Source organism: Hirundo rustica, chromosome 27 (assembly GCF_015227805.2).
Source record: "Hirundo rustica isolate bHirRus1 chromosome 27, bHirRus1.pri.v3, whole genome shotgun sequence".
In the NCBI taxonomy this organism is placed as follows: domain Eukaryota; kingdom Metazoa; phylum Chordata; class Aves; order Passeriformes; family Hirundinidae; genus Hirundo; species Hirundo rustica.
Window position 1 is genome coordinate 1,929,420 of NC_053476.1, and position 121,896 is coordinate 2,051,315.

At 49.9% G+C, this 121,896-nt stretch overlaps 6 protein-coding genes, 12 pseudogenes and 4 gene segments (V, D, J or C); 15 read left to right on the top strand and 7 right to left on the bottom strand.

Annotated features, from left to right (window-relative positions):
- The first annotated feature begins 1,442 nt into the window (after positions 1-1,442).
- Positions 1,443-2,211, top strand: LOC120763863 (feather keratin Cos2-2-like; annotated as a pseudogene).
- A 2,430-nt stretch (positions 2,212-4,641) lies between these two features.
- On the top strand, positions 4,642-4,971 carry LOC120763927 (feather keratin Cos2-2-like). The gene has a single exon (XM_040087555.1). It carries the CDS (start codon positions 4,642-4,644, stop codon positions 4,969-4,971), a length of 330 nt encoding a protein of 109 aa, XP_039943489.1.
- A 4,835-nt stretch (positions 4,972-9,806) lies between these two features.
- On the top strand, positions 9,807-11,951 carry LOC120763848 (feather keratin Cos2-2-like). The gene is made up of 2 exons (XM_040087436.1): positions 9,807-9,837; positions 11,656-11,951. The coding sequence occupies exons 1-2, from the start codon at positions 9,807-9,809 to the stop codon at positions 11,949-11,951; spliced, it is 327 nt and encodes a 108-aa protein (XP_039943370.1).
- An 8,844-nt stretch (positions 11,952-20,795) lies between these two features.
- On the top strand, positions 20,796-21,702 carry LOC120763857 (feather keratin Cos2-2-like; annotated as a pseudogene).
- Positions 21,703-29,376: 7,674 nt separating this feature from the next.
- On the top strand, positions 29,377-30,139 carry LOC120763852 (feather keratin Cos2-2-like; annotated as a pseudogene).
- Positions 30,140-37,819: 7,680 nt separating this feature from the next.
- LOC120763853 (feather keratin Cos2-2-like) lies at positions 37,820-38,581 on the top strand (annotated as a pseudogene).
- Positions 38,582-42,015: 3,434 nt separating this feature from the next.
- Positions 42,016-42,898, top strand: LOC120763851 (feather keratin Cos2-2-like; annotated as a pseudogene).
- Positions 42,899-46,325: 3,427 nt separating this feature from the next.
- Positions 46,326-47,091, top strand: LOC120763842 (feather keratin Cos1-1/Cos1-3/Cos2-1-like; annotated as a pseudogene).
- Positions 47,092-50,895: 3,804 nt separating this feature from the next.
- LOC120763836 (feather keratin Cos1-1/Cos1-3/Cos2-1-like) lies at positions 50,896-51,660 on the top strand (annotated as a pseudogene).
- A 6,258-nt stretch (positions 51,661-57,918) lies between these two features.
- LOC120763806 (feather keratin Cos1-1/Cos1-3/Cos2-1-like) lies at positions 57,919-58,841 on the bottom strand (annotated as a pseudogene).
- A 6,539-nt stretch (positions 58,842-65,380) lies between these two features.
- On the top strand, positions 65,381-66,126 carry LOC120763604 (feather keratin Cos1-1/Cos1-3/Cos2-1-like; annotated as a pseudogene).
- Positions 66,127-70,321: 4,195 nt separating this feature from the next.
- On the bottom strand, positions 70,322-71,089 carry LOC120763748 (feather keratin Cos1-1/Cos1-3/Cos2-1-like; annotated as a pseudogene).
- Positions 71,090-75,999: 4,910 nt separating this feature from the next.
- Positions 76,000-76,767, top strand: LOC120763747 (feather keratin Cos1-1/Cos1-3/Cos2-1-like; annotated as a pseudogene).
- Positions 76,768-82,655: 5,888 nt separating this feature from the next.
- On the bottom strand, positions 82,656-83,459 carry LOC120763750 (feather keratin Cos1-1/Cos1-3/Cos2-1-like). The gene is given in 3 exon segments (XM_040087295.1): positions 82,656-82,982; positions 83,326-83,421; positions 83,424-83,459. Coding segments are annotated over 3 exon segments (459 nt in total).
- Positions 83,460-88,543: 5,084 nt separating this feature from the next.
- LOC120763812 (feather keratin Cos1-1/Cos1-3/Cos2-1-like) lies at positions 88,544-89,258 on the bottom strand. The gene is made up of 2 exons (XM_040087379.1): positions 89,214-89,258; positions 88,544-88,870 (listed from the first exon to the last, which is right to left on the bottom strand). Exon 2 carries the CDS (start codon positions 88,847-88,849, stop codon positions 88,544-88,546), a length of 306 nt encoding a protein of 101 aa, XP_039943313.1. The 5' UTR covers positions 88,850-88,870; positions 89,214-89,258.
- Positions 89,259-92,787: 3,529 nt separating this feature from the next.
- Positions 92,788-95,412, bottom strand: LOC120763810 (olfactory receptor 6F1). Of its 3 annotated transcripts, none has more exons than XM_040087376.1 (3): positions 95,326-95,412; positions 95,129-95,204; positions 92,788-93,814 (listed from the first exon to the last, which is right to left on the bottom strand). In XM_040087376.1, exons 2-3 carry the CDS (start codon positions 95,174-95,176, stop codon positions 92,870-92,872), a joined length of 993 nt encoding a protein of 330 aa, XP_039943310.1. In that variant the 5' UTR covers positions 95,177-95,204; positions 95,326-95,412; the 3' UTR covers positions 92,788-92,869. The 3 variants fall into 3 exon arrangements, with proteins under 3 accessions (XP_039943310.1, XP_039943309.1, XP_039943311.1); XM_040087375.1 differs by having other exon boundaries at positions 95,301-95,372; XM_040087377.2 differs by lacking the exons at positions 95,129-95,204; positions 95,326-95,412 and adding an exon at positions 94,624-94,777.
- A 1,781-nt stretch (positions 95,413-97,193) lies between these two features.
- Positions 97,194-110,198, bottom strand: LOC120763740 (feather keratin Cos1-2-like). Its single transcript, XM_058423653.1, is given in 4 exon segments — positions 97,194-97,881; positions 98,227-98,328; positions 98,331-99,183; positions 107,150-110,198. Coding segments are annotated over 3 exon segments (459 nt in total). The 5' UTR covers positions 98,361-99,183; positions 107,150-110,198; the 3' UTR covers positions 97,194-97,554.
- On the bottom strand, positions 101,421-103,727 carry LOC131378711 (feather keratin Cos1-2-like; annotated as a pseudogene).
- LOC120763607 (T cell receptor alpha variable 1-2-like) lies at positions 108,575-110,461 on the top strand. The segment is given in 3 exon segments: positions 108,575-108,623; positions 109,481-109,748; positions 110,359-110,461. Coding segments are annotated over 3 exon segments (420 nt in total).
- Positions 110,462-113,397: 2,936 nt separating this feature from the next.
- Positions 113,398-115,301, top strand: LOC120763608 (T cell receptor alpha variable 1-1-like). The segment is given in 3 exon segments: positions 113,398-113,472; positions 114,319-114,682; positions 115,199-115,301. Coding segments are annotated over 3 exon segments (516 nt in total).
- Positions 115,302-118,183: 2,882 nt separating this feature from the next.
- Positions 118,184-120,390, top strand: LOC120763609 (T cell receptor alpha variable 20-like). The segment is given in 3 exon segments: positions 118,184-118,241; positions 119,086-119,404; positions 120,171-120,390. Coding segments are annotated over 3 exon segments (588 nt in total).
- Positions 120,391-120,508: 118 nt separating this feature from the next.
- On the top strand, positions 120,509-121,570 carry LOC120763610 (T cell receptor alpha variable 38-2/delta variable 8-like). The segment is given in 2 exon segments: positions 120,509-120,560; positions 121,050-121,570. Coding segments are annotated over 2 exon segments (573 nt in total).
- The last annotated feature ends 326 nt before the right edge of the window (positions 121,571-121,896 follow it).

A 121,896-nucleotide genomic window follows, 5' to 3' on the forward strand; every position in this document is an offset into this window, starting at 1 on the left:
ACCTGTTGGCCTCCTCTGCTCTGCAAGCCAAGAGGCCGACATGCCAGCTGCCTCTTAGTGGCTGCTCTCTGGTGCCCCCCGTGAACCTCCTCCTTTTCTTCTTTTGACTCAATAAAGTTGCTTTTGCATTCAAACCTCGGCCTGTGATTATTCCTTCTTTCTGTCACCACTCTTCCAGTTTGCCCATTGGAAAAAGGGTGGAGGAAAGACAGCATTGCAATCCCTGCAACCTACTCTGGGAAATTTTCTAAAGTGCATTTTCTTTTTTTCCTTCTGTTTCCCTTGGAGCTGACAGAGATGTCCGTCTGTCTGAGGGTGGTGAGGCATTGTAATAACTTGCCCAGAATGGTTTTGAATGCCTCAGCCTTGGCAGTGTGCAAGACCAGGCTGAACAGAGCTTTGAGCACGCCGGTTTATGGGGTGGCAGCAGCGCCCATCTGTTGAGGGCAGGACGAGTGGAAAGAAACGGTCTTGAAGTTGCCTTCCAGCCCAAGCCATTCCTAATGAAATCTGCTTTCACACAGGCATCAGCAGTGTGACAAATGTGCTCCGGGTCGGGCAGGGCTGAGTCCCCTTTGGACACCGTTGGTGCTGACTCAGTCAGATGCGGCAGGAGCCACTCTACTCTTCTCACAGAGCCCATTCCTGCAGCCCTATTTGCAAAGTTTGCCTTTGTGAGCAACCACAACACATGAGGAAGCCCTGCTTCCTGGGAAGTGGCCAGCTATCATTTCCTGAGGGAAGTAGGCCATGAATTTATTTTCTTTCCCAGTGTACTAGTGCATACATTACCTTTTCCTTCTGCTTTTGCAAACTGCCCTCTATTGAGCTTCAAGTTGTTCTCGGTGTTCTTTTATTTGATCTTGTCTTTCCAGCAGAGAATGGGGGTTGATAGAGCAGCTTGCTGGGCACCATGCATCCAGGCAAAGTGCGCTGAGCACAGCTGGGAATCCAGCCCAGGGCAAGAGCAGGAACCAGCTGGAGGAGCGAGCATGAACTGTTGACCAAAGGGAGATGTATTAGAGGGGAAGCAAGACCACAAGGAATACCTTATGCCCCCAACCCATTCCTAAAATGGGACGAGAAAACAGGCTGCACGTGAAAACTCATGGGATGTCACAGAGAAATGAGAGAGAGATGAGAGAGGGATGAGCAGCTATACAGGAAGAATGAGAGTGATGCCCTGACTACTTGGCCACAAACAACCGCACAGGAATGCACAGGTCCATGTCATCTGCCTGCATGGAATGCCACCAGACCATGATCCGAGCCTTCTGCCTACTCGGAGGTGCTTATATCCCGGAAATTCTTGGGCATCTCATCCTGGCCCTAGAAGAATTCCTCAGATAGGAATGCACATGGCAGAAGGCAGGAAATAGAGGCTGCAGTGCAGGAAAGCAGGACACAGCCCCTACCATTAGCTGGGATGGTGCACATTTGACATGAGCTGGTCACAAAATTATCACTTCCACTAAGGTGCCTCAGGGCCTGAGGCAGGGCAGGACTGCTATAAAAGGCAGCCCAAGTCTCTGCTCTCTCATCCACTTCTCTCACCTCCTTCTCCTCAGGAATCAGGTGAGTGTGAACCCTCTTCTCCTCCTCCTGCTCCTGCTGTTCCAAGAGCAGCTCTCTCCTGGTTGTAGGTCTCAGCTGAGAGGGGCTGTCTTAGCACAGGGCTGGGAGCTGCTTGTGCTGGGAGAGGGCAGGGGAGAGAAGGTCTTGTGCAGTCAGAGAGAGGCTGGGACTTGGCCGAGGTGGCTCCTGGGCTCTGAGCTGGGCAGCGCAGTGTGGGCCTGGAATTTTCATGGTTCAAGGGAGTTTGGGTGCAGTGCTGCTTCTCATGTGACTTCACTTTCTGCTTCTCCCTGGTCTCTGCTCCAGGTGCACCTGTGACCCAAAGCCATGTCCTGCTGCCGGCCCTGTGACCCTTGCTGCCAGCCCTGTGGCCCCTGCCCGCTGGCCAACAGCTGCAATGAGTGCTGTGTCAGGCAGTGCCAGAGCTCCCACGTCATCATTGAGCCGCCTGCTGTGCTGGTGACCCTGCCCGGCCCCATCCTCAGCTCCTCCCCACAGAACACCGCCGTGGGATCCTCCACCTCTGCTGCCGTTGGCAACATCCTCAGCTGTGGCGGAGTGCCCATCAGCTCTGGGGGCTTTGACATCTCCTGCATCACCAACTGCTATGGCAACAGATGCTGTCCCCCCTGCTAAATCTGCTGGCAACTCCCTCGGGCAAGAACCTCCACAACCTCAGAACGTTCAGCTGCACTGAAGATGGATCTTTAGAACAATGGATTTGTGCCCTTCATTTACTCTTGCCCTCTTCCAATCTCTTCTCTTCCTTTCCTCTCCGCACTCACCAATGCCTTCCCAGTGGGGCCTGTTGGCCTCCCTCCGTCCCTCTGCAGGACAGGCAAATGGACACCCCCACTGCACCCCAGGACCTGCTCCTGGTGTCCTCCTTGAGCCACCTGCTTTTCTTCCTTAGACTCAATAAAGTTCTTTTGCATTCAAAATTGGCCCTCCGCTTTCTTCTTCCGTGTGTGGGAACGTTTCCAGTCAGCTCAGGGCAAAAGGTGCAGGAAGCTGAGGCTGGACACTCTGTGGTGGATTTTACTTTGTGCTTTTTCTGTGGGAGCTCGAAAAACACAGCCCTGCTTCCACAAAATATTGACCACCAGGAGAAGGTGATGGCAAAAATGTCACACAAGAGGGAATTGGAAACAGCAATCCCTGAGGTCAGTACACAAGGTCCTATCTTCAAACACCTCCCTCACATTAGCCTTGTGGTCAGCTTCCAGCCTGACAGGCAGGGCTGAGGGATTTCACAGGATCAACTCAGCCTGAGAACAGAAGCAAAGCCATCCACCCACTGTGTTGCACGCTGCCACTCTTTCACCTCCTGAGTGTGAGAGAGGAGCAATTCTCTGCTCTTCCAGCCTCCACCTCAAACACATGGCCCAAGGATTTTCTCCATGTGCCTCGTTCTCTTTGACAACATCATTTTCCCATAGCTCCTGGCTCAGCACAAAGGCCAGTGTGGCCACAGGACTGCCCCATCCCCACAGAGCCAGCAGAACACTGAAACCTCCAAGCTTCTCCATGAGGCAGGAGCAAGGAGCCTGGCAAACAGCTGAGTGCTCCAAGGCTGCCTGGAGGTGGCATCAAGGGGATGGCCTGGCTTTGGGATTGTCCTGGGGAGATGGGAGTGCCGTGGCCCTGTGCAGGTTCCTGCCGAGAAGGATCTGGGGGCTGAGTGTGTGGGAGTGTCTGGCACTGCTGGGCAGGGAAGTCCCTCCGGGCCTTGCAATGGCTGCGCTGAGAGCTGAGCTCAGGCCCAGCTGTGGACACACACACAGGGGCACTGACACATTGCCAGCCTGCCCAGCTGTGCCCAGACATGAGCCCAGACGCACTGAGCCCAGCACACGGGCACAGGCACACGCGCACGGGGCTTGCACACAAGTGCCCTGCCCTGAGCACAGCCATCCCCGTGGAGGCCAGAGGCTCTCAGGGGCTGTTCCCACGAGTGCACAAGCACAGGGATGTGCAGACACTGCACACATGGGGCACAGCCACACTCAAACACTCACTGTAGTGGGGAGCAGATGGGGCAGAGGCCACAGGAAGGGGTGGGACTGAGGGGATGCAGGGGAGCTGCCAGCCAGAGCAGCTTCAGGGCACTCCAAGTAGCAGAACTGAAGCTCTGGCAGCAGCGCTACCAGAGCATCAAGAATTTTGCAGGGAGAGGAGGAGGGCAAGGAGGTTTCATTAAGAAGACAAGTCACATAGTGGGTCCCTCTGGAGGGCTGTGAGCTGATGAGGCCCTTGCAGTCAGCAGGAATTACAAAAAGCTGGCAGCATTAGAAACCTCTACCAGAGTGCCCCAGGCTGGCATCACCTGCCAAGCTTTGGATCCATTGTGCACTTAGTTCATGTCTCTAACACACACTGACACATCCTTGACCCCAGGAAATATGGAATATTACATGTCAGCATTCCGAAGAAGTGTCCGTGAGGGAATGGGAATGATGTAGGCCAGGAAATGCAGAGTCATTGTTGATGGAGAATCCAACTCCTTCCCTAACATTCCCAGAGATGTTTCCATTCATTTGGGATCATGCAGGAATAGCATCATTTATGCAGCATGAACTCTGGGCCCTGAGGCACAGTGGGGCCAGGATAAAAGGCAGCCGAACAGGGGACTCTCTCAACCACTTCTGTCACCTCCTTCTCCTTGGGAACCAGGTGAGTTGCAAGCCCCTTTCTCCTCCACACTCTCTAGGACAGCACTCAGCTTTCCAAGCCTTGTTGCTGCTCCTTGTTCTTCTGGCAGGGTTCTGCAATGGTGGTGGTGGTGTGGGCAGAGGGCAGACTGTGTGTTCTGGCCAGAGGCTGAGGCTGGGCTGGGGCGCTGGTTTCCATGCAGGTTATGCAGGAGCATGGCTGGGCCTGGCTGAGCTCAGAAGGACCGTGCTGGGCTCAGGCAAAGGATCCCCAGGTTGGGGCTGCAGAGCCTGGAGCTGTGCAGGCAGCAGGGGCCGTGTCTTGCTGGGGGTGCCTTGCGGGCTGTGTCTCAGGTGTGCGTGTGCTCTGCTTCCTCCCTGCCCTCTGTGCCAGGTGCAGCGCCAGGCTCCAGCCATGTCCTGCTCTGAGAAGTGCCAGCAGTGCCGGCCCTGTGACCCTTGCTGCCAGCCCTGTGGCCCCTGCCCGCTGGCCAGCAGCTGCACTGAGTGCTGTGTCAGGCAGTGCCAGAGCTCCCACGTCATCATTGAGCCGCCTGCTGTGCTGGTGACCCTGCCCGGCCCCATCCTCAGCTCCTCCCCACAGAACACCGCCGTGGGATCCTCCACCTCTGCTGCTGTTGGCAGCATCCTCAGCTGTGACGGAGTGCCCATCAGCTCTGGGGGCTTTGACATCTCCTGCATCACCAACTGCTATGGTGGCAACAGATGTTGTCGCTCCTGCTAAAGATGCCGAGGACAATATCCATGGGCAAGAATCTCAAAGACCACAGAATATGGTGCTAGAATGAAGTCAGAACTTTAAGACATTGGATTTAGTGCTCTGGACCGTTGTTTCCTTCCTCTTCTGCTCTCCTTTTTCTCTTCCCATCCTTCCCTTTCACCACCACTCAATGCCAGCCTCGTGGGACCTGTTGGCCTCCTTTGCTCTGCAAGCCAAGAGGCCGACATGCCAGCTGCCTCTTAGTGGCTGCTCTCTGGTGCCCCCCGTGAACCTCCTCCTTTTCTTCTTTTGACTCAATAAAGTTGCTTTTGCATTCAAACCTCGGCCTGTGATTATTCCTTCTTTCTGTCACCACTCTTCCAGTTTGCCCATTGGAAAAAGGGTGGAGGAAACACAGCATTGCAATCCCTGCAACCTGCTCTGGGAAATTTTCTAAAGTGCATTTTCTTTATTTCCTTCTGTTTCCCTTGGAGCTGACAGAGATGTGCCTCTGTTTGAGGGTGGTGAGGCATTGTAATAACCTGCCCAGAATTGTTTTTGATGCCTCAACCTTGGCAGTGTGCAAGACCAGGCTGAACAGAGCTTTGAGCACGCCGGTTTAGTGGGTGACAGCAGCGCCCATCTGTTGAGGGCAGGATGAGTGGAAAGAAACGGTCTTGAAGTTGCCTTCAGCCCAAGCCATTCCTAATGAAATCTGCTTTCACACAGGCATCAGCAGTGTGACAAATGTGCTCCGGGTTGGGCAGGGCTGAGTCCCCTTTGGACACCGTTGGAGCTGACTCAGTCAGATGTGGCAGGAGCCACTCTACTCTTCTCACAGAGCCCATTCCTGCAGCCCTATTTGCAAAGTTTGCCTTTGTGAGCAACCACAACACATGAGGAAGCCCTGCTTCCTGGGAAGTGGCCAGCTATCATTTCCTGAGGGAAGTAGGCCATGAATTTATTTTCTTTCCCAGTGTACTAGTGCATACATTACCATTTCCTTCTGCTTTTGCAAACTGCCTTCTATTGAGCTTCAAGTTGTTATCGGTGTTCCTTTATTTCGTCTTGTCTTTCCAGCAGAGAATGGGGATTGATAGATTGATAAAGCAGCTTGCTGGGCACCAGGCATCCAGGCAAAGTGCGCTGAGCACAGCTGGAATCCAGCCCAGGGCAAGAGCAGGAACCAGCTGGAGAAGCGGGCATGGACTGTTGACGAAAGGGAGATGTATTAGAGGGCAAGCAAGACCACAAGGAATACCTTATGCCCCCAACCCATTCCTAAAATGGGCCAAGAAAACAGGCTGCATGTGAAAACTCATGGGATGTCACAGAGAAGTGAGAGAGAGATGAGAGAGGGATGAGCAGCTATACAGGAAGAATGAGAGTGATGCCCTGACTACTTGGACACAAACAACCGCACAGGAATGCACAGGTCCATGTCATCTGCCTGCATGGAATGCCACCAGACCACGATCTGAGCCTTCTGCCTACTTGGAGGTGCTTATATCCCGGAAATTCTTGGGCCTCTCATCCTGGCCCTAGAAGAATTCCTCAGATAGGAATGCACATGGCAGAAGGCAGGAAATAGAGGCTGCAGTGCAGGAAAGCAGGACACAGCCCCTACCATTAGCTGGGATGGTGCACATTTGACATGAGCTGCTCACAAAATTATCACTTCCATTGAGGTGCCTCTGGGCCTGAGGCAGGGCAGGACTGCTATAAAAGGCAGCCCAAGTCTCTGCTCTCTCATCCACTTCTCTCACCTCCTTCTCCTCAGGAATCAGGTGAGTGCAAAGCCTCTTCTCCTCCTCCTCCTCCTGCTCCTGCTGTTTCAAGAGCAGCTCTCTCATGGCTGTAGGTCTCAGCTGAGAGGGGCTGTCGTGGCACAGGGCTGGGAGCTGCTTGTGCTGGGAGAGGGCAGGGGAGAGAAGGTCTTGTGCAGACAGAGAGAGACTGGGGCTTGGCTGAGGTGGCTCCTGGGCTCTGCGCTGGGCAGTGCAGTGTGGGCCTGGAATTTTCATGGTTCCAGAGAATTTGGGTGCAGTGCTGCTTCTCATGTGACTTCACTTTCTGCTTCTCTCTGCTCTCTGCTCCAGGTGCACCTGTGACCCCAAGCCATGTCCTGCTGCCGGCCCTGTGACCCTTGCTGCCAGCCCTGTGGCCCCTGCCCGCTGGCCAGCAGCTGCAATGAGTGCTGTGTCAGGCAGTGCCAGAGCTCCCACGTCATCATTGAGCCGCCTGCTGTGCTGGTGACCCTGCCCGGCCCCATCCTCAGCTCCTCCCCACAGAACACCGCCGTGGGATCCTCCACCTCTGCTGCCGTTGGCAACATCCTCAGCTGTGGCGGAGTGCCCATCAGCTCTGGGGGCTTTGACATCTCCTGCATCACCAACTGCTATGGCAACAGATGCTGTCCCCCCTGCTAAATCTGCTGGCAACACCCTCGGGCAAGAACCTCCACAACCTCAGAACGTTCAGCTGCACTGAAGATGGATCTTTAGAACAACGGATTTGTGCCCTTCATTTACTCTTGCCCTCTTCCAATCTCTTCTCTTCCTTTCCTCTCCGCACTCACCAATGCCTTCCCAGTGGGACCTGTTTACCTCCCTCCGTCCCTCTGCAGGACAGGCAAATGGACACCCCCACTGCACCCCAGGACCTGCTCCTGGTGTCCTGCTTGAGCCACCTGCTTTTCTTCCTTAGACTCAATAAAGTTCTTTTGCATCAAAAATTGGCCCTCCGCTTTCTTCTTCCGTGTGTGGGAACGTTTCCAGTCAGCTCAGGGCAAAAGGTGCAGGAAGCTGAGGCTGGACACTCTGTCGTGGATTTTACTTTGTGCTTTTTCTCTGGGAGCTTGAAAAACACAGCCCTGCTTCCCCAAAATATTGACCATCAGGAGAAGGTGATGGCAAAAATGTCACACAAGAGGGAATTGGAAACAGCAATCCCTGAGGTTAGTACACAAGGTCGTATCTTCAAACAGCTCCCTCACATGAGCCTTGTGGTCAGCTTCCAGCCTGACAGGCAGGGCTGAGGGATTTCACAGGATCAACTCAGCCTGAGAACAGAAGCAAAGCCATCCACCCACTGTGTTGCACGCTGCCACTCTTTCACCTCCTGAGTGTGAGAGAGGAGCAACTCTGCTCTTCCAGCCTCCACCTCCCACACACAATCAAAGGATTTTCTCCATGTGCCTCGTTCTCTTTGACAACATCATTTTCCCATAGCTCCTGGCTCAGCACAAAGGCCAGTGTGGCCACAGGACTGCCCCATCCCCACAGAGCCAGCAGAACACTGAAACCTCCAAGCTTCTCCATGAGGCAGGAGCAAGGAGCCTGGCAAACAGCTGAGTGCTCCAAGGCTGCCTGGAGGTGGCATCAAGGGGATTGCCTGGCTTTGGGATTGTCCTGGGGAGATGGGAGTGCCGTGGCCCTGTGCAGGTTCCTGCCGAGAAGGATCTGGGGGCTGAGTGTGTGGGAGTGTCTGGCACTGCTGGGCAGGGAAGTCCCTCCGGGCCTTGCAATGGCTGCGCTGAGAGCTGAGCTCAGGCCCAGCTGTGGACACACACACAGGGGCACTGACACATTGCCAGCCTGCCCAGCTGTGCCCAGACATGAGCCCAGACGCACTGAGCCCAGCACACGGGCACAGGCACACGCGCACGGGGCTTGCACACAAGTGCCCTGCCCTGAGCACAGCCATCCCCGTGGAGGCCAGAGGCTCTCAGGGGCTGTTCCCACGAGTGCACAAGCACAGGGATGTGCAGACACTCGCACACACTGGGGCACAGCCACACTGCCACACTCACTGTAGTGGGGAGCAGATGGGGCAGAGGCCACAGGAAGGGATGGGACTGAGGGGATGCAGGGGAGCTGCCAGCCAGAGCAGCTTCAGGGCACTCCAAGTAGCAGAACTGAAGCTCTGGCAGCAGCGCTACCAGAGCATCAAGAATTTTGCAGGGAGAGGAGGAGGGCAAGGCGGTTTCATTAAGAAGACAAGTCACATAGTGGGTCCCTTGGGAGGGCTGTGAGCTGAGGAGGCCCTTGCAGTCAGCAGGAATTATAAAAAGCTGGCAGCATTAGAAACCTCTACCAGAGTGCCCCAGGCTGGCATCACCTGCCAAGCTTTGGTTCCGTTGTGCACTTAGTTCATGTCTCTAACACACACTGACACATCCTTGACCCCAGGAAATATGGAATATTACATGTCAGCATTCCGAAGAAGTGTCTGTGAGGGAATGGGAATGATGTAGGCCAGGAAATGCAGAGTCAATGTAGAGAAAAAATCCAAATCATGCCATGCCATTCCCAGAGGCCTTTCCATTCATTTGGGATCATGCAGGAATAGCATCATTTATGCAGCATGAACTCTGGGCCCTGAGGCACAGTGGGGCCAGGATAAAAGGCAGCCAAACAGGGGACTCTCTCAACCACTTCTGTCACCTCCTTCTCCTTGGGAACCAGGTGAGTTGCAGGCCCCTTTCTCCTCCACACTCTCTAGGACAGCACTCAGCTTTCCAAGCCTTGTTGCTGCTCCTTGTTCTTCTGGCAGGGTTCTGCAATGGTGGTGGTGGTGTGGGCAGAGGGCAGACCGTGTGTTCTGGCCAGAGGCTGAGGCTGGGCTGGGACGCTGATTTCCATGCAGGTTATGCAGGAGCATGGCTGGGCCTGGCTGAGCTCAGAAGGACCGTGCTGGGCTCAGGCAAAGGATCCCCAGGTTGGGGCTGCAGAGCCTGGAGCTGTGCAGGCAGCAGGGGCCGTGTCTTGCCGGGGGTGCCTTGCGGGCTGTGTCTCAGGTGTGCGTGTGCTCTGCTTCCTCCCTGCCCTCTGTGCCAGGTGCAGCGCCAGGCTCCAGCCATGTCCTGCTCTGAGAAGTGCCAGCAGTGCCGGCCCTGTGACCCTTGCTGCCAGCCTTGTGGCCCCTGCCCGCTGGCCAGCAGCTGCACTGAGAGCCTTGACTAGGAGAACATTCATCCTATTGTGAAAAACAGGGGATAAAAACCCAAAACACTAAAATGCCTTCACTCTGACCCCACCTCTCTTTCTCTCTTTTCTACTTCTCCTTTATTCCTGATTCTTCTATTTCCCTCACCCTTAAGCAGATCAGTGGGATGCAGAATGGGGGGGTTGCAGCTGGCACACAACAGTTTCTTTCTGTGCAATAATGCTGGACCTGCATGAGAAAATGCAGCAGTATTCTATGAGTTTGTCCTAAGTCACATTTCCTTGCTTTCAAGACACAATTGTTAGGCCCTGAGATTTTGGTTTTTTTGGGGGAAATATAGAAAACCTGGGCTTGAAAACCCAAAGAGTTTGACTCAAAGTTGTAGACTCCTCTAGAAGAACTCTCATACATCTCGCAGCAATACATGAACATGGTGCCTTCGGTTCAATACATTCTTGTAGGAAGGTCTCAACCATTGCCTCAGCACCAGGTTGCTGAACTGTCAAATTGCATCTTGCATTGGCCCTGACATGAGGAGGCTGTGCCCCATCCTTGTCAGCAGTAACACTGCACCAGGAGGGATTGAGTCAGAGATGAAAGCCTGCTGAGGCCAGCAGGGTTTATTGGCCTTTTTTTCCTGAACATAAAGCAAGAAAGGAAGGGTGCAGAAGGCTATGTTTGAATTTGCTGGACACTTCTCTGCAAGGTCAAAGCTGCATCATTTAGCTGTAAATTGGCCCTTTCTACATGTGCAACTGGCAACATTTTGGGGCTCAAGGACACACAAGGAGAGAGTCCCTTGGCCATGACCTGCACATGCTCTCAGGATGAGGGTTCTTGAGCTTAGACTAACACATGTGTGCTTACATATATTTGCATGGACCTAAACAAAAGAAACAAAAAGAAACAGAAATCTCTGCACTCATATAAGGCCAAGAAACATCAGCATCTAGGAAATCTGCTGTGGAGATACATCATGTCCCCTCACAGGGGAGGCCTTGGGCATAGTGAAACACAAGAGCAGTGACCATTTCCTGACAACTTGGATGAAAACAAACTCACAGGAATGACACAGGTTCATGTCATCTGTCTACATGGGATGCCACGGGCCCTTGATCGGAGACTTCTGCCTGTACTTTGTTCCCTGGAAATCATTGAACCTCTCATCTCAGCACTTACAGAATGAGACCTTCATATAGGAAAGCATGCGGAATTAGCCAGGAAATGAAAAGGCAGACGTGCAGGAAAGCAGGACACAGCCCCTACCATTAGCTGGGATGGTGCACATTTGACATCAACTGGTCAGAAAATTATCACTTCCACTAAGGTGCCTCTGGGCCTGAGGCAGGGCTGGACTGCTATAAAAGGCAGCCCAAGTCTCTGCTCTCTCATCCACTTCTCTCACCTCCTTCTCCTCAGGAATCAGGTGAGTGTGAACCCTCTTCTCCTTCTCATCCTTCTGCTCCTGCTGCTTCAAGAGCTGCTCTTTCATGACTGTAGGTCTCAGCTGTCGTAGCACAGGGCTGGGAGCTGCTTGTGCTGGGAGAGGGCAGGGGAGAGAAGGTCTTGAGCAGACAGAGAGAGGCTGGGACTTGGCTGAAGTGGCTCCTGGGCTCTGCGCTGGGCAGTGCAGTGTGGGCCAGCAGTGCCTTGGCTGCAGGGAGTTTGGGTGCAGTGCTGCTTCTCATGTGACTTCACTTTCTGCTTCTGCCTGCTCTCTGCTCCAGGTGCACCTGTGACCCAAAGCCATGTCCTGCTGCAAGCCCTGTGACCCTTGCTGCCAGCCCTGTGGCCCCTGCCCGCTGGCCAGCAGCTGCAATGAGTGCTGTGTCAGGCAGTGCCAGAGCTCCCACGTCATCATTGAGCCGCCTGCTGTGCTGGTGACCCTGCCCGGCCCCATCCTCAGCTCCTCCCCACAGAACACCGCCGTGGGATCCTCCACCTCTGCTGCTGTTGGCAACATCCTCAGCTGTGGCGGAGTGCCCATCAGCTCTGGGGGCTTTGACATCTCCTGCATCACCAACTGCTATGGTGGCAACAGATGTCGTCCCTGCTAGAGATGCTGGCAGCATCCATGGGCAAGAACCTCCAAGACCTCAGAACATGGTTTTGGCCAGGAGATAGAGCTTTGGACCCCCATTTTCTACTTCTACTTTCCTCTCCTTTTATGTCCCTCTCTCCCCAGTCTGGTCCAGTATGGACCTGTCACCCTTCCTTCCTCTGCAGGGCAGTCCAAAGAGCACCACATGGGAGCTCCATCTTAGTGGCTGCTCCTGGTGCTCTCTGTGAGCCATCTCCTTTTCTTCCTTGAACTTATTAAAATTGTGCGGCATTCAAGCCTCGGTCTCTGAGTCGTCTGTTGTTCTGTGGCAACTCCTCCAGTCTGCTCAGGAAAAAGATGGAGAAAGCAATGTGTGGGGCTCGCTGCTGTGGATTTTACTTTGTGCCCTTTTTCCCTTGGAGCTGATGAAGAACATCCCGGGCTACCTGGCAGCCAAAGGCCATCATGGAGACTTTTGCTCCAAAGGAGTGGGGATGGGAAACAACAACACCTGGGGACACCTGAGCCCACAACCTCATCTCTTCCTGTCCTTCCTTCATTTCCTGGCCTAGGGTCTGTGCCCAGCACACCTGGCAACAAGCAGAGGAGATCCAAACCTCACACAGTCCCTCAGCACTTGGCAGGGCCCAGCTGCTGCCCAGACATGCAGGGATGAGGTGAGTCACTAGCTGGGATTGGTAGCACACTCAATCTGTGCCATGGAGTCCCCGTCCCTGTGAACCCAACACCTCCAAAAGGATCTAAGGTTTTGTTTTGGGAGTCCATCTTCCCTGTTTAAATGACTTGTGGCTTCACTGCTAATGCCAACATGTAGGAATGTTTTCAGCTGTACTTGAATATTTCTGGTTAGTCCTTGGCCTTCAGCCCCACGCAATGCTCCAAATATCATTCCCTGAGTCTCCATGTTCTCCTGGGCACAGAAAATGAGCTGCTGAAGGCATTACTGGGCCAAATACCAGCTCAGGTTCAAAATATTCTTTGATTAATGTGATGTTCCACATATGCTGCTCCTGCCTAGATCTTTAGGCAGAGACACCATCTTTGTCCATCTAGCAGGCTGCTGGCACACCTTGCTCTGTCCCAAAACCAAGGCTTCACCTGCTCCTAGTGAGACCTGTTGCCCAAGCACCGGTCTCAATTGCCAGAACCAAACCATCTCCAGTTCCACTTCACTGTGTGTGTGACACTCATGGGTAAGCCCTCCACACAGCCCCTTTTGGGACCCACAACATTAAAAAAAAAGACTATAAGCTACTAGAGAGTATCCAAAGTAAGCCATGAGGATGGGAAAGGGTCTAGAGTGGCATATGAGGAGTGGCTGAGGTCACTTGGCCCATTCAGCCAGGAGAAGATGAGACTGAGCTCAGACTTCACTATGATCTTTAACATCCTCCAGAGGAGCAGGAGAGAGGCAACAACCAAACTCTTCACTCTCATGATGAGTGAAAAGACTTGAGAAAATGGCTGGAGCTGAGTTGAGGGAGGTTTAGGTTGGATATCAGGGAAAGGTTCTTTACCCAGAGGGTATTTGGGGGTTGAGCACTGGAACAGGCTCCCCTGGGAAATGGTCTCTGCACCAAACCTGACAGAGCTCAAGAAGTGTTTGGACAACACTCTCAGGTACTTGGTGGGAGTCTTGGGGTGTCCTGCGCAGGGCCAGGTGTTAGCCTTGATGCTCATGATGCGTCCCTTCCAACACAGCATCTCCTGTGATTCTAGGTGTCTGTGATCGTGCTGAGAAAGTCTCAGTCCTCTTGGAAGAGCCCATTTAATGACTAAAATACTGTGATAAGGTCATCCAAAAGCCTCCAGTTCTCCTGGGAAAAAAGACTCTATTCCTTCCTTCTTTCTCTTAGAGGTTAGGGTTTTGGGGATTTTTTCTCTAGAGGAATTTTGTTCCCATTTGGTGCCAGGGAGATAATGGCCAGCGATCAAGGGACTAAAGACGTGACTAAGTGCCTTGGCATACTATCAGAACTGTTCTGGAGGTGGGAGGTAGGAAAGGATTGGGGGGAGGTGGGTCGGGAAATGAAGCGTTGTGGTTTTTGGCAGTTTTTCAGCTGGGGATAGTTCCATCCTTGCCAGGATGGGAGCAGAGATGGTCATGTGGTGCTTCTTTGCCTTGGACCTCTCTTGCGCTGTTATTTTTTTCAGCAATGCCATGGAGCTCTTCCCACTGCCACCTTGTGAGCCTGTTTGCTTGCAAGAGAGGAACGCCAAGAGACCAACATGGTCCACTTGGATTCCTGGAGGGAGTCATCCCTTCCCGCCTCCTCCCCTGGAGCCACCCTGTGAAAGGTTACCTGGAGCTAGAGCAACACTCTCACCAGACCTTTTCTCTGCAGAGTAGTGCGACATTGCTGCCTCCCTTCCCAGCGTGTAGCAGCTGCCAATAACAGGGCCAAAGACCCATCGCTGCTCACGTAGCTGCCAGGGGGAGTCAACCCTTCTTCCCTCTCCCTCATCTGAGCTACCATCACAGCCAGGGAGGTCCCGATCTTGCATTGGAGCACCCCTGGAGCTGGGAAGGAGCCTCTGCAGCCACGACAGGAGCCAAAAGCACCCCGTGCTGTGATCATAACTACACCAAAGGGAAAGCGCTTGACGGCTAGGAAAAGACTATTACTGGGTTTTTCATTTTTGTTTGTGTTGCTGCTGTTGTTGTTGCTGGTCTGTCTTGTTATGTGTGTGAGTTTATATACATATATAATATAATAAAGAACTGCTTTCCTTTTCCCATAGCTATGCCTGAAAACTCCGTAATTTCAAAATTATAATAATTTGGAGAGAGGGTGTCATTTTTCTATTTCAAGAAGATTCCCACTTTCCTTGGCAAACACCTGTCTTTTAAACCAGGACACTTTCCTTGGGTCATGTTCTTCAGCCCTTTGATCATGTTTGAGACACACAACAGGGTGGGAGTGGCTGCTGGATCAGGATCAGTGAAGGTCACATCAGGGGACTTGGATTAAGTCATGCCTTTGCTGGTGCAGAAGGGTCAGTCATCAGGAGAACCATGTGGGCAAAGATGACCCCAAAACAAATGAACACATGACCAGGGCTTGCAGGAAGCAGATTTTCTTTTTCATGACAATGGTGTAACAGAACATTTCACAGAAAGTGGGATCTCAATCAAAGGACATCACTGAGAATATCATGAACCCAGCATTATTTGTGCTGGCCTAGTCTCAACAATTGCAGGCAGTGGGGAGTTTCCTTGTCACAGAAACACCACCCTCTTCAGCCACAGAAGTACAATGTTGAGACATTTTTTCATGCAGAGGAGCCACGGGGTGGCCCCAAAATCCCTGGGAAGAACCACCAGAGAGCTTTAAGGTTTCATGTAATTAGTGCTCAGGTATTTGAAGTCATCCCCAAGCATGAAGGAATTGTCCAATGCCTCTCAAGCAGAATATCTGGCCATTCATATCACTGTGGTTGTAAACAACTTTTAACTACACTTGATCACATTTACCTCCCCTTCCTAACAGGGATTCCCATCAGGCTCACTTCAAAATAAATTTGGAGTTACAGAAATGGGAAGTTGAGTGCTACCAAAGAGGTCCAGTCCAAGAAGCATCAGAAGTATAATAGGGAGTGCCTGGTCAGTGCCTGGGGAAGAGAAAAGGAAAGCTCTGAGAATAAAAATTACTCATCAAAAAGAGAAGAACCCAACAGCCCCTTTCTGTCCCTCCTTCCTCCCCCCATTTTTCATTACTCCAATGTGAGCTGATCTGTCACGGATGGAGTGGGAGCTTTAGACAGAGTTTATTAAAGAAGCCTGGCCACTGAGTCACGAGGTGCCTACAAGACCCCTTTTCTCTCTAAATACATTTTCAGAGAGAGGAGTCCAGGGCTGGCTGGATCTTACCTTAGCCTCAGACTATCAACAGTTTAAGTTTTGCAACTTTGCCCCGCAAGTTTATGGCAAAGCATATATATTTATGAAAGATGAGTTATCTATTAAGACAAAGGAAAAGATAAAAGATAACAGATGAAAGATCTTAATCAGAATTACTTACTAAAAGGTATTAAATTAAAGCACTACTACTAGTAGATTACAGCATAAGATAAAAAAAACAGTGCACTATATCAAGGTACCTATATTAAAGCTAGCAAAAGAAATAGAAATGACTAGCAGTCAAAAGTAACTCACCACAGAAATTATGTTAATGTACGTATTCCTTCACTTAACCCCATGGGAATAACCACAAAGCAGCACCCCTACTCATGGGAGAAACTACATACATTTTCATAGAATGTACAGAAGATTTCTGCTTTGTAAAATTTGCTGTGGCCCATGAGACCAAAATAACTCTCTACAGGAGAGCTTGTCCTGTTTGAGTTATCTGACCAGTTAAAGAACCAGAGATAAACCATTGTGGGGGGTAAGATCCTGCTACACCATCCCACAGCCTGAAGTCTTTCAAGATCTGCTCCCATGAGAGTCCTGTCCACAGGCCACAGTTCTTCTAGATAAGGCTGCTCCACAGACCACAGCCTCCTGCTGCAGATTTCCATCTGCTCTGGTGTGGGGTCCTCCATGGGCTGCAGGGAGGACATCTGCACCACCATCCCTCCCACGGGCTGCAGAGAATCTCCATCCCATCACCAGAGGTACCTCCTCCACCTTCTCCTCCGATCCTTGTGTTTGTTTTTAATGTAACCCACTGGTTCTGGTTTTCTTCATCCCACACTTCCTGTGCAGTGTTTTGACTTTTCTTAAATATGTTTTCATGAAGGCTTGACCAGCGTCACTGAGAGGTTCAGGCTTGGAACCATTTTCTTCAGCCCTCTGGATGTGGCTTTGTAAAACATGGGAACAGCACTTGGGATCTTCTTGTAACCTCCCCACTGTTACAAAAACCTTGTCATATAGCAGGGGCTACAAGGGATTGTAAAGCAGATTTAGGTGAATAAAAAATTCAGAGGGAAAGAACCAGTTCAGGCTGGTTTAATACAGTATAAAACAAATTTAATTTATTTCAAATTCAAGAGGTAAACAATGTTTTGGCTTCAATAAAGGGCAGATGCAACTTTGAATAATCTTAAAATAAGATATGATGCTGTAATATTTGGAAAGAAATGCTCAAAAAATACAACAGTCTAAAGTCCTTGGTAGGTCTACTCCATGTCTTTGGCAAGTTGAACAGATGGAGCTAGTTATGGTCATTTCCATGATGTTATTTTCTGGAGATTTGAAGTGTGATATTTCACATTCTCTCTGGGCCTCTTTGAACCCCCAGGGCACTTTCCCAAAGGATTCTTCCTGGGAGGTCCCTACGGTGACAAAAATCTGCATTTATGGAGTTCATGGTTGCAATTTTGCTCTCTGTTCTCCACGACCACTGCGCACCACAGACAGAAGAGTTACCTCAGCTTCCTCCAAAATCCCAGTAAGGTGCCAGGTCTGCAAGTGTGCACAAACTTTATGATGTCCTGCTCATGTTATGCCTCGAGCTTCAGTCTTACTCGTGTCTGGAGTCAAATTGGAAAGACAAGTCAATGAATCAGAGTCAAGGTCAGGTTGAGGCCTCATGACAGTATTCAAGGTTCAACAATATTCAGCGATCACCAGGAGTGTTCATAAAGGTAAAGCACATCTCAAGTCAAGCTGGGAGGTCACATATATGTCAGAGTCCAAACTGAGCTTGGTGAGGTCCATGGCCAGATACAGGCACAGATGTGTCACAGTTGGAGCTGTCTGTGACTCTGTTTAGGGCCAAGTACTAGAATTTTAGCTTGAGAGCTCCTCCTGTGGGAACATAAGTTGGACTTGGCCGAAGCCTCCTGGCAGCACCATCTGACAAAGTTCCCAGCAAGGCTACTGTCTTGGTTTGAAAGACAGGTATCTGCAAAGGAAGGCAGGACCCTCCCTTGGAATGGAAAATGTAAACCCCTTCCCTCTAAATTATTCTAATTTTGGAATTACCAGGCTTTCAGGCAAAGATATGAGTATAGGAACGTGTAATAGTATGTGTAATAAGGCAAAGAGACAACAACAACTATGGCATTAACAACAAACAGACCCAGACACCCAGGCACAGCCTCCTCCCAGCTGCAGGCGCTTTCCCCTTTGGTGCAGTTCCAGTCACAGCCAGCAGGGGCGCTGGTGGCTCCCGGCCAGGCAGGGCAGGTGTGCTGATTCCCCCGGGCCTGCAGGGGGCGCTGTGGCACGAGCTCAGTGATCATGCGGTAATGGAGGCTTGACCAAGATGGGAAGGGATGGAAGAGCGGCTTCGCTTTACAAAGCCCTGGGACAGCTGATCCCGATGCCTCAGCTGGACTCTCAGGACCTACAAGCTGGAACAGCACGTATGAGAAAAAATCCTGGGTTGGTAGGTGAGATGTATCAGAAACTCTGCAGTTGCAGTTGAAACTGCAGGACGTCTCAGAAGGCAGGGGCTGCAGGGCTACAGTGCAGCAAAACCCAGAGCTGTGCCAAAGAAGTGACAGGGGCACAGCAGCAGCAGCCTGGCTCCGAGCAAGGCAGGAAAAGGCAGGGATGGGATTCCGGGCACCCGAGCATATGGTGAAAAATCCCTCTTCTAGTGAGGCAGAGTGTTAATAAGGTCCCAGTGCAACGGCTGCTCCTAAGAGCAAAGCTCCAGTCTTGGTAGAAGAAAGGCAGCAGGAGTCTGCACCAACCACAGTGGTGACAAATTCTCACCACAGAACAGCGGTTTCTCTCCCCTCTGAATGCTGAGAGAGAGAGAGCAAGGGGCGCGACCCAACCCCATTTTCCCAATCCAAATCCCACAGCTCCTGTGCCCTCCAGGAGAAATCCTCAGATCAGAGAATGGCAGCCAGATGCAACTCCCCTGAGTTTGGCTACTTCTTTTGTCTTTCTTAAATACCCAGTTGTTGGGGTTTAAGTCTCCTGGAGAATTTTTTCCCCCCTCCCAAGTTGCTAGGAGACTAAGTGCTGAGTGCTTAACGTGGACAAAAGAACTGATAACTTAGTTTTGGGGGAGGGAAAAAAGCTCCCGGAGAGAGCGGAGGGTGGGGGGATCTCGCGGCTTTTCTTTTCTTTTTCCGGGGGGGAGCAGGGATCGGGCCACGGCTGCTGCAGTCCACGGGTAACGAAGGAGTCTGGTCCTGGGAATTCTACCATCTGTTGGAGTATCCAGGAATTCGGAGTTTCTTCGCTATCCTGCTGGATTTTGGGTGAGCCCGGGTCCCGCCGCCGCGGCTTCTCCGGCACTGCCACCTCTGCCTGCCGAGGACACCCCCTGCCTGCGGAGGACAGTCCACCGCGCCCGGCTTCCAGCCATCAGCGCCGGAGCTTCCACCGTGTGCCCTCGGGGTTCTTAGTTCTGTTCTACTATTGTTATAATTGCTGTTGTTTTTTGTCTGTCCTGTTATATTTACTAGTAAAGGACTGTTATTCCTTTTCCCCATAGCTCTGACTGAAAAGTTTTATTTTTTAATCTTCCAAATTATAATAACACGGAGGGAAGGATTCAAATTCCTCATTTCCTAGAGAGGCCTGCCTCTCCTTAGCAGACACCTGTCTTTTCAAAACCAAGACACCAGTCCTTACTGTTTCCAAGCAAATTGTGGGATAAATTCCTTGAGGAAAAAGAAACACAAGGAAAGATTCTAATCCTCAGTAGCCATGAAAGAGAAGGGAGCAGCACTCAGCTATGCTATGTGGGTTGATCCAACTGTCCTACATCTCAGCAGAGCAACACCTGACTATGGGTTCCTTCTGTCCAAGAACCATTTGCTGGGAGGTCTCAGCTCTGCTGAGTCAGCACCAGGCTGCTGAGCTGTAGAAGTGCATCTGGCATCGGCCCAGACAGGAGGAGCCTGTGTCCCATCCTGGTCACCAGCAGCATTACACCAGAAGGGGATTAACTGAACGATAAAAACCTGCAGAAGTGGGCAGGCTTCCTTAGTCTTTCTCCCTTTTCTTAAAACAAGAAATGGAGAGTGCAGGAGGCAGAAGCAGATTTCAGTGCTAGTTCTATACCACCTTGAAGCCATGACCATTCAGCTGTAGATTCCATACCAAGTGCTATTCCTGATGTTAAAAGGAACACATTTGTCTCTGAGATTATGAACACTCCAGGGAAGAGTCCTACTGCTCTGACCTGGGCATGCCCACAGCAGGGCCACCAAAGCATAGAATGATGCACATGTGCTCAAACACACCTGCATGAAATAATGTAAAGATCTATATGCTCACACAGGGTCAGCAAAGAGTCAAAACCAGAAAAGATGTGCAGCTCTGGGAACTTTGCTAAGGAGATACTGGGGACAAGTGTGGCAGAAAATTACTGAGGCATTCCAGAGAAGGATCAGGCACCAGACAATTCCTGGTATTTCCAGAGGACCCACAGAGATGGCCTGGAAAGATGGGGAACAAAATGAGGCCAAAGTAATTATTCACTGAGCAGTTTTAGAGTAGCAAAAGGGTCCAACCCTCCTATTAGATGCAGACCTGTGTGCAATACTGAGTGAACACCATGGAGAAATGGGAAAAGCAAGAGAAAATGATGTGTCATGTGCCTTCACACAGCAGCCCTTGGGCATGTGGGCATGAAGAACGAGACTGATGCCCATTTTCTGACCACATGGACAAGAAAAACCCACAAGAATGACCAAAGGTGAACACATTTGTCCACAAAGGATGTGGCCAGATGATGTTCTGAGCATTCTAAATGCACCCAGCCCTGGTTTTGCCCAGGAAATCCTTGAATCTCTCATCCCAGCACTTATAGAAATGACCCTTCATGTAGGAAAGCACACAGAATTAGCCAGGAAATGAAAAGGCAGAAGTGCAGGAAACCAGGACACAGCCCCTACCATTAAATGGGATGGTTCACATTGTGACATGAGCTGGTCACAAAATTATCACTTCCACTAAGGTACCTCTGGGCCTGAGGCAGGGCTGGACTGCTATAAAAGGCAGCCCAAGTCTCTGCTCTCTCATCCACTTCTCTCACCTCCTCCTCAGGAATCAGGTGAATGTGAACCCCCTTCTCCTTCTCCTTCTCCTTCTCCTTCTCCTTCTCCTTCTCCTTCTCCTTCTCCTTCTCCTTCTCCTTCTCCTTCTCCTTCTCCTTCTCCTTCTCCTTCTCCTTCTCCTTCTCCTTCTCCTTCTCCTTCTCCTTCTCCTTCTCCTTCTCCTTCTCCTCCTACTGTTTCAAGAGCAGTTCTTTCCTGGCTGTAGGTCTCAGCTGAGAGGGGCTGTCTTAGCACAGGGCTGGGAGCTGCTTGTGCTGGGAGAGGGCAGGGGAGAGAAGGTCTTGTGCAGACAGAGAGAGGCTGGGACTTGGCTGAGGTGGCTCCTGGGCTCTGAGCTGGGCAGTGCAGTGTGGGCCAGAAGTTGTCGTGGTTCCAGGGAGTTTGGGTGCAGTGCTGATTCTCATGTGACCCCAATTTCTGCTTCTCCCTGCTCTCTACTCCAGGTGCACCTGTGACCCAAAGCCATGTCCTGCTGCCGGCCCTGTGACCCTTGCTGCCAGCCCTGTGGCCCCTGCCCGCTGGCCAGCAGCTGCAATGAGTGCTGTGTCAGGCAGTGCCAGAGCTCCCACGTCATCATTGAGCCGCCTGCTGTGCTGGTGACCCTGCCCGGCCCCATCCTCAGCTCCTCCCCACAGAACACCGCCGTGGGATCCTCCACCTCTGCTGCCGTTGGCAACATCCTCAGCTGTGGCGGAGTGCCCATCAGCTCTGGGGGCTTTGACATCTCCTGCATCACCAACTGCTATGGTGGCAACAGATGTCGTCCCTGCTAGAGATGCTGCTGGCAATGTCCTCAGGCATTAACCTCCAAGACCTCAGAACATGGTTCTGGGCAGAACATGATTCTGGGCAGGAGATAGAGCTTCTGGACCTTCTATTTACAGCTTTAGCATGACGTTTCTTTCTCCTCCTATTGCATCTTCTTTCTGTGCTGTCCATGTGCCAGCCCAGTGGGACCTGTTGCCCTCCCTTCCTCTTTAGGGCAGGCAGATGGACACCCTGCAGGAGCTCCACTGCCTTGTAGGGGCTTCTCCTGGTGCTCTCTGTGAGCCATGTCCTTGTCTTTTGACTCAATAAAGTACTTTTGCATCCAAGCCACGGCCTCTGAGTTATCCTTTGTTTTCTGGTAATATTCCATATTGCCTAGGGAAAATGGTGGAGGAAGAATAGGGTTCCAGTCCCTTGAGGCTGACAAAAGAGAAAGGTCATCAGAAAGACCATGGCTCCAAAGTTTGGCAACAGTTGTGAAGGGAAACAACAATGTCTGGGGACAACCTATACAACCTGACCTCTTCCTACTCCTCCTCTCCATTACCTGGCCAAAGTCCATGGCCTGCACACAGAAGCACAGGTAGACGAGATATACTCTCTCAGCACAGGCAGGACTCAGCTGCTCTCCAGACATGCAGGACTGACATAATTCACAAGTCTGCTACCAGGCATACTCAAGCTAATGCAGTGGTCAATGACTTTCATCTGAATTTGTGCAAATGTCCTATTGCTTTATGATAAATTTGAAACATTGCTTGCATGTACAGATATATGTAATCTGTCTACCTAGCTCTTCCCTGATGAGGCCTTTGATCAAACCAGTGCTCACTGCTGCTGGGTCAACTTTTGGTTGACAGTCCACACTCACTTTGGGACTTGATTCCTGTGTTTGCCCCATACTGGGTTGTGCCTGTCTCCAGGAGAGAGAGCAAGGATTTTTGTTGCAAAAATGGGCTGCCTACCTCTGTACAGCCCCTAGTCCAGCCACAGCCTGTTTTTTCTCACAGTGCCTTCTTACCAACAGTCCTTGGTTGACTCCATGGTTATCTGGTTATTGGTGTTTGAGACACCTCATCATCTAGGCTTCTGCACCACCTGTGGCTCAAATATCAATATGGATTTGGACTGAAAAAGGAGAAAGAGAGAAAGAGAGAGAGAGAGATAGAGAGAGGGGAAAAGCTATATAAGCTATCTCAGAATTGGGGGGTTAATGTCTTTAAAATCCCCCACACTTTAATATACAATCTGGTTATGAAAATAAAAGTCAAAAAGGTTAACATCAGAAGGACCATCACAGGGTGCAACATTTTATTAAGAACTTCAGTTGCTCTTGGTGGCCATCCAAATAAAATGTCCCACCAATGCTGTTCCCTGTCTTTCTTTGGGTGCTTCATCCCCCAGTGGATTATTCTGCATCAGGATGAATGGCAATCAAAATTTTCTCTCCATTTTCCCAAGCTTCCTTCAATAGCATTTTTCACATGCAAGTGAGATTCATTCAGTAGGAATTGCCTGCTGGTCTTAAGTCAGTGTATCATTAAATCATAACAATTGGTAAGATATAAGCGGAGATGAATAACTAAAATCACACCTCATAATGTCAACAAAGTTAGAAACACAAATATTCGGGTGCATGTATGTACAATGATGTTGCCTGCAAATACAAAATCACGAGAAGTTCTCACTCAAGCACATCCATTCCATCAGGCCCATACTCTGTGCTTTAGGGGCTAGAGTGCACCTCCATTGGGATTTAATCCTGACACAATGATTGGGTCTGCTACAGCACATTTTGTCACCCTTAGTGGCACTGAGGCCAGCTGCTCCCAAGAGTTTTGCAAAGGGAGCCACCTCCCCTCTCCTCTATCGCCTGAGCCGCCATTGCCGCATGAGGGAGACGCGACTGAGCTCGTGCCACAGCGCCCCCTGCAGGCTCGGGGGAATCAACACACCCACCCTGCCCGGCCGGGAGCCACCAGCGCCCCTGCTGGCTGTGACCAGAACTGCACCAAAGGGGAAAGCGCCTGCAGCCGGGAGGAGGCTGTGACTGGGTGTCTGGGTCTGTTTGTTGTTGCTGCTGTTGTTCTTTGTTCGCCTTGTAATATATATTCTGGTAAAGAACTGTTATTCCTTTTCCTATATCTTTGCCTGAAAGCCCCATAATTTCAAAGTCATAATAATAATTTGGAGGGAAGGGTGTCATATTTTCCATTCCATGAAGGTTCCTGCCTTCCTTGGCAGACACCTGTCTTTTAAACAAAGACAACTGTCAATATACATGGTACAAGGAAAGAGAAACAAGAGAGAGACCTTAAATGAGAGCAAGAAAGGCAGATCACCCGTCTTGGATCGAACATTGATTTGGCTATTGGAGTATCCAGGTGGAACAAGGACATTTGTCCCAGAAAAGTGCTGTGCTACCTCCACATGGCCCCTTTTCCAGCCACATCCCATTTGTTCTCACAGTGTCTTCTTACCAAGAACTCTCAGGTGGCTCCACAGTCATCAAGCTGTGGGTTTTAGACACACACAAGCCCCTCTTCTTCTACGCCCCTAACACCAGTGCTCAGTGAGATGGACACAGATGGTGCCTGTGCCATGAAATCTGGGCAGAAAGAGGATGGGGGGAGCCAAACATGATCCGTGTGGCATTGTGTGCCTGAGCAGTTCTTTTGAGCCCAGTTGTGCCTTTAGGAGTTCCTGAAGATGCTGTGAGAAAAAAAAAAAACAAAAAAAAAAACATGATATGGCTGGAGAAGGGGACATATAGGGGTGGGACACCACTTTTGTGGAACAAACCACCCTGCTGTAGTTATTGAAGAGAAGCACAGCATGGGATAGCACAGGGACACAAATGAGGTCTCAAAGCACACATGGGCTCTAGGGGTGGATCAAGGTCACCAAAGACCCCTGAAGCTTCTAACCCATTTCCAGAAAGGTCCAAAAGAACAGACTGTGTATGAGAACTCCTTTGCATAGAAAGCCAGAAACATATCTTTGGGGCAGAGAAACCGATCCATGAAAAGGTATCCCTCCAAATCTGGGCACTGCACACAGAACCTAGGACATCCAATGGAATGGACCGGCACAGACGGATGGATACTGAAGACAGGACTGACATCTCACATGCTGGATTGATGCTGTTAACAGGACTTCTTTTTCTCTCTGGAGCCCACTGGGACAAAAACAAACCCACAGGAATGACACAGGTGAACACATTTGTCCACAAAGGATGTGGCCAGATGATGTTCTGAGCATTCTAAGTGCACCCAGCCCTGTTTTTGCCCAGGAAATCCTTGAATCTCTCATCCCAGCACTTATAGAAATGACCCTTCATGTAGGAAAGCACACAGAATTAGCCAGGAAATGAAAAGGCAGAAGTGCAGGAAACCATGACACAGCCCTACCATTAGCTGGGATGGTTCACATTGTGACATGAGCTGGTCACAAAATTATCACTTCCACTAAGGTACCTCTGGGCCTGAGGCAGGGCAGGACTGCTATAAAAGGCAGCCCAAGTCTCTGCTCTCTCATCCACTTCTCTCACCTCCTTCTCCTCAGGAATCAGGTGAGTGTGAAGCCTCTTCTCTTTCTCCTGCTGTTTCAAGAGCAGCACTTTCCTGGCTGTAGGTCTCAGCTGTGAGGGGCTATCTTAGCACAGGGCTGGGAGCTGCTTGTGCTGGGAGAGGGCAGGGGAGAGAAGGTCTTGTGCAGACAGAGAGAGACTGGGACTCGGCTGAGGTGGCTCCTGGGCTCTGAGACAGGCAGTGCAATGTGGGCCAGAAGTTGTCGTGGTTCCAGGGAGTTTGGGTGCAGTGCTGCTTCTCATGTGACTTCACTTTCTGCTTCTCCCTGCTCTCTACTCCAGGTGCACCTGTGACCCAAAGCCATGTCCTGCTGCAAGCCCTGTGACCCCTGCTGCCAGCCCTGTGGCCCCTGCCCGCTGGCCAGCAGCTGCAATGAGTGCTGTGTCAGGCAGTGCCAGAGCTCCCATGTCATCATTGAGCCACCTGCTGTGCTGGTGACCCTGCCCGGCCCCATCCTCAGCTCCTCCCCACAGAACACCGCCGTGGGATCCTCCACCTCTGCTGCCGTTGGCAACATCCTCAGCTGTGGCGGAGTGCCCATCAGCTCTGGGGGCTTTGACATCTCCTGCATCACCAACTGCTATGGTGGCAACAGATGTCGTCCCTGCTAGAGATGCTGCTGGCAATGTCCTCAGGCATTAACTTCCAAGACCTCAGAACATGGTTCTGGGCAGAACATGATTCTGGGCAGGAGATAGAGCTTCTGGACCTTCTATTTACAGCTTTAGCATGACGTTTCTTTCTCCTCCTATTGCATCTTCTTTCTGTGCTGTCCATGTGCCAGCCCAGTGGGACCTGTTGCCCTCCCTTCCTCTTTAGGGCAGGCAGATGGACACCCTGCAGGAGCTCCACTGCCTTGTAGGGGCTTCTCCTGGTGCTCTCTGTGAGCCATGTCCTTGTCTTTTGACTCAATAAAGTACTTTTGCATCCAAGCCACGGCCTCTGAGTTATCCTTCATTTTCTGGTAATATTCCATATTGCCTAAGGGAAAATGGTGGAGGAAGAATAGGGTTCCAGTCCCTTGAGGCTGACAAAAGGGAAACGTCATCAGAAAGACCATGGCTCCAAAGTTTGGCAACAGTTGTGAAGGGAAACAACAATGTCTGGGGACAACCTATACAACCTGACCTCTTCCTACTCCTCCTCTCCATTACCTGGCCAAAGTCCATGGCCTGCACACAGAAGCACAGGTAGACGAGATATACTCTCTCAGCACAGGCAGGACTCAGCTGCTGTCCAGACATTCAGGACTGACATAATTCACAAGTCTGCTACCAGGCATACTCAAGCTAATGCAGTGGTCAATGACTTTCATCTGAATTTGTGCAAATGTCCTATTGCTTTATGATAAATTTGTAACATTTCTTGCATGTACAGATATATGTAATCTGTCTACCTAGCTCTTCCCTGATGAGGCCTTTGATCAAACCAGTGCTCACTGCTGCTGGGTCAACGTTTGGTTGACAGTCCACACTCACTTTACTCACTTTGTGACTTGATTCCTGTGTTTGCCCCATACTGGGTTGTGCCTGTCTCCAGGAGAGAGAGCAAGGATTTTTGTTGCAAAAATGGGCTGCCTACCTCTGTACAGCCCCTAGTCCAGCCACAGCCTGTTTTTTCTCACAGTGCCTTCTTACCAACAGTCCTTGGTTGACTCCATGGTTATCTGGTTATTGGTGTTTGAGACACCTCATCATCTAGGCTTCTGCACCACCTGTGGCTCAAATATCAATATGGATTTGGACTGAAAAAGGAGAAAGAGAGAAAGAGAGAGAGAGAGATAGAGAGAGGGGAAAAGCTATATAAGCTATCTCAGAATTGGGGGGTTAATGTCTTTAAAATCCCCCACACTTTAATATACAATCTGGTTATGAAAATAAAAGTCAAAAAGGTTAACATCAGAAGGACCATCACAGGGTGCAACATTTTATTAAGAACTTCAGTTGCTCTTGGTGGCCATCAAAATAAAATGTCCCACCAATGCTGTTCCCTGTCTTTCTTTGGGTGCTTCATCCCCCAGTGGATTATTCTGCATCAGGATGAATGGTAATCAAAATTTTCTCTCCATTTTCCCAAGCTTCCTTCAATAGCATTTTTCACATGCAAGTGAGATTCATTCAGTAGGAATTGCCTGCTGGTCTTAAGTCAGTGTATCATTAAATCATAACAATTGGTAAGATATAAGCGGAGATGAATAACTAAAATCACACCTCATAATGTCAACAAAGTTAGAAACACAAATATTCGGGTGCATGTATGTACAATGATGTTGCCTGCAAATACAAAATCACGAGAAGTTCTCACTCAAGCACATCCATTCCATCAGGCCCATACTCTGTGCTTTAGGGGCTAGAGTGCACCTCCATTGGGATTTAATCCTGACACAATGATTGGGTCTGCTACAGCACATTTTGTCACCCTTAGTGGCACTGAGGCCAGCTGCTCCCAAGAGTTTTGCAAAGGGAGCCACCTCCCCTCTCCTCTATCGCCTGAGCCGCCATTGCCGCATGAGGGAGACGCGACTGAGCTCGTGCCACAGCGCCCCCTGCAGGCTCGGGGGAATCAACACACCCACCCTGCCTGGCCGGGAGCCACCAGCGCCCCTGCTGGCTGTGACCGGAACTGCACCAAAGGGGAAAGCGCCTGCAGCCGGGAGGAGGCTGTGACTGGGTGTCTGGGTCTGTTTGTTGTTGCTGCTGTTGTTCTTTGTTCGCCTTGTAATATATATTCTGGTAAAGAACTGTTATTCCTTTTCCTATATCTTTGCCTGAAAGCCCCATAATTTCAAAGTCATAATAATAATTTGGAGGGAAGGGTGTCATATTTTCCATTCCATGAAGGTTCCTGCCTTCCTTGGCAGACACCTGTCTTTTAAACAAAGAAAACTGTCAATATACATGGTACAAGGAAAGAGAAACAAGAGAGAGACCTTAAAAGAGAGCAAGAAAGGCAGATCACCCGTCTTGGATCGAACATTGATTTGGCTATTGGAGTATCCAGGTGGAACAAGGACATTTGTCCCCGAAAAGTGCTGTGCTACCTCCACATGGCCCCTTTTCCAGCCACATCCCATTTGTTCTCACAGTGTCTTCTTACCAAGAACTCTCAAGTGGCTCAACAGTCATCAAGCTGTGGGTTTTAGACACACACAAGCCCCTCTTCTTCTACGCCCCTAACACCAGTGCTCAGTGAGATGGACACAGATGGTGCCTGTGCCATGAAATCTGGGCAGAAAGAGGATGCGGGGAGCCAAACATGATCCGTGTGGCATTGTGTGCCTGAGCAGTTCTTTTGAGCCCAGTTGTGCCTTTAGGAGTTCCTGAAGATGCTGTGAGAAAAAAAAAAAAAAAAAAAAAAAAAAAAAAAAAAAAAAAAACCAAAAAAAAAACAAAAACATGATATGGCTGGAGAAGGGGACATATAGGGATGGGACACCACTTTTGTGGAACAAACCACCTTGCTGTAGTTCCTGAAGAGAAGCACAGCATGGGACAGCACAGGGACACAAATGAGGTCTCAAAGCAAACATGGGCTCTAGGGGTGGATCAAGGTCACAAAAGACCCCTGAAGCTTCTAACCCGTTTCCAGAAAGGTACAAAAGAACAGACTGTGTATGAGAACTCCTTTGCATAGAAAGCCAGAAACATATCTTTGGGGCAGAGAAACCGATCCATGAAAAGGTATCCCTCCAAATCTGGGCACTGCACACAGAACCTAGGACATCCAATGGACTGGACCGGCACAGACGGATGGATACTGAAGACAGGACTGACATCTCACATGCTGGATTGATGCTGTTAACAGGACTTCTTTTTCTCTCTGGAGCCCACTGGGACAAAAACAAACCCACAGGAATGACACAGGTGAACACATTTGTCCACAAAGGATGTGGCCAGATGATGTTCTGAACATTCTAAATGCACCCAGCCCTGTTTTTGCCCAGGAAATCCTTGAATCTCTCATCCCAGCACTTATAGAAATGACCCTTCATGTAGGAAAGCACACAGAATTAGCCAGGAAATGAAAAGGCAGAAGTGCAGGAAACCATGACACAGCCCTACCATTAGCTGGGATGGTTCACATTGTGACATGAGCTGGTCACAAAATTATCACTTCCACTAAGGTACCTCTGGGCCTGAGGCAGGGCTAGACTGCTATAAAAGGCAGCCCAAGTCTCTGCTCTCTCATCCACTTCTCTCACCTCCTTCTCCTCAGGAATCAGGTGAGTGTGAAGCCTCTTCTCTTTCTCCTGCTGTTTCAAGAGCAGCACTTTCCTGGCTGTAGGTCTCAGCTGTGAGGGGCTATCTTAGCACAGGGCTGGGAGCTGCTTGTGCTGGGAGAGGGCAGGGGAGAGAAGGTCTTGTGCAGACAGAGAGAGGCTGGGACTTGGCTGAGGTGGCTCCTGGACTTTGAGCCGGGCAGTGCAATGTGGGCCAGAAGTTGTCGTGGTTCCAGGGAGTTTGGGTGCAGTGCTGCTTCTCATGTGACTTCACTTTCTGCTTCTCCCTGCTCTCTACTCCAGGTGCACCTGTGACCCAAAGCCATGTCCTGCTGCAAGCCCTGTGACCCCTGCTGCCAGCCCTGTGGCCCCTGCCCGCTGGCCAGCAGCTGCAATGAGTGCTGTGTCAGGCAGTGCCAGAGCTCCCACGTCATCATTGAGCCGCCTGCTGTGCTGGTGACCCTGCCCGGCCCCATCCTCAGCTCCTCCCCACAGAACACCGCCGTGGGATCCTCCACCTCTGCTGCCGTTGGCAACATCCTCAGCTGTGGCGGAGTGCCCATCAGCTCTGGGGGCTTTGACATCTCCTGCATCACCAACTGCTATGGTGGCAACAGATGTCGTCCCTGCTAGAGATGCTGCTGGCAATGTCCTCAGGCATTAACCTCCAAGACCTCAGAACATGGTTCTGGGCAGAACATGATTCTGGGCAGGAGATAGAGCTTCTGGACCTTCTATTTACAGCTTTAGCATGACGTTTCTTTCTCCTCCTATTGCATCTTCTTTCTGTGCTGTCCGTGTGCCAGCCCAGTGGGACCTGTTGCCCTCCCTTCCTCTTTAGGGCAGGCAGATGGACACCCTGCAGGAGCTCCACTGCCTTGTAGGGGCTTCTCCTGGTGCTCTCTGTGAGCCATGTCCTTGTCTTTTGACTCAATAAAGTACTTTTGCATCCAAGCCACGGCCTCTGAGTTATCCTTCATTTTCTGGTAATATTCCATATTGCCTAGGGAAAATGGTGGAGGAAGAATAGGGTTCCAGTCCCTTGAGGCTGACAAAAGAGAAAGGTCATCAGAAAGACCATGGCTCCAAAGTTTGGCAACACTTGTGAAGGGAAACAACAATGTCTGGGGACAACCTATACAACCTGACCTCTTCCTACTCCTCCTCTCCATTACCTGGCCAAAGTCCATGGCCTGCACACAGAAGCACAGGTAGACGAGATATACTCTCTCAGCACAGGCAGGACTCAGCTGCTCTCCAGACATGCAGGACTGACGTAATTCACAAGTCTGCTACCAGGCATACTCAAGCTAATGCAGTGGTCAATGACTTTCATCTGAATTTGTGCAAATGTCCTATTGCTTTATGATAAATTTGAAACATTTCTTGCATGTACAGATATATGTAATCTGTCTACCTAGCTCTTCCCTGATGAGGCCTTTGATCAAACCAGTGCTCACTGCTGCTGGGTCAACTTTTGGTTGACAGTCCACACTCACTTTGGGACTTGATTCCTGTGTTTGCCCCATACTGGGTTGTGCCTGTCTCCAGGAGAGAGAGCAAGGATTTTTGTTGCAAAAATGGGCTGCCTACCTCTGTACAGCCCCTAGTCCAGCCACAGCCTGTTTTTTCTCACAGTGCCTTCTTACCAACAGTCCTTGGTTGACTCCATGGTTATCTGGTTATTGGTGTTTGAGACACCTCATCATCTAGGCTTCTGCACCACCTGTGGCTCAAATATCAATATGGATTTGGACTGAAAAAGGAGAAAGAGAGAAAGAGAGAGAGAGAGAGAGAGAGAGGGGAAAAGCTATATAAGCTATCTCAGAATTGGGGGGTTAATGTCTTTAAAATCCCCCACACTTTAATATATAATCTGGTTATGAAAATAAAAGTCAAAAAGGTTAACATCAGAAGGACCATCACAGGGTGCAACATTTTATTAAGAACTTCAGTTGCTCTTGGTGGCCATCCAAATAAAATGTCCCACCAATGCTGTTCCCTGTCTTTCTTTGGGTGCTTCATCCCCCAGTGGATTATTCTGCATCAGGATGAATGGTAATCAAAATTTTCTCTCCATTTTCCCAAGCTTCCTTCAATAGCATTTTTCACATGCAAGTGAGATTCATTCAGTAGGAATTGCCTGCTGGTCTTAAGTCAGTGTATCATTAAATCATAACAATTGGTAAGATATAAGCGGAGATGAATAACTAAAATCACACCTCATAATGTCAACAAAGTTAGAAACACAAATATTCGGGTGCATGTATGTAAAATGATGTTGCCTGCAAATACAAAATCACGAGAAGTTCTCACTCAAGCACATCCATTCCATCAGGCCCATACTCTGTGCTTTAGGGGCTAGAGTGCACCTCCATTGGGATTTAATCCTGACACAATGATTGGGTCTGCTACAGCACATTTTGTCACCCTTAGTGGCACTGAGGCCAGCTGCTCCCAAGAGTTTTGCAAAGGGAGCCACCTCCCCTCTCCTCTATCGCCTGAGCCGCCATTGCCGCATGAGGGAGACGCGACTGAGCTCGTGCCACAGCGCCCCCTGCAGGCTCGGGGGAATCAGCACACCCACCCTGCCCGGCCGGGAGCCACCAGCGCCCCTGCTGGCTGTGACCAGAACTGCACCAAAGGGGAAAGCGCCTGCAGCCGGGAGGAGGCTGTGACTGGGTGTCTGGGTCTGTTTGTTGTTGCTGCTGTTGTTCTTTGTTCGCCTTGTAATATATATTCTGGTAAAGAACTGTTATTCCTTTTCCTATATCTTTGCCTGAAAGCCCCATAATTTCAAAGTCATAATAATAATTTGGAGGGAAGGGTGTCATATTTTCCATTCCATGAAGGTTCCTGCCTTCCTTGGCAGACACCTGTCTTTTAAACAAAGACAACTGTCAATATACATGGTACAAGGAAAGAGAAACAAGAGAGAGACCTTAAATGAGAGCAAGAAAGGCAGATCACCCGTCTTGGATCGAAACATTGATTTGGCTATTGGAGTATCCAGGTGGAACAAGGACATTTGTCCCCGGAAAAGTGCTGTGCTACCTCCACATGGCCCCTTTTCCAGCCACATCCCATTTGTTCTCACAGTGTCTTCTTACCAAGAACTCTCAGGTGGCTCAACAGTCATCAAGCTGTGGGTTTTAGACACACACAAGCCCCTCTTCTTCTACGCCCCTAACACCAGTGCTCAGTGAGATGGACACAGATGGTGCCTGTGCCATGAAATCTGGGCAGAAAGAGGATGGGGGGAGCCAAACATGATCCGTGTGGCATTGTGTGCCTGAGCAGTTCTTTTGAGCCCAGTTGTGCCTTTAGGAGTTCCTGAAGATGCTGTGAGAAAAAAAAAAAAACAAAAAAAACACCATGATATGGCTGGAGAAGGGGACATATAGGGGTGGGACACCACTTTTGTGGAACAAACCACCTTGCTGTAGTTCCTGAAGAGAAGCACAGCATGGGACAGCACAGGGACACAAATGAGGTCTCAAAGCACACATGGGCTCTAGGGGTGGATCAAGGTCACCAAAGACCCCTGAAGCTTCTAACCCATTTCCAGAAAGGTCCAAAAGAACAGACTGTGTATGAGAACTCCTTTGCATAGAAAGCCAGAAACATATCTTTGGGGCAGAGAAACCGATCCATGAAAAGGTATCCCTCCAAATCTGGGCACTGCACACAGAACCTAGGACATCCAATGGAATGGACCGGCACAGACGGATGGATACTGAAGACAGGACTGACATCTCACATGCTGGATTGATGCTGTTAACAGGACTTCTTTTTCTCTCTGGAGCCCACTGGGACAAAAACAAACCCACAGGAATGACACAGGTGAACACATTTGTCCACAAAGGATGTGGCCAGATGATGTTCTGAGCATTCTAAGTGCACCCAGCCCTGTTTTTGCCCAGGAAATCCTTGAATCTCTCATCCCAGCACTTATAGAAATGACCCTTCATGTAGGAAAGCACACAGAATTAGCCAGGAAATGAAAAGGCAGAAGTGCAGGAAACCATGACACAGCCCTACCATTAGCTGGGATGGTTCACATTGTGACATGAGCTGGTCACAAAATTATCACTTCCACTAAGGTACCTCTGGGCCTGAGGCAGGGCAGGACTGCTATAAAAGGCAGCCCAAGTCTCTGCTCTCTCATCCACTTCTCTCACCTCCTTCTCCTCAGGAATCAGGTGAGTGTGAAGCCTCTTCTCTTTCTCCTGCTGTTTCAAGAGCAGCACTTTCCTGGCTGTAGGTCTCAGCTGTGAGGGGCTATCTTAGCACAGGGCTGGGAGCTGCTTGTGCTGGGAGAGGGCAGGGGAGAGAAGGTCTTGTGCAGACAGAGAGAGACTGGGACTCGGCTGAGGTGGCTCCTGGGCTCTGAGACAGGCAGTGCAATGTGGGCCAGAAGTTGTCGTGGTTCCAGGGAGTTTGGGTGCAGTGCTGCTTCTCATGTGACTTCACTTTCTGCTTCTCCCTGCTCTCTACTGCCAGGTGCACCTGTGACCCAAAGCCATGTCCTGCTGCAAGCCCTGTGACCCCTGCTGCCAGCCCTGTGGCCCCTGCCCGCTGGCCAGCAGCTGCAATGAGTGCTGTGTCAGGCAGTGCCAGAGCTCCCATGTCAGTCATTGAGCCACCTGCTGTGCTGGTGACCCTGCCCGGCCCCATCCTCAGCTCCTCCCCACAGAACACCGCCGTGGGATCCTCCACCTCTGCTGCCGTTGGCAACATCCTCAGCTGTGGCGGAGTGCCCATCAGCTCTGGGGGCTTTGACATCTCCTGCATCACCAACTGCTATGGTGGCAACAGATGTCGTCCCTGCTAGAGATGCTGCTGGCAATGTCCTCAGGCATTAACCTCCAAGACCTCAGAACATGGTTCTGGGCAGAACATGATTCTGGGCAGGAGATAGAGCTTCTGGACCTTCTATTTACAGCTTTAGCATGACGTTTCTTTCTCCTCCTATTGCATCTTCTTTCTGTGCTGTCCATGTGCCAGCCCAGTGGGACCTGTTGCCCTCCCTTCCTCTTTAGGTCAGGCAGATGGACACCCTGCAGGAGCTCCACTGCCTTGTAGGGGCTTCTCCTGGTGCTCTCTGTGAGCCATGTCCTTGTCTTTTGACTCAATAAAGTACTTTTGCATCCAAGCCACAGCCTCTGAGTTATCTTTCATTTTCTGGTAATATTCCATATTGCCTAGGGAAAATGGTGGAGGAAGAATAGGGTTGCAGTCCCTTGAGGCTGACAAAAGAGAAACGGTCATCAGAAAGACCATGGCTCCAAAGTTTGGCAACACGTTGTGAAGGGAAACAACAATGTCTGGGGACAACCTATACAACCTGACCTCTTCCTACTCCTCCTCTCCATTACCTGGCCAAAGTCCATGGCCTGCACACAGAAGCACAGGTAGACGAGATATACTCTCTCAGCACAGGCAGGACTCAGCTGCTGTCCAGACATGCAGGACTGACATAATTCACAAGTCTGCTACCAGGCATACTCAAGCTAATGCAGTGGTCAATGACTTTCATCTGAATTTGTGCAAATGTCCTATTGCTTTATGATAAATTTGTAACATTTCTTGCATGTACAGATATATGTAATCTGTCTACCTAGCTCTTCCCTGATGAGGCCTTTGATCAAACCAGTGCTCACTGCTGCTGGGTCAACGTTTGGTTGACAGTCCACACTCACTTACTCACTTTGTGACTTGATTCCTGTGTTTGCCCCATACTGGGTTGTGCCTGTCTCCAGGAGAGAGAGCAAGGATTTTTGTTGCAAAAATGGGCTGCCTACCTCTGTACAGCCCCTAGTCCAGCCACAGCCTGTTTTTTCTCACAGTGCCTTCTTACCAACAGTCCTTGGTTGACTCCATGGTTATCTGGATTATTGGTGTTTGAGACACCTCATCATCTAGGCTTCTGCACCACCTGTGGCTCAAATATCAATATGGATTTGGACTGAAAAAGGAGAAAGAGAGAAAGAGAGGAGAGAGAGATAGAGAGAGGGAAAAGCTATATAAGCTATCTCAGAATTGGGGGGTTAATGTCTTTAAAATCCCCCACACTTTAATATACAATCTGGTTATGAAAATAAAAGTCAAAAAGGTTAACATCAGAAGGACCATCACAGGGTGCAACATTTTATTAAGAACTTCAGTTGCTCTTGGTGGCCATCCAAATAAAATGTCCCACCAATGCTGTTCCCTGTCTTTCTTTGGGTGCTTCATCCCCCAGTGGATTATTCTGCATCAGGATGAATGGTAATCAAAATTTTCTCTCCATTTTCCCAAGCTTCCTTCAATAGCATTTTTCACATGCAAGTGAGATTCATTCAGTAGGAATTGCCTGCTGGTCTTAAGTCAGTGTATCATTAAATCATAACAATTGGTAAGATATAAGCGGAGATGAATAACTAAAATCACACCTCATAATGTCAACAAAGTTAGAAACACAAATATTCGGGTGCACATATTTACAATGATGTTGCCTGCAAATACAAAATCATGAGAAGTTCTCACTCAAGCACATCCATTCCATCAGGCCCATACTCTGTGCTTTAGGGGCTAGAGTGCATCTCCATTGGGATTTAATCCTGACACAATGATTGGGTCTGCTACAGCACATTTTGTCACCCTTAGTGGCACTGAGGCCAGCTGCTCCCAAGAGTTTTGCAAAGGGAGCCACCTCCCCTCTCCTCTATCGCCTGAGCCGCCATTGCCGCATGAGGGAGACGCGACTGAGCTCGTGCCACAGCGCCCCCTGCAGGCTCGGGGGAATCAACACACCCACCCTGCCTGGCCGGGAGCCACCAGCGCCCCTGCTGGCTGTGACCGGAACTGCACCAAAGGGGAAAGCGCCTGCAGCCGGGAGGAGGCTGTGACTGGGTGTCTGGGTCTGTTTGTTGTTGCTGCTGTTGTTCTTTGTTCGCCTTGTAATATATATTCTGGTAAAGAACTGTTATTCCTTTTCCTATATCTTTGCCTGAAAGGCCCCATAATTTCAAAGTCATAATAATAATTTGGAGGGAAGGGTGTCATATTTTCCATTCCATGAAGGTTCCTGCCTTCCTTGGCAGACACCTGTCTTTTAAACAAAGACAACTGTCAATATACATGGTACAAGGAAAGAGAAACAAGAGAGAGACCTTAAATGAGAGCAAGAAAGGCAGATCACCCGTCTTGGATCGAACATTGATTTGGCTATTGGAGTATCCAGGTGGAACAAGGACATTTGTCCCCGAAAAGTGCTGTGCTACCTCCACATGGCCCCTTTTCCAGCCACATCCCATTTGTTCTCACAGTGTCTTCTTACCAAGAACTCTCAGGTGGCTCAACAGTCATCAAGCTGTGGGTTTTAGACACACACAAGCCCCTCTTCTTCTACGCCCCTAACACCAGTGCTCAGTGAGATGGACACAGATGGTGCCTGTGCCATGAAATCTGGGCAGAAAGAGGATGCGGGGAGCCAAACATGATCCGTGTGGCATTGTGTGCCTGAGCAGTTCTTTTGAGCCCAGTTGTGCCTTTAGGAGTTCCTGAAGATGCTGTGAGAAAAAAAAAAAAAAAAAAAAAAAAAAAAAAAAAAAAAAACCAAAAAAAAACAAAAACATGATATGGCTGGAGAAGGGGACATATAGGGATGGGACACCACTTTTGTGGAACAAACCACCTTGCTGTAGTTCCTGAAGAGAAGCACAGCATGGGACAGCACAGGGACACAAATGAGGTCTCAAAGCAAACATGGGCTCTAGGGGTGGATCAAGGTCACAAAAGACCCCTGAAGCTTCTAACCCGTTTCCAGAAAGGTACAAAAGAACAGACTGTGTATGAGAACTCCTTTGCATAGAAAGCCAGAAACATATCTTTGGGGCAGAGAAACCGATCCATGAAAAGGTATCCCTCCAAATCTGGGCACTGCACACAGAACCTAGGACATCCAATGGACTGGACCGGCACAGACGGATGGATACTGAAGACAGGACTGACATCTCACATGCTGGATTGATGCTGTTAACAGGACTTCTTTTTCTCTCTGGAGCCCACTGGGACAAAAACAAACCCACAGGAATGACACAGGTGAACACATTTGTCCACAAAGGATGTGGCCAGATGATGTTCTGAAGCATTCTAAATGCACCCAGCCCTGTTTTTGCCCAGGAAATCCTTGAATCTCTCATCCCAGCACTTATAGAAATGACCCTTCATGTAGGAAAGCACACAGAATTAGCCAGGAAATGAAAAGGCAGAAGTGCAGGAAACCATGACACAGCCTCTACCATTAGATGGGATGGTTCACATTGTGACATGAGCTGGTCACAAAATTATCACTTCCACTAAGGTACCTCTGGGCCTGAGGCAGGGCAGGACTGCTATAAAAGGCAGCCCAAGTCTCTGCTCTCTCATCCACTTCTCTCACCTCCTCTCCTCAGGAATCAGGTGAGTGTGAAGCCTCTTCTCTTTCTCCTGCTGTTTCAAGAGCAGCACTTTCCTGGCTGTAGGTCTCAGCTGTGAGGGGCTATCTTAGCACAGGGCTGGGAGCTGCTTGTGCTGGGAGAGGGCAGGGGAGAGAAGGTCTTGTGCAGACAGAGAGAGGCTGGGACTTGGCTGAGGTGGCTCCTGGACTTTGAGCCGGGCAGTGCAATGTGGGCCAGAAGTTGTCGTGGTTCCAGGGAGTTTGGGTGCAGTGCTGCTTCTCATGTGACTTCACTTTCTGCTTCTCCCTGCTCTCTACTCCAGGTGCACCTGTGACCCAAAGCCATGTCCTGCTGCAAGCCCTGTGACCCCTGCTGCCAGCCCTGTGGCCCCTGCCCGCTGGCCAGCAGCTGCAATGAGTGCTGTGTCAGGCAGTGCCAGAGCTCCCACGTCATCATTGAGCCGCCTGCTGTGCTGGTGACCCTGCCCGGCCCCATCCTCAGCTCCTCCCCACAGAACACCGCCGTGGGATCCTCCACCTCTGCTGCCGTTGGCAACATCCTCAGCTGTGGCGGAGTGCCCATCAGCTCTGGGGGCTTTGACATCTCCTGCATCACCAACTGCTATGGTGGCAACAGATGTCGTCCCTGCTAGAGATGCTGCTGGCAATGTCCTCAGGCATTAACCTCCAAGACCTCAGAACATGGTTCTGGGCAGAACATGATTCTGGGCAGGAGATAGAGCTTCTGGACCTTCTATTTACAGCTTTAGCATGACGTTTCTTTCTACTCCTATTGCATCTTCTTTCTGTGCTGTCCGTGTGCCAGCCCAGTGGGACCTGTTGCCCTCCCTTCCTCTTTAGGGCAGGCAGATGGACACCCTGCAGGAGCTCCACTGCCTTGTAGGGGCTTCTCCTGGTGCTCTCTGTGAGCCATGTCCTTGTCTTTTGACTCAATAAAGTACTTTTGCATCCAAGCCACGGCCTCTGAGTTATCCTTCATTTTCTGGTAATATTCCATATTGCCTAGGGAAAATGGTGGAGGAAGAATAGGGTTCCAGTCCCTTGAGGCTGACAAAAGAGAAAGGTCATCAGAAAGACCATGGCTCCAAAGTTTGGCAACACTTGTGAAGGGAAACAACAATGTCTGGGGACAACCTATACAACCTGACCTCTTCCTACTCCTCCTCTCCATTACCTGGCCAAAGTCCATGGCCTGCACACAGAAGCACAGGTAGACGAGATATACTCTCTCAGCACAGGCAGGACTCAGCTGCTCTCCAGACATGCAGGACTGACATAATTCACAAGTCTGCTACCAGGCATACTCAAGCTAATGCAGTGGTCAATGACTTTCATCTGAATTTGTGCAAATGTCCTATTGCTTTATGATAAATTTGTAACATTTCTTGCATGTACAGATATATGTAATCTGTCTACCTAGCTCTTCCCTGATGAGGCCTTTGATCAAACCAGTGCTCACTGCTGCTGGGTCAACTTTTGGTTGACAGTCCACACTCACTTTGGGACTTGATTCCTGTGTTTGCCCCATACTGGGTTGTGCCTGTCTCCAGGAGAGAGAGCAAGGATTTTTGTTGCAAAAATGGGCTGCCTACCTCTGTACAGCCCCTAGTCCAGCCACAGCCTGTTTTTTCTCACAGTGCCTTCTTACCAACAGTCCTTGGTTGACTCCATGGTTATCTGGATATTGGTGTTTGAGACACCTCATCATCTAGGCTTCTGCACCACCTGTGGCTCAAATATCAATATGGATTTGGACTGAAAAAGGAGAAAGAGAGAAAGAGAGTGAGAGAGAGAGAGAGAGAGGAAAAGCTACATAAGCTATCTCAGAATTGGGGGTTTAATGTCTTTAAAATCCCCCACACTTTAATATACAATCTGGTTATGAAAATAAAAGTCAAAAAGGTTAACATCAGAAGGACCATCACAGGGTGCAACATTTTATTAAGAACTTCAGTTGCTCTTGGTGGCCATCCAAATAAAATGTCCCACCAATGCTGTTCCCTGTCTTTCTTTGGGTGCTTCATCCCCCAGTGGATTATTCTGCATCAGGATGAATGGTAATCAAAATTTTCTCTCCATTTTCCCAAGCTTCCTTCAATAGCATTTTTCACATGCAAGTGAGATTCATTCAGTAGGAATTGCCTGCTGGTCTTAAGTCAGTGTATCATTAAATCATAACAATTGGTAAGATATAAGCGGAGATGAATAACTAAAATCACACCTCATAATGTCAACAAAGTTAGAAACACAAATATTCGGGTGCATGTATGTACAATGATGTTGCCTGCAAATACAAAATCACGAGAAGTTCTCACTCAAGCACATCCATTCCATCAGGCCCATACTCTGTGCTTTAGGGGCTAGAGTGCACCTCCATTGGGATTTAATCCTGACACAATGATTGGGTCTGCTACAGCACATTTTGTCACCCTTAGTGGCACTGAGGCCAGCTGCTCCCAAGAGTTTTGCAAAGGGAGCCACCTCCCCTCTCCTCTATCGCCTGAGCCGCCATTGCCGCATGAGGGAGACGCGACTGAGCTCGTGCCACAGCGCCCCCTGCAGGCTCGGGGGAATCAGCACACCCACCCTGCCCGGCCGGGAGCCACCAGCGCCCCTGCTGGCTGTGACCAGAACTGCACCAAAGGGGAAAGCGCCTGCAGCCGGGAGGAGGCTGTGACTGGGTGTCTGGGTCTGTTTGTTGTTGCTGCTGTTGTTCTTTGTTCGCCTTGTAATATATATTCTGGTAAAGAACTGTTATTCCTTTTCCTATATCTTTGCCTGAAAGCCCCATAATTTCAAAGTCATAATAATAATTTGGAGGGAAGGGTGTCATATTTTCCATTCCATGAAGGTTCCTGCCTTCCTTGGCAGACACCTGTCTTTTAAACAAAGACAACTGTCAATATACATGGTACAAGGAAAGAGAAACAAGAGAGAGACCTTAAATGAGAGCAAGAAAGGCAGATCACCCGTCTTGGATCAAACATTGATTTGGCTATTGGAGTATCCAGGTGGAACAAGGACATTTGTCCCGGAAAAGTGCTGTGCTACCTCCACATGGCCCCTTTTCCAGCCACATCCCATTTGTTCTCACAGTGTCTTCTTACCAAGAACTCTCAGGTGGCTCAACAGTCATCAAGCTGTGGGTTTTAGACACACACAAGCCCCTCTTCTTCTACGCCCCTAACACCAGTGCTCAGTGAGATGGACACAGATGGTGCCTGTGCCATGAAATCTGGGCAGAAAGAGGATGGGGGGAGCCAAACATGATCCGTGTGGCATTGTGTGCCTGAGCAGTTCTTTTGAGCCCAGTTGTGCCTTTAGGAGTTCCTGAAGATGCTGTGAGAAAAAAAAAAAACAAAAAAAACACCATGATATGGCTGGAGAAGGGGACATATAGGGGTGGGACACCACTTTTGTGGAACAAACCACCTTGCTGTAGTTCCTGAAGAGAAGCACAGCATGGGACAGCACAGGGACACAAATGAGGTCTCAAAGCACACATGGGCTCTAGGGGTGGATCAAGGTCACCAAAGACCCCTGAAGCTTCTAACCCATTTCCAGAAAGGTCCAAAAGAACAGACTGTGTATGAGAACTCCTTTGCATAGAAAGCCAGAAACATATCTTTGGGGCAGAGAAACCGATCCATGAAAAGGTATCCCTCCAAATCTGGGCACTGCACACAGAACCTAGGACATCCAATGGAATGGACCGGCACAGACGGATGGATACTGAAGACAGGACTGACATCTCACATGCTGGATTGATGCTGTTAACAGGACTTCTTTTTCTCTCTGGAGCCCACTGGGACAAAAACAAACCCACAGGAATGACACAGGTGAACACATTTGTCCACAAAGGATGTGGCCAGATGATGTTCTGAGCATTCTAAATGCACCCAGCCCTGTTTTTGCCCAGGAAATCCTTGAATCTCTCATCCCAGCACTTATAGAAATGACCCTTCATGTAGGAAAGCACACAGAATTAGCCAGGAAATGAAAAGGCAGAAGTGCAGGAAACCAGGACACAGCCTCTACCATTAAATGGGATGGTTCACATTGTGACATGAGCTGGTCACAAAATTATCACTTCCACTAAGGTACCTCTGGGCCTGAGGCAGGGCTGGACTGCTATAAAAGGCAGCCCAAGTCTCTGCTCTCTCATCCACTTCTCTCACCTCCTCCTCAGGAATCAGGTGAATGTGAACCCCCTTCTCCTTCTCCTTCTCCTTCTCCTTCTCCTTCTCCTTCTCCTTCTCCTTCTCCTTCTCCTTCTCCTTCTCCTTCTCCTTCTCCTTCTCCTTCTCCTTCTCCTTCTCCTTCTCCTTCTCCCTCTCCTTCTGCTCCTACTGTTTCAAGAGCAGTTCTTTCCTGGCTGTAGGTCTCAGCTGTGAGGGGCTATCTTAGCACAGGGCTGGGAGCTGCTTGTGCTGGGAGAGGGCAGGGGAGAGAAGGTCTTGTGCAGACAGAGAGAGACTGGGACTCGGCTGAGGTGGCTCCTGGACTTTGAGCCGGGCAGTGCAATGTGGGCCAGAAGTTGTCGTGGTTCCAGGGAGTTTGGGTGCAGTGCTGCTTCTCATGTGACTTCACTTTCTGTTTCTCCCTGCTCTCTGTGCCAGGTGCACCTGTGACCCAAAGCCATGTCCTGCTGCAAGCCCTGTGACCCCTGCTGCCAGCCCTGTGGCCCCTGCCCGCTGGCCAGCAGCTGCAATGAGTGCTGTGTCAGGCAGTGCCAGAGCTCCCACGTCATCATTGAGCCGCCTGCTGTGCTGGTGACCCTGCCCGGCCCCATCCTCAGCTCCTCCCCACAGAACACCGCCGTGGGATCCTCCACCTCTGCTGCCGTTGGCAACATCCTCAGCTGTGGCGGAGTGCCCATCAGCTCTGGGGGCTTTGACATCTCCTGCATCACCAACTGCTATGGTGGCAACAGATGTCGTCCCTGCTAGAGATGCTGCTGGCAATGTCCTCAGGCATTAACCTCCAAGACCTCAGAACATGGTTCTGGGCAGAACATGATTCTGGGCAGGAGATAGAGCTTCTGGACCTTCTATTTACAGCTTTAGCATGACGTTTCTTTCTACTCCTATTGCATCTTCTTTCTGTGCTGTCCGTGTGCCAGCCCAGTGGGACCTGTTGCCCTCCCTTCCTCTTTAGGGCAGGCAGATGGACACCCTGCAGGAGCTCCACTGCCTTGTAGGGGCTTCTCCTGGTGCTCTCTGTGAGCCATGTCCTTGTCTTTTGACTCAATAAAGTACTTTTGCATCCAAGCCACGGCCTCTGAGTCATCCTTCATTGTCTGGTAATATTCCATATTGCCTAGGGAAAATGGTGGAGGAAGAATAGGGTTCCAGTCCCTTGAGGCTGACAAAAGAGAAAGGTCATCAGAAAGACCATGGCTCCAAAGTTTGGCAACAGTTGTGAAGGGAAACAACAATGTCTGGGGACAACCTATACAACCTGACCTCTTCCTACTCCTCCTCTCCATTACCTGGCCAAAGTCCATGGCCTGCACACAGAAGCACAGGTAGACGAGATATACTCTCTCAGCACAGGCAGGACTCAGCTGCTCTCCAGACATGCAGGACTGACATAATTCACAAGTCTGCTACCAGGCATACTCAAGCTAATGCAGTGGTCAATGACTTTCATCTGAATTTGTGCAAATGTCCTATTGCTTATGATAAATTTGAAACATTTCTTGCATGTACAGATATATGTAATCTGTCTACCTAGCTCTTCCCTGATGAGGCCTTTGATCAAACCAGTGCTCACTGCTGCTGGGTCAACTTTTGGTTGACAGTCCACACTCACTTTGGGACTTGATTCCTGTGTTTGCCCCATACTGGGTTGTGCCTGTCTCCAGGAGAGAGAGCAAGGATTTTTGTTGCAAAAATGGGCTGCCTACCTCTGTACAGCACCTAGTCCAGCCACAGCCTGTTTTTTCTCACAGTGCCTTCTTACCAACAGTCCTTGGTTGACTCCATGGTTATCTGGTTATTGGTGTTTGAGACACCTCATCATCTAGGCTTCTGCACCACCTGTGGCTCAAATATCAATATGGATTTGGACTGAAAAAGGAGAAAGAGAGAAAGAGAGAAAGAGAGAGAGAGAGGGGAAAAGCTATATAAGCTATCTCAGAATTGGGGGTGTAATGTCTTTAAAATCCCCCACACTTTAATATATAATCTGGTTATGAAAATAAAAGTCAAAAAGGTTAACATCAGAAGGACCATCACAGGGTGCAACATTTTATTAAGAACTTCAGTTGCTCTTGGTAGCCATCCAAATAAAATGTCCCGCCAATGCTGTTCCCTGTCTTTCTTTGGGTGCTTCATCCCCCAGTGGATTATTCTGCATCAGGATGAATGGTAATCAAAATTTTCTCTCCATTTTCCCAAGCTTCCTCCAATAGCATTTTTCACATGCAAGTGAGATTCATTCAGTAGGAATTGCCGGCTGGTCTTAAGTCAGTGTATCATTAAATCATAACAATTGGTAAGATATAAGCGGAGATGAATAACTAAAATCACACCTCATAATGTCAACAAAGTTAGAAACACAAATATTCGGGTGCATGTATGTACAATGATGTTGCCTGCAAATACAAAATCACGAGAAGTTCTCACTCAAGCACATCCATTCCATCAGGCCCATACTCTGTGCTTTAGGGGCTAGAGTGCACCTCCATTGGGATTTAATCCTGACACAATGATTGGGTCTGCTACAGCACATTTTGTCACCCTTAGTGGCACTGAGGCCAGCTGCTCCCAAGAGTTTTGCAAAGGGAGCCACCTCCCCTCTCCTCTATCGCCTGAGCCGCCATTGCCGCATGAGGGAGACGCGACTGAGCTCGTGCCACAGCGCCCCCTGCAGGCTCGGGGGAATCAGCACACCCACCCTGCCCGGCCGGGAGCCACCAGCGCCCCTGCTGGCTGTGACCAGAACTGCACCAAAGGGGAAAGCGCCTGCAGCCGGGAGGAGGCTGTGACTGGGTGTCTGGGTCTGTTTGTTGTTGCTGCTGTTGTTCTTTGTTCTCCTTGTAATATATATTCTGGTAAAGAACTGTTATTCCTTTTCCTATATCTTTGCCTGAAAGCCCCATAATTTCAAAGTCATAATAATAATTTGGAGGGAAGGGTGTCATATTTTCCATTCCATGAAGGTTCCTGCCTTCCTTGGCAGACACCTGTCTTTTAAACAAAGACAACTGTCAATATACATGGTACAAGGAAAGAGAAACAAGAGAGAGACATTAAATGAGAGCAAGAAAGGCAGATCACCCGTCTTGGATCAAACATTGATTTGGCTATTGGAGTATCCAGGTGGAACAAGGACATTTGTCCCAGAAAAGTGCTGTGCTACCTCCACATGGCCCCTTTTCCAGCCACATCCCATTTGTTCTCACAGTGTCTTCTTACCAAGAACTCTCAGGTGGCTCCACAGTCATCAAGCTGTGGGTTTTAGACACACACAAGCCCCTCTTCTTCTATGCCCCTAACACCAGTGCTCAGTGAGATGGACACAGATGGTGCCTGTGCCATGAAATCTGGGCAGAAAGAGGATGGGGGGAGCCAAACATGATCCGTGTGGCATTGTGTGCCTGAGCAGTTCTTTTGAGCCCAGTTGTGCCTTTAGGAGTTCCTGAAGATGCTGTGAGAAAAAAAAAAAAAAAAAAAAACGTGATATGGCTGGAGAAGGGGACATATAGGGGTGGGACACCACTTTTGTGGAACAAACCACCTTGCTGTAGTTATTGAAGAGAAGCACAGCATGGGACAGCACAGGGACACAAATGAGGTCCCAAAGCACACATGGGCTCTAGGGGTGGATCAAGGTCACAAAAGACCCCTGAAGCTTCTAACCCATTTCCAGAAAGGTCCAAAAGAACAGACTGTGTATGAGAACTCCTTTGCATAGAAAGCCAGAAACATATCTTTGGGGCAGAGAAACCGATCCATGAAAAGGTATCCCTCCAAATCTGGGCACTGCACACAGAACCTAGGACATCCAATGGACTGGACCGGCACAGATGGATGGATACTGAAGACAGGACTGACATCTCACATGCTGGATTGATGCTGTTAACAGGACTTCTTTTTCTCTCTGGAGCCCACTGGGACAAAAACAAACCCACAGGAATGACACAGGTGAACACATTTGTCCACAAAGGATGTGGCCAGATGATGTTCTGAGCATTCTAAATGCACCCAGCCCTGTTTTTGCCCAGGAAATCCTTGAATCTCTCATCCCAGCACTTATAGAAATGACCCTTCATGTAGGAAAGCACACAGAATTAGCCAGGAAATGAAAAGGCAGAAGTGCAGGAAACCATGACACAGCCCTACCATTAGCTGGGATGGTTCACATTGTGACATGAGCTGGTCACAAAATTATCACTTCCACTAAGGCACTTCTGGGCCTGAGGCAGGGCTGGACTGCTATAAAAGGCAGCCCAAGTCTCTGCTCTCTCATCCACTTCTCTCACCTCCTTCTCCTCAGGAATCAGGTGAGTGTGAAGCCTCTTCTCCTCCTCTGCCTTCTGTTTCAAGAGCAGCTCTTTCCTGGCTGTAGGTCTCAGCTGAGAGAGGCTGTCTTAGCACAGGGCTGGGAGCTGCTTGTGCTGGGAGAGGGCAGGGGAGAGAAGGTCTTGTGCAGACAGAGAGAGGCTGGGACTTGGCTGAGGTGGCTCCTGGGCTCTGAGCTGGGCAGTGCAATGCGGGCCAGAAGTTGTCATGGTTCCAGGGAGTTTGGGTTCAGTGCTGAATCTCACGTGTCCTTACTTGCTAATTCTCCCTGCTGTCTATTCCAGGTGCACCTGTGACTCCGAGCCATGTCCTGCTGCAAGCCCTGTGACCCCTGCTGCCAGCCCTGTGGCCCCTGCCCGCTGGCCAACAGCTGCAATGAGTGCTGTGTCAGGCAGTGCCAGAGCTCCCACGTTGTCATTGAGCCGCCTGCTGTGCTGGTGACCCTGCCCGGCCCCATCCTCAGCTCCTTCCCACAGAACACCGCCGTGGGATCCTCCACCTCTGCTGCTGTTGGCAACATCCTCAGCTGTGGCGGAGTGCCCATCAGCTCTGGGGGCTTTGACATCTCCTGCATCACCAACTGCTATGGTGGCAACAGATGTCGTCCCTGCTAAATAAATCTGCTCACAATGTCCTTGGGCATGAACCTCCAAGATCTCTGAACCTGCTTCTGGGCAGGATATAGAGATTTGGGACTTTGTATTTACAGCTTAAAGCTATTATTCCCTTCTGCTTTTCTTTATCCTCTGTTTGCTGTCTGTGTCCCCCCAGACCATCCTTGTGGGGACATGTTACCCTACCTTCCTCTGCAGGGCAGGCACATGAGCTCCTCTGCAGGAGCTCCACTGCATCTTAGTTGCTGCTCCTGGTGCTCTCTGTGAGCCACCTCCTTTTCTTCTTTCAACTCAATAAAGTTGTTTTGCATCCAAGTCTTGTCCTCCAAGTTCTCTTTCTTTCCATGGAAAGTCTTCCAGTCTGCTCTGGATAAAAGGTGGGAGTCCCTGTAGTGAATTTTACTTTGTTCTCTTTCCCCTTGGACTGGATACCGCACAGTCAGTGACCATCAGGAACAGTGAAGCTCTAAAGGCTCACAGGAATGGGTTGGTGTGTAAATTGATACAACCACGTCATCAAACTACAGCTGAAATGTAAAGAGTAGATTTATTTCAATACCTTATTAACTGACAGATCACAAGGAGCTGCCAGGCTGCAGAGACACATAAAATGGGAACAGTGGCACCATTAGGGTCAGTACAATCCTAGAGCACCACTGACTGTCCCACTCGCCCTAGAGGTCTCAAGCACCTCCAGTTTATCAAAATGTTGTGCTTTTATGACCTTTGAGTTTTTTCATCTCTCACTCTCCCAGCAGGAATTTCAAGATTGTCTGTGACAGATCCCTCCTAAGGTTCTGATAGCTTTTATATTATGTTTCAAAAGAGAGACAGGATAATAGCAGTAAATTTGTGAGGTTTCTCACATGGATATTCTCAGCCTCCCCACCTACAAGGTCATTTTGCACAAATCTATCATCCTGCTCTCAAAATCTTTCAGTTTTAACCTTTTTGTCCTTGTTGGGAAATAGCAATGCATAGAAACAGCCATAACCTCATCTTACCTTCTCCTCCTCTCCATTATCCAGTCTAGGGTCCACAGGCTGCACAGGCAGATGAGGTACACATCTCACAGGAGCCCTCAGCTCATGCAGTGCCCAGCCCTGTCGTAAGACACAGTGCTGAGATATTTCAAAAGTTAGGGTTGATATCAGTCATACTCAGGATATGCAGTAGTAAATTACTTTAGGTAGACTTTGTGCACAAGACTTTGGGCTTCACTATTAATTCACATTTCTCCCAATATGGACAGATGTAATCTGTCCATCAATGCCTTCCTGATTGAAGCCTTTGACCAAACCTGTGCCCAAGGGGAGTGCAAGACAGACAAAGGAAGATGGACCCTGGTGAAGACAGGGTCTGCCATAGGCAGCCCACAGATCACAGAGTCATCAAATGGTTCAGGCTGGGCAATCTTGTCCCACCCCGCTGCCATGGGCAGGGACACCTTCCACCAGACCAGGCTGCTCAAAGCCCCATTGTCCAACCAATTTCCTGCTTCAGACAGCTGGCGTTACTTTATTAGCAGAGCTGGATGCAGAGGGATGTCTCCTAGCATGCCTAGAAACCTAAGAGACCAGGTTGTATTCCAAAAACTAATACATATTCACCACTTTTTGAATACATGCACATATGTTAATTATGTCCATGGACTTGTTTGGATATGGTTCCAGATCTTCTGATGAATCTTTTCTTTTTGGGAGTATCTCAAATATGTGCTCAGGTCATAAAATATTGCTCCATTTTTCTTCACTCCAACACACAAAGCTTGTACTCAAAACTAAGTTACTGGCTAATACATATTAACCACTGATATAAGTAAATAAGGAAGCATTAGGCCACATTAATCTCTCGTATTTGTACAAAGCACTGTCTGCTACAAAACTAAGCATTAACCATGAATATAGGGATCATACACTGTGTGCTAAAGTCAAAAGAATTTTCCAGCATCTTCCCCCACTGTTGCAAAGAATTCTTGATGAAATAGAACTTCTCCAGTAGCAAATCCCCCCTCTTTGAGACTTGAATATAATTTTTTGAAGTGCCATATCCAGTAATTATATTGGCCTTGTCTCCATAGCAGTAAGCACTGAATTAAACAAGCGATTAAGGTCATGAGTACCACATCACAATAAGTACAACAGATTGTTTTAACCATCCTAACCATCCAAAGCTGAGGAATGAAAACAGCCAAGAGAAATCTAGTCCTACTGTCTCTATAGCACTTGCGTCTTGTTTCTTTCTTTTATATTAGTTGGGGTTATTGGAAAGAATCAAGCAACACATCCCTTTAAATTCTTCACATCCCTGATTACGTCTCAACACTAAGTAGTCAATTGCTGCTCGATTTTCAAGGGCAGCTTCTCTGACTTGTGTCATTTCTGTACTTAGGGCTGTTAATGCTTGTGACGTGTACTTTATATCTTTAATTAGAGCACACATGATTCCCCTAGTGTGATGGTTCAGAGCAACCCTGACTCCAGGTGTTCAAAAGACAGCAGTAACCACTTCACTCTCACTATATAGGGTAACTCAGGCACCACTATTCGCTGTCAACTGATAAACTGAACATTTTCATGTTTCAAAACTTCTTGGTCAAATAGTTAATCTACCATTAGCAGAGGGTTCTCCAGAAATATTGGCCAGAACATGAGTAGACCTGTCAGCCACACAGCAAAACCCATCCTATAGGTAACTTTGCGCGCTCCCAGGCATAAGAAATTTGTTCTGTGCTATTATTTTTTTCAGGGAGGTTGTAGCTGTGTTAGATGTTAACATTTAGAGAAGCAATTGACAAATTACATTGCTTTTCTCTGCACACCAGATTGTGGCAGACACTGATCCCAACTGGTGAATCACCTCAGCTGTGCATGTCTAGACAGCAGCTGGGCCCTGCCAGCTACTGAAGGACTGTAGGAGGTACAGATGTCATAAGGGTGTCATGTCTTTGACCATGTGTGCTGCTCATGGAGCAGGTAATGGAGAGAAGAAGCAGGAAGGGATGAGGTTGGGGGCTGGTAGCCCCACAGTGAAGACTCTTTCTCATAGTCACCGCTGCCACTCTTTGCATCCAGGATCTCCCTGATGGCCATTGACTACAGAGTAGTCAGGGATGTCTTCATTAGCTGCAAAGGAAAGGACACAAAATAAAATCCACTCAGGGACTCCCAGCCACAGCTTCTCTACCTTTATTCACTGAGCAGACGTGGAAGTGGTGCCACAGAACGAAGGACAACTTTGAGGAACAGGTTCGGATGCACAACATTAATGAGTCTACGGAAGAAAAGGAGGTGGCTCACAGAGGGAAGCAGGAGCAGCCACTAAGATGCAGCGGAGCTCCTGCAGGGTGTCCATCTGCCTTTCATGCTGAGGGAGAGAGGGCAACACATTCCCTCTAGACTGGCCTGGGGACACATAGAGAACAGGAAGTAAGAAGGAGCAGAGTGGAAGATGGAAAGGACATTGAAAGCTCTGTCACGTGCACTTACATTGCAGTTCTTAGGCATGTGAGCAAGAAGCATAGGAGCGGTGCCCATTTCCTGACAACTTTGCCATAAACAATCCAATCAGAAATGACCCAGGTGAACATTACTTGCCCACAAGGGATACCACCAGCCCTTGATCAGAGCATTCTGCCTGTGCTGATGTTTTCTGCCTCAGAAATCACTGACCTTCTCATTACAGCAATTACAGAATCAGCCTTTCATATAGCAAAGCATATGGCGGAAGCCAGGAAATGAAAAGGGAGCAATGCAGGAAACCAGGATACAGCCCCATTATTAGCTTGGATGGTTGGCATTTGACATGAGCTGGTCACAAAATTATCACTTCCACAAAAGTTCTACTAGGCGTGAGGCAGTGAAGGACTGCTATAAAAGGCAGCCCAAGTCTCTGCTCTCTCATCCACTTCTCTCACCTCCTTCTCCTCAGGAATCAGGTGAGTGTGAAGCCTCTTCTCCTCCTCTGCCTTCTGTTTCAAGAGCAGCTCTCTCCTGGCTGTAGGTCTCAGCTGAGAGGGGCTGTCTTAGCACAGGGCTGGGAGCTGCTTGTGCTGGGAGAGGGCAGGGGAGAGAAGGTCTTGTGCAGACAGAGAGAGGCTGGGACTTGGCTGAGGTGGCTCCTGGGCTCTGAGCTGGGCAGTGCAGTGTGGGCCAGGATTGCGTTCGCTGCAGGGAGTTTGGGTGCAGTGCTGATTCTCATGTGTCCTCACTTTCTTCTTCTCCCTGCTCTCTGCTCCAGGTGCACCTGTGACCCAAAGCCATGTCCTGCTGCAAGCCCTGTGACCCCTGCTGCCAGCCCTGCGGCCCCTGCCCGCTGGCCAACAGCTGCAATGAGTGCTGTGTCAGGCAGTGCCAGAGCTCCCACGTTGTCATTGAGCCGCCTGCTGTGCTGGTGACCCTGCCCGGCCCCATTCTCAGCTCCTTCCCACAGAACACCGCCGTGGGATCCTCCACCTCTGCTGCCGTTGGCAACATCCTCAGCTGTGGCGGAGTGCCCATCAGCTCTGGGGGCTTTGACATCTCCTGCATCACCAACTGCTATGGTGGCAACAGATGTCGTCCTTGCTAAATCTGCTGGCAAAATCTTTGGGCAAGAACCTCCAAGACATCAGAACATGGCTCTGGCCAGGAGATAGAGCTTTGGGACATTGTAATTAGAGTTTCAAGCCACTGTCTGCTTTTTCTTCTCTCTCCTCATTATCTCTTTCTTTTGCTACCTGTGTTTCCCCAGACCAACGCAGGAGAACCTGTTGGCCTTCCTCTTCCTCCCTCTTTAGGGTGGGCAAATGGACACCCTGCAGGAACTCCATTGCATCTTAGTGGGTCTTCCAGGTGCTCTCTGTGAGGCACCTCTTTTTCTTCTTTACACTCAATAAAGTTGTTTTGCAATCAAGCCATGGCCTCCGAATCTTCCTTCTTTCCATGGCAACTCTTCCAGTCAACTCAAGGAAAAAGTTGGAGAAAGGAAGTGTTGGGACTCCCTGCAGTGAATTTTACTTTATGCCTTTTCTTTCAGGGCTGTCAAAATCTTCCTTGGCTACCCCACCGAGAATGGTCTTCAGGGGGACCCAGGCTTTGAAAGGTTGCAGCAATAGAGATGGGGTACAAAGTCATGGGGACAGCCCACAACCTCACCTCTGCCTTCTCCTCCTCTCCATCACCTGGTCTGCAGTCTGTGGTCAGCACAGATGGTCAAAGACAGATGAGATATTCACCCCATACACTCCTTCATTACGTGGCAAGGCCTGGCTGCCTTCCAGACATGCGAGGCTGAGGTGAATCACAAGTTGACATCAATATCTGCCGTATTCAGGCAACACAGTTGCAGTCCCCATTCCTGTGAACCAAGCACCTCCATGGGCTACTGCCTGGCTGGGCTCTTAGTCTTGCTTGGGCAGAGGCTTCTTCATTTTTGGGTTGTCTTTGTTTTTGTTCTCTTGTCTCACAGACATTACAGGTAGCAGTTTTTAGCTGCCTGGAGGTGAATCCAGGGTGCTGCCTGTCACTGCAGGCAGCCATGCTCCAGCAAGCTGGTCAAGGTGGAATAGCCCCAACTCCAGGAAAGAAAAATACAGGAACAGAGACTTTCTCTTTCATGACAGCTTTTGGTGAAGTTGGGATCTTGGCTTTGAAAACAGTTGCTTTGGATTTATGACTATAGCCACTTGTAAAGACTGAATTTCACAATTAGCAACTGTTTTGAAATGAACTTCAAAAACTGCCAGCAGCAGAAAAGTAAGCAAGTTCCTGGGGCTGGACCACCCTGTGCTGATGTGGACAGACCTGTCCTTTCCTCTTCACCACAGGCACAGTGCAGAGCACAGCAGCAGCACCAGGACAGCCCCATGAATGGCAGGAGGAAGCAGCAGGAGTGCAAACCCCAGCTGTGCTGGTAAGTCTTCATCGGCCACTAGAACTGCTCTACAGGCTCTTGCCTTTCTCGGTAGTGTTTACCATTATCTTGTCCATTTTTTTCTAGAACCACATGGTCACCTGCCATCTTGGAAGGAAAGAATGTGATGCCATCTTCCCCTTGTCCCTGAAGTCATGCAGCCACCTTAGGAAGAATATTTCTGGAATTTCATGTCTCTCTTTGTTCCCATGGGTTTTGTGAGGTTCAGTAATTTTGTATCTAGCAGTAATTTATTTTTTGCCAATATTTTTTGCCTGTTCTGTTCATTAGTAAAGTGGTATTTTTTCACTTATGTCTACTCATATTTTGTTCTTTATTGGTGGAAAGGGATTGGTTAGAATTAGTGGAAGATTACTCATTTTAGAGTGCCCAGCTCTTTAAACTATCTTAAACCAAGACTACCGCATCAGTGAAATTTTCAAAACCTTTTCTGTTCCATTTTCTTTGGGACAATTACAAATTTTCCCTTGTAACTTAACCTGTTCTGTTGCAGAATGAGATAATATTACTGTGTAGTCTGCCTCCTGATAAATCAATTTGTCTTTGCATGTGGGCAGATCTTGGGGTGAATGGAAGTGAAGGAAGGTTGGCTTTGCTAACTCAAACCCCTTCTCTGGGGAGTGAAGTCCTGTCTCCCCCTCTGCCTTCTCAGTTTTTACAGGTGGATGGAGTTAAGGGTGCAGGGAGGGTTTGGTTTTGCTGCATTAAACTCACATGGGCTGAGGATTGTGACATCATGTTCAAGTCAGTCCACCTTTTCCTCAGGGCTAAAAAACTCTAATTAATTCTCCACACCTCCCCCAGCAGTGTTAATTTGCAACTCCAAAGCTTTGGCTTGTTTAACTGGTTTTTCAGGTTTTGGGCTAGCTTCTTCTGGGCATTCCATTCTCAGTCTGCCCTAAGGTGGCCTATTGTTTCAGCCCCCAAGAGAATTTGCAACTCAGTCAGGTCTTTCTGTTGCTGCTCCACAACATATTTCTCTTTGAGTTCAGCCTCCACCAGTATGGACACCAGAACTTTTCCCTTGCTGAGGTTTTTCCCTCTGTCTTTTGCCAAAGTTCAAGTTTTCTCTGCAACTAACTGCAGATTTTGCCAATTTTTCTTAGCCCGCATCCCTCTTTATGAGGTCAGACAAAATCTATAAGCTTTTAGAAATTTTGTCAGTGGACAACAGGTCTGTAGTGGGTCTCATATTGGCTAAATGCTAATGCACCCAGTAGAATTATTTACTCCTTTTCTGCTGCAAGATAGGATAAGGAGAACAGAAAAGCAGGCTCAAAACTTTAAAGAGTATAAAGAAAAGGTTATTAACAGAACTAGAAGAAGAAAAAAAAAAGAATCAGAATAAAACTTACAGAATACTTTTCCTTCCCCCACAACCTTTTTTTTTTTTTTTCTTTATCACTGACAATATACAGAGACAAAACCTGGAACCTTCACTCAGTTCACCACCTCTAAAATAGTCTTTCTTCAATTCAGTTAGGGAAAGGAGTCTCTCTTGCTATGTCAGGAAGAATTCTCCACAAGAAAGAGTTCTCTTGTGGCTTTAATTTCCACAAAGAGCAGCTGCCCGGAAATCTGCATTTGTGAAGTCCCTCCCATCTCATGCAGCCTTCCCACATCTGCTTTCATGGGCTGTGTCAACTCATGGGCTGTATCAACTCATGGACTGTATCAACTCATGGGGTACTATTTTAAGGATGAGCTGTTCAAAAGCAAAGGTTCTCTTCATCTATCCCTGAAATCATCTTCATCTCTGGGAACAGAGATCTTCTTTCCCTGGGGGCAAAGGGTCTTCATCACTCTCATCTCCCTCTCTCTGTTCAAACTTCTCATGAGATCACAGCTACTTTAACATTCACTTGCTTTAGCAGGAATGCTTTTGCTGATGCTTACAATTTGAATGCTCCATCCCTTCATGTTTTTTCGTGAATTAAAGAGATATTCTAGCATCTCCTCATTCTCCTCCCAGCTGAGACTTGACTCCTTCTTTACTGACCTTGGCGTCCTCATGTTGTTTCTCTATGTGTCTTCACTTTGTCCTTTTCTGTCACTTGAGAGAGGACCAATGTTTTGCAAGTTTCATCTGTGCAGTGAAAGAGTTAATATCTTGCCTGGGCCTGTGGAGGGTTGTGATGGTTTCTGCTGAGTGGTGGCCAAAGCAGTCACAGTGATAGGTTCAGGCCATACTGTGCCAGGATCTCAGGGGCCTGGGTCAGAATGGCAGCAACCACTCTGGCCACAGGGCTGGTCTCAGGCCCCTGTTGTGTTCAATTCCAGCTGCGGGCTAGCCTGACTGTGCTGGGAGGGGAAACCGGCCAGGTGGCAAGATGTTAAAAGCTGCTGGGGCCCCTCAGCCTCCCCTCTCCCTGCCTGGCAGGCCCTGGGGCCCAGCCTGGCGGGGACAGGGCCCGGTGGGCTCCCTGGGATGGGATCCGGCCTCATGGCAGGGCCCACCCGGCCCAGCTGCACAGGCCGGGCCAGGCTGTTATACCTGCTCCCAGGCCGGAAGAAAAAGAGACTTTTCCTGTGTTTGTTCATCTTAAGATGTCAATCTCACAGAGGCGTATTCAGCTCTTTAATTGGTTTAACAGGTTGTCAGTATTCAAACTAGCCACTAATTCATTTTGTCAAGTCACACAGGAAAATGTTAGCAGCTTCGCTTAGATAATCTCTTCCATGGATGATCTTTTCCCTGTTCATCACAAATCAACTAATACAAAACTGGCACAAAGTCAGATCAGTTTTTACCCAGGATTCTATGACTTTTTGCTGGAGAATATCAGTGTGAGAAACAACATTCACTTTCAAAAATTTCAAGGGGTTATTAAAAACCTTAACAAAATACAACAAAGGACTGAATAAGGAAAAAGGACAGCACACTAGGAGCTGTTAACCCTGGCAGCCACGAGCTCACCTACAGAATGGCTGCTCTGCTTTCTATATCCCTGGTGTTGCATCTGACAACCTTAGCCCCTCCCAAAGTTTGTCAGTCGACTCTTTTTGACATTCATTGTTGGAGGCTTCTTTCTTGCAGCTTGATTGGAGGTCAGGTGTTGTCATGCTGCACCTCCTAGTTACAAGCCCTCCCTCCTCCCAAAATGCCTCATGCAAGGGCAAAGGTACATGCCCACCCTCCACGTGTCCTGAGTACTAAGGCTGTCTCTTGGGGAAGATGGGGAACTATGGGGAGAACAGAGGAGATCTAAACAATAATCATAATAACTATACAGCGATAAAATTTTCTTTAACATGCACCTAATTTATCTCTTAATTGAGAGAGCCAACCATCGAATTACATATCTGTAACATCAGTTTCAAGCAAAAATTGATTTACCCTTTATTCTGCAGGGAGCAGTTCTCTCTGTGTAAAATACCTCTTTATCTCCTCAAGAGCACCTTGCTCACTGTGCCAATTAAAATGTAAGACCCCCAGACTCTCTTTCAGTGTGATACTCAAAAGTGCTTTGGTTTTTCATATACTCTGAGTTAGGCACAAAGGAGAAACACCAAGAAGATATTTTCAACAGGTCCAAAAAACAAAAAAACCCTTTACTGACAACTTTAGAAAATCAAAGAACTTTGACAAAAGGTTTCAAGCAGCATCCAATCAATGGAAAATAGTTCTCAAAACATTAATTTAATCAACTAAATTTAGCAAACTCTAAGCCCATCTGATTTTAGTTATCCAAAATTCTAAGAAGAGAATTAGAAGAAGAAGGGTAAAGAGAGAAAGACAGAAAAGGAGTAGAAAAGAACAAACACAGCTACCATTTCTGGTTCCAATGGTGTTCAGCCTATAGAAATTCCAAGAACACGGAGGGTCAAGACGTGCTTACCTTGTGTCTCAGGTTACTGGCCACTCTGGGGCTACATTGGGGTGCAGAGGTAGGCTGTGGAGCATCGCCTCTGGTTTTCCAGAGATTCACAGCCTCTGAAAGGTTGGGATGCAGGTCCAGGGAATGGTATGTATGGAGAAGGATATTGCCTCACCAGGGCAGAGCCCAAGCTGCCTCTTCCTCCACGAAAAATCATGTGAAATATTTCAAGCCAGCAATCCTTCCAGTCTCTCACTTATGGGGCTTGGAACATCCTGATCTAGATAAAGGCACCTGGGTGGGATTAGATGATCTATATGATCCATTCTAACTCAAACCATTCTATGACTCCATGATCTGTGTGTGGGCTGTCTCTGCCAAACCATTTGTTCACCAGGGTCCATCATCCTTTACTGATACTCTTGGGCACTGGTTTGGTCAGAAGGGAAGACAGTGTTCAGGTAACATCTATCCGTAAGTGGAAGAAATGCAAAGCTTTAGTGATGCCATAAGTTATTTGCATAAACTCAACCAAAAGTAATTTACCACTGCGTACCCTGAGTATGGAGGATGCCAATCCCAGCTTATGAATTGTCTCAGCCCAGCATGTTTGGACAGCAGCTTGGCCGGCCTGTGCTGAGGGAGTGCATTTCATCTGCCTGTGTTTCTATTTGCATGCCATGGAGCCTAGACCAGGTAAGGGGGTGGAGGAGAAGGAAGAGACGAGGTTGTGGGGTAGTCCCAGGAATTGTTTTTCCTTTCCCCATTCCTGCCACCCTTTAGAGCCAGTCTCCCTGATGGCCTCTGACTGCCAAGAAGCCAGGGATGACTTTGTCAGCTCCAAGGGAAAAGGCACAAAGGAAAATCCACTAGAGGGAATCCCACCATTTGCTTTCTCCAGCTGTTTTCCCTGAGCAGACTGGAAGAGTTGTTACAGAACGAAGGAGGACTCAGAGACCCATACATGGATGCAAAACAGCTTTATTGAGTGTAGAGGAAAAAAATACTCAGTGTGGCTCAGAGAGGACACCAGGAGCAGCCACTAAGATGCAGTAGGGGTGTCCCTCTGCTTGGCCTGCAGAGGGAGAGGAGGGCAACAGGTCTCCACTAGACTGGCTTGAAGAGACATGGAAAGCAAAAGAAAGAGCAAAAGGAGAGAGGAGAAGAAGGGTACAATGGCTTGAAACTCCCAAAGCTCTATCTCTTGCCCAGAACCAGGTCCTGAGATTGTGGAGGTTCTTGCCCAAGGATGTTGCCAGCAGATTTAGCAGGGGCGACATCTGTTGCCACCATAGCAGTTGGTGATGCAGGAGAGGTCAAAGCCTCCAGAGTTGATGGGCACTCCGCCACAGCTGAGGATGTTGCCAACAGCAGCAGAGGTGGAGGATCCCACGGCGGTGTTCTGTGGGAAGGAGCTGAGGATGGGGCCGGGCAGGGTCACCAGCACAGGCGAGGGTTCAATGACAACGTGGGAGTCCTGGCACTGCCTGACACAGCACTCATTGCAGCTGTTGGCCAGCGGGGTGGGGCCACAGGGCTGGCAGCAAGGGTTGCAGGGCTGGCAGCTGGACATGGCTTTGGGTCACAGGTGCACCTGGCACAGACAGGAGAGAGAAGCAGAAAGTGGAGACACATGAGAAGCAGCTCCACACCTAAAGGCACCTCCTGGCCCACACTGCACTGCCCAGCTCAAAGCCCAGGAGCCACCTCAGCCAAGTCCCAGCCTCTCTCTGTCTGCACAAGACCTTCTCTCCCCTGCCCTCTCCCAGCACAAGCAGCTCCCAGCCCTGTGCTAAGACAGCCCCTCTCAGCTGAGACCTACAGCCAGGAAAGAGCTGCTCTTGAAACAGCAGGAGCAGGAGGAGGAGAAGAGGTTTCACACTCACCTGATTCCTGAGGAGAAGGAGGTGAGAGAAGTGGATGAGAGAGCAGAGACTTGGGCTGCCTTTTATAGCAGTCCTGCCCTGCCTCAGGCCCAGAGACACCTTTGTTGAAGTGATTATTTTATGACCAGCTCATCTCAAATGCAAATTATCCCAGCTAATGCTAGGGCTGTGTCTTGTTTTCCTGCACTGCTGCCTTTTCATTTCCTAGTGCATTACACGTGCTTTCTTTTATGCAAACTTCTGTAAGTGTCAAGATGAGAGGTTCAAGAACTTCAGGCAAGAAAGACATCAGCACAGGCACAATGCTCAGATTAAGAGCTGGCAGCATTCCCTGTGGGCAGGTGATGTGAACTTGTTTCATGCCTGTAGATTTGTTTATGGCAAAGTTGTCAGGAAAGGGGCACCACTCATGTGCTTCTCACCTGCATGCCCAAGACTTCCATTGTTTAGGCACATGACAGGGCTTCAGGTTGCTATTTCCTTCTCTCACTTCTTTTTTTTTTTTTTTTTTAAATCTCCCAGACCAGTCTAATGGGGACATGTTGCCCTCTCTCCTTCCACAGGAGAGGCTGGTGGACAACCTACAGGATCTCCACTGCATCTTAGTGGCTGCCCCTGATACCCCCTGCTGTAGGAACTATTCCTGTCTGCTCAGGGAAAAAGAGAGAGGAAGACGAGGATGGGAGTACCTGCAGTGAATTTTACTTTGTGCCCTTTCCCTTGGAGCTGATGAAGACATCCCCTGCTACTCTACAGTCTATGGCAATTAGACCATCAATCCAAAATGGCAGTGGAGATAGAAAATAACAGTGCCTGGGAACAGCCTGCAACTTCATCTCTTCCTTCTCCCGTGTTCTATTGCCAGCACACAGGGATAGATATGTACCTCATACCTCCTTTAGCACTGACAGGGCCCAGCTGCTGTTGTTATATTCAGTTCTCAGATATTTCACTAGTTGGAATTGGTATCAAGCACAGTGAAATTGTGCAAGTGTCATAGTTTTGACACTGGCCCAATGCCAGGCACCCACAAGAGTCGCTTGCTCACCCTCCCCTGCTACAGCTTGGCAGCGGAGAGGGAAAAAAAATTAACGAAGTGTATATGAGTGAATTAAGAACCAGGAGAAAACACTTTAAGGGCAAAAGAGGCTCAAAAAGTTGCAAAGTCACTTTATTACTCACAGAATCAGAGGAGGATAATGAGAAGTAAAATAAGCCCTTAAAACACCTTTTTTCCCCTCAGACCCTCCCTCTTTCCCACCAACAGTGTTGTGATGGCATAGGGGTTTTTTGGTCAGTTCATCACTGAGCTTTTCTTCCACTGCTCCTGGAGAAAAGTCCTTCCCCTGTGAAGCTGAGGGGTCCCTGCCACAGGAGACAGTCCCCCATGAACTTCTCTGTTGTGGGTCCACTCTCACAAGCAGCAGATCTACAGTACTTGCTGCAACATGAGTCCCTGCCATGGGCAGACAGTCCTCCCAAAACTGCTGCAGTGTGGATCGCTCTTTCCACGGGGTGCATCCCTCCAAGGACAGGCTGCTCTGGCCTGGAAGCAGGGGCCTCCTCTCTCAAGGGTCTTCCACTGGATCACAGCCTCCTCCAGGCATCCACCTGCTCTGGCATGGACACCTCCCTCATGGGCTGTGGGTGGATCTCAGCATCCCCATGGATCCCCATGGGCTGCAGGGGCAGAGCTGCTTCACCATGGTCTCACCACAGCCTGCAGAAGAATCTCAACTCTGGCACCTGGAGCAGCTCCTCCTCCTCCTCCACTGATCCTGGTGTTGCCATGTTGTTTTCCTTCACATGTTCTCATGTCCTCCTCTTCCCTACGGGGAGAAAAACTGTGTGATTTTGTTTTGATTTTCTTCTTAAATATATCATCACTGAGGCATTACCGACGCCTCTCATTGTCCCTGTCTTGGCCAGCAGCATGTCCATTCTCAAAGCCTTTAGGGATTGGCTCTTCCTATGTCCTGAAACCAAAGCTTCACCTGCTCCTAGTGAGACCCAAGCACTGGTCTCTGTTGCCAGCATTCAAATCATCTCCAATTCCTCTTTACTCAATGTGTGACCCCCATGGACAGCCCCCTCCATGTGGGTCCTTATGCTGAAAAACTCTCAGTGCTCTTGGTAGGTCCTACATAATCACTAAAATACTGTGATGAGATCCCAGCTCTCTGATCCGTGCTTTGCAGCCACTCAGAGCCTCAGGAGGACAGCCTGGAGTGCTGGTACCAGAACACTTCCAGTGGGGTGAAGGACTTAGGCAGTTGCTGCAACGTTGCATTCTGTTCCTTCTGTCACCTCAGGGAGCTTCTGGCTTCCTGAGATAATACAAATCAAAGCTGGAAGAGAGGGGTAAAAGGAAGGCATGAAGTGTTGACATTACATGTTGCATTACATGTGACAGGCAGCAAACAGTGTTGAAACTCACCTGGAGTACTGTCTCTAGGTCTGGAACTCCTAACACAGCAGATCCCTAACACAGGAAGGATGTGGACCTGCTGGAAGGAGTCCAGAAGAGGCTCATGAAGAGAATGAGAGGGCTGGAGCACCTCTGTTATGAAGACAGGTTTAGAGGTTTGGGGTTGTTGGGGTTGTTCACCTCAGAGAAGAGAAAACCCTGGGTAGATCCTATTGCACCTTCAAGTACCTAAACAGCTTCTAAAATAAAGCTGGAGAGGGATGCTTTACCAGGTCATGTAGATATAGGATAAAGGGAAACTGCTTTAGAGTGAAGGAAGGTAGTTTTAAAATCAATATTAAGAAGAAATTCTTTATGGTGAGGTTGGTGAGGCACTGGAAACGACCTTTTCATTATCCCTTAGGCAGTAAGCCGAGACCTTCACATGAAATGGATTTTTGTTTGCTGATCTCTGGATGCATGGGGGAACTTGGGTTGTCAGGGGAGAACTGAGGCCCTTTTCCCTAGCTCAGCCTCACACAGAAGGGTCTCCTGCTTGGGTGTCAAGACAGGAGAACTGTATCATGCCCTCCTCCTAGTTCCCACCTCACATGAAGTTCATCAGGAGTCTCAGAAATCTAGGATTATAAAGACAGCTGAGATATCCTGGACTGTTCTGTCTGGAATACATGGAGAGTGAATGGCTGGAAGTCAAAGGCAGTGAGGGATGGATGGTTAGGGACAGAAAAGCTGTAAACTTGCCACTGGTCTCCAGGGTGACAAGGGCCAATTAACCTCATTGCCCACCATCCCCTGAGGGTATCACCAAAGGGGACAGAAGAAAAAAATCCAGCACCAATTTGATGTAAATAGGCAGACATTTCTTTGTTGGGAGTGCCCAGAACATGGGACTAGCTCCTCCAAAAACATGTTCTGCTTAACAAACAAAACCCATCCATTTTATAAACTTTTTCTGCTGAATCATCATTACCTAAGTTCTTTTACATATTATGCATACTATGCCCACTATTAAATTTAACCATTACATTGATTGGTTCCAACAGTCAATAACTTCATCAATATTATTATCCTAAAACAATCATTGCTCAACTCTACTAAGGTCTACTGTTTGGAATCCTATTAAAATCAAGATGGGAAGGGTAGTGTGTTTCCAAGCAGCATAACTGGTGAGCACAACGGTCTCCACAGTTTCTTGACTGAAGCATAAGGGCCTAGTAACTTCTTAGTGAGGTTTCTATGGTTGCACATTTTAAACACAACCCTATTCACTATTTTCTACTTATAGTCATAGCTACCCTTTTTATATCATAAAATTGATTATTTGTTCAAAACATACATAACAAGGGGGAAAATCATAGGAGAAGACTGCTCCTACTGGGACAAGCAGGAAGCAGAAAGTATAGCAAGTAAAAGACAAATATTCAATGCACTTCTATTTCCCATAGTTGATGTAAAAGCAGAACGACCCTAGCTGGCTTCCAGTGCTCCAGATCTTGCCCCCAACTTTGCTTCCTCTATGGGTCAGGAGCAAAAGTAAGGTGGAAGTGGTCACAGCTCAAGATGAAGACGGAAGGGTTGTGTATCAATAACCACCATGGGCAAAAGCAGACTTGACCTGGGGAACATTCATTTAACTTATTGCCAATTAAAAACAGAGCAGGATGGTAAGAAGCAACCAAAAACACCCCCCCACCACCTTCACTCCATCCTCATGTCTATTTCACAGCCTCAACTTCCCTCTTTAATTCTTGACTCTTTTGTTTCCTCCACCCCAATGCTGTGCAGTGAGATGCAGAACATCTGTACACAACTGTTCCTTCCTGACACTGTTTCTTCCTCTCATTTTTAATGTGTTCAAGCATGAACCCTTCCCATAGGCTGCAAACAATCAGGATTGGCTCCAATGTGCATCATGTCCATGGGCTTCAGCTTGAGTCCTCCAAGGGCCACTGTTTTGCTTCAGCATGGGCCCTGCACAGACCACACTTCCTACAGGGTCTATGTACCTGCTCTGGCATGGGATCACCCATGGGTTTCTCTGTGGATATCTGCTGCACCATGGTCTCTTCTGTGGGCTACTGGGGAACCTCTGCACTATTGCCTGGGGCAACTTCTCCTCTCCTCTCTCTGGTGTCTCACAGTTTCTGGGTCATCCCTCACTTCTAGTGGAGTGTGCTGCCCTTTCCTGAATGTGCTTTCAGACATCACCAGCGTTGCTAATTTGCTCATGTGGAGCAACAGTGCATCCATATAGGAGCTGGCTGAAACAGACTTTGTTACATGTGACTGTCCCTGGATTTTTCTTACAATGACCACCCCTTCAATCTTCTTTCCCCACTACTAAACCTTCTCAAGAAAAATGGTATTATTAGTCACACTTAAAGATTTGGAAAAAATGCTCCAAAAACCCCAGCCACCTAATGTCCTTTCTAAATCCTACAGGAAATGGAACAGGTGCATTTCCTTAATATTATTATTGTCAGATATTAACTCATAGATTCATAGAATCACAGCATATCCTGAGTTGCAAGGGATCCATCAGGATCGTCAAATCTACCACCTGGCCCTGCACAGACACCCCAGCTCTCTGCCTGAGAACATTGTCTGAATGCTCCTTGAGCTCTGGCAGCCTTAGGGGTTGTGACCATTCCCTAGGGAGCCTGTTCAGTGCCTGACCACCCTCTGAGGGAAGAACCTTTTCCTAATAGCCAGCCTAAACCTCCCCTGGCACAACTTCATACCTTTCCCTTGAGTCCTGTCCCTGGTCACCAGACAGAAGAGATGAGTGTCTGCCCCTCAGGTTGTAGATTGCATTGAGGTCTCCCCTCAGCCTCCCCTTATCCAGACTGAATAAACCGAGTGACCTCAGTGACTCCTCGTAAGGCTCCCCTTCCAGACCCTTCACCATCTTTGTGTCCCTCCTTTGGATACTCTCTAACAACTTAATAACTTTCTTATATTGTGGCGCCCAAAACTACCACCAGAACTCAGGGTGAGGCCGCCCCAGTGCTGAGCAGAGTGGGACAATCCCCTCCCTTGCCCAACTGGCAATGTTGGGCCTGGTGCCCCCCAGGACACTGTTGGCCCTCCAGGCTGCCAAGTCACTGTTGACTCATATCCAAATTGCCATCAACCAGGACCCCCAAGTTGCTTTCCTCAGCTCTGATCTCCAGCCTCTTGGTTCCCAGTCTGTCTGTACATCCACGGTCGCCCCATCCTAGGTGCAGAACCTGGTACTTGCCCTTGCTGAACTTCATATGGTTGGTGATTGCCCACCTCTAATTTGTTGAGGTCTCTTTACAGAGCCTCTCTGCCTTTGAGAAAGTTGACAGCTCCTCCCAAGTTTTGTATACTCTGCGAACTTAGTATTTGGTCAAGTCCTGCATCCTACTTGTTCATGGAGATGTTGAAGAGGATTGACCCTGAAAGTGAGGAGCCCCATTGGAGACCAGTTGCCAATCTGATTACTCATCACTGTCACCCTTTGTGCCTGACTCATGAGCCAGTTGCTCACCCATCACACAATGTATTTATCCAGTTGTGTCCTGGACATTTTGTCCAGAAGGTCCTGTGAGAAATGGTATCAAAAACTTTGGAGACATGCAAAGAAAATTGCATCAGTTGGCTACTGTTTTTCAGCTAGGTAGGTTACCACTCTGTGAAAGGAAATTAGGTTTGACAAGTAGGGCTTTCCTCTCATGAACTCACACTGTTTGTGAAAAATTACTGCCTTGTTAATCATGTGTTTTCAAATACCTCCTAGAATAATTTTCCCGCTAATTTGACCAGTGATTTTACTACAAGCCTGGACTGACACATGTCTGCTCACACGTCTTCATGGAACAAACAAAAATCTGCACATTCAAATAAGGTCAGGAAACATCATTAGCTGAGTATTCTGTTGTGGAGATGCAGCATGTCCCCTCACAGCGGAGGCCTTGGGCACATGAGAGAGAAGCACAAGAGCAGTGCCCATTTTCTGACAACTTTGCCACAGACAAGACCACAGGAATGACACAGGTAAACATCACCTGCCCACAGGGGATGCCAATAACAATTAATCTGAGACTTCTGCCTGTGCTGACGCCTTTCTGCCTAGGAAATCATGGATGCTTTCATCCCAGCACTTACAGAAAGAGATCTTCATATAGGAAAGCACGCGGAATTAGCCAGGAAATGAAAAGGCAGCAGTGCGGGAAACAAGGACGCAGCCCCATTATTAGCTAGGATAGTTTGCATTTGACATGAGCTGGTCAGGAAATTATTACTTCCACTAAGGTGCCTCTGGGCCTGAGGCAGGGCAGGACTGCTATAAAAGGCAGCCCAAGTCTCTGCTCTCTCATCTACTTTCTCATCCACTTCTCTCACCTCCTTCTCCTCAGGAATCAGGTGAGTGCAAACCCTCTTCTCCTTCTCCTGCTTCAAGGGCAGCTCTTTCCTGTCTGTAGGTCTCAGCAGTTGTAGCTCAGGGCTAGGAGCTGCTTGTGCTGGGAGAGGGCAGGGGAGAGAAGGTCTTGTGCAGACAGAGAGAGGCTGGGACTTGGCTGAGGTGGCTCCTGGGCTCTGTGCTGGGCAGTGCAGTGTGGGCCAGGAGGTACATTGGTTGCAGCGTAGTACTCACGTGTCCTCACTTTCTGCTTCTCCCTGCCTTCCATCCTAGGTGCACCTGAGACCCTGAGCCATGTCCAGCTGCCAGCCCTGCAACCCTTGCTGCCAGCCCTGTGGCCCCACCCCGCTGGCCAACAGCTGCAATGAGTGCTGTGTCAGGCAGTGCCAGGACTCCCACGTTGTCATCGAACCCTCGCCTGTGCTGGTGACCCTGCCTGGCCCCATCCTCAGCTCCTTCCCACAGAACACCGCTGTGGGATCCTCCACCTCTGCTGCTGTTGGCAACATCCTCAGCTGTGGCGGAGTGCCCATCAACTCTGGGGGCTTTGACCTCTCCTGCATCACCAACTGCTATGGTGGCAACAGATGTCGTCCCTGCTAAAGGTGCCTAAAGTCTTTAGACAAGAACTTTGAACACCTCAGAACCTGCCTCTGGGCTGGAGATAGAGATTTGGGACATGGTATTTAGTGTCTGAGCCACTGTTCCCTCCTACTTTTTTTGTCTTTCCTTTGCTGTCCATGTCTCCCCAAGCCAGCCTACGGGGGTGTGTTGCCCTCCCTATTTCAGGCAGGCAGATGGACACCCTGCAGGAGCTCCACTCCATCTTTGTGGCTGCTCCTGGTGCTCTCTGTGAGCCACCTCTATTTCTACCTTACATTCAATAAAGTTGTGCATCCAAGCCTTTGCCTTGAAGTTGTCCTTCTTTCCATGGCAACTCTTCCATTCTTTTCAGGTAGAAGCTGGAGGGGCAGAACATGGGACTCCCTGTAGGGGATTTTCTTTTCTGCCTTTTCCATTGGAGTTGGGGAAGGCCAACACTGGCTACTCCACAGCCAATGCCAAACAGGGAAAAGATGGCTCCAAAGTGTGGCAGGAGTGAGGAGGATAAACAGCAATATCTGGGACCAGCCCACAGCCTCATCTCTTCCTTCTCCGACTGCATTACCCAGTCTAGGGCTCATGAGTAGCACATGTGGTCGAAGGCAGATGAGATAGGTACCTCACAGACTCCTTCAGCACCTGACAGGACCCAGCTGCTGTCCAGACATGCAGAGCTGAGGTGATGCAGAAGTTGGGATCAGTATCTGCCAAACAAGTTATGCAGCCCGTCAGGTCCCACCCTTAAGGTGTAGGAAACACTCAAGATTCTTAAATGGTCACAGTCAAAAGAAATGGCAAAAGTCAGAGTGTCTGCATAAAAAAAGAAAGTTTTATTAGTAAATTACACACTTAGTGTGGATATTGATATATTATAGTAGTCCCAGACCTAATATATAAGCACATGGCAGAGGGTTTTGGATAAAGTGGCTTGGTGAAAGAGAAGAGAGAAATTAAAGAGGGAGAGATGAATTAATGAGGGAAAGACAGAAACAGAGGGAAAGAGAGGGTAAAAGAGATGTAACAAGAAGGAACCAGAGAGAAAAAGAAGTCCTGTTATCAGCATCAATCCAGCATGTGAGATGTCAGTCCTGTCTTCAGCATCCATCCATCTGTGCCGGTCCAGTCCATTGGATGTCCTAGGTTTTGAGGGCAGTGCCCAGATTTGGGGGGCATACCGCTTCATGGATAGGTTTCTCTGCCTCAAAGTTATGTTTCTGGCTTTCTATGCAAAGGAGTTCTCATACACAGTCTGTTCTTTTGGACCTTTCTGGAAATGGGTTAGAAGCTTCAGGGGTCTTTGGTGACCTTGATCCCCCCACTGGAGCCCATGTGTGCTTTGAGACCTCATTTGTGACCCTGTGCTGTCCCATGCTGTACTTCTCTTCAGGAACTACAGCAAGGTGGTTTGTTCCACAAAAGTGGTGTCCCATCCCTATATGTCCCCTTCTTCAGCCGTATCTATGTTTTTTTTTTTTTTTTTTTTTTTTCTCACAGCATCTTCAGGAACTCCTAAAGGCACAACTGGGCTCAAAAGAACTGCTCAGGCACACGATGCCACACGGATCATGTTTGGTTCCCCCCATGCTCTTTCTGCCCAGAGTTCATGGCACAGGCACTATCTGTGTCCATCTCACTGAGCACTGGTGTTAGGGGCATAGAAGAAGAGGGGCCTGTGTGTGTCTAAAACCCACAGCTTGATGACTGTTGAGCCACCTGAGAGTTCTTGGTAAGAAGACATTGTGAGAACAAATGGGATGTGGCTAGAAAAGGGGCCATGTGGAGGTAGCACAGCACTTTTCCGGGACAAATGTCCTTGTTCCACCTGGATAGTCCAATAGCTGAATCAATGCTCGAGCCAGGACTGGTGATCTGCCTTTCTTGCTCTCATTTAAAGCCTCTCTCTTGTTTCTCTTTCCTTGTACCATGTATATTGACAGTTGTCTCTGTTTAAAAGACTGGTGTCTGCCAAGGAAGGCAGGAACCTTCATGGAATGGAAAATATGACACCCTTCCCTCCAAATTATTATTATGACTTTGAAATTATGGGGCTTTCAGGCAAAGATATAGGAAAAGGAATAACAGTTCTTTACCAGAATATATATTACAAGGCGAACAAAGAACAACAGCAGCAACAACAAACAGACCCAGACACCCAGTCACAGCCTTCTCCCGGCTGCAGGCGCTTTCCCCTTTGGTGCAGTTCCAGTCACAGCCAGCAGGGGCGCTGGTGGCTCCCGGCCGGGCAGGGTGGGTGTGCTGATTCCCCCGAGCCTGCAGGGGGCGCTGTGGCACGAGCTCAGTCGCGTCTCCCTCATGCGGCAATGGCGGCTCAGGCGATAGAGGAGAGGGGAGGTGGCTCCCTTTGCAAAACTCTTGGGAGCAGCTGGCCTCAGTGCCACTAAGGGTGACAAAATGTGCTGTAGCAGACCCAATCATTGTGTCAGGATTAAATCCCAATGGAGGTGCACTCTAGCCCCTAAAGCACAGCGTATGGGCCTGATGGAATGGATGTGCTTGAGTGAGAACTTCTCGTGATTTTGTATTTGTTGACAACATTATTGTACATACATGCACCCGAATATTTGTGTTTCTAACTTTGTTGACATTATGAGGTGTGATTTTAGTTATTCAGCTCCGCTTATATCTTACCAATTGTTATGATTTAATGATACACTGACTTAAGACCAGCAGGCAATTCCTACTGAATGAATCTCACTTGCATGTGAAAAATGCTATTGAAGCAAGCTTGGGAAAATGGAGAGAAAATTTTGATTACCATTCATCCTGATGCAGAATAATCCACTGGGGGATGAAGCACCCAAAGAAAGACAGGGAACAGCATTGGTGGGACATTTTATTTGGATGGCCACCAAGAGCAACTGAAGTTCTTAATAAAATGTTGCACCCTGTGATGGTCCTTCTGATGTTAACCTTTTTGACTTTTATTTTCATAACCAGATTGTATATTAAAGTGTGGGGGATTTTAAAGACATTAACCCCCCAATTCTGAGATAGCTTATATAGCTTTTCCCCTCTCTCTATCTCTCTCTTTCTCTCTTTCTCCTTTTTCAGTCCAAATCCATATTGATATTTGAGCCACAGGTGGTGCAGAAGCCTAGATGATGAGGTGTCTCAAACACCAATAACCAGATAACCATGGAGTCAACCAAGGACTGTTGGTAAGAAGGCACTGTGAGAAAAAACAGGCTGTGGCTGGACTAGGGGCTGTACAGAGGTAGGCAGCCCATTTTTGCAACAAAAATCCTTGCTCTCTCTCCTGGAGACAGGCACAACCCAGTATGGGGCAAACACAGGAATCAAGTCACAAAGTGAGTGTGGACTGTCAACCAAAAGTTGACCCAGCAGCAGTGAGCACTGGTTTGATCAAAGGCCTCATCAGGGAAGAGCTAGGTAGACAGATTACATATATCTGTACATGCAAGCAATGTTTCAAATTTATCATAAAGCAATAGGACATTTGCACAAATTCAGATGAAAGTCATTGACCACTGCATTAGCTTGAGTATGCCTGGTAGCAGACTTGTGAATTATGTCAGTCCTGCATGTCTGGACAGCAGCTGAGTCCTGCCTGTGCTGAGAGAGTATATCTCGTCTACCTGTGCTTCTGTGTGCAGGCCATGGACTTTGGCCAGGTAATGGAGAGGAGGAGTAGGAAGAGGTCAGGTTGTATAGGTTGTCCCCAGACATTGTTGTTTCCCTTCACAACTGTTGCCAAACTTTGGAGCCATGGTCTTTCTGATGACCTTTCTCTTTTGTCAGCCTCAAGGGACTGGAACCCTATTCTTCCTCCACCATTTTCCCTAGGCAATATGGAATATTACCAGAAAACAAAGGATAACTCAGAGGCCGTGGCTTGGATGCAAAAGTACTTTATTGAGTCAAAAGACAAGGACATGGCTCACAGAGAGCACCAGGAGAAGCCCCTACAAGGCAGTGGAGCTCCTGCAGGGTGTCCATCTGCCTGCCCTAAAGAGGAATGGAGGGCAACAGGTCCCACTGGGCTGGCACATGGACAGCACAGAAAGAAGATGCAATAGGAGGAGAAAGAAACATCATGCTAAAGCTGTAAATAGAAGGTCCAGAAGCTCTATCTCCTGCCCAGAATCATGTTCTGCCCAGAACCATGTTCTGAGGTCTTGGAGGTTAATGCCTGAGGACATTGCCAGCAGCATCTCTAGCAGGGACGACATCTGTTGCCACCATAGCAGTTGGTGATGCAGGAGATGTCAAAGCCCCCAGAGCTGATGGGCACTCCGCCACAGCTGAGGATGTTGCCAACGGCAGCAGAGGTGGAGGATCCCACGGCGGTGTTCTGTGGGAAGGAGCTGAGGATGGGGCCGGGCAGGGTCACCAGCACAGCAGGCGGCTCAATGACGACGTGGGAGCTCTGGCACTGCCTGACACAGCACTCATTGCAGCTGTTGGCCAGCGGGCAGGGGCCACAGGGCTGGCAGCAAGGGTCACAGGGCTTGCAGCAGGACATGGCTCGGAGTCACAGGTGCACCTGGCACAGAGAGCAGGGAGAATAAGAAAGTGAGGACACATGAGAATCAGCACTTCACCCAAACTCCCTGCAGCCACGGCACTGCTGTCCTACACTGCGCTGCCCAGCTCAGAGCCCAGAAGCCACCTCAGCCAAGTCCCAGCCTCTCTCTGTCTGCACAAGACCTTCTCTCCCCTGCCCTCTCCCAGCACAAGCAGCTCCCAGCCCTGTGCTAAGACAGCCCCTCTCAGCTGAGACCTACAGCCAGGAAAGAGCTGCTCTTGGAACAGCAGGAGAAAGAGAAGGAGAAGAGCGTTGACACTCACCTGATTCCTGAGGAGAAGGAGGTGAGAGAAGTGGATGAGAGAGCAGAGACTTGGGCTGCCTTTTATAGCAGTCCTGCCCTGCCTCAGGCCCAGAGGCACCTTGGTGGAAGTCATAATTTTGTGACCAGCTCATGTCACAATGTGAACTATCCCATCTAATGGTATGGGCTGTGTCTTGGTTTCCTGCAGTGTTGGCTTTTCATTTCCTGGCTTCTGCCACGTGCTTTCCTACATGAAGGGTCATTTCTGTAAGTGCTGGGATGAGAGCATCAAAGATTTCAGGGCAGAAATACATCAGTGGACAAAGAAGATTTAGATCATGGGCTATTGGCATTCCATGCAGGCAGATGATTTCTACCTGTGTCATTCCTCTGGACTCCTCTGGTGGACAGAAATCAACCCTGCTCTCATGCTTCTTGTACAGCTTCCCCTGTTGTGTCCTTGAGCCTCTCAATGTTGCCAGCTGCCCTTGCCAGAACGAGACAATTTACAGCTTAATGGTGCTGTCTTCAACCTTGCAGAGAAGTGCTCAGAGAACTGAAATGCAGCCTCTGTCTCCTGCACTCTCCATTTTTTGCTTTATGTTTCAGTAGAAATGACAAGAATGTCTGTCCACTCCCGCAGGCTGTAAACCCTATCCTAATCTGGTCCATATCCCTCCTATGGGCCTTTTATTTTGGGGTTCCCAGAGCTGGAAGCAGTACTCCAAGTACAAGGGAGGGGGAATATTGCTTCTCTCAGTCTGCTGGTCACATTTGACACAACCCGTCATATGGTCGATCTTTTGGGCTGCAAGTACGTATTGACTGGTCATGTGAAGCTTCTTGTGCACCAAAACCTGGGGTCCTTCTCTGCAGCGCAGATCTCAATCCATTCCCCACTCATGCTGTATCTTTCCTTGATCGTGCCCTGCACCCAGGTGCAGAACCTTTCCCGTGATCTTCTTGGACTTCATGAGTTTTGCACAGGCTCAGTTTTTAAATCCACCAAGGTCTCTATGGATCATCTTCAGTGCTGTCTGTAAAGGTGAGCCAGCCTTGCCTCAGAAATTTGTCAAACCCAGAATGGACAGGTTTCCATCCATTCCCACATCAGGCTTGTTTCCCTGAAGACAAAGCAACAGCTTCACTTGACAATATGGTAAATTAATTTCATGTTTTTTTAAATGAATTAATTTCAGCTCAGTTGGAGTCCTGTTGGAAAACCCTTTTTCTGTCTCAGAGACGGGGCTCCTGAGAGGCATTTTAAAGACTTTTATTCCATTTTCAGTCTCATAAGAAGAGTGAGATGGTACAAATGTTACAATTCATGCCATCACAATCAGAAACCAAACTATTTCTTAATTACAATACATTATAAGCAATTTTTTTGACCTATCAGCTTTTGCCACACAATGCTGCTAATACTTCTAAGCCAACAATCTATTAAAATACCCCATGTGGGTCTCACTACAATACGTCTTTCATAGTTCTATTTCTGCAAAATATCTATTCTATTTGCAAAGTTATCATTTGAAACTTGTTTCTAGTTCAATTTCTCTCTCAACAATGTCTGTCCTATTCCACGGCCTTTCTAAGTCTGCATACTTTATCTCAAAGTTTGCATACAGATGCACAAGACTATGCGAGCCTTCCCTCAGGCTTTGAAAATTCTCAGCAAATCCATTTCCCACATTTCCCCCTCTCTCTTGAGCAGAAAAAACTTCTTTGGTGGCCTTATTCATCATTTGCCACACACAGTGAAATACACAAGGCACTATAACTAATATTGCCACTATAAAAATCAATGCATATAAACCTATTTTGCAAAGCTCCTTTAGCCAAGGTGCAAAGCTCAATCCTTCAAACAAATGATCTAACTATGATCCATTGTCTGTTTTAAATTGATTTGCCAAATATCTCCATTTTTGAAGCTGTGTGTGGATGGACTCTGAATGTTCAGAAAAATTCATACAACACAATCCTTCAAATTCCTCACAAGCATGCCCATGTACCAGTTGAAGAAAATCGATGGCAGCTCTGTAAGGTCTGTAAGGTCTCATGTCTAACAGCTCTAACATCTGTCATCATATCACTAACTACAATGGAGGTAACATTAACTTCTTTGCTCACCTAACACCCCAGTCAGTCTAATTGTTTCAATGCCATTGCTGAGGCAAGTTGAGGTACAAATAAACCTGATGTAACTCATTTTGCAGGGCCCCAGGGTTTAAAATTGCTATTACTGTTTTCTTCATAATGGTGGGCAAATCTGTGTTTTCTCTTGATGGCTTTTTTAACACTAGGTTCTATCACAGTGAGCTGTCTGATGCTACATGGGCCACCTTTATTTGAGGGAATGCCCTGCCAGGCTCTATCTCCACAAATGAGCCAATATAATTTTGGCAATTGCCGTGGCAACTCATCAAGATCAGCAGACTTACCCTTAGAGGGCACAGGGGTAGTACAGTTGCACCAAAAACTTGGGTTTCTGTACACAAGATAATGAGGAGTAACATTTAATTGCCAATTTCCCTGATACTGAAACTCAGCACAAAATGCCATTGTCAAAGATCCAAGAATTTCCAATTCTTGAGGTTCAGAATGTGCTTTAAGAACGTCATGCCAATTGGTTACAGGATTTGTCTTGTTGGCAGCCTCACGCCAATAATGGTCAAGGTTGGGTGCTGGCCACTCCTTGGCTGGCACTGGCACACTGACCAAACAGGTTGCAAATGGTCTCTCTGGGCTTGAATTGGTCAAGCGTATGGTGTCTTAGCCTGCTGACTTGGCTAAAGCAACCCAAACATTCGTTTTTAGTTGATCTACAGGCATATCTGCACTGCAAAAGCAAGCAAGCAAAACTAACAAGCACCAATATATCATTTGATCAAACTCCATGTTCTTTTTCAGCTACTTTTTGGCAAAAAGCTTTCCCATGTGTTTCAATTTTCAAGCAAATCTTTTAGCACTTTTTGCCTTTCTATTTTCCCAAATTTGTTCAGGGACTGGCCAACTGTAAGGCACTAAGCTGTCCCGTTTACACTCAATTTTACAAATTTGGGTATCTTAGGATTCTTTTTAACACAATGGAAACCATGCTTTTGCCAAAAGAGCTATATGATACCAACAATTTTCACAGTCTGAACATCAGCATAAAACCCAAGGTTTGTAGTTTTTGCAGGTTGAACAGGGAATGAGCTGTAATCTCTCTGTGTGGCTCATGTCTGTGTGCTCGTTTCCCTCCCTGTGGAATTGCTGGTGAGCTCTTTTGTGATATGGTTTCACCTTCTTTTCTGGAACCCACTTATGTCCTGCACTGTGGAAACACAAGCAAATGCTTTGCCCCAGGTTATTAGCAAAAATGGTCCTTCAATTTGTCCTGTCTTGGGTTTCTAATTAAAACTGGATGATTTTCTCTCAATTTTGCCTGTGTGTTATTTGAAAAGAGCCTAAAAATTTGAGGATTGGGTTCTGCAAATGAGTTATTAAAAAAATTAAAATCATATAAAGCTTTTCTTAACCTCATCTGAGGTGTTGCTTAGGCCACTCCCCCTTTATGTTGATTTAGAATGCATTTTAGATGTGATGATGTGTCCTTTCAACAATTGCTTGACTTGTGGGAGAATAGGGAATTCCAAAAGTGTGGAATGGTGACTGGCATTCCATCAGGCGGTTCTGCTGACTGGCCTACCTGCACCCAGGAAAGCCATCACTTAATCCAGAGTCCCCTGATGTGGCCTCTGCTGATCCTGATCCAGCAGCTGCTCCCACCCCATTGTGTGTGTCAAAGAAAAGCAAAGAGCTGGGAGTTGGAGAACCTGTGCTATGAGTAACGACTGAAGGAGTGCAGCCTTTTCTACCTGGAGGACAGGACACTTGGGGAGGACCATATCACAGTATTTTAGTGATTAAATAGGACCTACCAAGAGCACTGAGAGTTTTTCAGCACAAGGACCACATGGAGGGGCTGTCCATGAGGGCCACACACTGAGTGAAGAGGAACTGGAGATGATTTGAGTGCTGGCAACTGAGACCAGTGCTTGGGTCTCATTAAGTGGAGGTGAAGCCTTGGTTTCTGGACATAGCAAGATCTGCACAGGGGGCAGTAAGACGGAGAAAGATCAAGTCTCTGCCCCAAACTGAGGGCAGGAACGTGTGTGGAACCTCACAGGCTTCATGAAACACTGAATTGTTAATCTGTGGCCAGCATGGAACACTGAGTTGTTATTCTGTGCCCAGCAGTGCCTTGAAGAGTTCCTTTTCTGCATGCAGGAGACCATGGATATCTGCGGGGCGTGACATGGATTAGAGCATTACTCAAGGCTGAAGGCAAAGGAATTTTTGTATCCCCTCCCCACTGCTGCCACCCTTTGAACATGTGGTTTCATTGGTGGCCTCTCTTTGTGCAGTAGTCAAGGAGGTCTTCATTATCTCCAAGGGAAAGAGCAAAGAGGAGAATCCACTGCAGGGACTCCCACCCTTTTTTAACTTTGTACATGAGCAGATTGGAAGAGTTGCCGCAGAACAAAGGAGAATTTGGAGGCCAAGGCATGAGAGCACAACAACTTTAATGACTCTAAGGAAGAACAGAAGACCACCAAGGGGCAGTCACTAAGCTGTAGTGGAGCTTCTGCAGGGTGTCCACCTGCCTGCCGTGCAGAGGGTGAGAGGGCAAAATATCTCCACTACATTGGCCTGGGGAGACACAGAGAACAGGTGGTAAGAAAGAGCAGAGGGGAAGAAGCTCTGTCACGTCATATCATGTGGCAGTCCTTGGGTGTGTGGGCAAGAAAGACAAAAGGGGTTCATATTTCCTGACAACTTGGATGAAACCAAACCGCTCAGAAATTACCCAAATGAACATCACCTACCCACAAGGAATGTCAACAGCCCTTGATCTGAGACTTCTGCCTCAGAAATCCTTGAGCCTCTCATAGCAGCACTTACAGAATGAGACCTTCATATAGGAAAACACGTGGCAGAAGCCAGGAAATTAAAAGCCAACACTGCAGGAAACCAGGACACAGCCCATACCATTAGATGGGATAGTTCACATTGTGACATGAGCTGGTCACAAAATTATCACTTCCACCAAGGTGCCTCTGGGCCTGAGGCAGGGCAGGACTGCTATAAAAGGCAGCCCAAGTCTCTGCTCTCTCATCCACTTCTCTCACCTCCTTCTCCTCAGGAATCAGGTGAGTGGGAACCCTCTTCTCCTTCTCTTTCTCCTGCTACTTCAAGAGCAGCTCTTTCCGGTCTGTAGGTCTCAGCTGAGAGGGGCTGTCTTAGCACAGGGCTGGGAGCTGCTTGTGCTGGGAGAGGGCAGGGGAGAGAAGGTCTTGTGCAGACAGAGAGAGGCTGGGACTTGGCTGAGGTGGCTTCTGGGCTTTGTGCTGGGCCTTGCAATGTGACCCAGCAGTGCCTTGGCTGCAGGGAGTTTGGGTGCAGTGCTGATTCTCATGTGTCCTCACTTTCTTATTCTCCCTGCTCTTTGTGCCAGGTGCACCTACAGCCCCAAGCCATGTCCTGCTGCAAGCCCTGTGACCCTTGCTGCCAGCCCTGTGGCCCCTGCCCACTGGCCAACAGCTGCAATGAGTGCTGTGTCAGGCAGTGCCAGAGCTCCCACGTCGTCATTGAGCCGCCTGCTGTGCTGGTGACCCTGCCCGGCCCCATCCTCAGCTCCTTCCCACAGAACACCGCTGTGGGATCCTCCACCTCTGCTGCCGTTGGCAACATCCTCAGCTGTGGCGGAGTGCCCATCAGCTCTGGGGGCTTTGACATCTCCTGCATCACCAACTGCTATGGCGGCAACAGATGTCGTCCCTGCTAAAGTTGCTGCTGGCAGCGTCCTCTGGCAAGAATTTCCAAGACCTCAGAACATGATTCTGGGCAGGAGATAGAGTTTTGGGATGCCGTCTTCACAGCATCAAGCCATTGTTCCCTTCTTCCATGTTTTTTCCCTTTCCTTTGCTGTCCATGTCTCCCCAGGCCAGTCTACTGGGGGCATGTGACCCTCCCTCCCTCTTTCTGGCAGGCAGATGCACACTCTGCAGAAGTTCTACTGCATCTTAGTGGCTGCACCTGATGCTTTCTGTGCACCACCTCCTTTTCTTCTTTACACTCAATAAAGTACTTTTGCATCCAAGCCTGGGCCTCTAAGTCCTCCTTTGTTCTGTAGCAAAGCTTCCAGTTCTTTCAGGGAAAATTGGTGGAAGAAGCAGAGAGCGGAATTCCCTGCAGTGGATTTTTCTTCCTGCCCTTTTACTCAGAGCTGACAAAGTTACTCCTGGCTACTTGGCAGCTAAAGGCCATCAGGGAGACATCAGGCAACAGTTCTGAAGGGAAACAAGAATTCCTGGGTCCAGCCCACAGCTTTATCTCTTCCTTCCCCTCCACTCTCCCACCTAGTCTAGGGTCTGTGTCTCCCACACAAGAGCACAAGCAGATGAGATGCACTCCTTCAGCACAGGCAGGCAAAGCTGTCCAGATGTGTAGGGCTGAGGTAATTCACAAGTTAGGATTGGTGCCAGTCACATTCTCAGGATACAGCCTAGTAAATGATTTTGGTTGAGTTTGTGCAAAGGACTTATGGCTTCAGTATTAATTTACAACATTTCTCCCATGTATGGATGTATATAAACTGTCCATCAATGTCTTCCTGACTGAAGCCTTGAATTATGTCTTGAATTATAGTCAAATTATGGAAAACATTAGTTAATATCTTGGTTTGTGCTTGCTTTGTCTAGATGCTGTTAGTACTTAAGAATTTAATAATAGTGAGAAAGAAGAAAACTATCTCCTCTCTTGATCATCTCAGACCTCTTGTCTCATTTTTCTTCCTCCAATCCTACATCACTTCTACCTCTTCCTTCTGATCTGTCTCAACCTAGACTTTCACAGTCATTTCAATACACAGAAACTCTTTCTCTCTCTGCAGTAAACATTTCTTTACCTTTCAGCCCAAACAGACAGGACCTTTGATAGTTGATAGCAGGGATGCAAAAGCTCTCCAGCCCACCCATTCTTAGAGTGTCCCAGTCTCTCCTCTAGCTGGCAGGTATTGTGCAGTATGTCCTGACTATCCACTATTCCTGCATGTTTGCATTGCTAGGGCTCGCTTTTTTCACTCCCTTAACCTTGGAGACTTCCAAAAGGACAAGAAACAAGGAGCAGGGTTAAATATCTCACAGGTTAGTCCCTCATCTTGCTGGAGGTGTCCTGGAGCAAGCACAGAAAGACCAGCTACTACAGGCTGTTCCCTGGAGGCTCTGGGCAGCATGATATTAGTTATGGAAGATCTAATTAACTTTGGGATATCCCTAGGGGAGTTAAATGGCATTATTTTGCTGTGGGATACATGCTGATCTGAGGTCTCAAACCTCCTGCCCAAACCCTTGCTGCCCATAAATGTGGCTGTAGCGCAGAACAAGAAACAAAAAGGGAGCCTTTTCTGCTTGGAGTTTTTCCCTGTAGAATCACTGACCCATGTTTCCTTCCAAGCAACATTGGGCAGATCATTGTCACCCAGCAATGACAACTCAGAGGACAGGAGACAGCACCTTCCCTTTAACTTGTGCCTACCAGAACAATAGCTTTTATGCCTTGCTCTGGTACCTGCTGCAGAAAGGCCAAGCCCCACAGCTGGTCTCCTATCAAGCAGGGCCTGGCTCCAAGCGCAATGGCCGTATCACCACGCACCTGAACACCACGGGGAAATCCAGTGTCCTGCGGGTGGAGGAAGTGCAGGGCTCTGACACTGCCTTGTACCTCTGTGCTGTGCAAGACACCCTGCTGCAGGGAGCTTCCTCAGCTGTGCAACAACCCAGGGGAGGGAGGGGATGTGTCTGTGCCACGCTGAGGTTGGGGATAGGTGAACTCTTCTCTTGGAGCACTATTTCCTTGGTGCACCCAGAGACCTTCAGGTCATTACATTCTTCCAGAAGGAGTCAATGTCAGTAGCTTGAGAAGAAGGAAAGGGTAGTGAGAAAAACCCCAGCGTTGGTTTCCCTGTGCATCCTACGTCAGGAGAGTATTTGCCATGTGCTGTGCAGGGAACACTTTTCCATTCTCCTCTCTGTGTGCTCTCCACAGCACAAAGGACTTGCAGGAACCAATTAGAGACTCACCTAAGCCTCCTAGTCAGTTCCTGTGAAAAAGGTGTGGGGGTTTTGTGTTTGTTTTCTTTTTTAATTAAAAGCCTTCCTTTAGTTACCTGGGCTTTTCTCAAAACCCCATCTCTCATTGCAGCTGCTGTCCAGTGGGGGGTGGGTCTGCAAGGCTGGCAGCAAGGGGTGCAAGACTGGCACTGCTGTATGCAGGATATGTCTTGGCGGATGAGGGGCACTAGGAAAGAGGGCAGGGAGGAAGAAAAATATAAGGGTACATGAGGAGTTTCACATCAGGAGTGAGTCAAAGACACAGGCTGTAGAGGCTCTGCAGAGATGTATGAGGGCTCAGCAATTTTCTGTCAGACTCTTCTTGAATGCAAAATATCACATTTGAAATGCAAAACATACCATTTAATGCTATGGGCTGTGGCTTGGCTTCCTGAGTGGCTGTGTTTTTATTTCTGGATTTATTTTTTATTTCGGGCACCCTTCCCAGTGGCTTTTTTGTTTGTTTGTTTGTTTGTTTTTTTGGCAAGATGAGAGGCCCAAGGAGTTCTGGATCAAAACACATCAGCTTGGGCAGAGGACTCATGTTGCATGCTGGACGAGTGTAGTAAAAGCAAATTATGTCAGTCTGGACCACTGCTTTGGGGGTCATTGGTGGCCCTGTTGGCAAGGAATGATTTAGCTCTTGGATTTTATGCTGTCCTGCCTAAAAGTGAACCCAGACAAATTCTGCTCCTCCTTCTCTTCCAGAGAGGTGTGTGGAACCCATGTCTGGGGCCTTGTTCCTCTCCACAATACTCCAGCCCAGGCACCATCATCTCCATTTGCGTTACAGCAGAGGCCACAGTTCATTCTTTCACCGAATCACAGAATATGCTGAGTTGGAAGAGACCCACAAGGATCAGCAAGTCCAGCCTGTAGCCCTGCACAGGACACTGTCAAGAGTCACCAAATGTGCCTGAGAATGTTGTTTAAACTTTTGTTGAACTCTGTCAGGCTTGGTGCTGTGCCCAATGCCCTGGGGAACCTAGTCCAGTACCTGACCACCCTCTGGATAAAGAACACTTTTCTAATATGCAACCTAAACTTCTTCTGTCATAACTTCAGCCTATTCTTTCTAGTCCTGTCACCACAGAGATGAGATCAGTGCCTTCCTCTCCTCTTCCCCTCACAAGGAAGTTGTAGACTGAAATGAGGTCTGACCTTAATCTCCTCCTCCCCAGGCTGAACGGACCAAGTGACCTCAGATGCTATAGCTTCCCCTCAAGCCCCTTCCCAATAGCTTAATGTCTCCTTTTAAATCGTGATGCCCACAACTGCATCCAGAACTCAGAATGAGGCCGACCCAGTGCTGAGCTGAGTGGGACAGTCCCCTCCCTTTCTCAGCTGGTGATGCTGGATCTGATGCCCCCCAGGACACTGTTGGCCCTCCTGGCTGCCAGGGCACTGCTGACTCACATCCAACTTGCCATCAACCAGGACCCCCAGGTCCCTTTCCATGATGCTGCTTTCCAGGCTCTTGTTCCCCAGCCTGCCTGTACATCCAGGGTTACCCATTCCAGGTGCAGAATCTGACACTTGTCCTTGCTGAACTCCATATGGTTGGCAATTGCCTACTTCTAATTTGTTGAGGTCTCTCTGCAGGGTGTCCCTGCCTTTGTGGGAGTTGACAGCTCCTCCAGTTTTGTATCATCCATGAACTTGCTTAGTTTCCCTTCCAGTCCTGTATTCCAGCACAGGGCTGAGGATGAAGCACTGCAGAACCCCAGTAGTAACAGGTCACCAGTCTGATGTCACCCCCGTCACTGTCATGTTTTGTGTGTGACCCGTGAGCCCCTTGCTCACCCACCATGTGAATGTGTTTATTCAGCTGTGGGCTGGACATTTTGTCCAGAAGGATCCTGGGGGAGACAGTATCAGAAGTTTCTGAAGTCCAAAAATATTGTATCAACTGCCTTCCCTTGATTAAGCAGGTGGGTTACCTTGTCATAAAAGGAAACCAGATCTGACAAGCAGGCTTTCCCTCTCATAAAGCTGTGCTGGCTGTGACTTTGGATGTTCTTGTCTCATGTGCACTTGTGCGCAGCTGGGACTGTGTGAATACACATAGGTGCAAAAACTTTTGTGCATTATTCCTTTCTGACGCTCATGAGTGTGTGTGTGTCCCTCCTCATGAGTGATTGCTGTACTTACAGCAGTGACATTCCCCACTGCTCTGCCAATACGTTCCACAGAGCACCCAGAGGCTGAAGGAACTCCAGTGTAGCTGAGCAATAACAAAAGGAACCTGGCAGAGAATTATCCCCACCACAGTCTTCTCTGTCTTCAATCCTCCTTTTCCTGTGCTTCAAAGCTCACACTCTGCTGATGATGATTCCTGGACCAAATTAGGATGTTTTTATGCCAATTTGGATTCTTAGTTTAATTCGCTGTAAACAATATTGGGAATGCCTAAACATGGCTTGCAGTCTCCATTCCCTGATTCTCCAGGCTAGGACACAGCTCTCCCAAGATCTAGGGACTTCAAAAGGATGAGGCTTGCTTTATGGATGGCAGAAAGGTGAAGAAGTCCTTCCAGCTTCATCCAGGCTACGCTCAAGTGAGTTTACTTGCCCTGCGGTGCCAGTGCTGTCTGGTGTGAGACACATCTCTGCCTCATGTTCAAGCTAATGCCAAATGTGCCAGTGCAGTCCATCGGCCTGATGCTATGCCAGGCAGAGGCTGAGACCTCAGATTCAATATGTTCTGATCTAAAGGACCATGGTATAGGGAAAAGAAAGTCCTCAATGGGTGTTCATCCTCACTTTTTATTGAGCCATGAAGGGGAGAGGAAGATGGAGTAGAAACCATGGTTGGACGCATCGGTCGTTATCTGCATTCCAAATCCCATTATTCTGCAGAGGAAATTATGTTCAGGACTCTCACACAACAACCCCAGTGCAACACTGGCGATACTGACAGGAACACCTTTCCACAGGTGATCATGGGGCTGCTATCTTTCTGGCCATTTGCGGGCAAAGACACATCAAGACAAGGCTTGATGGTCTCTGGAAGCAGAGCAGCCAGCGGATGTCTTCCTCAGCTCCAAGAGATTGTACCCTCAATAGTACCCCTCCATGGTGTCCCAGAATTCCACTCCTCTATGAATGGAGAAGGGTCTCCTTATGCCCTCCTCTACCCCCTTCCATGACTAAGAAACACATTTCTCCTTTAGCATTCAGAAGTACAACCAGGGGAAGGACCACACAGATGCCAAACTTGAATGCAGCAGAACTTTAATGAAATGAAAGAAGGAAACAAAGCCACTGAAAGCAGAGGTCAGCAGCACAGGCGGCACCAAGGGCAGCAGAGAGTTTGCAATCCCTGGCTCTGGAATAGTTCCTGCAAAATATTTGTCTACCTGTCCCACAAAGGGGAGAAACCAAATGGTCCCTACCGAGCTGGCCTTTGGGGAACATTGCAGCACACATGAAAAAATGCAAACAGTGAAAAGGGAGAGAAAGACGGTCAGCTATCGTGCAAACAGGACCCAAAACCTAGATCCTCTGCCCAACACCATGTCCAGAGTTCCTCAAGATGTCTCGTTGGGGTTTTCCCAGCATCGTTAGCAGGGACGACATCTGTTGCCACCGTAGCGCCTGGTGATGCAGGAGATGTCAAAGCCCCCAGAGTTGATGGGCACTCCGTCACAGCTGAGGATGTTGCCAACAGCAGCAGAGGTGGAGGATCCCACCACGGTGTTCTGTGGAAAGGAGCTGAGGATGGGGCCAGGCAGGGTCACCAGCACAGCAGGCGGCTCAATGACAACGGTGGAGTTCTGGCACTGCCTGACACAGGGCTCATTGCAGCTGTTGGCCAGCGGGGTGGGGCCGCAGGGCTGGCAGGGACGGCACTGGGTGTTGCAGGACATGTCTTGGGGCTGTAGGTGCACCTGGCAGAGAGAGAAGAGAGGAAACAGAGCACAAGGCTGGGTAGGTGGGTGAGGAGCAGCCTGGTTACCCCGTCACAAAAGAACCAAGGCTATCATGAGTGGGAAGCTGGAGACTGAGCCAGGAGCCCTACAAAGAGCAGCCTGACTCAAGAAGTTCACTCCCCGGGCACAAAGCAAAAGGCACCACAGTCACCAGCCTCTCTCTATGCCAACCTCCTCCCCGCTTTCTTCTCTTGTGACCAGATGCTCCAATCCCCAAATATGAGAAAGCCAACATCAGTTGAGATGTCCACCAAGTGGAGATCTCTCTTTGGAAGAGAAAGAGAAAGGGCTTCAGACTCACCTGGTTCCCAAGTTGAAGGAAGCAAGAGAAGTGGATGAGAGAGCAGAGACTTGGGCTGCCTTTTATACCTGCCTTTCACTGCCGCAGGACCAGGGGCAGCCTTTGCAGAGGTAACAATTTCCCAGCAAGCTCATCTTGAATGCAAACCAGCACACCTAATGATATGGGCTGTGCTTTCATTTCCTGCACTGCTGCCTTTTCATTTCCAGGTTTGTTCCATGCCCGTTCCCCAATGAAGGCTTCTTCTGATCCCTGGGATTAAAGGCCCCAGGATTTCTAAGGCAGGAATGTAGCAGTGCAGGCAGAAGATTCAGATTATGTACTGCATGGGACCAGACCAGGCAAGTGATACTATCCTGATCACTCTTCTGGGGTTGTTTGAAGTGTTGTTTTCAGGAAGAAGCTGAAGCACTCATAAAATCATAGAATCATATAATCATAGAATGGCTTGGTCTGGATGGAACTCCTTCATGAAGAGAAACAGTGACACTCACTAGACAAGGTTGTTCCAAGCCCCATCCAAGCTGGCCTTGAACACTTCCAGGGATGCAGCAGCCACAGCTTCTATGAGAAGTTCCATTCCCTCACCATTCTTTGAGAAAGGAATTTGTTCCTAACATCTAATCTACATCTTTCCTCTTTTAGTTTAAACCATTCCACTTTGTCCTATCAGTATCTGCTTGTGTAAAAAGTCGGCATCCATCTTTTTTGTAAGCCCCATTCACAAACTGACAGGCCTCAATGAGGTCTCCTCAAAGCCTTTGTTTCTCTGTGCAGAACAACCCCAACTCTCTCAGCCTGTCTTCATAGGAGAGTTGGTCCAGCCCTCTGAGCATCTGAGGCCTCCTTCGAACCTGATCTAACAGATCCATGTCTTTCTTGTGCTTAAGACTGCATTCTGAACCCAGGTGGGGGGGGTCTCATAAGATCAGAGTAGATGAGGAGAATCACTGCCCTCAACCTGCCAGTGATGCCTTTTGTGATGCAGCCAAGGATGCCGTTGGCTTTCTGAGATGCAAACTCAAACTGTTGGCTCAGGTTTTCATCCACCAGAGCTCCCAAGTCCTTCTTCACAGGCCTGGTCTCAATGAATTCATCTCCCACTCTGTACTCATGTCTGAGATTTCCCAATGCAGGTACTGCACCCTGAACTTGAACTTGTTAAACTTGATGAAGCTCTCATGGGCCCATTTCTCAAGTTTCTCCAGGTCTGCCTGAAAGGAAATCTCCTTCCGTGGTGTCAGCTGCACTGCTTAGCTTTGTGTCATCTGCAAACATGCCAAGGGGGACAGTCGATCTAATATCCCTGTCATTGAAAAAGATACTAAAAAACACCAGCCCCAAGACAGAGCCTTGAGATATGTCCCTCTTCCCCCACTTCCATGTGGTCATAGCCACAGACCAAAGCTGTGTCCATCTAGCCATTTTCATATTCACAATTGTACACCCTTCAAACCCATGTGTATTTGGTTTGCATGGCTCAGTTTTGGCAACGAGAGGGCTACAGGGGTGACTTCTGTGAGAAGCTGCTGGAAGCTTCCTCAGTGTCCAGCAGAGCCAAAGCCAGCTGGCTCCAGGGCAGACCCACCACTGGCTAAGGCTGAGCCCATCAGAGATGGAAGTGACGCCTCAGGAACAACACGTTAAAGAAGGAAAAAGTTATTGCACAGGTGGAGTTGTGGCCAGAGAAGAGCAGAGTGAGATTAAGTGAGAGAAACAGCTCTGCAGACACCAAAATCAGTGGAGAAGGAGGAGCAGGAGCTAAGGCTCCAAAGCTGAGATTCCTCTGCAGCCCATGGTGAAGACCATGGTGAGGCAGCTGTGCCCCTGCAGCCCACAGAGGGCATGGGGACACAGAGATGCACCTGCAGCCTCTGGAGGAGCCAACACCAGAGAGCCTGAGAGCAGGCCATGACCCTGAGGGAAGCCTGTAGCAGAGCCCCTGCAGGGACCTGTGGAGAGAGGAGCCCGTGCTGGAGCAAGCTTGCCGGAATGACTTGTGACCCTGTGCGGGTTACATGTAGCAGTTCATGGGGAACCATAGCCTGTGGGAAGGACTCATTTTGGAGAAGATCACAGGGAATTTCTCCCATGGGAGGGACCCCACCCTGGAGCAGGTGAAGGACTCCCAGTCCTCTCCCTGAGCAACAGCAGGAACAACCTGTGAAGAATTGACCATGAGCCCCATTCCAGTCTCCCTGCTCTGCTGGAGGGAGGAGGTAAAGCTGGGAAGGAAAGGGAGGTAGGGGGAAGATGTTTGTTTTTGGGGGTTCTTTTTTTTAAAAATAAGACATTTTACTTTTCATTGTCCTTCTCTGATTTTGTTGGTAATAAATTCAGTTAATATGCCTTAGTTGAGTCTGTTTTATCTGTGTCAGTATTTGGTGAGAGATCTCTTCTGGTCCTTATCTCAACACATGAATCATTTTTATATTTTCTCTCCCCTGCACACTTGTAGAGGAGAGTGATAGAGTGGCTTTGGTGGGTGCCTGACATCCAGCTAGGGTCAACCCACTACACTGTCTCTCCAATTTGGAGATAAGGATGTTGCATGGACTAAGTTGAAAGCCTGACCGAAGTTGAGGTAGATGACACTGGCCAGTCTTCCCTTGCTGACTGCTTCAGTCACTCCATCATTGAAGGCCACCAGATGGCTCAGACATGACTTGTCCTAGGAGAAGACTCACTGGCTGTTTTGGATCACCTCTGTGTCCTGAATATGACTTACAGTTGCATCCATGAGGATCTGCTCCACGATCTCCCCAAGCACAGAGGTGAAGTTTACCAGTCTGTGATTCCCTGGGTCTTTTGTATTGTCTCTTTAAAAATCCAGTCTGCTGCTGGATGCCCAAGGAATCCTGTGCATGAGGATGGGCCACGTTTTCCCTATCCCTCCCTTCTCAGCTCACCCTGATGGTCATTTGTTGTTATCTCCCCATGTGTGTGCTTTGGGCTGCAGCGTCTGACCCCATGCTACCTAACTCTGCCCTCAGGAAAAACTTCTGGCTTGTTTTGACTTGTCCACTCTCTGAGCAGTCTGTGAGTACACAAACAATGCCATGAGCTTGCCTGGGGCCTTGCCCTTCCCCACAAGGCCCCAGCCCTGCTGCAGCTGTCTCCTGGTGTCCCCAGCAGAGTTCACAGTAGGGTGTGTTCCTACATGTGTTCATGTCTTTGGTGCTCTTGTGTGCAACCAGACTTGTGTGAAGGTATCACAGGTGCATAATTGGCAGGTGTATATGAACACGTCCGTTTGTGTCTCTCCTCACAAGTAGACTGTGTTGTTTATGACAGGGATACTCTCGACAGCTCTGTTCACAAGCTCTGCAAAGCAGCAGGAGCTCAAATGCAGCCGAAAGCCTTCTAGAAATCTCTCCAAAAAGAAGTACTGTAACCCATTTCCTGAACCCTCCTTCTTCTGATCCTCCAAAGTTCATATTGCACTGACGATGCCAAGCCCCAACAAGGACTATCAGTTTAGATCCTTTATTTAGTTCAGTGTAACAGGACTGGGACTGCCTCAGCATAAGGGACGGTCCCCCTCTGCCTGCCTCGCCAGGTCAGGACACAGCTGCTAGAGAGTTCAAAAGGATGGGGTTTGCTTTATCCTGGAGAAAGAATAAGGAATCCTACTTGCTGTCCTTGTTCAGGCCATGTCCAAATGGATCTGCTTCCAGCTATGGGACACAGCTTTCCTTCATGCCAAAGCCAATGTCAAATGTATTTGTCCAGCTCATCAATCTGGTGCTGTGTCAGGCTGAGATCTTGGCCCAAACAGGTACCGAATTAAAGAATCACAGTAGGTGTTATTGGTGTGCACTGGGCTGGAAGGACAGAGTCACTGTGTGTTGCACGGGGAAAGCAAATAAACAGGGCTATTGGGCAGGTGGGCACCAGTGCAGGATGCCTCAGCAGTCGTTCTGTGGTGCCAATGTCACAACGTCCCCAGGTAGGAGTGGTGCTTGTGCCCTGGGTCTGCCTGTGGAGCAGACAGAGAGTGGGGCACTCCAAGGGTGCCAGGCAGAGCAAGCAGCTGGATTGCCCTGAGCCTGAGCAGAGTTGCTCCATCTGTGGTTAGGAGTGACAAGGTACCACTGAGCACTGATGGGTCTGTGGGCATCCATTACTGTCCATGGACTGCCCTGGCCCATGAGGGTTCACGGGGACTCCAGTGTGAGACCCAGCATGGTTAATCCCAGCACTGACCTTGAATGATGCCAGGCCTGCATGTCTGCCAAAACCTGGGCCCTGCCACAGGCCTTATGTGTGGTGATAGGGCTGCAATGAGGAACAGATCCCAGCTGCCCATGCCCTTTTGTGCTGACCATGGACTGAGACTGGGCAGCGGAGTGAAGATGGAGATGAGGCCATGGGCCAGCTCTGAGGCTATTCCACACAAACACACTCCTGACATCCTTTGGGAACATTTTCTGTCTCCCTCAGCATAGCACTGACCAGAGAAAGGGTGCTGCGTTCCCATGATCCTGTAGGTTGGCTTGCCTCCAGGACCTCCCACAGAATTCTAGTGGTTACATGAAGACAGCAGAGGTTTTTGCAGGAGGTTGTTGGGGGTATATCTGGGTAGAGACACGGAAGGAAAAGGGCTGATCACCCTGAGGTAGCTGGGGAAGTTTTGCATCCTGTCCCAGGATTGTTCCCCATATAGGACCCTGTACAATATATCCCAACCTCACATTTTTATGGATGAAGGATCTCACTACATTGTCACCTTATCCCCTGCCAGGATCAACACCGTTCTACCCCAGCAGCTTGCAAGGGCATACGTGGAGGGAAGGACCAACTTGAGACCCAGCCTGAGATGCAAAAATCTTTATTGAGTTTAAAGAGGGAATCAAGGTTGCTACAAGCACAGGCCCTCAGTGCAGGGATCTGGAGGGATAAGCAAGACCCTTCATCCCTTGGCCATGGTGAAGTCCATGCAGGGCACCCATCTGCCTTGCCTTTAGAGTGAAGGCTGACTTGGAGGAGCCTTGCAGCTGAGGGGAGCAGAAGGACACAATGAAACAAGGAGATATGTAGGAAATACATAGGGCATGCTTTCGAAGTGCCTGAGCTGGGCCCTTCCATCCAGCATTTTCAGGAGGAATTAAAGATGGTCAGTTCCTCTCAAAGAAATGACCTGAAGACTCTTCCTTTTTCCAGCACCATGCCTGGAGATCCTGGGGCACTTCCCAAGACCTATACATGCCCCGCACCATTAGCAGGGGAGGCCCCTCCTTCCACCGTAGCGCCTGGTGATGCAGGAGAGGTCAAAGCCCCCAGAGTTGATGGGCACTCCGTCACAGCTGAGGATGTTGCCAACAGCAGCAGAGGTGGAGGATCCCACCACGGTATTCTGTGGGAAGGAGCTGAGGATGGGGCCGGGCAGGGTCACCAGCACAGCAGGCGGCTCAATGACAACGGTGGAGTCCTGGCACTGCCTGACACAGGGCTCATTGCAGCTGTTGGCCAGCGGGGTGGGGCCGCAGGGCTGGCAGGGACGGCACTGGGTGTTGCAGGACATGTCTTGGGGCTGTAGGTGCACCTGGCTGAGAGAGAAGAGAGGAAACAGAGCACAAGGCTGGGTAGGTGGGTGAGGAGCAGCCTGGTTACCCCGTCACAAAAGAACCAAGGCTATCATGAGTGGGAAGCTGGAGACTGAGCCAGGAGCCCTACAAAGAGCAGCCTGACTCAGGAAGTTCTCTCCCCGGGCACAAAGCAAAAGGCACCACAGTCACCAGCCTCTCTCTATGCCAGCCTCCTCCCCGCTTTCTTCTCTTGTGACCAGATGCTCCAATCCCCAAATATGAGAAAGCCAACATCAGTTGAGATGTCCACCAAGTGGAGATCTCTCTTTGGAAGAGAAAGAGAAAGGGCTTCAGACTCACCTGGTTCCCAAGTTGAAGGAAGCAAGAGAAGTGGATGAGAGAGCAGAGACTTTGGGCTGCCTTTTATACCTGCCTTTCACTGCCGCAGGACCAGGGGCAGCCTTTGCAGAGGTAACAATTTCCCAGCAAGCTCATCTTGAATGCAAACCAGCACACCTAATGATATGGGCTGTGCTTTCATTTCCTGCACTGCTGTCTTTTCATTTCCAGGTTTGTTCCATGCCCGTTCCCCAATGAAGGCTTCTTCTGATCCCTGGGATTAAAGGCCCCAGGATTTCTAAGGCAGGAATGCAGCAGTGCAGGCAGAAGATTCAGATTATGTACTGCATGGGACCAGACCAGGCAAGGGACATTACAGTCTGTATAACTCTGGTGGGGCTGTTTGAGTTCCAGCAATCCTCAGCTGGCTGTCCAAGGACTCTGTGCATGAGGATATGTCCTATCCTTCTCCTTCCCTCCCTATAGTCACTTCTTACCTCCCCATGTCCATTGACTCTGTGACTGCTTTTTGCCCCAACCTACCTAACTCTGCTATCCGGAGAACATTCTAGCTTGTTTTAACTCATCCCCTCTTTTGTAACACATAAAATGTCATGGGCTTGTCCTTCCTCATAATGCTCCAACCCTGTTGCAGTTGTCCACAAGTGTCCTCAACAGAGTCCACAATGTGTTGTGCTCCTACAACCTCGACTTCTACAGGATAGGGGTGGGCCTATGTAATCCTCATGAAGCTCTAGAATGCCAAGTGTGAGGTCCTGAATTTGGGTTGGGGCATTCCTAAGGATGGACACAGACTGGGTAAGGAGTAAACTGAGAGCAGCCCAGCCAAGAAGGACTTGGGTGTCCTGGTGAATGAGAGGCTGGACATGACCTGCAGTGTTCACATGCAGCCCTGGAATTGTATCCCAGAATTGTATGGAATCAAAAGAAGAGTGACTACCAGGTATAGAGAAGCGGTTCTCCCCCAATACTCTGCCCTTGTGAGACCCCAGCTGGAGTGCTGTGTCCAGTTCTGGGGCCCCCAATGGGAACGTGCTGAAGCAGGTCCAGAAGAGGCCATGAAGATGCTCAGAGGGCTGCAGCCCTTCTGCAGGGCTGGAAGAGATGAATGTGTTTAATCTGAAGATGATTCTAGGATACCTTACATCACATTCCAGTGCCCAAAGAGGATCCAAGAGTGATGAAGAGGGACTTTTTTACAAGAGAGACAGGACAAGGGTGAATGGCTTCCCACTGAAACAGGATAGATTCATACTTATTACTAAGAAAAAATTCTTCCCTCTGAGGGTGGTGAGGCTCTTGGACAGGTTGTCCAGAGAAGCTCTGTCTGCCTCATCCCTGGAAGTGGATGCTGTGCTGCTGTGAAGCACATACTCATGTTACTTTCACAGTTGCTTTTAGATCCAGGGATTTTGATGATGAAAATGGTCTAAGAAACCTGACTTGGGGCAGATCTATTGGAGACTATACCATAAACAAGCCAAACCATCCTTGTCCATGTTCTCTGCTTAAAATAACACTGGGATTCTCAGAGCAAGTAGCCTACTGGCTCTTCTTTTGGTTTCACCTCCACGGGCCTCTACTGATGGCCACAGCTGGAGAATGAGGCCTTTGGTAGAAGGCACAATTGCTCTAATGGTTTTGCCACTGTGGCCACAGAACCCCAAGATGGGAAGGGCTCTTCCTGACCCTGCATCAACAAGTGGAAAACAGCCATCAGCCAGACTCTGGACAAGATTCTTCCTGTACTTGTCCACTGCCAGAGAGTGGTCGCACTCTTTTTCATGTCCCTCCTTTTCAGGGAAATCACCAGTGCTTGAGGGAGCTCCCATGTTCTCTACTCTATGGCGGTTTCTCTGTCCAATTGCTGGTAACACCTTAATGATCTCTTTTTGTCCTGTGAGCTAAAGGAAGGGTTCTGGGGACCTATTTTCAGGCAACCCCACTACAGCATTTCTTATGGAAACTCAGCTCAAGGGTGATGATCTCACCCTTTGAATTGGAATCTGTTGCTCATGATGTATCATCCCCTTCACCTGAGAATTCTCAGGGTACTCATTGTTTTTTCTGCTGCTGTTCCAGGATAGCCTTCCTCTCCCAGGTGACACGGGACTGCTCTGACAGCCCTGTGTAAGGCTTTGCATGCCCCTGTTTATCTCAGAGGGCTCTATCCCATGTTGATGAGGAACTCACAGCAGGTCTCAGAGTCCTGCACTCTGCTGTTTCTTGGATTTCTTGGACATTTTCAGTTCTGCTTTTTGTTGCTTTCAAGGACTGCAGAGAGCTTCAACACTCCAAATATAGAGTTCTCTCCAAAATGCATCATTCCAACGAAGAAATGACAAGCAGTGATGTCTGCCTGAGGATAAATCCAGTCTCAGACTCTTTCTTCTGTCCCAGGCATTTTCCCAAATGCCACTGAAAAAGAGCACAGCTGACAAAAAGTTGGGAATCAGCCTGTGCTTTGGGCAATGGTGCCTGGGCCTGAAGTGCCAAGCACCCAGGTGGATGCAGGAGGTCTGTGAATCTCCTCCAGAAGTGCCATTGCTTCTAGAAGAGAGAAGCAGATGTTCAGCTCAGACCCAGTCATCTCCCTTGGAGACCTCTACACTCTCTACACAGGTGAAATTAATCCCACACTTTCCATGAAAGGTGTGTCTACCATGTTGATGCCTCCTCATTATGAAGTGGTTACGTGGACTATCTTCACTGTCAGTGTGCAAAAAGAAAAGCTTTGAGAACATGATTAATCTGTTCTGAAATGAAAATTGGGAGGGGAAAAGCAAGTGCTGTTTGGAAGTGCTAATATTCTCCCAATGAGTGTAAAGAGAGACTTGCTTCTCAGCCAGCCTTCCACAGCTCTGCACTTTGAATGCTTTGCCAATCACATTAAAGTTTTTCCACAACAAAGCCCCAAATGGGTGGAACAATGTAGTGCTAAAAATGATGTGGGGTTTTAGATGTGGAAATGCCCTGACACATCTAGTATGAAGCACAACATTTAGCATAATTTTAATTAAAAATAAAAGAGTAAATTCACATACTAAGGAGAGGAAAGAAGAGGAATTATGCAAATTTTGTTTGCAATCTTATGCTAGGAATAATGGCTATAGGTAAAGATATCAGACACTGCCAAATTTTATCTTGAATCAGAGTATAAATTGATGAAATAGCCACAAGAATGTGGCATAGATACATCACAAAACATCAGACTAAAGGGAGAAGCATGTCTACGTCCTAAAGCAGAGTTTCCTAAAGTTGCTGGGATTTCTTCAGGAGATTCAGACAAACCCTGACAAAATGAAGCACTTGGCAAACTGGGGTAGAAACCTGTGGGAGTACCACTCCTCCAGCTCTGTTACAGAACCATTCATGGATGGGGTTTGTGACCCTTTCCAAGCACAGCACTTTAAAGGACTGAGAGGCATTCTGAATTCACTGGGAATGAACAGAGGGTGGTGAGAGCAGCAGAACTGAGGCTCAGCCCAGCCACAGATGGCTGTAAGGTGATATGAGCTCACTGGGGCATTGGTGGCTTCTCACTGCCTGGGATGCCCACACAGACCTACGCTTCGGTGGGGATTTCAGCAGGGCAGAAGTCATGGGAGGGTGGGGATGAATCTATTTGTTCAGTTGATGCCCTGTGAAAAGTCACTTCACTTTTTCCGGAAAGCCCGTCCCAGAGCGAGCTTCACCTCCTTATTTCTGAGTGTGTAAATGAAGGGGTTCAACAAAGGTGTTACCATTGTGTTAAAGGTATTCACAATTTTGTTCAGATCCAGGGAGTTCTGGGCTGATGGCTTGACATACAGGAACATGGTGGAGCCATACCAGATCGTGACAACACTGAGATGGGCAGAGCATGTGGAAAAGGCCTTTTTTCGGCCATGGGCTGACTGGATCCGCAGGATGGAAGAGATGATGTACATGTAGGACACCAGGGTGACCACACAGGAGGCCACAACAACAATTATGGAAACGAGGAAGGTTGCCAGCTCCACAGGCCATGTATCACTGCAGGAGAGGGCAAGGCAGGAATCTATATCACATAGAAAATGATTGATGACATCTGGCCCACAGAAAGTCAGCCTAGATGTCAGAAAGGCCAGCAGGGAAATGGCCAAAAAGCCTCCCAGCCAGGAGCTGAGTGCCAGCCGAACAGAGAGGACACTGTTCATGAGGGAGCTGTACCTCAGGGGGTAGCATATGGCTAAGTAGCGGTCATAAGCCATGACAGACAGGAGAAAACACTCAGTGGAGCCTAGAGAGAGAAGAAAGAACAACTGGAGGATGCAGACACTGAAGGAGATGGTCTGGCTAGTCCCCAGCATGACTCCTATGGCTTTGGGAACAACACCTGTAGTGTACCAGATCTCCAGAAAGGAGAGATTACAGAGGAAAAAGTACATTGGGGTATGCAGGTTGCTGCTTCTCCACACAAGGGCTATGATGGATGCATTGCCTATTACTGTCAGGGTGTACATCAGTGTAAATATCACTACAAAGGAGACCCGGAATTGCCAAGTGCCCGGGAAGCCAAGAAGGATGAATTCTTCCACTCTTGTCCCATTTGCCGTGTCCTTCCAAGTGTTGAGGTCCGTCTGTGAAGAAAGAAAAGTTTCGGTGAAAATTTCCATACTGTTTCTGGTCCTTCAGATGCTACCAAAAACCAACAACAACAACAAACAAACAAAACCCACACACCACACCATCCCCCAAAATACAACTGATGTACAGCATGGGAAAATGGTATTTATCCTATACTAAAATTGTCAGAGAACTCCTCCCCTGATGAAACATGTTTGGACAACTAGATCTAACCCTGAAAATCAGGTGTACCCCAACAAACGAACACTTGGAGAAGTATTTATCAGATTGTGCACCTCCTTTACAGCATGGGGAATGTGGTCACTTCTGTGAGATGAAAATCCCACTTAGGAAACTATGGAAAACAGGCTGAAGCACTCTAGCTATGGGAAAAGCTGTTACAGGTAGGAAGGGAATAGCATAACCTGTAGTCTCCAAGGCAGACTATATAAGGTGTGATGCTAGCACACACAACTGAGGAATACAAATACTGTCATGATAATGTGATGCTGCAAGAGATTTTTCCGCTTCTTCTATGCCAGTTTATTACAAGGGATTGAGACTGAGCTGTAACCACACAGGGCAGCAGGCTAGTATGACAGTAACTACTCAAGGTCTCCTATGCATGCTTTCTTCCAAGCCTCAGAACAGGACATTTTTGCAAATACCTCCATTTCCTTCACTGATGTCTGCTTCTCACCTAGCTGCTAGGGGTACTATTCATCTCTTTGCAAATTTGCCATCTCAGAGTCAGAGGAAGGATTTCTGCTGACCAAGGTGAAATATCTAGGGAGAAATATTCCTATCCAGCTCCTCAGCTTACCCCATTTCTTTCTTCACAGACAGAGAAAAAGCATAAGGGAGACATGGCTCATTTTGTCTTCTAAACATGGCTAAAAGCCCTCTAGAAGTGCCAGGTTGTATCTGAGGTCTAAGGCAGGGGTCCAGTAAGCACCTGGATGTTAAACATCTCAGCTTGAGCAGAGATATTCAGCCTCAGCAACTGAAGGCAAAATCCTCCGAGTTGAATCCCATTAAAGGGATTCAGCTGAATCTCATTAAAGGGATTCAGCTCTGCTGAACTGTTCCTGAAGACAAGGGAGGACTGTTGATCAGTTCTCTAGAGAGAACATATCTTCAGGTGGGTGTGGAAGACAGATGGACTAAATCACTATCAGTATAATCTCTTTCTCTCCTCTCTTACTCAGCAATATATACCAGAAATCTCATGTACTTAAAGAGTAAAGAAATCTCCCTTAAATCAGCTCTCCTAAAACATGCAAGTCATTGGAAGTCTGTGCTATATGTCTTGGTCAGGTTTCACTCACCAGATTTGCAGGTGGAAATGATCCAAATGACATTTTTTCATGCACCATCCTCCCAAGGTAGCCATGGTTCCCTTGGCTAATGGAGAGCATTGGAAAGAGGTAGATTTATTGGGGAGAACTCTGGATTCAGGTGAAGGTGTGTGGATGAGCAGGTCTCCCCTTGCTGACTCACTTCAAACTGATGGCAACAGCCTGACCTGGTTTCCTCTCCATCCAGTAGGATCTGACAGCTTCCAATCCTGATCTTTTCCCTCTCACAGCCAACACTGTAATTCCACTAAAAGGAGCTTTGTGTGCACACACACAAAGTGCAAACTCTCTTCAGTTAAGCTTCATATAGTGAGATCATACACCAGAGAGTCGCCAGCATCATTAGCATAAGAACATCCCCACACCCACCTCATTAACACACTGAAGCTCCAGCTGGCCACACCTAAGAGACTGTTTTCTGTTTTCCCTCTGGTGTGCCCCAGGGAATTTTACCTCTGGGAAGACTTATGGGCTTGTCAGAGATGAATAGTACTCTCTCTTCACAGAGGCCAATTAAAGAACAGCAATGCAATTCCCTAGGTGGTTGCTAGGCTGGGTATTTGCCTCCTACCTGCAGCTGTGGTATGAGAATCTTGTCAGGAACTCAGCTGACATGGAGATGTCTGAAATAGTCATGTTCCAAGAGACTGGAAGTGTCAAATATTTGGTGCTGGATATTACAGTGGCTGTGAAACCTCCAGGGTGGGAAGTAACCAAAGGCAGCTATGGGCACATGAATACAGAGACTGTAAGGGATTCGCCTACCCCATTTCAGAGCCTCTAAATGCAGTTAAGTCCTCTGTCTTCAGCTTAACTGAGGTGAAGAACTAAGTAGAGATCTAAGTTCAAAATCAGACAAGAGATTATTACAGGGAAATTGATTTCCCCTGACTCCAGAAAGGTGTCTTCTATTGAGGTACTCATCTTTGCTCCATTCATCATCAGCTGAGAGAAACAGGCACTCTCAAGCCTTAGTTCAACCCTTACAAAAAATGATCTTTTAAAGATCAGGCAATGCAGGCCTTACAGACACCTACTTCTGCTGACATTCAAGAAAAACTAGACAGCTGGCTTAGACCACACATACACAAAAAACCCACACACTTCTCGTCCTCTAGACATCTTGAGTTAGATTCACCTCCAGAGAGAGTCTGTCTGCACTGTCCAGGACCACAGTACAGGTGTTGGACTTGACAGAGACATTTCCTGCAAGTCCTGTGTCCCAGGCTTCAGTGTGGTTGAGAGAACCACAGCGGTGGTTGATGTGGTGGCAATGCAGCTAATGGGGGGAAAGTTCTCATCTTGAGCCTATCTGCTGACCATGAAGCCAACTCCTCACTGTCTGTCTGTCCTATCCATGGAAATGAATGTGGTATTTAGCCATGGGATGGAGCGGTTGGAGCCCGTAGGTTCACTTGTGGTCACTTAATGAAGCAAGCCGTGCACACATGACCAGGTATGCAGGCCCTGCTGTAAGCTTGTCCTAGCTGGGAGTCCAGAGGCCACCACTGGTCAGCTGCAGGATTTGTGTCTCCAGGAAGATGATTCGTGCCATTTCCTGTGCACAGCTGCTTTGGGATGGGGTAAGTGCCCCGGGTGACCTGATGTCCCATCACTGACTGTGGGAAGAGTCTACGGAATCTGTTAGTTCTGGTGCTGAAGATGGGTTGTACTCCCCATCTGCAGGACATGCTCTGAGACCAAGGAGTCCTATCTGAGCAGAAATGTTGGAAGGCTGAGCCTGAACCCAGTTGTCTGTGGAAAAGTCAGGGATGTCTTCCTCAGCTCCAAGGGACAGTGCCCGAAAGGACCCTACTTATGTGTTTCCCATCCTCCCCTTCCTCTGGGAATAATCAATGGTCCACTTGTGTCCCCACCTTTTCCTCCACCACCCATAGCAATGTCTTTTGGTCACAGCAACTTGAGACAAGGACACCAAAAAAGGATTACATGGAGGCTGAGGGTGAAATGCAGAAAGCTTTATTGTCATTGAAGTGGGAAATGAGCTCCCTTATAGAGGATGGTGGTGATGGTGGGACACCACATGCAGATGCAGAAAGTCTGTGCCCCCTCTGGCACAGACACTGGAGAGCAGCCGGAGAGCCAATGGGGCAGCCATCTGCCTGCCTCACAATGGGCAGGGGTTAGCAGATCCCCCAGAGATACTCTGAAAGTCTTACAGTCCAGAAGTATGGAAGACAAGAGAGAGGTGGGAGAGAGAGTAAGGCAGAGAAAAAAAACACTGGCCATGGTTTCAGAGAGCCCCACCTGCCCTCCTTCGGAAGGGCAGCACTGAATGCTCAGCACCTCTGAATTCAATGGCCAGGAGCTCTGTCCTCAGTCCAGCATCAGCTTCTGGGTTCCTGGGGATCCTTGTGAGGGCTGCACCAGTGGCTTTAGCAGGGACGATATCTGCTGCCACCATAGCGGCTGGTGATGCAGGAGAGGTCAAAGCCCCCAGAGTTGATGGGCACTCCGTCACAGCTGAGGATGTTGCCAACAGCAGCAGAGGTGGAGGATCCCACCACGGTGTTCTGTGGGAAGGAGCTGAGGATGGGGCCAGGCAGGGTCACCAGCACGGGCGAGGGCTGGATGGCCACGGTGGAGTCCTGGCACTGCCTGACACAGGGCTCATTGCAGCTGTTGGCCAGCGGGGTGGGGCCACAGGGCTGGCAGGGACGGCACTGGGTGTAGCAGGACATGTCTTGGGGCTGGAGATGCACCTGAGAGAGAGGGAAGGGAAGGAAGCAGAGCACAGGCACATGTGAGGAGCCATCAGCCATGAGTCCATCATCCCACAGCAAGAATTGCAATGGTACCTGCTTAAGCCAGAAGGGAGAAACTGAGCAGTGAGAGAAAGGGGTTTTCAGCCTCATCCTGACACAGTACAGCAAGAAGTTACCTTATTTCTTCAATAAACAGCTCCCTCAGCCAAATCCTTGACACTGTCTAAGTCAGACCTTAGTTCTTCTCTGACCCCTCAGCAGCAGCACTAAGACCTCTCACAGGCTATAAGAACAGACATCTTCCTCACCAGAAAAGGACAGAAGAAAGCGGTTCAGACTCACCTGGGTCCCGAGGAGAAGGAGGCAGGAGAAGTGGATGAGAGAACATGAAGCTGGGCTGGCTTTTATGGTTGCTCTAAGTTGCCCCAGGCCCAGAGGTGGCTTCTATGAAAGTGGTAGTTTCCTAAGGTGCTCATTATGTATGGAAAACATCCCAGCTAATGACATGGGCTGGGTGCTTGTTTTCCGTGTTCCCACCTTTTCATTTCCTGGCTTATGTCATAGACATTTCTCCATGGAAGCTTCTTCTGTGTGCTGAGATTGAGTTGCCTCAGGATTTCCAGGGCAGGAATGTGTCAGTGTCTGCTGAATCCTCTGCTCAAGTGCTGGATGGGTGCAGTGCAGGGAGGTGAGGTTGGTCTGGAGCTCACTGGTGGTGTTGCCTTTGGCCTTGTTGATAGGAAGGGGCCCAGCTGGTCCCAGCACTTCAACCTTTGATTGGGCACCCAAGGATATGCTATGATACCATTGCAAAATTATATGCTGTGTCTCTTTCCTCCATGCCTCCCAACTTGCTACAGTCTTTGTGTTCAGAATCTTGGACATTTGGGCTGCAATGTTGGGTTTAATTTTCTTGCTCCTAAAGTTCTCCTTATGTCCTTCCAATAGCTCCAAGGAGGAACAATTTTCAAGTCATCTGGGTAATATGAGTCAGTGCTCGGTCACCATCAACAATAAGAAGCTCTTCCTTATGTTTCATGCAGAGCTTCCAATGTTCCAGCCTGTGCTTGTTGTCTGTGGTCCCATCCCTGGGCAACTCAGAGAAGTGTCTGTCTCTGTTTGCTTTGTACCCTCTGGATTTGGGTTGCGTGGCAAGGTTTGGGTTGCATGGCAAGGTTTTGGTTGTGGGGCAGCCGATACCAGATGGCTTTAAGACTGATCCACCACTGACCAAGGCTGAGCCCATCAGTGATGGTGGAAGCACCTCTGGGATAACATGTTTAGGAAGGGAGAAAACATCTACAAGAGAGGAGAGAGAAGATGAGAGAGAAACAACATTGCAGACACCAGTTTCAGTGAAGAGGGGAGGTAGGGGCTCCAGGTGACCCCATAAAAGCTCATGATGGATCAGGCTTCTGTCAGGACCTGTGGCCATGTGAGTGACAGACCCATGCTAGCACAGGTTTGCAGGAGGTCTTGTAGAACTGTAGCCCACGTGAAGAACTCACATTGGAAAAGTTTATGGGGTACTGTCTCTCATGAGAGGAACCCCATGCTTACATAGTGAAAGAGTGTGAGAGTTCCTTCTCCTAAGGACAAAAGAGCCACAGACACGTGTTGAACTGTGCTTTTCAGTCTTGTGGCCCATCAAGCCTGAGAACACTAGGAGACTCAAAGGTTACTATGGAAGCCGTGATGATTATCACATCTTCTGTCACGGGACAACAACCAAGTTTTCTGGGAGCAACTGAAAGTGACTGATGAGGGCTGAGAAGTATCACATTAGCACCTAATAAAAGAAAAATCCCTAAATGCACAGTGGCAGACCCTGTAATGTGTACTGGTGAGACTAAAATATTCATAGAATCATGAAGTCATAGGTGGGTTTAGGTTAGAAGGGACATTTAAAAGGTCATCCAATCCCTTCAACTATAAGGTGTGTGGAGGGGGTAAGGAAGTTGTATTTTAAAAAGCTTAAAACTTTTTTTATTTTTAATGTGCAATTACAAAACACATTGGAGTGGCATGAAGCAGCCTGACCTGATCTGAGCGGAAATACCACACACAAACTTCCAGTTGGGTATAAGTTTTATTTAAAGAACACATTAGGGAAAATTGCCGCAAGAGATGCTGGCCTGAATCTTCTGAAACATATTTTTAGTAGCTGTGGTCATGGGAAAGATCCATCTTCATATTTTTCAAAAAGCATCAGCATCCAATAATTTTTCATCTGGATTACAAGAATGAAGTTTGCAAATCTGTTCACAAAAAAACCCCTTTTTGCTGTGGCTCTGGGAAAAGACACAATGGTACCCACAGACCATGGAGGAGGGATGCCACAGTACTTTCTCTGGGAACCAATATCCAAAGAAATGTGCTTAAAAACGCCATGGCTCTTTCAGGAAAAGGAACATGGTTCAGAGGGAAGCCATAGGAGTCAAAACCTTGTAGAGTTCAGATGTGCCAGGAAAAGTGCTGGCTGGTGCTCTCCAGGCTGTGGATGTGTATTCATCACCAGTCCTGAGGAAACATGGGCCTTAGGAAGCCAGTTGTTGAGGGAAGTTCTTAGAAATATGTTCTTGGTGTAGGACTCTACTGAGAAAATGCAAGAGGTCTTGTCCATCTCAGACCTCTGTCTTAGGAGAAAATTCTGCCCCTAAAGTATCTCTTGATTACTGCCCTAATCTGTTCTACAGATGTGCAGGAGGTCCCAGGAGGGCCAGAGCTGGGCAGGAGTGCCAGGGCCAGAGCTGGTGCTGTGGCTCAGGGCAAGGCCAGACTCAAGAGAGGCCCAGGTACAGGATCCATCCTGTGACTGCCAGGGGTGGTGAAGGGGCCTGGCCACGTCAGGAGAACAAGAGTAGCTCAGGACAGATGCAGGCACTGAAAGGGCAGAGCTGGGACAGGCCTGCCCTAGGCCTGGGCTGTCATAGACCTCCTGGCAGGGACCAAGCTGGAGCTGAGCCCATGGCTGAATTGGGCCTAGGTAGCCTTGGTCCTGGTGCTCCCTGTCCTGGGGTTACCTGCTGACTCTGCTCTGACTCCCACAGACTCTGCCTGAGGTAGAAGTGCACTTATGGCTGGGTTGTGAAGCCTGTGGGGCCATAGAGCTCTTGGGCCCCAGGAAAGTTGCTCTGTCCTGGGGCAAGACAAGGCAGAACAAAGCCCTGTTGTGTGTTTTGCCACCACTCCCTGTCCTGGGGCTGGCTTCACCATCAGGGTGCTGGATTCAAAGGGAGAGGGGGCTCCAGCGTGGGGCCTGGTGTAGCTGATCCCACTGCTGCCCTGGGAACACCTCAGCCTACCCTAGCAGCACCAGGTGAGCCAGGCCAGAGGCTGTGCTGCAGGAGGAGAGGGCTGCACGGGGAACTTGCCTCTGCTGCCCATGACCAGGCACACTGACCACGGCCCCTGGATAGGGTGATGGAGGACAGAAGCAGTGGAGTAGGGAATGTACGCCATTCCAAGGCTATTAACCCATTTCCTTAACCATAACCCAGTTCCTGCCGTTCTTTGGCTTGTGAGCCTTCTTGCACTGCACAGCTTCACACAAAGCAAGAGAAGCACTCTTCCCCAAGAACTTGTGGAAACGCTGACCTCCTCAGGGCTTCCCACATGCCTGCAGTTCTCTTCTAGAGAACAGCAGTTTTCAGGAGTCCTGACTGTATGATGTGCTTCAGGTCCAAGTGGCATTTCTGAGATGAAACACAGCCAGGGAAGAACTGACAGCCATTGGCAGTGGAGTAACTAGGGATGTCTTCCTTCATGGATGAAAGGCTGAATATGAGCTGTAAATGTGCTCTTGCAGCCCAAAAAGCCAACTGTCTCCTGATTCTACCCCTTTACACTGAGACACCATCTTGAATATTGCCTCTAGCTCTGGAGTCCTCAGCACAGGGAGGACATGGACCTTTTGGAGCAAGCCCAGAGTTGGCCACAAAAATTATCTGAGAACAGGAGCACTTCTCTTATGAGGACAGGCTGAGACAGTTGGGCTCATTCAGCCTGAAGAAGAGAAGGCTTTGAGGAGACTTTGTTGCAGTCTTTCAGCATGCAAAGGGGGCTTAAAATAAATAATTTAGCAGGGTTTGTTATGATAGGGCAGGGGAAACAGTTTAAACTAGAAGAGGGTAGATTCAGACTAGCTATGAAGAATTTTTTTACAAAGGGGGTGGTAATAGAGAGGAATATGTTGCCCAGAGAGATGATAGATCCCTGTACACATTCTAGGTCAGATTGTGTGGGGCTTTGGACAAGCTGGTCTAGTGGAAGGTGTCACTACACCTTGTAGGGAGATTGGACCAGGAGAAATTTAAAAGACCTTTCCAACCCAAAATTCTATGAAATTCTGTGATGCCTCAATGTGTGGAAGCAGTGCTGTAAAGAAGAATCATTGCAATTTGTCCCACCCCCCAGTGCCACTAGGAATGATGAAAGGTTCCACTGTGCCCCTCAACCAGTTTTTTCTGCTCAGCACTCAGTGCAGATGAAAGACAACTAAAGGACACAGGCAAGGTTGCAGCAAGTTTTTAATGTGCACAAAGGTGAAAGTTAGGTCATTGTAAGTAGAGGCTCCAAGTATGAAGAGAAATGAAACAGCCAAGAATCTCTTCCCTTTTCTTGTGGCAGAGTTCCCACAGGGAATCTTTTGATTGTCCAGTGACAGGACACAGTCCAGCATGCCCCTGCACGATGGTTTCTGAGGGCCTCACAGCAGGTTTTGAAGGAAGCACAAGAGAACAAAGGCAACAGTGAGAAATGGTGAGAGTGAAAGAGAAGAGAGGAGAGGTAGATATTGGCCAAGTTTTCAAAGAGCCCAGTATCAGCCTCCTCAGGCTGATCCCTTCAAGTTTGCCTTGGCAGGGAAATCAGTGATGATCAGCTACACTTAAAACTGTGACACAGAGATTTGATCCTCTGTCCAGCTTCATATTCTGAGTTCCTTGGGGTCCTTATCTGAGACCACTGACAGGAGCTTTATGAGGGACAACAGCAGTTTTAGCTGTTTTTAGGAAAGACATCTGCTGCCACCATAGCAGTTGGTGATGCAGGAGAGGTCAAAGCCCCCAGAGCTGATGGGCATTCCCTGAGAGCTGAGGATGCTGCCAACAGCAGCAGAAGTGGAGGATCCCACGGCGGTGTTCTGTGGGAAGGAGCTGAGGATGGGGCCGGGCAGGGTCACCAGCACGGGCGAGGGCTGGATGGCCACATGGGAGTCCTGGCACTGCCTGACACAGGGCTCATTGCAGCTGCTGGCCAGTGGGGTGGGGCCGCAGGGCTGGCAGGGACGGCAGGGCTGGCATTTCTCTATGCAGAACATGTCTTGGGGCATGAGGGGCACCTGGAGAGAGGGCAGGGTAGAAGCAAAATATAAGGATACATGAGAAGCAGACTGTCACCACATCAGGAATCAAATAACATGCAGGGCCAGGAGGTGGAGGCTCTGCAGAGATGTGTGAGGGCTTGTTGGCCTCATCCTTAAAAGAGCCACCAGCTCCTATGCAGCCACTGCCCAGGCTCCGAGTCCAGAGGATCACCGATCACAGTTCCAGCCTCCCTGCACTTCCAGCCTTCTCCCCACTTTTCTCTCCCATGACAAACAGCCCCAAGAGCCGTCACAGAAGACAGCTGTAATCAGCTGAGAGGTCCATTGAGTTGAGACCTCCTTTTAGAGAAAGCAGGGGAGGAGAAAGGGTTTCAGATTCACCTGACTCCCAAGGAGAAGGAGGCGAGAGAAAGGAATGAGAAAGCAAAGAGCTGGGCTGGCTTTTACCATGGACTTTTACTGCCTCAAGCTGACAGAGGCACCCCTTGTGGAGGTGATAATTTTCTGACAAATTCATCTTCAATGCAAAACATCTCATTTAATGATGTGAGCTGTGGTTACCTTCTTAAATGGCTGTGTTTTCGTTTCCTGCTTTATTTCTGGCACATTTCTTAATGAAAGCATCTTTTTCATTACAAGATGAGAGGCCCAAGCATTTCTGGATCAAAACACATCAGCGTCTGCACAGGACTCACACCACATGCTGCAGGAGGCCATCAAAAGTAAATTATGTCAGTCTGGGTCACTCCATCGGGATCCTAGAGGCCTTGGCTCGAAGAAGTGGCCTTATTCTTGGGTTTGGCTGTATCCCACCAAACACAGAGCCCGGGACAATTCAGGTGGATGATTTTGCCTTCTCCTGTCATATACCAGGGATGTGGAAAGGGGGAAAAAAGGGGGAAGGTTTTACTCAGCTGTCAGAAAGAAAGGCAAATGACATAATAAAGAGGCTTTCAAAGGCAACAGAAGGAAGAGTAAGGAAAATGCAGGATTGCTGCTGAATGAGACAAGGCCCCTGGTGACAGAGGATAGAGAAAAAAACTGAGGTGCTGAAGGTCTTCTTTGCATCAGTCCTTATTAGCAAGACTGGCCTTAAGGAATCCCAAATGTAGTCAGGATCAGGGAGCACACACCCTTGATGGAAGGAGATCGGGTCAATGAATCCTTGGCAAACTGCAAATATTTAGGCCCTGTTGGAACGTACACACAAGTGGTAAGGGAACTGGCTCCTGTCATTGCCAGGTCACTCTTGGTTACCTTCAGCTGAGCATGGTGACTGGGTACTGGAGCAAAGCAAATGCCACTTCTGTCTTCAAACAGGGGAAAAAGAGAACCCAGGGAGCTACAGACTTTTCAGTCTCACCTTAACCCCTTAGAAGGTGGCTAATGAAGAAGATGGAGCAGCTAATCCTGGAAAGCTCTCCTAATCAAGGCATGTCAGTGATGAGAAAGTCACCAGGAGCGGTTCAGTGTGGCTTCACCAAGGGGAAGTTATGCCTGATCTTCTTAATAGTGTGCTGTGGTGATGTGACAGGCTCAGGAGAGAAAGAAAGAATGGTGGAACTTCTCTACCTGCATGTGAGCAAGGCCTTTGACACTTTAGTGTGGATTCCTGTAGGAGACTCACAGGGAAGCTGATGGTGTTGGATGAGCAGACAGTGAGGTAGAATGAAAACTGACTGGCCATGCACAGGCATCAGTGATCAGCGGCACAAAATAAAGTTGAAGACCAGTGACTGGAAGTGCGTCCAGAGGGTCAGGACTTGATGGGTCCTGTTTACCAGCTTCATTGATGATGTGGGTGATAGGACAGAGTGGACCATCAGCAGGTTTGCAGACAACACCAAAGTGGGAGGAGAGGCTTATGCATCAGAGAGTCAGGCCAGCAGTCCAGAGGGACCTCAGCAAGCAGGAGAAATGAGCTGATGGGGAACTCATGCAGCTGAACAAGGGAAAATGCAAATTCCCTTGTGTCAAAGAAGTCCCACAGTATCCTCAGCTCCATTAGACCAAGCGTTCCCAGGAGCTGAAGAGAGGTGACTGCTCCCCTTTATGCAGCACTGGGGGGACATGGTTGCAGTGGCCTCCTCTGCTACCCTTCCTCTGTGGGCATATTGGTGACAAAAGGGATCAGTAGGAGAGTGATTAGGTGAGTGGAAAATTGTCTGCTCTACCAGGCCTGAAGGGTTGTGGCCATTGCTTCAAACCCCAGCTGGCAGACAACTCTGGGGTTTCTCAGGGAACAGCAGTAGGACCACTAGTGTTGCATGTTACCATGAATGTCATGAATAGTGGGAAGGAGGACACTCTCCACAGGTTTGGAGGTGACATCAAATATCAAAGAACAGGCAATAAACTGGCCTCTGTTGCCCAAGTTGTTCCCAGAAAATCCTGGAACCACCTGTGCAAAGGAAACAGAGAATACAGACTAGACTCTGGAAGTTCTCTGCAATATGAGACTAGGCTACCAACAGGTGCTGGAACATGGGGCTCTCAGCCTCCTCACTGCCATCTGCAGAAAACCCCTGGCTGCTGTTTCCAGCCTCTGAGCACGGAGACACCTCTGTGAAGCTGCTCCATCTCCTGGTTCAAAGCCCTCCTGCTGCCTCACGCTGCAGCTGGCGCAATGCCGGCTGCTTCTCACTGGGATGTCCTTAGTGGAGGAGGGGAGGAGTCCCCTTCCCGGGAGACCAAGCTGTGCCCGTACAGAGTCCCTGAGTGCTCTGAGCCCGGGTGAGAGCCCGAGCGGCGCCGGCGCAGGGATCAGCCGGGGAAGGGAAGGGAGAGGAAAGGGGAGGGGAGAGGAGAGGGGAGGGGAGAGGACGGGCGGGGAGGACACTGGCTCGGGCTGGGGCTGGCGGGGGCAGCGAGGCTCGGCCAGCGGAGCAGCGGGATGCAGCCGTGTCGGGGCGCAGGGCTGGCGGCGCTGGTCTCGGTGCTGCTCGGTGCGCGGGATGGGGCTGGGGCGACACCGCACGTCCCTGAAAGATGCAATCCCCTTTGACTTCTTCACGGACCTCCGCCCCATAACCATCCTCGAGACCATCACTTCTTCTGCACCATTCCCTGTTCTCTCAGAAAACTCATCACTCTCTTCTTTGCCTAACTATTCCTGTAACTTCCTTTCCAATGTATCTTTAAGCATATTTGATGTAGTTATTACTATTAATAATAGGAATTTCCATTCCTGCACATGTAAACATCCTCAGCAAACGGTTCTCCTCGTGATTTCTGTATGTCCCTGACTGCATCTGCAGGATTTTGATCTGGACAGGGCTGCAGAGAATACAGGAGCTGAGATTTGTCATTTCATTTCTCCCTCTCAGTGGCTACGGTCAGAGCCCAGGTACAGCAGGAGCCGTCACTGGAGACCACCGAGGGCAGCGGCATCAAAATCAACTGCTCACATCCCGAAGTCCAGGCCTACGATTTCATCCATTCCTACCGTCAGCTCCCGGGCCAACGACCCGAATTCCTCGTGAGCGCACTCAGAGGATCTAAGAATGTGCCGGCCATCGCAGGACAGCTGCGGGTGTCGGCAGATCGGCGATCGAGCGCGCTGTGGCTCCGGCGGCCCCGGCGCGGGGACGCGGCCGTGTATTACTGCGCGCTGGGCCCACGGGCAGAGGAGCCGGGGCTGCGGCCGGGCACGAACCGCCGCGGGCGGGGCCGGGCGGGGCCGGGGGCACAGCGCCGGCCGCGGCCAGCAGGGGGCGCTGCCGCTCCGCCCGCCGGGCCCCGCGCGGCTCCGCAGCTCCTCGCTGTGCCCGAGCCCGCACGCACCGACCCCGCACAGCCCCGCACGGCCCGCACACGCACGCCTGCCGGCCTGCCTCCTGCGCTTACACACTCGCCGCGCACGGCCCGCCACCGCCTCGCTCCCGAGCCCGCCTCTGCCGGACACACAGCTGCTGCGCCCCGAGCCTCTGCCATACCCACCTTCCACCTGAAACTGATTGGTCCCTTTCCCTTCACAGTAGGAACCTCTCAGGCATCCTGAAAAGCAGATGCCAGGATTTAGCAATGTTGCAGGTGTTGGAGAGAGACACTTGAAAGACTGGACTCCACATGATTTTTCTCTCCAGACACTTGCTCTAGAGACACCATTTCCTTTGGAGACAGGAGCTTTTCGGCATCTTCAGAAATTCACTCATTTGAGTAAGTTCAGCAGAGGCCACAGTCAGAGCATGTGAAAGGTGAGAGTGTCTTGGTTTCTAAGGCTCACATCAGGTGCGTTTTGTTTTCTAAAGGAAGAAACAGGAAAAGGGAAAGTGATGAACAAAGCACATAAGGACACAATGAGGCAGTAGGAGATAAAGGAGAGAAGGAGGGAGCTCAGGGCTCTCAAGCCTCTGATTGATGGGCCATGAAGAAATAGCGGCTGTGGCTGTGAATTGGCTCAGGCTGAGCTTTGTCAGTGACAAAGTGTAAAGAGATGGCGAGAGAGGAGATGGAGGCCCCAGGAAAGGAGAGACTACCAGTGATGTGTCTCTGGCATCAGCAGAGTTGGTTGCAGGTTTCTCTCCCCAGCAGAAATGTTTGGAAGAATCCTCATCTCCCTGTACATCCTACTCTCTTTCCCCTGCTTTGAAGCCTATGAAGGAAAAAATGTAGAAGGAGCTCACAGGAGGGTAACCTTCACCTGGAAAATCTCTTACAACCTAAGGACCCTCCACATCTCTAGAAACCTCCTTCTAATCCATGGGGAGATGCAACACACTCATGACAATGTTTCTATTACAAACATTATCATTACCTACATCAATGTTCACATCATTCTAGACCTTCTTTGTGACCAACCCGTTTTAGAGGAAACCAAAATGACCAGGATGGGGTCACTCGGGAGATGACTTGAAGAAGGGAGTGGGAGTGAGGGACCTGGGAGAGGCGTTCATCCCAGGCAGATGGAGAAGGGCAGGGGAGAAGTGACACAGACAGAGGAGTCTCCTGTTTGCAGAGGAAATTGCACAGACCCCAGAGAGATGAGAAACCTCCGTGGGGAAGAAGCCCCTGAGCTCCCCGATGCCCAGCCCTGGCTGTGCAGCAGAGCTGGCCATGGCAGCTGGCGAGGTGAGGACTCCACTGCCAGCTGAGCGGGAACAGCCCCTTCCCATGGCTCAGGCCCAGAGGCACGGAATGCTCAGCATGCCGATGGCTGAGGGAACCACGGCGGCTGCTGCTGGACGAGCCAGAAACCCAGAAGGAGCATTTCAGGCACTGCAAGGACAGGTCATGTCTGTGCCTGCTCCCGCTGCTGCTCCCGCTGCTGCCCCCGAGAGTCGTTTCCGGCAGCTCTGTTCTCTCGGGGCTGGGACGTGCTTTCTGTCCCTGCCTCACTCAGCAAACACGCAGCTTGCTCTCGCCATGCACCTCGCCTGTCTCAGCCTCACCGTCTTCCTGGGACAGCTCCTGGGTAAGTCCTGGCTTTTTCCCAAGGCATCCGGCTTCTTTTTGCCCCACGAAATTCTCAACAGTTTTATCAAATAACGTAAGGAAACAGCAGTGGATAGAGGGAAAAGGCTGAGAAAAGTCTGCTTCTCCTTGTGGTTTTCCAAATTTTTGCTCAAGAAGCTCTTCGATTTGAAAAGGAAAAGGGAAGGGAGAGAAGAGAAACACCAGACACCTTCTCTGTCTTTTCTCTCACCTTCAATGCATCTCCCTCTGCCTCTCTCTTCTCATCCTCCTGCTGTCACCTCAGCACATCTCAGCTGTCTCTGCAATCTCTCATTCCTTCCTTTCTAATGGAAATTCACAGATCCCATCAAATCTGCCCCAGGCACTTTTCAACTCTCATTTCACTGACATTAGCAGGGTGTCCCATTCTGCCTCCAGGCTGACACAGCTCTGCCACGGCTTCCAGTGTTCTCCGGGCTGGCAGCACAGCCAGGGCTCCCTCTTTCCAAGCTCAGCATTGTGTGTACTCAGGGATTGGGGAGCCCGCAGAGGTGGCAGGGGTGGGGAAGCAGCATGAATATTTCTGCTGTGCCTCGATGGGCTCCTCAAGCTGCTGGAGGGCTGCAGGAGGTTCCAGCACACAAATTTCAGGCATGAGAGGCTGTTCCATGGTGCTTTAAGCAGTAGAAGCAGGATCAGAGACACAGCCCAGATCTCCTTTGGGTGATGCAGAGGAAAGAGCTCCAAACTAACACCCAAAATCTCTCAGGACTTTGCTACAGAGCAAGGAGCTTTCTCCACCATGGTTTTCCATGCAATACATTATGCTTCCCATAGTCCTTCTTTGCACAGCTGCTGACATTGACTTTTTTCCAGGCATCACGGGGCAGGTCACAGTCACCCAGGAAGATGGACCAGTCATGGTGAAGCAGGGACACCCCTTCCAGACCACCTGCAAATACCAGACCAGTTATTTTAATGCCTTGCTCTGGTACCAGCTGCAGAAAGGCCAAGCCCCACAGCTGGTCTCCTATCAAGCAGGGCCTGGCTCCAAGCGCAATGGCCGTATCACCACGCACCTGAACACCACGGGGAAATCCAGTGTCCTGCGGGTGGAGGAAGTGCAGGGCTCTGACACTGCCTTGTACCTCTGTGCTGTGCAAGACACCCTGCTGCAGGGAGCTTCCTCAGCTGTGCAACAACCCAGGGGAGGGAGGGGATGTGTCTGTGCCAGGCAGAGGTTGGGGAAGAGACCCAGATCTCCCCTGGATGCTCACAACATTTTGCAAGAGCATGTGCATACAATGGTCAGATACTTTGGGCCCCATCCATCCCAGGACATCCCTTGGAAAATGTTTGGGACTATGTCACCTCATCTCTGCATTGTGCAGGCTCCAAATAAAGAAAAATTGTGCTGTGCTTGCCTGGGACCTTGTCCTTCCACACTCCAGCCCTGCTGCTTTTGGCCCCACATGTCCTCAGCAGAGCCCAGGGCTGGTGTTGTGTTCCTGCCCTGGGTGCTCTTGGAGCTGCCCCATTTGTATGGACACACGTGAAGCACAGATTTGTGTAGGGCTCCACACTGCTGTGCCCCAACCTGTGTCTGTCTGTGTGTGTCCTCACCGGGAGGGAATTTTCTGACTCTGCCAGAGACACTGAGCACTGCTCTGGCCTGAGCAGCACAGAGCAGCAGCTTCCCAGGCTCAGAAGGAGCCCGAGTGCAGCCGAGTGCTAACGCCAGCTGCCCGCTGCAGATGTGTGCAGGGTGGATCTGTTTTCGATTCCGTGTCGGTGGTGTGCGGGATGGGACACGGCTGTCTCTTGGCTCTGGCGATGCCGGAATTGTTGTGTCTCTGATTGTGCTGGTGCTGTGAGAGGCGGGAGCTGAGGCCGGCCGGGGCGGAGCTGGCGGCGGCCGAGAGGAGGCGGCACGGGCGCAGCAGAGAGCCGGGGCTGAGGGGGACAGCGATGCTCGGCCGGCGGAGCGGCGGGATGCGGCGCTGTCGGGGCGCGGCGCTGGCGGCGCTGGCCGCGCTGCTGCTCGGTGCGCGGGGGTGGCGGCGAAGGGGCCGCGTTTGACACAGGGCTGATCCCGGTGCTCCCTGGAGGCTGCCGTCCTGCCTGCCTTCTTCCCAGACCTCTTGCCGTGAACGGTTCTCCCGTTCGTCCCTCCCTCTTCTCCATCCCATACTCCCGCACAAAATCTCCGGATTCTATTCCATGTCTAACTCTGCATAAGCACACATTCTTTATAACTCACCAACCCTAACCCTGCCTCCTTCTTACTTCTCTTTTTGTTTTGTCCTTTTTCCCGCATCTTCTCTTTCTGCAGTGACTCCACGGATCCTCCTGTCATTCACACATTCATCTCTCCACAAACAATTAATGGACACTTCCATTCCTGCATATACTGACGTCCCCTGAGAACTGTATTCTCTTCATCTCTCTGTGCTGCAGATTTCTTCTGGGAATTGGCAGGCAAGACTGCGTACAAAGTGAGAGCCTAGGTTTGTTCATTTTGTCTCCCTGGCAGTGGCTGCAGTCAGAGCCCAGGTACAGCAGGAGCCGTCACTGGAGACCACCGAGGGCACCAGTATCAGCATCAGCTGCTCACATCCCAACATCCGGACGGGCGATTTCATCCATTTCTACCGTCAGCTCCCGGGCCGACGACCCGAGCTCGTGGCGGTCACTGCCAAAGCGACCAAGGACGTGCGAGTCCCTGAGGGGCGTCTGTGGGTGTCGGCAGATCGGCGATCGAGCGCGCTGTGGCTCCGGCGGCCCCGGCGCGGGGACGCGGCCGTGTATTACTGCGCGCTGGGCCCACGGGCAGAGGAGCCGGGGCTGCGGCCGGGCACGAACCGCCGCGGGCGGGGCCGGGCGGGGCCGGGGGCACAGCGCCGGCCGCGGCCAGCAGGGGGCGCTGCCGCTCCGCCCGCCGGGCCCCGCGCGGCTCCGCAGCTCCTCGCTGTGCCCGAGCCCGCACGCACCGAGCCCGCACAGCCCCGCACGGCCCGCACACGCACGCCTGCCGGCCTGCCTCCTGCGCTTACACACTCGCCACGCACGGCCCGCCACCGCCTCGCTCCCGAGCCCGCCTCTGCCGGACACACAACTGCTGCGCCCCGAGCCTCTGCCAGGCTTTCTGAGGTGACGGATGAATCTCCATCTCTGTCCCTGCAGAAATGTCTCTGTCCCATACTGCAAAGTGCATAAGGAGCAGCATTGGATGTGTAAGGAAATTCCCACCTGAGTTTGGAATTCATTTCACTATATTTTGTTCTAATTCTCACATTTCCCCTGACACATTGATCTGCAGTCAGCACCTTTGTGAAATACCATAAATCTGTGAGGGGAAACAATGATTCTCTTGGGGTAGAGAAGCAGTTGAATCATCAGAGGGCTCTGTCATACTTGCCTTCCAACTGAAACTGATTGGTCCCTTTCCCTTCCCAGTAGGAACCTCTCAGGCACCCTGAAAAGCAGATGCCCGGATTTAGCAATTCTGAAAGTGTTGAAGGGAGACACTTGAAAGACCAAGCTCCACATGAGGTTTCTCCCCAGATACTCACTCTAGAGACCCCATTTCCTTTGGGGACACAAGTGTTTCAGCACTTTCAGGATCTTCTTGTCCTTAGCAAATTAAGTAGAAGCCACAGTCAGGGCCTGTGAAAGGTGAGAGTGTCTTGGTCTCGAAAGCTCACATCAGGTTCAATTTCTTCACCAAGAGAAGAAACAGGAAAATGGAAAGTGATAAACAAAGCGCATAATGACACCAATGTGGCAGTAGGTGATAAGGGAGAGAAGGAGGGAGCTCAGGGCTCTGCAGCCTCTAATTGATGGGCCATGAGGAAACAGCGGCTGTGGCTGTGAATTTACTCAGGCTGAAGTTTGTCAGTGACAAAGTGTAAAGAGATGGCGAGAGAGGAGATGGAGGCCCCAGGAAAGGAGAGACAGCTATTGATGTGTTTCTGAAAACAACAGGGATGGATTCAGTTTTCTCTTCCCAGCACAGATGCTGGGAATAATCCTCATCTCCCGTATGTCTTACTTTCTTTCCCCTGCTTTGAAGCCTATGAAGTAAAAATTGTCAAAGGAGTTCGTAGGAGGGTAACTTTCACCTGGAAAATCTCTGACAACCTGAGGAACCTTCACTTCTGTAGAAACCTCCTTGTAATCCCTGGGGAGGTGCAACACTTGCATGACAATGTTCCTACCAATGTTCACATCATTCTAGACCTTCTTTGTGAGGAACCCGTTTTAGAGGAAACCAAAATGACCAGGATGGGATCACTCGGGAGTTGACTTGAAGAAGGGGGTTGGAGTGAGGGACCTGGGAGAGGCGTTCATCCCAGGCAGATGGAGAAGGGCAGGGGAGAAGTGACACAGACAGAGGAGTCTCCTCTTTGCAGAGGAAATTGCACAGACCCCAGAGAGATGAGAAACCTCCGTGGGGAAGAAGCCCCTGAGCTCCCCGATGCCCAGCCCTGGCTGTGCAGCAGAGCTGGCCATGGCAGCTGGCGAGCTGAGGACTCCACTGCCAGCTGAGCGGGAACAGCCCCTTCCCATGGCTCAGGCCCAGAGGCACGGAATGCTCAGCATGCCGATGGCTGAGGGAGCCACGGCGGCTGCTGCTGGACGAGCCAGAAACCCAGAAGGAGCATTTCAGGCACTGCAAGGACAGGTCATGTCTGTGCCTGCTCCCGCTGCTGCTCCCGCTGCTGCCCCCGACAGTCGCTTCCGGCAGCTCTGTGCTCTCGGGGCTGGGACGTGCTTTCTGTCCCTGCCTCACTCAGCAAACACGCAGCTTGCTCTCGCCATGCACCTCGCCTGTCTCATCCTCACCGTCTTCCTGGGACAGCTCCTGGGTAAGTCCTGGCTTTTTCCCAATGCACCCGTCTTCTTCTTCTTCCCCTCAGGAAATTCTCAACAGCCTAATCAGGCTGGAAATATCAGTGAATATTCGGTAAAAGCAAAGAAAATCTGCTTCTCCGTGCGGTTTTTCAAGTGCTTGTTCGAGAAGCTCTTCGATTTGTAAAGGAAAAGGGAAGAGACAAAAGAAACACCAGAGCCCTTCCCTGTCTTTTCTCTCACCTTCAATGCATTTCCCTCTGCCTCTCTCTTCTCATCCTCCTGCTGTCACCTCAGGACTTCTCAGCTGTCTCTACAGTCCCACATTCCTTCCTTTCTAATGGAAATTCGCAGATCCCATCAAATCTGCCCCAGGCACTTTTCAACTCTCCTTTCACTGACATTAGCAGGGTGTCCCATTCTGCCTCCAGGCTGACACAGCTCTGCCACGGCTTCCAGTGTTCTCCGGGCTGGCAGCACAGCCAGGGCTCCCTCTTTCCAAGCTCAGCATTGTGTGTACTCAGGGATCGGGGAGCCCTCAGAGGTGACAGGGGTGGGGAAGCAGCATGAACCTTTCTGCTGTGCCTCGATGAGCTCTTCACCCTTTTGAATAACCAAAATTCACTGTTCCAGGATGTCACGGCAGTAGAAGCAGGAGCAGGGACACAGCCCAGCTCTTTCCCAGGATCCTGCTGTGCTGAGAGCTCTGAAATCCTACTCAAAATCACTCTTACTCTTCAATCTGAACACCTCAGGACTTCCTTGCAGGGAAGAGAGGTCTCTTACCCAGGGTTGTGCACTGCCTTCACTTTTTATACCTGTAGTCTTTACATGTGGAGCTGCTGACATTGACTTTCTTCCAGGCACCACGGGGCAGGTCACAGTCACCCAGGAAGATGGACCAGTCATGGTGAAGCAGGGACACACCTTCCAGACCACCTGCAAATACCAGACCAGTAATTTTTATGGCTTGCTCTGGTATAAGCTGCAGAAAGGCCAAGCCCCACAGCTGGTCTCCTATCAAGCAGTGCCTGGCTCCAAGCGCAGCGGCCATATCACCACGCACCTGAACACCACGGGGAAATCCAGTGTCCTGCAGGTGGAGGAAGTGCAGGGCTCTGACACTGCCTTGTACCTCTGTGCTGTGCAAGACACCCTGCTGCAGGGAGCTTCCTCAGCTGTGCAACAACCCAGGGGAGGGAGGGGATGTGTCTGGGCCACGCTGAGGTTGGGGTGGGGATGCTGGGCTCAGCTCAGTGCTCCCCAGAAGTTGCCACACACGTGTGTACAATGGTCAGATGGTTTTGCCTTTGTCCACCCTGACACTTTCCTTGGGAATGTATTCGGTACAATGTTGACTCATCTCTGCATTGTGCAGGCTCCAAATAAAGAGAAATTGTGCTGTGCTTGCCTGGGACCTTGTCCTTCCACACTCCAGCCCTGCTGCTTTTGGCCCCACATGTCCTCAGCAGAGCCCAGGGCTGGTGCTGTGTTCCTGCCCTGGGTGCTCTTGGAGCTGCCCCGTTTGCATGGACACACGTGAAGCACAGATTTGTGTAGGGCTCCACACTGCTGTGCCCCAACCTGTGTCTGTCTGTGTGTGTCCCTCACCGGGAGGGAATTTCCTGACTCCGCCAGGGACATTGAGCACTGCTCTGGCCCTGAGCAGCACAGAGCAGCAGCTTCCCAGGCTCAGAAGGAGCCTGAGTGCAGCCGAGTGCTGACGGCAGCTGCACGCTGCAGATGTGTGCATGGTGGATCTGTTTTCGATTCCGTGACGGTGATGTGTGGGATGGGACACGGCTGTCTCTTGGCCCTGGCGATGCCGAAATTGTTGCGTGTCTGATTGTGCTGGTGCTGTGAGGGGCGGGGGCTGAGGCCGGCCGGGGCAGAGCTGGCAGCGGAGAGGAGAGGAGAGGAGAGGAGAGGAGAGGAGAGGAGAGGAGAGGAGAGGACAGGACAGGACAGGACAGGACAGGACAGGACAGGACAGGACAGGACAGGACAGGACAGGACAGGACAGGACAGCGATGCTCGGCCGGCGGAGCGGCGGGATGCGGCGCTGTCGGAGCGCGGGGCTGGCGGCGCTGGCCGCGGTGCTGCTCGGTGCGTTGCGTTGCCTGCCGGGGGGGGCCGGGTCAGTGCGTTGTGTGAGACCGGTCCCAGCCCAAAATTCATCTCTTACTCTCCTGTTCCTTTCTGGTTCTTCTTCACCCCCCGTCTCCTCCTATGCCGTAGTACTTTCTTCCCTCTGTCAAGGCATTGCTTTCCACATTACCTCTTTTGCACTACGTCTTTATCCATGCATCCACACATCCATCCATCCATCCCTCTTAGTCTGTCTGGTTTCGTCATTTCGTTCTGATTTTTCCTCAAAACATCTCTCAAAGATTCATGTCTTCAGACAAACACTGTTACCAAAAAAAAACTCTCAAAATTTTATTATAAGAAAATATGATATTTACCTCTGATCTGTCTTCCACTCCATTCTCCCCATGCATGGTATTTCCTCATAAAGAAAAATTCTTGTTCCTTTGTCCCGGACAGTGGCTGTGGCCAGAGCCCAGGTGCAGCAGGAGCCGTCAGTGGAGACCACCGAGGGCATCGGCATCAGCATCAACTGCTCACACCCCAACAAACAGCTCGGCTATACGATCCATTTCTACCGTCAGCTCCCGGGCCGAGGACCCGAATTCCTCGCACTCATTGCTAGAGGATCCAAGGACGTGCCGGCCATCGCAGGACAGCTGTGGGTGTCGGAGGACGGGCGTTGGAGCGCGCTGCGGCTCCGGCGGCCCCGGCGCGGGGACGCGGCCGTGTATTACTGCGCGCTGGGCCCACGGGCAGAGGAGCCGGGGCTGCGGCCGGGCACGAACCGCCGCGGGCGGGGCCGGGCGGGGCCGGGGGCACAGCGCCGGCCGCGGCCAGCAGGGGGCGCTGCCGCTCCGCCCGCCGGGCCCCGCGCGGCTCCGCAGCTCCTCGCTGTGCCCGAGCCCGCACGCACCGAGCCCGCACAGCCCCGCACGGCCCGCACACGCACGCCTGCCGGCCTGCCTCCTGCGCTTACACACTCGCCACGCACGGCCCGCCACCGCCTCGCTCCCGAGCCCGCCTCTGCCGGACACACAACTGCTGCGCCCCAAGCCTCTGCCATCGCCTGCCGCCCTCCGGACACCGCCGCCGCTGCTGCTGCTGCTGCTGCTGCTCTCGGCCGGGTTTGCAAAGCCAAGAGCTGGTCCTGGACAGCACCTGCGGTGGGAGCTGACACAGCAGCTGCACTCTCGGGCACAAAGGGTCCAATTCATGGAGTGCTGTCACCTCAGTAGGGGATGGCATCAGAGGGGTTTGCAGCGAGGCTTCCCGGCGTGACAAAAGAAATCTCCATCTCTGTCCCAGCAGACATGTTCCATACTGCAAAGTGTGTAAGAAGCAGCATTATCGCATGGATGTGTAATGGAGGTGTACTTTGAAAACCATCTGAGTTCGGAATTCACTTCTCTACATTCCCCTCTTTTCCACAGGTGTCCACACACGCCCCTGGATGTGCATTCAGCATCTTCCTCAAACAGTAGAACACCTCAGAGGGATAACAATAAATCTCTCAGATTAGAGAAGCTGAGAGGACTGTCGCATCCACCTTCCACCAGAAACTGATTGGCCCCCTTCCCTTCATGGTAGGAACCTCACAGGCACCCTGAAAAGCAGATGCCAGGAATTAGTAATGCTGCAAGTGTTTGACAGAGACACTTGAAAGACTGAGCTCCACATGAGGTTTCTCTCCAGACACTTGCTCTAGAGATCTCATTTCCTCTGTGCACAGGAACATTTCAGCATCTTCAGGAATTCACTCATTTGAGTAAGTTCAGCAGAGGCCACAGTCAGGGAATGAGGAAGGTGAGAGTGTCTGGTTCCCTAAGGCTCACATCAGGGGCATTTTCTGTTCTAAAGGAAGAAACAGGAAAAGGGAAACTGATGAACAAAGCACACAAGGACACAATGTGGCAGTAGCTTTCACCTGGAAAATCTCTGACAACCTAAGGACCCTCCACATCTCTAGAAACCTCCTTCTAATCCACGGGGAGGTGCAACACCTGCATGACAATGTTCCTGTTACAACCATTATCATCACCTGCATCAATGTTCACATCATTCTCGACCTTCTTTGTGACCAACCCGTTTTAGATGAAACCAAAATGACCAGGATGGGATCACTCGGGAGATGACTTGAAGAAGGGGGTTGGAGTGAGGGACATGGGAGAGGCGTTCATCCCAGGCAGATGGAGAAGGGCAGGGGAGAAGTGACACAGACAGAGGAGTCTCCTGTTTGCAGAGGAAATTGCACAGACCCCGGAGAGATGAGAAACCTCCGTGGGGAAGAAGCCCCTGAGCTCCCCGATGCCCAGCCCTGGCTGTGCAGCAGAGCTGGCCATGGCAGCTGGCGAGGTGAGGACTCCACTGCGAGCTGAGCGGGAACAGCCCCTTCCCATGGCTCAGGCCCAGAGGCACGGAATGCTCAGCATGCCGATGGCTGAGGGAGCCACGGCGGCTGCTGCTGGACGAGCCAGAAACCCAGAAGGAGCATTTCAGGCACTGCAAGGACAGGTCATGTCTGTGCCTGCTCCCGCTGCTGCTCCCGCTGCTGCCCCCGACAGTCGTTTCCGGCAGCTCTGTTCTCTCGGGGCTGGGACGTGCTTTCTGTCCCTGCCTCACTCAGCAAACACGCAGCTTGCTCTCGCCATGCACCTCGCCTGTCTCATCCTCACCGTCTTCCTGGGACAGCTCCTGGGTAAGTCCTGGCTTTTTCCCAAGGCATCCGGCCTCTTTTTCCCCCCAAGAAATTCTCAACAGACTTATCAAATTACGTAAGGAAATAGCAGCGAATACAGGGAAAAGGCTGAGAAAAGACTGCTTCTCCTTGTGGTTTTCCAAATTGTTCCTGAAGAAGCTCTTCGATTTGAAAAGGGAAAGGGAAGAGAGAAAAGAAACACCAGATACCTTCCCTATCTTTTCTCTCACCTTCAATGCATCTCCCTCTGCCTCTCTCTTCTCATCCTCCTGCTGTCACCTCAGCACATCTCAGCTGTCTCTGCAATCCCTCCTTCCTCCCTTTTCTAATGCAAATTCACAGATCCCATCAAATCTGCCCCAGGCACTTTTCAACTCTCCTTTCACTGACAGTAGCAGGGTGTCCCATTCTGCCTCCAGGCTGACACAGCTCTGCCACGGCTTCCAGTGTTCTCCGGGCTGGCAGCACAGCCAGGACTCCCTCTTTCCAAGCTCAGCATTGTACTCAGGGATCGGGGAGCCCTCAGAGGTGACAGGGGTGGGGAAGCAGCATGAACATTTCTGCTGTGCCTCGATGGGCTCCTCAGGCTACTGGAGGGCTGCTGGTTCCAGCATACAAAATTCAGGCATGAGAGACTTATCCATTGTGCTTTAAGCAGTAGAAGCAGGATCAGAGCCCAGATCTCCTTTGGGTGATGCAGAGGAAAGAGCTCCAAACTAATACCCAACATCTCTCAGGACTTTGCTACAAGACAGGGAGCTTTCTCCACCATGGTTTTCCATGCAATTTCTTAGGCTTCCCATAGTACTTCTTTGCACAGCTGCTGACATTGACTTTCTTCCAGGCACCACGGGACAGGTCACAGTCACCCAGGAAAATGGACCAGTCATGGTAAAGCAGGGACACACCTTCCAGACCACCTGCAAATACCAGAGCAATAATTTTGGGGGATTGTTCTGGTACCAGCAGCAGAAAGGCCAAGGCCCACAGCTGGTCTCCTATCAAGCAGGGCCTGGCTCCAAGCGCAATGGCCGTATCACCACGCACCTGAACACCACGGGGAAATCCAGTGTCCTGCGGGTGGAGGAAGTGCAGGGCTCTGACACTGCCTTGTACCTCTGTGCTGTGCAAGACACCCTGCTGCAGGGAGCTTCCTCAGCTGTGCAACAACCCAGGGGAGGGAGGGGATGTGTCTGGGCCAGGTGGAGGTTGGGGAGGGGATGCTGGGCTCAGCTCAGTGCTCCCCAGAAGTTGCCACACACGTGTGTACAATGGTCAGATGATTTTGCCTTTGTCCACCCTGACACTTCCCTTGGGAATGTATTCGGGCCAATTTTGACTCATCTCTGCATTGTGCAGGCTCCAAATAAAGAGAAATTGTGCTGTGCTTGCCTGGGACCTTGTCCTTCCACACTCCAGCCCTGCTGCTTTTGGCCCCACATGTCCTCAGCAGAGCCCAGGGCTGGTGCTGTGTTCCTGCCCTGGGTGCTCTTGGAGCTGCCCCGTTTGCATGGACACACGTGAAGCACAGATTTGTGTAGGGCTCCACACTGCTGTTCCCCAACCTGTGTCTGTCTGTGTGTGTCCCTCACCGGGAGGGAATTTCCTGACTCTGCCAGGGACACTGAGCACTGCTCTGGCCTGAGCAGCACAGAGCAGCAGCTTCCCAGGCTCAGAAGGAGCCTGAGTGCAGCCGAGTGCTGACGGCAGCTGCCCGCTGCAGATGTGTGCAGTGAAGAGGCACAGAAATGCAGCCCCTGTATCCTCACCTCTTCCTTTCCTGCCCCTGCAAAGCTGACGCTCCCCTGATGCTGGTTTCAAGCCCACCAAGGACACTTTCAGTGCCTCTCGGATGCTCAGCTGAACTCAGTACCAACACCACGGGCGGGGTCTGGGCACGGCTGGCAGCCCCCGTGGGCTCGGCCCCAGCCGGGCACAGCTGCTCTCAGCAGTGCTGCAGCGGGCAAAAGGAGGAGCTCGGCCTTGTGGGCACGGAGAGAAGCTCGGCAACGCTGCTGCCCGTGTGCTGCCAGCGGCGGAGTGCATCTGCTTCCCATGCGGTGTCGGTGGTGTGCGGGATGGGACACGGCTGTCTCTTGGCTCTGGCGATGCCGAAATTGTTGTGTCGCTGATTGAGCTGGTGCTGTGAGAGGCGGGGGCTGAGGCCGGCCGGGGCGGAGCTGGCGGCGGCCGAGCGGAGGCGGCACGGGCGCAGCAGAGAGCCGGGGCTGAGAGGGACAGCGATGCTCGGCCGGCGGAGCGGCGGGATGCGGCGCTGTCGGGGCGCGGCGCTGGCGGCGCTGGCCGCGCTGCTGCTCGGTGCGCGGGGGTGGCGGCGAAGGGGCCGCGTTTGACACTGGGCTGATCCCGCTTCTCCCTGGAGGCTGCCGTCCTGCCTGCCTTCTTCCCAGACCTCTTGCCGCGAACGGTTCTCCCGTTCATCCTTCCCTCTTTTCCATCCCATACTCCCGCACAAAATCTCCGGATTCTGTTCCATGTCTAACCCTGCATAAGCACACATTCTTTATAACTCACCAACCCTAACCCTGCTTCCTTCTTACTTCTCTTTTTGTTTTGTCCTTTTTCCCGCATCTTCTCTTTCTGCAGTGACTCCACGGATCCTCCTGTCATTCACACATTCATCTCTCCACAAACAATTAATGGACACTTCCATTCCTGCATATACTGACGTCCCCTGGGAACTGTATTCTCTTCATCTCTCTGTGCTGCAGATTTCTTCTGGGAATTGGCAGGCAAGACTACGTACAAAGTGAGAGCCTAGGTTTGTTCATTTTGTCTCCCTGGCAGTGGCTGCAGTCAGAGCCCAGGTACAGCAGGAGCCGTCACTGGAGACCACCGAGGGCACCAGTATCAGCATCAGCTGCTCACATCCCAATATCCAGAAGGGCGATTTCATCCATTTCTACCGTCAGCTCCCGGGCCAACGACCCGAGCTCCTGGCGGTCACTGCCAAAGCGACCAAGGACGTGCGAGTCCCTGAGGGGCGTCTGTGGGTGTCGGCAGATCGGCGATCGAGCGCGCTGTGGCTCCGGCGGCCCCGGCGCGGGGACGCGGCCGTGTATTACTGCGCGCTGAGCCCACGGGCAGAGGAGCCGGGGCTGCGGCCGGGCACGAACCGCCGCGGGCGGGGCCGGGCGGGGCCGGGGGCACAGCGCCGGCCGCGGCCAGCAGGGGGCGCTGCCGCTCCGCCCGTGCCGGGCTGGCGGGGCGGAACCGACACCGGCACCGACACCAGAACTGACACCGGAACCGACACCAGAACTGACACCGGAACCGACACCGGAATTGACACCGGCACCGACACCTGAACCGACACCGGCACCGACACCGGAATTGACACCGGCACCGACACCTGAACCGACACCGGCACCGACACCGGAACCGACACCGACACCGACACCTGAATCGACACTGGAACCGACACCAGAACCGACACCAGCGCCAGCACCGACACCTCAACCGACACCGGAACCGACACCGATACCGACACCGACACCTGAACCGACACCAGCACTGACACCGACACTGGAACCGACACGGGCACCGACACCGGCACCGGAACCAACAACGGAACCGACCGTGCAGCTGCAAAGAGCCCTTGATAAAGTGATGTGAAGAGCCCGTGGTGATCCTT

Coding starts and splice junctions, on each gene's coding strand:
- LOC120763927 (XM_040087555.1), top strand. CDS start 4,642: ATGTCCTGCTCTGAGAAGTGCCAGCAGTGCCGGCCCTGTGACCCTTGC.
- LOC120763848 (XM_040087436.1), top strand. CDS start 9,807: ATGTCCTGCTCTGAGAAGTGCCAGCAGTGCC. Junction 9,838..11,655: donor TGAGAAGTGCCAGCAGTGCC/GGCCCTGTGACC, acceptor TGTCCTGCTGCA/AGCCCTGTGACCCTTGCTGC.
- LOC120763812 (XM_040087379.1), bottom strand. CDS start 88,849: ATGTCCTGCAACACCCAGTGCCGTCCCTGCCAGCCCTGCGGCCCCACC.
- LOC120763810 (XM_040087375.1), bottom strand. CDS start 95,341: ATGGAGAGGAAACCAGGTCAGGCTGTTGCCATCAGTTTGAA. Junction 95,205..95,300: donor GCTGTTGCCATCAGTTTGAA/GTGAGTCAGCAA, acceptor GCTCTCCATTAG/CCAAGGGAACCATGGCTACC. Junction 93,815..95,128: donor CATTTCCACCTGCAAATCTG/GTGAGTGAAACC, acceptor CTTTCTTCACAG/ACGGACCTCAACACTTGGAA.